At 37.7% G+C, this 144,179-nt stretch overlaps 1 protein-coding gene and 1 pseudogene across 1 annotated transcript; both read right to left on the bottom strand.

Annotated features, from left to right (window-relative positions):
- Positions 1–16,178: 16,178 nt before the first annotated feature.
- LOC130849613 (flavin-containing monooxygenase 5-like) lies at positions 16,179–32,782 on the bottom strand. The gene is made up of 8 exons (XM_057728607.1): positions 32,648–32,782; positions 28,042–28,230; positions 26,706–26,868; positions 23,939–24,081; positions 22,280–22,479; positions 18,725–19,077; positions 18,526–18,598; positions 16,179–16,554 (listed from the first exon to the last, which is right to left on the bottom strand). The coding sequence occupies exons 1-8, from the start codon at positions 32,780–32,782 to the stop codon at positions 16,179–16,181; spliced, it is 1,632 nt and encodes a 543-aa protein (XP_057584590.1).
- Positions 32,783–51,726: 18,944 nt separating this feature from the next.
- On the bottom strand, positions 51,727–124,853 carry LOC130848804 (flavin-containing monooxygenase 5-like; annotated as a pseudogene).
- Positions 124,854–144,179: the final 19,326 nt, after the last annotated feature.

The following is a 144,179-nucleotide window of genomic DNA, read 5'->3' as shown; positions in this document are numbered from 1 at the left end:
CAGCACTCTTTACAATAGCCAGGACATGGAAGCAACCTAAATGCCCATCAACAAATGAATGGGTACAGAAGATGTGGCATATATATACAATGGAATATTACTCAGCTATAAAAAGGGATGAGATGGAGCTATATGTAATGAGGTGGATAGAACTACAGTCTGTCATACAGAGTGAAGTAAGTCAGAAAGAGAAGGACAAATATTGTATGCTAACTCACATATACGGAATCTAAAGATGGTACTGATGAACTCAGTGACAAGAACAAGGATGCAGATACAGAGAATGGACTGGAGAACTCGGGGTATGGGAGGGGGCGGGGGGTGAAGGGGAAACTGAGACGAAGTGAGAGAGTAGCACAGACATATATATACTACCAACTGTAAAATAGTCAGTGGGAAGTTGTTGTATAACAAAGGGAGTCCAACTCGAGGATGGAAGATGCCTTAGAGGACTGGGGTGGGGAGGGTGGGGGGGACTCGAGGTGGGGGTAGTCAAGGAAGGGAGGGAATACGGGGATATGTGTATAAAAACAGATGATTGAACCTGGTGTACCCCCCCCCCCAAAAAAAATACACCGACTATATAAAACTAAAATTCAATGTAAAAAAAAAAACAAAAAACAGATGATTGAACCTGGTGTACCCCCCAAAAAATAATTAAAAATAAAATCTAGAAACAATAAAGGCTGCAAGAGGAGTGGAGAAAAGGGAACCCTCTTGCACTGTTGGTAGAAATGTAAGTTGGTACAGCCACTATAGAGAACAGTATGGAGGTTCCTTAAAATACTAAAAATAGAACTGACATATGACCTAACAATCCCTCTACTGGACATATACCCAGAGAAAACCATAATCCCAAAAGAAATATATACCACAATGTTTATTGCAGCATTATTTACAATAGCCAGGACATGGAAGCAACTTAAATGCCCATCAACAGATGAATGGAAAAAGAAGATGTGGCACATATATACAATGGAATATTACTCAGCCATAGAAAGGGATGAAATTGAGTTATTTGTAGAGACATGGATGGACCTAGAGTCTGTCATACAGAGTGAAGTAAGCCAGAAAGAGGAAAACAAATACCATATGCTAATGCATACATATGGAACCTAAAAAAATGGTACTGATGAACCCAGATGCAGGGCAAGAATAAAGATGCAGAGGTAGTGAATGGATTTGTGGACATGGATGGGGGTGGTGCAGGGAAGGGCAAGCTGGAATGAGGTGAGAGAGTAGCATTGACATATATACACTACCAAATATAAAATATAGCTAATGGGAAGATGTTACATGACACAGGGAGATCAACTTGATGATTGGTGAAGACCTAGAGGGGTGGGATTGGGAGGGTGGGAGGGAGACTCAAGACTCAAGAAGGAGGGGATATCGGGACGTATGTATAAATACAGCGGATTCACTGTTATACAGCAGAAACTGGCACAACAGTGTAAAGCTATAATACTCCAATAAAATAAAATTAAATTAAAATAAAAAAAGAAAGACTAGATGCCAAGTTGCTCACAATAGTTGTCTCTCTCACTTCATTCAAGTCTCTGCTGCAACGTTCTTCCTCAGAGAGTCCTTCGCGGACCATTCTATATAGCAAATTTTTATTTTTCTTCCTGGTCCTTTTCCCCTTCTTGGCATTATGCTTATCTATCTGTTTAGTATCTGTCTCCCTCTGGACTATGTAGCTCCACATTACAATGGGTCTTTGTTTTTCTTATTTTCTGCTGTATCCCTTGTGCCTAGGACAGTGCCTGGAATGTTCATTGTACTGATGACTGAATATGAATGAATGAATGAAATTGCATAAATGGAAAATTCTTCTAGCACAGTGTTAGAACAATGGTGCTTCCTTTGTGTTCAGAGTAGAATCATGCTTCAACTGGCTTTGTCTGCTAATTAAACAGGATGCTTAAGCCAGCTAAGGGAAGGATTTCCTGAGAATTTAAGGACCAGTCATGCTTTGAATTGTATCCAGATAGGGCACCAAGCTATGAGTCACCCACTGTGATACTCACTTGAATTCCAATAAGCCAGGGAAACTGGGACCTTTGATCCCTGTTGTGGATGTGTCATTGCAGGAGAGTGAAGTTGTCTTATGGTGTACAGTACAAGGCAGCTGGTGCCCCCACCTCCTGCAGCACTGAAGTTGCTTATTTACTAATTGGCTAGGATTTCCTTCAAGGCTTTGGAAACAGTGACAGTGCCACTGTATGATTTAAACCATAGGATCTACTTTGGGTGTTCCTGGTTCTTAACCTACTCATTACGGTGCCTTAGGCCAGCCAACTCTACATATCTGTTTCATCATTTCATACATGAAGGGCTACTAATGCTTCTTGGCATCTAAAGGACATTATATAAAGTAATTAGTTCATGTTTCAAATTGTTTTACATATACAAGTGTCATTATTTTGAAATAGACTCCTTCAAAGAGTCAAAGAAAACTACGTGTCAAAAATATTAAGCTTATAACATGTCTTCTTACTCATTTACTCCCCTAGAGAATGGGCCTGCACAGTGGGGGTCACCTAGTCAGAAGTGTTTGTTGAGCCGTCACTGGATGCAGTTTCTTGTTGGGTGTTATCTGATAAGAGAGAGAGGGTCGAGGCTCTTTCATGCCCTACAGAAGGATCCGTTTGTTTGAAGGAGTCTCTCTGAAGCAGACTGAATTAACCATCCTCAGCAATGCATACTTCTGATTATGTGTACTTGTTCATAGCTTCCTAATGGATCTGATAGTTCATTCATCCTGAAAGGAAAGATTCTGGAGTTCATATCTAGTCCCAGCTCTTCAAATACCTTGGGTAACTTCCTCAGCCTTTGGGGCTGAGATGTCTAGAGAACCAAGGACAAGCAGAATATTCCTTAGCTGGTCTTTGCATTCACATGCTACTGCCGCCCTGCTCAAATGCCTTGGGAACAGAAAAGGGGGTTGAAGATTTTGATCCACATCCTCATTTCCAATATAATTTTTGTGTCTAGGGTCAGTTTGACAAATTTTTATTTTTTAAATTTCATAAAACAACTTGTCATCAAAATTAACATTGTGGATAGGCACCTGCATTGTAGCAAAGAACTATAACTATTGGGAGGCACTTGGATTCAGAAAAATATGCTTGTAGTTATGCTAAGAAGTGGAAGTATGAACTGTTTAAAGAGGTTGAAAGTATTTTCTTTGAGGATTTCCCAGATATGGCTTGGATAAACTTTAAGGCACATTACATGAGTTCAGGGGTGCTTCTGTTGTCCATGCTGTCTCAATAGCCCTGTGTGTGCCATTTGCCAAAGATCAGCTTCTAACTTGTATTTCTGAACTGCTCAGGAGGATAGGAATGTAGCAGAAAATTATAGTGATCACAATAATACCTGACACAGTGCTAAGATGCACCACTCGTGCTTCATTCATTTTATCATCATGACTCATCTGTGAGGTAGAAACTATTATCCACATGTCACAGATGAGGACATGCGACTTGGTTGGGTGAGGCAACTTGCCCCATATTGTATAGTAACAGGAATTAGGGCTGGGGTTTGAACCGGAGTCAGTCTGACTTTGGAACCTGAGACTTTCAGTCATGATGTGCGTGTCTAGACCCCTCTCATTGTTTACGACTTTGGGAAATAAATGTGCAAGAAGAATTAAAAATGATGCTACTAAAACTTTGTTCAGTGAAGGTGCGAGATGGGGCAGTTGAAAACTATTTAGGATATATTATATTCTGTATGGCTTTTGGCTATATTTAAATATTAAAATATTACCTTTTTAGATTAATAAAGAAATCAAAAAGGCAGACACACACAATGGAATATTATTCAGCCACAAAGAGAAGGAAATCTTGCCATTTGCAACAGTATGAATGGACCTCAAGGACATTATTCTAAGTGAAAGTCATAGGTAGAAAGACAAATACTGTATGATCTCACTTGTATGTGGGATTTAAAAAGAGGTAAGGGGTAAAGGGGATAGGTGAAGGTGATCAAAAGGTACAAACCTCCAGTTATAAATTAAATAAATCCAAGGGAAGTAATGTACAGAAGTGAGTTTATTAAACACTGTATTGTATATTTGAAAGTCACTAACAAAGTGGATCTTAAAAGTTCTCATCACAAGAAAAAATATATAAAAAACTTGAAATTAAAAAATTAAAAATTTGATTCCAAATGGAACCAAAGGAGTTCCATTTGGTTACAGAAATCATAACCAAAACCTTTTATAAAATATTCCAAAAGAAAGGTGTTTTCCTTTCTATCATTGTCAGGTTAAACCTTGCACTTAATGTATTCTCTGCTCATGTGTTGATCATGAATGTGGGAGAGAATTTTTGGATTCTTCTATTATAACAGGTACAGAGTCTGGTATCAAGGGGATTCCCCTGACCCCAAACCCAGTTCCATATTCATGCACCTTGTCTTGTGCTGAGTGAAACCTATAAGAGAGGAGTTGTGCCAAATAATTTTACTTCTTATCATATTTATCTCAGAGCCTTAGATGTGTTTTTTATAAATCGTTAAGAGCAGGGGATTAACTTCTCACATCACGTTGCCTACAATGTCTGATCCTCTTCCTCCTCTCCCACTCCATACACATTTCTCAGGTCCTGTTACTTACAGTTTTGAAATTACCTACTGTTCCTTGTGACCTATTTCTACTTCAGTGTTTAATATAGCTGTGCTAGGTGTCTTCTCTTTGGTCTCAAAATCTGAAAAAAAAATAAAGGTTAACATAAATAAGTTATTAGGTTGGGAATTACAAGTTAGTTCTCTCCTAGTTCTGTCATCCTATAATTCAGACTGTTAGAGAACTATCCGTTTGTACACTGGACACAAAGTCTGGGATAACAACAAAAATACAATGTGGAATTTACATTAAGAAATTTTAAATACTTAACAAATGGAAAATTTAAGTACAAAGTCCATGAAAAATAGAGGATACAGTCTTAGAAAAGTTTTACAATTCTATCTGAGTTATTTAACAGATACAAAAAAGCTACAGCTTTGACACCATCCCTTGTTCTTACATGTCACCATTACATTACACAGAACACTGTGGCCTTCTGATTTTAATATATTACTGTTATTCCTATTGTCCAAAAAGTATTCTCTTTTCCGTATATACCCAATTATAGCTATTCATTAGGACTCAGTTCTGTTAATTGAGAAAAATGTAATTAAAACTCAGATTTTGTCTCCCCTTTCAAGTCTTTCCCAACTATTTTAATTGTCTTTGACTTTCTTTTCCAAAACCTACAGTTGGCAATACACAATTTAAAACATAGCCATGTAATTTTCTAGTTTTCTGTTACTGCACATTATTTCATCTGCTTCATATTCCTCCTCCAACTAGCTAATGAGGTTGTGAGGACAGTACATGACCATTCTCTTTGAGTCCTTATCATAGAACCTAAGGACAGTATAGGGACTCATGAAGGAAGAAATGGGCTCAATACTCTTAGGGTCAAGCAGTTTTATCTCAACCTTGTCTTGATGGAAGGATTCCCAATTTATCTCCCAGGAGAGATGCATTTATAGGGTGTTACTACTGATTTTCACTCCCTCTGCATCCTCATTCACATCTCTTGGTGGGCGTAGAAATGGCTTTTCTGATGAGTGAAACGGCAGACTGTCTGTTGGAGCCCTGCCTGTCTTACTTAGGCTATTTCTTCTGCTCTTCAAGGATGGGAAGCAGACTGTGGTCCTCCAAGCATCTGGCTAGAGATGAGCTCTCTGAAGAACCTACTGTCCCAGGTAAAGTCTACACTCGAGGGAGAAGAAATAGGATTCTGATTCTGATTGTGGGTTAAGCAAAATTTTCTAACCCAGCTTGAACAGGATAACATTGTACTTTGGGTGATAAAGGCAATGCTATATTTTAATCCACATTTTTTCTTCTATGTCTTTTTCTCACTTGCTGAGAACCAATAAAGGAGAAATACACATGTATATTGCTAGCACTTCCAAATTCATAACAGTTATATATTAATTTCCTTAAAGGAAATTTTCTTTTTTAATGTAAAACTTCTATACTTATTTCAAAATGGAGTTCATAAGTCATTATTCTTAGAATGAAACAAAACTCATACTGTCTTAAATTTCTTATTCATTTAATATTTAGAACATCCCCTGATCATATACAGCTATTATAGTCTATGAACTAACAGTGGGCCTAATAATACTTTTCATTCTTAAATCATAAAATACACAAGTGAAAGGAAGAAATAAAAATTGCTTATGACATCAACCCAGATGTCATTACCCACTGTACAAAGTTTTGGACTTCATCTTTCTAAATTCTATATGAATATACACACATACATATATGGATATATATATATAGATGTGTATGTATATATGTATATAGGTATATATATTTAAATATATATATATAAAATTTAAGTATACCATTTATAGTATGTAAACTGCTTTATTACCTAACAATTTTGTGAACGTATTTCTATATATATGGAGACTTTCAGGAAATATTTGCTAAATGAAGTAATGAATTTTAATGACTGTAGAGTTTTCTTTTATGTAATTTATTATTGTGTATTTTAGATTTTTCCAGATTTTTACCATTATAAAGAAAGAAACATTTTCTTACTTTTCAAAAGCTTGCCCTAACTGCAGAAGTTCTACTTCTTCATTCTCTTTTCAGTCAGCTGGATCTTCATCAGATATTCCCATTATTCTCAGGCAATGAGCACACAAGCATCTCTGCCGGTGCAGTGCCTGGTATTCAGGACCTTCTCAGTAAATAGTAACTAGTAAGTAGTTGGAAAATTTCACTGTGCACAAAAAAGTACAATGAAAATCTAACAGTTGGGAGGGAGAGATGAGAATACAGTATCTATTAAATTCTCTGTCCTTAATTTCATGTTTGAACTAAATTTTTTTAAATAAATTTTTATTTATTTATTGGCTGCATTGGGTCTTCGTTGCTGCGTGGGCTTTCTCTAGTTGTGGTGAGTGGGGCTACTCTTTGTTGTGGTGTGTGGGCTTCTCATTGTGGTGGCTTCTCTTGTTGCAGAGCATGGGCTCTAGGTGCATGGGCTTCAGTAGTTGTGGCACATGGGCTCAGTAGTTGTGGCATACAGGCTTAGTTGCTCCATGGCATGTGGGATCTTCCAGGACAAGGGGTCAAACACATGTTCCCTGCATTGGCAGGCAGATTCTTAACCACTGCGCCACCAGGGAAGTCCTGAACTAAATTTTAATTCAACAAAAATATACAAAAAACTCATAAGGTGAAGCATGCCAGACAGAGACAGTATATCATGAGTAATACAATTTAATTCTACTATCAAGGAATTAAGTGGGCACTAGAGAAACTAAGACAAGTACAAAAATAGCTATGATACATGGAAAAACATGGTAAGTGCTAATAATTGTTGTATTTCCTGAACTCAAAATTGGCATTTACTCAATTTATATTTTAAACTAGGACATACTATATAAAATCAAGAAAGAGGGCTTCCCTGGTGACACAGAGGTTAAGAATCTTCCTGCCAATGCAGGGAACATGGGTTTGAGCCCTGGTCAAGGAAGATCCCACATGCCGCGGACCAACTAAGCCCGTGCACCACAACTACTGACCCTGTGCTCTAGAGCCTGAGAGCCACAACTACTGAGCCCCCGTGCTACAACTACTGAAGCTCTAGCCCCCTAGAGCCTGTGCTCCAAAACAAGAGAAGCCACCACAATGAGAAGCGCTTGCACCACAATGAAGAGTAACCCCCACTCTCTGCAACTAGAGAAAGCCTGTGCATAGCAACAAAGACCCAATGCAGCCAAAAATAAAAAAATAAACAAAAAAACAGGCAAACAAATAAATAAATAAATTTATAAAAAAATAAAATCAAATCAAGAAACACTAGAAATTCCTGGATAGCTTATTGCCATTGACAGAGTGGTTCAAACCAATGCAATGAGAGGTTAGGAGGTGGGAGGTTGGAGAAGGCAAAAATAAAAAAAAAAATAACAGCCTTCTGATGTCTCAAAGGAGGGGTTTTCCAACTCACTCACAGTCTTTGAAGATAGGTGTCTTCCCCTCCCTGGATTCATGTGTCATGCAGCTGTGCTGTTGACATTCCTGTTCTGGATCCCTTAGGTTGGGTTGCTCTTGTACCAAGTGACTGTGTTGCAGGAGCCACTGTCTTCCTTCTTTGCTGGACTGTTCTTGGTGTTCTCCCCCAAGGTGTCTTCTCGACCTCCTAGGCAAGGAGCAGGGACTGATATTTTCAAGAAGTAGTCCTACTTATGAATGTACAGGAAGGGTTGAGAACTACTGCCCCAGAACTGGAGAAAGACTTAAAAGATATGCAACCACATGTCCTCGTTTACCCAGGGCACTCTTTGTTTTTCCTTTTTTCTTGGTGTTGTATATGACTAATAAAACTTTCACTCTTAAAAGTGATCCATCAATAATATGGACACTCTACTCAGAGGTCATCTACATATATCAAAATTTCCTGAGGAGTAAAGTTTATAGGGAAACTAGTGTAGTTTGAAAAAGTACCACAGGAGATTCTGGTAAACATTCAGTTGAGAAACCCCACTTTAATAGAAAATTACCATTTCAAAGATATTACAGGGTATACTTATAAGAACTGTAGCTTAGTAAAAATAATTTTATAATTAAATAATTAAAAAATGTACTTTCCTGTTTAAAATAAGAATTTCTTCCCTATGTAAATTTAATAACTTGAATTTTACTGGGAAAAACAGACCAGCCTTCAGTCCTCAAGGCATTATTAGATACCTTGAGATTTCAATCAGAGTTGTTCTTAGACACTGTGAAGAGCCAGAAGAGCAGACCCAGTTGTGGGGAAAGATAGGTAGTATCACCTAAGAGCTGACACAGGGTATTGTGCTTCTCCTTTGCGGTTCTTTCCTAATCTACTCTGACCCAATTTGGAAACTGTAAAGATTCTATAAAACTAAGTACCAGTAACCTGGAACAAATGGATAAATTCTTAGAAAAGTGCAATCTTCCAAGACTGAACCAGGAAAAAATAGAAAATATGAACAGACCAATCACAAGTATGGAAATTGAGACAGTGATTAAAAATCTCCCAACAAGCAAAAGTCCAGGGCCAGATGGCTTCACAGGCGAATTCTATCAAACATTTAGAGAAGAGCTAACACCCACCCTTCTCAAACTCTTCCACAACATATCAGAAGGAGGAACACTCCCAAACTCATTCTATGAGGCCACCATCACCCTGATACCAAAACCAGAAAAAAATGTCACAAAAAAAGAAAATTACAGGCCAATATCACTGATGAATTTAGATGAAAAAGTCCTCAACAAAATACTAGCTAACAGAATCCAACAGCACATTAAAAAATCATACACCATGATCAAGTGTGGTTCATCCATGAGATGCAAGGATTCTTCGATACACGCAAATCAATCAATGTGATACATCATATTAACAAACTGAAGGATAAAAACCATATGATAATCTCAATAGATGCAGAAAAACCTTTTGACAAAATTCAACATCAATTTATGATAAAAACTCTCCAGAAAGTGGGCATAGAAGGAAATTACCTCAACATAATAAAAGCCATATATGACAAACCAACAGCCAACACCATTCTCAATGGTGAAAAACTGAAAGCATTCCCTCTAAGAACAGGAACAAGACAAGGGTGCCCACTCTCACCACTATTATTCAACATAGTTTTGGAAGTTTTAGCCACAGCAATCAGGGAAGAGAATGAAATAAAAGGAGTCCAAATTGGAAAAGAAAAAGTAAAATTGTCACTCTTTGCAGATGGCATGATATTATACATAGAAAATCCTAAGATGCTACCAGAAAACTACTAGTGCTAATTAATGAATTTAGTAAAGTAGCAGGATACACAACTAACGCAAAGAAATCTCTTGCATTCCTATACACTAACAATGAAAGAGCAGAAAGAGAAATTAAGGAAACAATCCTATTTACCATTATAACGAAAAGATTAAAATACCTAGGAATAAACCTGCCTAAGGAGGCAAAAGACCTGTATGCAGAAAACTATGACACTGATGAAAGAAATCAAAGACAATACAAAGAGATGGAGGGACATACCATGTTTTTGGACTGGAAGAATCAATATTGTGAAAATGATATCCTACCCAAAGCAATTTCAGAATGGCCATCAACAAAAAATCTAGAAACAATAAATGCTGGAGAGGGTGTGGAGAAAAGGGAACCCTCTTGTACTGTAGGTGAGAATGTAAATTGGTACATCCACTATGGAAAACAGTTTGGAGGTTCCTTAAAAAACTAAAAATGGAACTACCATATGACCCAGCGATCCCACTACTGGACATATACCCAGAGAAAACCATAATCCAAAAAGAAACATGTACCACAATGTTTATTGCAGCACTATTTACAATAGCCAGGACATGGAAGCAACCTAAATGCCCATCAACAGATGAATAGATAAAGAAGATGTGGCACACATATACAATGGAATATTACTCAGCCATAGAAATGAATGAAATTGAGTTATTTGTAGAGACATGGATGGACCTAGAGTCTGTCATATAGAGCGAGGTAAGCCAGAAACAGAAAAACCAATACCGTATGCTAACTCATATATGTGGAATCTAAAAAAGTGGTACTGATGAACCCAGTGATAGGGCAAGAATAAAGATGCAGATGTAGAGAACTGACTTGAGGACTGTTGAGGGGTGAAGGGGAAGCTGGGACGAAGTGAGAGAGTAGCATTGACATATATACATTACCAAATGTAAAATAGATAGCTAGTGGGAAGCTGCTGCATAACACAGGGAGATCAACTCAATGATGGTGATGACTTAGAGGGCTGGGGTAGGGAGGGTGAGAGGGAGTTGTGAGATGGAGGGGATATGGGGATTTATGCATAAATGCAGCTGATTCACTTTGTTGTGCAGCAAAAACTGGCACAACAGTGTAAAGCAATTATATTCCAATAAAAAGCTTAAAAAATGGATATGTGAAAAATAAAAAGAGAAATCTAACGCCAAGTGGGGCATATCTTGAAATTTTCCAGTAGGAATATTTCACCAAGCGTATGAGAAGGCTTTCCTTTTGTGTTTCTGGTCCTGTAGCTGGAACTAGCTCTTATTTATCTTCTCCATACCTTTGGACCTTCTCTTCTAAAACAGTGGGATCATTAATAAGTTGTTCTGGTGTATAAAAACACTTCTGACAGATTCTCACTAATCACAGTGGGGTCTATAGCATAGCAGAAATGAGTACAAGCAGTAAATCCTTGTCAGTTTTCAATTCTATGCAGACTATAGGTACAGTATACGGCAAGATCACAGAAAACAGTGACAAATGTATAAGGTCTACTCTATAGAGGCATGCTCAGAAATCTTATTGAACCTTTGAAATCAGCAGAGAATCATTTATTGCACAATTTTCAACTAGAAAGATATCCATGTCTCAATCATAGCAACCTATAAATACACTAACTTATATGGCAAAAAGGACTTTGTAGGTGAGATTGAGTTAAGGATATTGACATGGGGACAGTAGCTTGGGTTATCCAAGTGGGCTCAATCTAATCATGTGGGTTCTTATAAGAAGGAGGCAAGAAAATTAGAGAGAGATGTGAGAATGGAAGCAAAGATCAGAGAGGAAAGAGATGCTTTGCTGCTGGCTGTGAAGATGGTAGAAGGGGTCATAAATCAAGGAATGTAAGAGGTCTCTAGAAGCTGGAAAAGGCAAGGAACAGATTGTCCTCTAGAGTCTCCAGAAGGAATGCAGCCCTGCTGACACCTTGATTTTATCCCAGTGAAACTGATTTTGAACTTCTGAACTCCCAGCCTGTAAGATAAGAAATTCATATTGTTTTAAGCTACTAAGTTTGTGGTAATTTAATACAGCAGTAATGGGACAGAGCCATTAACAAAATGAGAGAGATTTGGGGGGACTGTTGCTGCTAGTTCAAGTAACTCATTGTCTATTTTTTTCCAGTGGTAGGACAATGAGTTGCTGTTTTTAGCCTATGCTCATTATACACAAAACATAACAGTAAATAGCAAGGCTTTTTATTTTTTCTATTTTTGCTTTTTCATAATTTCATACTAAAGCCCTAATTCTGCTTGGGTTAGGGAAGTAAGGCTCAGGAAATAGTTCTTAAAGGGATGGAGTTTTAGCCATGTTTTGAGGGAGAAATAGAGCTTATCAGGCAGTGGAAAGGAAAAGAGTTTTCCATACAGCCTGTACAAAGATGTGGAGTCAAGATGAACATGATGTACTTGGGGAATTGTTTTAACCAAAATAAATTGAGTTCAGTTTTAGAAAGGGGAGTGTGATGTGCCTTTGGAGCTGTCCAAAAAGTGGGTGTAAACATGAAATTGTAGCTCAAGAGAGCAGACTATGCTGGAAGATAAAGATTTGGAAGTCACCAGGTTGTAGCTAAAGATCGAGCCTGAGTGACATCCCCTGTGGAGGGGGTGTAGCAAGATAAGAGAGAGGAGTCAACAAGGGATATGTGGAATATCAATCTTTAGGAGATAGGTGGGTGTGAGAAAAAGGCTCACTCATCCAAGAGAACTCATCCGGGTATACCCTGTTCTTGTAGGGCTTATACGAGTACTATTAAAAACTAATTCATCAATTAGGATTCATCTGAAAACAGCTTGTTCTTGAAACATGTACTATTACAAAATAAATTAGCATTCATGAATCAAGTCATCTGACTACATCTTGACCTTGAAACCATACTATTTATAAAAGTAGTCAATGTTCATAAGTTGCTCTTGTGTAACTTATCTTTAAACATGTGCACTGTTGGGTGAGAATTGCATAAACCCACATGTTTTGTACAGTAAAGGAAGCAACAATTAAAAAGTAGCTAAGCTACTATGAAAAAACTCTAAATTAAAAAAAAAGCATGCAGTAAATGGGGTGAAAATTTCAGAGCTGCTTAGAAGACTATGGGAGAACAGAGAAATGAAAATCTTGCAAAGAGTACCAAATCACACCAATGCAGTGTTATGGGGGTACGATGTGATGAAACATAGGTAGAGAGACAGGGTTCAGCAGGAAAGGTCCAAGATTACACCTTTAGCTATGCTTTCTAACCATCTCTAAGCCTGTCTTTTCCCTGCAAAGTTGTTCATTTGTTTACTCAAAAGGTAGATTAACGCTAAAAACTAACAAACAAATAAACAAAACCCTACTCTTTATCCTCCTACCATATGATCAAGCCAGATAAGAAATTAAAAATCCTTTGCAATTTGCTATACTAAATCCAGCTATTTTCTTTTAATTCTGGAGGAAAAATGTTACACATATTACTTTAACATGAGCTTTATTGACCAATGGGATGATTATGAAGTCCAGGGGAAAGAAAAGTAGCTAAGAAAGTATAAAGGAAAACTCACAAAACTAAAGAATAAGGATTTTTATTGTTCAAATTAAGGCACATTATTTAGTCACTAAAGTACAATAACTTTAAACATAACTTAAAAAAATCAACTGCCTTAATATATATTTTTATTTTTTATTGATGATAGTGTCTTTCTATACTTAGAAGGTATTAGTTTCCTATCACTGCTGTAACAAATGACCACAGATTTGGTTACCTAACTAATACAGATTTATTGGCTCTGGAGGTTAGAAGTCTCACCGGGCTAAAACCAAGATATGGACAGGTCTACATTCTTTCTGGAGTTTCTAGGGGAGAATCTTCTTCCTTGCTTTTTCCAGCTTCTAGAGGCTGCCTACATTCCTTGACCAGTGGCCCTCTTACCTCTTCAAAGCCATCCATTGCACCATTGACCTCTGCTGTCTCATCATAAGTCCTCTGATCCTCATACCTCCCTCTTTCCCTTATCAGGACATCTGATTACACTGGAGCCACCTGAGTGATCCAGAACACTCTCTCCATCACAAGAGCCTTATCTTAACCATGCCTGCACAGTCGCTTTTTTCATGGGAGGTAATACGAGGGTGAGACAAAAATTATTCACACTCTGGCTGTAGAATTTATTTTAATTAAAAAAAGACAAATACATCCATTTTCAACATAATCTCCTCGCTTTTCAATACACTTTATCTGTCAACAAGCTTTCATATTCCCTCATTAAAAAAATGTTTTAGGCTGAGCTGTGAGCCACAAATGCACTGCTGTCTTCATTTCTCCATCAGAAGTGAATATTACAGTTGGTAGTCTTACTACCAATTGTAAAATAGATAGCCAGTGGGAAGTTGCTGTATAACAAAGGGAGTTCAACTCGAGGATGGATGATGCCTTAGAGGACTGGGACGGGGAGGGTGGGGGGGAGTCGAGGGAGGGAGGGAATATGGGATATGTGTATAAAAACAGATGATTGAACTTGGTGTACCCCCCAAAAAAGTAATAAATAAATAAATAAAATTAAAAAAAAAAGTGAATCTTCATCCTCATAGGGCTGCTTTCAGGGGACCAAACAGGTGAAAGTCTGATGGAGCAAGATCAGGACATAGGGAGGATCCTTATGAAGTTTTTGCAGAGTGTCAACAGTGTGAGCAGAAGTGTGCAGACGTGCGTTGTCATGTAAGATCACAACACCCTTGGACAGCATTTAATCCAAAGTTTAGGCTTCAGCTCTTCAATAAGCGTCTCTATGCATTCATACACACTTCTTCACCACAAAACGCTTTCTCCATGCTGCATGTAGTCTTTAATGAATAACAGCACCAGTTACACTCTCATACCACAAGAAATGAATCACTGCACTTCTTTCTTGCTGCACTTGCTGCTCTTCTTCCGGGCAAATCACCAGTGGGGTATCCATTTTTGCTGGCACCACAGTTACACATGAACTGATGTAGCACATTCACACTTGCACAGCAGTAACTGGGGAGACAGTAGCCTTGAATTGAAAGCACCGATAAGACAGTGTGGCCAACAGAAGATTTAATATAACTGGAGTGCGGATAATTTTTGACTCACCCGCATACATTCACAGGCTCTGAGGAACAGTTTTTTTAAACAGTGGTCAGTAATTATGAGGTTACTACAGTCCTAGTAGTGGTATTCTGAGGTGGTTGTGTATGTATAGTGGGACAAAACAGCTTTCATGCTATTTAAGCTACTGTGAGAAATATGGGAAGAACTTAAATTTTGCTGTCATTAAAATTCAGTTTGTCTTTAAGAGACTTTAGTAAATATTTATACTGCTTTGTGATGCTTTTAGCAGATAGTACTCATGTTCCTTCTTACAACTATAGCTACACAGGCTGCTCAATCCCCACCCCTCACCCCACTCAACTTTCATACTCTTATTCCATGGTGGTTTGGATTTTAACAAGGAGACAGGTAGAGTACCCTTTAGCTAAATAACAGAGGCTGAGTCTTGGGAAGATTTCATATAGTCGCTCAGTCAGTCAGGAGGAAGAGAAAGCATTTGGGGGCAGAGAACACTTCTGGCACTCCCAGAATGACATCAATGAGGAAGTCACCTTCCCAACATAAGGAGAGGGCTGCTCTGAAGGCTGAGTCAAAGGACCAGGTCAGCCAGCTTGTAGTTGTGTTTGGTACATAGGTATCAGTATAGCCTTTCTCTTAATATAATATAGTTGCTTATTTCCAAATACTGAAAGTTTAGAGTAATTTATGAAAATGTCTGAAATACATTCCTTAGTTATTTCTTCAAAATAAAAAGGATGTTTGCAAATACACTCAAGAGCATTTTTAGTTTCTAATAAACTAAAGCCTTAAATATTTTTGCTTGTGACTTTTAGTTTCTATGCTGTAAACATAAGCATAAAAAAGAGCTTAATAAAAGTTTCATCTTTCATTCTCAATTAGAATGTGATAGAATTTATTTGGAAGGAAGAAGAGAATAACATTAAAAATAAAACAATACAGTGAAATCTTATTTATAAATTCCTAAAAGAGAATTGAGTTTTGTGAAACCAATTTAGGTACACTTTATGTTGCAAAACATTCTTAAGGCTTAAATAGGGTTCCTTTTAATGATAAGCTTTCCTTGGGCATTCATATTGCTTCTAGAAGTATGATGTATACCTATTTTTAAGAAATAAATCTATTTGTAAAGTATATCTAGATAATATTTTCTATAGCAGTTATGGTAATACTAAATACTATTGTACATGTGTTACTGACTTAAACATAATGATCCAAGAAGAGTAGAAACATGTTTTTTCTACTCAATTTTCATTCGTTTATTTCCGTTTACCATGATGAATATATCTAAAGTATGCTAAGCCAGCAGCCAGAAATGCAAGGCCAACAGGTGCTATCTTTATCCAAGAGAGTGGTGAGGATGAGTGGCTGTCCTCACTAGTAATCCGAGTCCTCAGGGGCTTGATGGTCTGCTCTCTCTGAGTCAGGATGGCTTTCCGGGCCCCAGCCCACTTCCCTGGCCCATGCAGGCGGTACTGGTACGGTGTGCATGGACCAAAGAAAACCTCCATGGCCAGCTTTAGATCTGAGAGAAAGAGGAATAACAGGTTTGGCTTCACGCCCACCAGGGCGGCAATCTCATCCATGTACTCAATGTGATCCACTTGGATGGTGTGGCGGGGTGTCTTCACATACCTGAAACAAGTGGGAGGACAGAGCTTTTCATCATCTCAAAGCTCGCAATTTACTTCTACTCACCTGAGAGATGGAAAAACTGAGAACTAGAAAACTAAGTGACAAACCCTGTTCCCCTCGGTCATTGAACAGCAGAGTGTTCACAGAACCCAAGTTTCCATGCTTTTGTCCCTTCATTTTTGACTGCACCAGGGTGACTAAGCTGCAAATTGGTTTTGGCAGTGATCCCTATCCTCTAAGATATTGATTTTGTAAATGAAGGATTGCAATCCTGTTAAGTACTTTCCTGTGTGTTGTGTAGGTAGGATGGAAAACTCAACTTATAGCCCCCCGTGTGTGTGCAATCAACCAGGGGATGGATAGTCAACCAGGCACTTGGTGGCTGCAGTGGGGTAGTGTTGCAGTGGGTGTAGCTGCTTCGTGGAGCACAGCAACTGCAACATTGCTGGGAAATGGCAGCTGTCTGTGTGGCTCTGCCTTGATCCAGAGGTTCAATATGATGCATATCCAAGGACTGTAAAACACTAGAATCCCCGTCATGTTGCAGGTTTGATTTTCATTATGACAGTTTGCCTCTCACATCTAGAAGTAAAGCGTCTTGAGGAAGGAGTGCCCTTCTTCATTCCAAATGTGTTTTATGGAATTACAGTGGCCCTGTGCACACCTGTACAATATGGGGCAAGGGTACAGTGTATTGCCTATGCAAGAACACACAAAGTGTCATTTTAGATATGTGTGAGAGTTGGTACCTCTCTTGCATGAACTGCACATTTGTTCCATGGTATGGGACCTTCACCATAACATAATGTTTGTAGCCTTCACATGTGAGAACAGAGGCTTGTTCTAGGTATTGTTATATAAGAAGAAACAAAAATGTCACCATTTTACACCACTCTCTATTGTCATGTTGGAAATGCTTAGCAATACTCCTGTTGTAATACGCACAAAATAGATATTTCAATGAATGAATTAGAGACATTTCACCTCTTCTTTCAAATATCGATGAGAATGGTACTTGAATACCTCAACTAATGGTTTTCTTTGTGTTGTAACTTTTGTAAAACTGAATATAAAGTGGAGTGGGTTAATGAAAATGAATTTTGTTTCTTTATATGGACACATATGCATACACATTACAGACTTTAAAATCCTAAAATGATGTGGCAAGGTAATTAAGATATTAATTTGTATTTTTTCTATCTGTATTACTCTTCTCCACCATTCTATCAAAGTAGTCAAGCCTTTTGTATTTCCTTGTCTTTCACATTTTTTTTGTTACATGGTCAAAGAAATAGCTTCCTTTTAAAATATTTCCATTCCTAGCTTTTGTTTGCTTAAATTCTAGGCTCAGGAAGAAAATGTAACATCTTTGAAGGCAACAAGAGAGGAGAGGGAGAGATTTCACATGGTGCCTGAAATAGATGAGTGGTGTGAAATTGTCTAGGAACCCATGGCAAGATTTCAGAGGGAATAACTGTGTTGGGTTCCTGGGGAGATTGGACTCTGAGCCCATCTCAGCTGGAGACTTCACCCTTAGCAAAGCTCCCTTCACCCTGATCATGACAGGAAAGTCAAAAGCCCCCAGACTTTGAGTACTTTAGACCTAGGCAATGAGACTGCCAGTAAGCAATGTGATGTGATGTGGTGAAAATCAGGGACTATGCCCATGTTTTGGGGAATCACATAAGTTTCTTGGATTCTGATGAGACCCTGGAAGAAATAATTGGTAATGACTGAGGTTAAAGACTGAAATTCAGATTTAATATGATTTAATTGAGAATAAAAATGATTATTTGTTGCATAACTGAGTTAGGGGACTAAGATTCATACTTGGTTTTGTATTGTATAATTACTATGGAGGAAAAAACCCCACATAATTGAGTGAGATGAAGCATGGATTTTGATCCCAGATTAGGAATTCCACCATCCCTATGATGGTTCCCAGCTAGCTGTTACTAGTTATTTATTTACCGTTTTTCCATAGCACTTTCCTTCTGGGCAATATCTGCCATCATATTCTTCACTGAAGGTAACTGGCTTAGGCCTAGAAGAGACGATACAGAGTCTGTCAGAGTTCTAAGTGTTGAAAGGAGAGAACTAGTGGCAAGAAGAAACTGGTGATTAACTTTTCCTGAAATATTAGGAATTTCTCCAGTATTTACTGACATACCTTTGAACACTCGTGTAGCCCAACGAGACTGGAGTTCTACAATAGGTAGGACGATGCCGAATGGCTGGATAAGGCCGATGACAGCCAGTGTTGGCTTCTCCAGGTCAGGAGGGAACATAAATTTATACAGGGACACTTTATCATTAGTGACATTGATCAAACCATCAAGGAAAGGAAAAGAAAAACTGTATCCTGTAGCAAAGATGACCACATCAATATTCTCCTCTATGCTGCCGTCATCAAAAATGGCATCTGTTTCCATGAACTCCTTCATGTTGGGTTTCACTTGGACTCTTCCAGAAATTATGTGGTTTGGCAGGCCATCACTGACAGTTGCATGCTGACTTAAAGGTCTATGTAAAAAAAAAACACAAAAGTAAACAAATATACAAAAAGAAAGTAATGCATATGAGAAGGGATTGAAGCCAACAATTTGCACTTTCCCCCCAAAACTGAGATTATCCAATTTTTTGCCTCTAATAGAAGAGGAGGGTAATTTTGTACCCTGAGGGCTTTAGTGCTTACCTCAGCTCTACCGTTTTTGTATACTTATATTTTATTTTGAAAATTTATGTAATTTGCATTCTATGCCATAACATTGTTTTTAGTATTAAAATATTTTGAACTACTTAGAATTGAGGGGAAAATGATATATTTCAATGGATCCCAGTTTCAAAAGCACAGTCATTCACCATCATTAGCCTTCCCTCCACCTCACTTCCTACCAAATTATTATCATTTGTAGGCAAAATCAATGTCCAAGTTAGATTTATAAACATTTATTATAAAGACATTTGTTATAAAAAAGGCACCTGACACAAGTACTCATTCAAATATTTGTTAATGACTAAACTGGTGTCTTCAATAATTCTACCTCCAGGTATTGAATCCATGCTCAAGACAGGAGAAGGGGAAGGGGGAAGGGCGAAGATTTATGTTGGTGGAGTGTGAGTCTTTTTCTAGGCAAACATTAGCCTTCCCAGAAAGTCCATTCAGGGGTCTTACCCTTACTATTCTTGGGGAAAACTGGGTCAAATGACCGCCCTGTCCAAACAGTCATCTATTGCAAGGAAGAAGGAGTAACTTAATAAATAACCAGGAGAATTGGTTACAGAGAGAGAGGATCTGAACTGAAAATGGGGTAGGGGGAAAGAAGTGAATGGAGATACAGATATAGAAAAGCCAAGTACATATAAAAAAAAAAATGCGTGAAGTTAAATTTGGCTTAAGCAACTTGAAGAGGAGGAGTGGAGAATAAAAATGCAGGATTTGAACTTAATCTGAGGGTAAAGGGAGAGTTTTATAAGCATACAAATAAAATTAGACTCTGATCTTACAGGTACCATGTTGAAAATAAATTCTAAATTGGTAAAAGACCTAAGAATAAAAAAACCTAAAAAGTAAGAATATTGCAAGTAAATCTTGGAAACTCCTTTTACAATCCTGGGGCAGAGGAGACCTTCTTAACCAGCTTTAAAACAGAAATTAGAACAGCAAAATGGACATATATGAGTATTGAAAATTTATGACACTTGTATTTTTAAAAACCATCAGAAGTTAAATCAATGGAAAAGTGATATGATTAGAAAAAATGTAACAGATAATGAAAAATAGATTTGTCTCTAAGATAAACATGGAAATTCATAACAATTAAGTGGAATCTTTGGCCTTTGGTTTTTATTATGACCAGATGGATTAATTTTCTGAAGTGCAGCTCCAGCCATGTTATTCATCTGCTTTCTTTTCTTTCCTCTTCCCTCCTTGATTTTGTTGAGACAGTTTGGCACATTTATTAGAATTTCACTTTGCTAGGGACCCTTTCTAAAAAAAACCTTTAATTTAGTAGTTATACTACACAGTCCCGACTGGTTCATCTTTATCTATTTGGGTTTAATTATAGATAGATTACTCACTATCTTTTCTCTCTTTTTTCATTTTCTTCCATGTTGAAGTTATCTGTTCTGATTTATCTGTTGAGGATATACGCTCAAGTAATTTTCTTTACTTATTACAGATGACTCAGATCTTGTCAGGATTTAGGATTCTTAAGGTAAAGACATTTTTCCTCGGAATCTGTAGATTATATTCCACTGTATTCTAGGTTCCAGTGTTTCAAATGTAAAGACTAATGGAAATCTAATTATTTTCCCTTTGTAGATAACTTGTTCTTTCTGGTTGGAAGCATATTCATGGAATTCACCTGATAGTGTGTATGTGTGTGTTTTCAATAATCCATCCTGGATTCAGTGATCTCTTTAAATCTGAAAAGTTCCTAAGATTTATTTAAATACCTTGTCTCCTCCATCTATTCTCACTTCTCTTAACCTATCCAGTACCATTCTTTGCTTTAATCTATCTGCTGTCATCTTTAGTTCAGAAATGATATTTTTAAGCTTAAAAGACTATTTTGTGCCATACTTCAATCTCCTTAAGATCTCTTCACATTTTTATGCAAATTGACTTTTCTTTCTTTTTTTTTTTCTTAGGCCTGTGTTCTGATTTTCTGACTCCTCTTTCTCTCTTTGGATGCTGACTTCATTATATGGGATAGTATTTTTCTTTGACAACTTATTGGGACTAAGTTCTGGTTATTAGAGTACCCCTTGTGGTAGCTATTCTGCAGGTGGTAAAAAAAGTAAGAGGACCACCTCTGTGGGCCAAAGATGAAGAAACAAACAAGCAGCCTTTCTCTCGGTTGAGGTACCTGGATAAAACCTTTTGTCCTCCACTCTGGGGACTTGCCTGTCTTCAGGAAGGACTCAGTCTACTAATTCATCTTTTTCTTACCCTCATCAGTGCTAGGGCAAGGCATTCTTCCTGAAGGGCTGATGTAGACTTTCACCAAAGAGTTCCACACCAAGTTTTGCCCAGGATCTGATGATCTCTGGTTCTTACCTTGGAGCATAGTAGATGCTCATTAAATATTTTTAATGAATGAATCAATATTCACCACATTCTTTTGTCTCATTTGCTAAAACATTTCAGGAATTTTTTCCAGGACCGCCTTTAGAGATAACTAAGTAGTCATATAAGAAAAACAACTCCATGGGATAGACCTGGAGTCATAGGGGTGCTCTGAGGAAGAGATCCTTAGATCTCCGTTCTGTGTGGTCTTTCCTGACATTTGCACCCCAATCTCAGAAAACCTATCTACTTCTTACTTTGAGCCTTACTGTACCCTACTCTGACATCTGTTGTAGCACCAATCATACTTCCTTGCTTTAACCTGTTTTCAGGTCTATCTCTCTCCTCTAGACTTAAAGCCTGGTTGAAAGGAAGAGCGATGTATTATTTATTTTTGTGTTTGGCACATAGCGATTGAATATGAACTGATTGCTGAATTAATGAGAGTGAATAAATGCCATTAGGAAACAAACTCAACATTTATGTGCAATAATATATATTATATGTGTTATAATATGTGCTTATATTAACAAGTGTATGAAATTAATTAACCACAATCAATGTTTATTGCCAAAAGTCGAATTATCTTTAAGGCAAAATCACATTTACACATACACACAATTATACTAATTAAGACATTTTGGTTATCACCTGTGCTGAGGCTGCAGGCCATAGTGTGCATGACTGAATCTGGAGTTCAGTATCTTCTCTAAGTGGTTATTTACTATTGCTGTAGTTGCAATTTTCTGGAGAAAATGATTGAACCTAGTGAATAATGAGCTGTCCATGGGATACACATTTTCCCAGACATGGTGTAAAATCCATGCTCCTCGTCGAGTACTGAGGAATACCTAAGGGAGACAGAAAGCAAGCCAGAGAAGAAGAGACCATTTTACATAAGGTGCTTTTTATTCATATTCTACCCATTACCCAGTCTTTGGATCTTGGTTACTGAGAATTAAGAGGTAAAGGACTATTCAATGGTCACCATTCAGTACTTTACCAGAGTTGTCTACTGAGTTCCAGAAAAAGGCTGCTCTATGATATTAAATTTCTGAGTGAAAAACAGAAAATTTCATTCATTAGTCTGTATGTTTCTGAATTACTATTAAAAAATCCTTAAATATTGATATAGCTGAGCTTCAAATATAAATAAGAGTTTGAATTTGGAAGCAAGTGAATTATAATCTGAACTACTACAAAATTCTATGATATAGTTTACATCAAAACAAAAGTGTACATTAAAAACTTTAATCAGATTATTCAGGACTAGTGTTCTGCTTAATGGAAAGTAACCAGAATTACTTTCAAATCTTTCTGTAATATATTTGTAAGCTTTTCTACATTCTGATGTAATTAGAAAATATATTGAATTATTTGTTTGATTTTGGTGCTTTTGCAACCTTGAGGTGATCATGTTGAATCTCAATTCCTGTTGATCAAATCTATGAATTAGAAGATAAATTAGATGGGCACTAGTGACCAAGCATTTACCTCTTGAAATGCTTATTTGATAACCTTTAACTATACCTTTAGCAAGTAGCTTAGTAATACTTTCTCCTAAAACTTAAGATAAATGAAAATAAAGATAAATATGTAAACATAATCAAGATATGTGAATATCCTAAGAGGTTGGGCTTTCTATTAATTAAGTTTTAATTATTAATTAAGGTTAATATCCTGAATTCAAAATTTATCTCATTTTCTTCTAAATTCAGAGTATTATTAATTTGTTGATGGGAGAAAGAACACCGATCAATCATAAATGAAGTTGTTGGATAACTTGCTTTCGTATGAAATGAAATATGCCTAAAATAGAATTTATTGTTTCCTCCTATCTTCCTCCATCACTGTAGCTTCAATACTCCTAGGTAAAGAGAATCATATATTTATCATCTTCACTGATTTTCCTTTTTACTGATCTTTAGTTCTACCACCAAAATCTACTGAACCCAGATGGACTCCCAGTTTCTTGTCTTTACCACTATTTGGAATCTGTTTCAGGACCCAGGTGCTGCTATGGTATTAAGAAAAGTTAGATTAATTAAACATTTTGTTTTATTTATGCTAATGTTTTACCTCTTTAGCTCAGTTAATGATCATTTGTTTACATGTGTTCTCCATTATGAATATGAGATATTTATTTTTCATTTATCGTCTGCTTCCCATGAATTTAAACATCTGGAGGCCAGAGACCATGGATTTCACTTTCTTATTTTTGTTCCTCATAAACCGAACCTACATTCTGGATGGCACCCATACATGCAGAGGCTTCTATTAGTGAAAGCTGTGGTTTGCTAACAAACAGACCTGTTTTGCTACATGACTGAGCTCCACTGCGATATCCACTCCAGAATTCCCAATGCCAACTACTATAATTCTCTTTCCTGAAAAATCCTCAGGACTTTTATACTCCCGACTCTGGAAATAACAGCCTTCAAACTTCTCAATGCCTGTGGTGGAAGAAGAGAATTTCTCATTATAATTCAACACAAAGAAGAAAGTTGTGTTCTGCATAATTTGAAAGAGCAAGATGCTGAGTTGGGGTCAGTAAATTGAACATCAACATTTGCCTTGAAATTTTAGGTTTATATCTCACAGAACTCAAGGAAAGAAGGAGTAAACTCAGAATCAGTACCTGTGATTAGACTAGATTAGATTCTCATAGTAGCTGTGATAAAGACTAGTGACCGTGTAATGTAATAAAAGGTAGATCTGTCTTAGACCTGCCCAAAATGAAAGTTTCACAACAATTTCACTGTGATATAATTTTATTCATTGTTACATTGTCCCATGTAGTCTTAAGCAAAATGATGAAGCAGGAAGCTGAGTGTTGTTGTTCTGTTATGTTTCATTACTCTTTAAGGAGATATAGGGCCTTTCTCCATCAATTTGACATCTCCTCTGACTTCCAGGTGTCTAATGCCCTCATACTCTCCCTTGCTCTGCTGAGCACTTCATAACAGTACTCACTCTGAGTCTGCCATTCTCAGAGATTGTCACACCCTAAACATGTTTAGTCTCTCCCTAATGAAATCTATCCAAATATACATATCCCACATACCTCTCTATAAGGAGTGTCTCTCAGGAAGGAAGCGAATCAAAAAGAAGATGAAAAATATGTAACAGTAATATAAACCATAGATTATATTGTATTCATGTCATATTTTCAGAATATATTGCATTGTAACATTCAGAAGAACAAATACTTTCATTTTACAAGTGACTGTGTTGGTATGTAGACACAGAAAGGTTAGTTATTTGCCATACGTAACTCAGCTATTCAATGGGACAATCAAAATCCAAGTTTAAGTTCTTTGATTTCCATCTAGGACTCTTCTATTTTCAGTTTTCCTCAACCCCTGAACAGTTTCTTATCATGGCTTTTTAGGCATCATAGAAAGGTACTGATAAATCAAATATTTCTCTTTTTTTCAATAAATTTATTTATTGGCTGTATTGGGTCTTTGTTGCTGCACATGGGCTTTCTCTCGTTGAGGCAAGCAGGGGCTACTCTTCGTTGTGGTGCACGGACTCTCATTGCAGTAGCTTCTCTTGTTGTAGAGCACAGGCTCTAGGTGGGTGGGCTTCAGTAGTTGTGGCACATGGGCTCAATGGTTGTGGCTCCTGGGCTCTAGAGCACAGGTTCAATAGTTGTGGCCCATGGGCTTAGTTGCGCCGAGGCATGTGGGATCTTCCTGGAACAGGGATCAAATCCGTTTCCTCTGCATTGGCAGGCAGATTCTTAACCACTGTGCCACCTAGGAAGTCCCCCCCTTTTTTAAAAGTGTTTATTTATTTGTTGGCTGTGTTGTGTCTTTGTTGCTGCTCTCGGGCTTTCTCTAGTTGCAGTGAGTGGAGGCTACTCTTCCTTGTGATGCGCAGGCTTCTCTTGTTGCACAGCATGGGCTCTAGGCATGCGGGCTTCAGTAACTGTGGCATGTGGGCTCAGTAGTTGTGGCACATGGGCTTAGTTGCTCTGTGCCATGTGGGATCTTCCCAGACTAGTGCTCGAACCAGTGTCCCCTGCACTGGCAGGCAGATTCTTAACCACTGAGCCACCAGGGAAGCTCTCAAATATTTCTTGATTAACTTTTTTTTTAAACTACTTAGTTCTTTCTTTCTTTCGACTGCATTGGGTCTTCATTGCTGCACATGGGCTTTCTCTAGTTGTGGCGAGTGGGGGCTACTCTTCACTGCAATGTGCAGACTTCTCATTGCAGTGGCTCCTCTTGCTGCAGAGCACGGGCTCTAGGTGTGTGGGCTTCAGTAGTTGTGGCTTGCAGGCTCAGTAGTTGTGGTACACGGGCTTAGTTGCTTCGCGGCACGTGGGATCCTCCTGGACCAGGGATCGAACCCATGTCCCCTGCATTGGCAGGTGGATTCTTAACCACTGTGCTACCAGGGAAGTCCCTTGACTGACTTTTGATAGCAATTGATGGAAAGGGAGCAAAAATGGAGGAGTAAAGGGAGAGGGTTTAGTTAGTAGTGGGAAGGATTTTTGTTTGCTTTGTTTTGTTTTTGTTTATTTTTGTTTAAGTAGTAGTATCCTTTAAAATGGGAACCATTTACCACAAAGAATTAGAAGGGAACAATAAGCTACTAGTTTGTTTTTATTAACCAGTGAAAATCCATAATAAATAAATGCTACTTTAAGATCTTATCCCATACAATCTTTTATATTGCAGGGAAGAAAATTTCTATGTTTATGGAGTTTGCTTGTTTTGCTTGTCTTTTGTCTCTTAATTTTATTAATTCCATTTTCCTCTGGAAAGAGATAAGATCAAATGAATGGACATGAAACTAAAACCATTTAAATATGGGCTAATTTTTGTTATTTATTGTAACCTATAAGAAACCATAGCAAATGAAAAATAGAAATTGTTGTCTTTACCTACTTTTGTATTGCAAATTACTACATTGTCCTGTTAACGTAAATGTTGGACAGTTAGTTGTTTATTATTGAATATTGCCAGAGACATTTCATTAATTATAGCAATAAAATTTATGCACAATCATTTTGCCTTGTAAATTATTTGGCAAGTACCGTTTTACCAAGTAGATTCTTATGACATACCTGGGAAGGACTGAAGTGGTAAGTACGGGTCTGTGTGATGTCCACTGCAGACCAAAATCCCATCAAAGACCAAAGTCTCCTGTTTTCCGTTAGCCTCCACAACAACATCCCATTGTTCATTGAAGGAAAAATCTGGACGTTTCCTCACACTTCGCACTTTAGTCTGAGACAAAGGGCATAAGCACAAAGCATACACAAGCACTTCCCTCAGGTTTAATTCCTCCTCTTCAGAACCCCATATGCCTGAACAACACAGCTCACCTGAGGCATTCATACTCATTTAGCCCCACTTCTGGGTGCTCCCATCATGACTCTGCTGTGGGTGTATGCTTTGGTCTGACTGTTGTGTCTCCCAAAATTCATATGTTGAAATCCTAACCCCTCAAATGTGATGGTGTTGGGGGGGTGAGGCCTTTGGGAAGTGATCAGGTCATGAGGGTGAAGTCCTCATGCATGGAATTAGTGCTTTTCTAAAAGAGATCCCACAGAGCTCCCTAGCCCCTTCCTCGTAAAGAGAAAGAAGGCATGGGCTGTGAACCAGGAAAAGAGCCCCCACCCAACCATACTGGAAACTTGACCTTTTTCCAGCCTCCAGAACTGTGAGAAATAAGTTTCTGTCATTTAAAAGTTACTCCATCTGTGTTATTTTGTTATAGTAGCTTCAATGGACTGATAATAGTGCATTTTCAAGATATTATGAGTATTTCATAAAAAACCTAGTTTTCCACAGAAATAGTTGAGACACCTGTGAGAAAACAAGGAAGTGACTGAAGCCACCAGAATAAGGGGTGGCTTCAGTCCCCTTTCCAGGAAGACTTCCAAATGAAAGAAAATGGTATTCCTTGTAGTTTTCATACTATTGCACAGGCCTGTCCAGTTTTCCTGGTCTCTACTTTTTCAGAGAGGAATTCGTGCTCCACCATGACAATAGGGATGGATTTTTATGTTAGTGTTGAGGGTGGTGGTTGTAGATAGATGGTGGGAACTACATGGATCTGAAAATGTCTTCCTTATGTTGTTTCCATGACCCTGGTTCTATATGATTTGGCTCAATTACTACTGCCAATATTATAAGTCCTTAAACATTTTGAATTTAAGGCTAAGAAACTGCACCACACCAAAGTAACATCAGAATGGGCAAAACTCTCTAACCTCACATCAAGTGTATTCTTCAAAACATTGCTTCATTATAAGTGATGGTTTTCTGGGGTGGAAGTTCACTAGTGATCTTTTCCTCTGATCATACTAGAGGATGCCAACTATGACTCCTTTTTGTGTACAAGTGAGCGTATCTGCACCCACCCACATACAATGAAATATTTCACTTATATCATACCTTAAAACGAATGTATTTTAGGAGGCCAAAGTGTTTGACATACATCCTGAAGTCGTTCATGAGTTTGGAGTTGTGCATATAATTAGGAAAATGATCAGGTACAGGGAAGTCACTGAAGCACATTATCTCTTTGGAAGTGTTGATGGTCACAGATTTGTAGATACTGGGCATTTTCTCTGAGGTATTTTTCTACAGCAAAAAACAAACAAACAAACAAACAAAAAACCTCTCCTAATAAAATAAACTTTGCAATAACATGAAAACCAAAATAGGATATTTTATAGAAGAAAAATAATCTCAGTTATAATGAAGTGGCACTTTGCCTTTTATTTTCTCAATGAATATTTTTTCCCTCACTTCCATATCTTCTAGGGAAAAAAAAGTTTTATTGAATGGACAATAAGGCTTATGACTGACTTCTCAATAGAAATAATGGAAGTCAAAAACAATGGAATAATATATTTAAAATGCTGAAATAAAAATATGTTTACCTCAACTTCTATACCCAGTGAAAATGTACTTCAAAAATAAGTGAAATAACACATATTCAGACAAACAAAAGCTGAGAGAATTTGTTGCCAGAAATCCAGCACTGCCAGAAATGTGAAGAAAGTTCTGAAGCTTGAATGGGAATGAACCAGATGGAAGCGTGCAAACACAGGGAGGAATGACAAACACTGGAAATAGTAAACATGTGGATAACAAAGCCTATTAACTGTTAAACAACAACAGAAATAATGTCTTGTGAGGTTCACAGCATTTTTCAGAAGTAAAATATATAATAATGCAAAAGATGGGAAGGGGAAAATGGAAAGTCTTTGCTTTATTCAGAAAGTAGTAAAAGTACAAAACATAAAATAGAAAATGTCAGGATGCATACTGAAATTTTTAGGATAACCGTTAATAATAATGCAAGAAAATATGTAGTAATTAATGTATGAGAAAAATAGAAAAATATTTGAGTAATATCAAAAGAAAGAGGAAATAGGAATATAGAAACAAAGATATAAAACAAATAGGAACATGCTAGATATTAAACTAAAACTCAAATATATTCATATTTCATTACATGTAAACACTTGAATTAAAGCAAAGAACCAAAATAATCACAAAAGCTTTTTTCATGCTGTTTACAAGAGTCTAAGTTAGACTGAAAGAATGGATATATCATGCAAACACTAATCAAAAGGCAACCAGAGTGGCTATATTAATATCAAACAAATTAGACATTATTTCAAGATAGAGATAAGGAGGGAGAGATCATAATGATATAAAGGTCAATTCTACAGGAGATTTTAAAAAATAAACATGAATTTGCCTAGTAACACAGTTTTAAAATATATAATACAAAGGTTAACAGAATTAAAAGGAGAAATATACAAACCCATACTCAATAGCTGGAGAATCCAAATCACCACACTAACTGATAGAACAATAGTACAAAAAATGGTAAAGGCATAGAAAATTGAAGAACACAATTGAGCTTAATTGCCATACATAGACGAATAAACTCAGCAACTTTAGACTATACAGTCTTTTGAAGTTCATATGACACACAAATATAGGCCCTGTGCGTGGCCATTAAAATAGTCTTTTAAACAAATTTCAAAAGATTAAAATCAGAGCATATTCTCCAACCACAGTGAAATTAAATTAGAAATCAATAAGAGAAAGATAACCAGAAATCAATACCCTTCAATTGTTTAGAAATTAAGCAGCACATCTAAATGACCCTTATGTCAGAGACATAAGGTCACATCACAGGGATATTGGAGAACAGTTTGAACTATCTAGTAACGGGAAAACTGTGAATCAAATCTGTGAATGATATAATGCAATGATGGTAGAAAAATTTATAGCTTTAAATGAATATATTAAATAAGAAAAAATTACAAATCAATCTTCTAAGCTTCAAATCAAGCACCTAGATAAACTGCAAAGTAAACCCAAAAGTGAAGAAAAAGAAAATAATAAAGAAATGAGCAGAAATCAATAAAATGCAACATAGATGTACAGTAGAGGAAAAAGACATGGCTATAAGTTTGTTCTTTTAGAATATTAATAAAGTTAATAAACCCCTAGGAAGATTGACCAAGAAAAAAAAAGAGAAACTATAAGCTATCAATATCAGGAACAAAAACGAAACACCATTATGGAATCTACATATAATGAAAATGATTATAAGAGGATACTATAAACAATACCCCCCCAAACTGACAACTTCCTTGACAAAAATACTTATCAATCTGACATGAAGAGAAAAAGAAAATTGGAAAGTCTTATATCTGTTAAAGTAATTGAACTTGTCATTAAAAACCTTCCTACGAGGAAGACTCAAGACCCAGATAGCTTCACTGTTGAATTCTTCCAAATACTTGAAGAAAAATATACCAGCTGCATATAAATTCTTTAAGAAAATAGAAAAGGAAAGAAAACGTCTCAATTTATTTCATAACTTTGAGGTTGAATAATCTTGATACCAAATCTGGATCAGCCATTATAAGAAGGAAAAATTATAATACAATATCTTTCATAAAAGTAGACAAAAATATTAGAAAACTTTTGTATTATGTTACCAAGCTAGAAATATCAGCAAAAATTATGAATCTCATCTACGAACATAGAAAACTAAAATTACCAAGCAGGTGTTTTTCCAGGAATGAAACTTTAATTTATCATTTGAACATGAAACAATGCAAAGCATTGCACTAACAGAATAAACAGAAAAAGCATATGATGATCTCAGGTAGTGCAGAAGAATTGTTTGATATGTCAATATATGCCCATAATTTTTAAGACTTCTTAACAAGTTATGTATAGGTGGAAATTTTCTTAATCTACAAAATTCTTCGCTAACATGATTACTGATAAAATATTGAACAATTTTTCTCTGAGGTTGGGACAAAGAGAAGGATGCTTTCAGTCAGTGTTTTTAGGCAACACTGTGTTAGAGGCTCTAGCTAACACAATAAGGCAACAACAACAAAAAACCCCCAAAGTCATAAATATTAGAAAGGAAGAAGTAAAGCTGTTTTTGTGCACAGAAGTTATAAATATGTACATAGAAAATCCAAAAGAATCTACATATAAAGCATTAGTTCATCAAGTTGTTGGACACAGATTAATTGTTCTTTACACCAGCAGCGATTTGGAAATTGAAACTTTTGTAACAGGTACCATTTACTAGAGTAAAAACATCAAATACCTAGGAATAATCTAACAAAAGATACGAAAGACTTCCACATTAAAAAGTCATAAATAAACGGAGACATAAACCATTTAATGAATGAGATGATTCAGTATCAAGATGTTAATCCTTCCCAAATTTATCTATAGATTCAATACAATCCTAAATGATATTCCAGTAGATTTTTTTTTGTGAAAATTGATAAGGTAATTTAAAAATTTATATGGAAATGTAAGTATTCTTGTAAAAATAAGATAATCCTTATGAGGAAGAACAAAAAAGCAAACTTTACTATACAGATATGGTAATTAAGATAGTGGTACAGGGATAGAAAACTGGACCAGTGAAACAGAGTTAAGAAATAAATTCACACGTAAACAGTCACCTAATTTACAAAAAGATACACTATTTCAATTTAGTGGGATAAAAGATAAGTAGTGCCCTAGCCACTGGATATCTGTATGAGAAAACAAAAAGAACTTTGACCCCTATATCTCACCATATACAAAGAGTAATTTAAAAATGGACCATAGATCTAAATATTAAAGGTAAAGCAAATCGGGGAGGGTGGGGGGGACTCGAGGAGGGGGGGAGTCAAGGAAGGGAGGGAATACGGGGATATGTGTATAAAAACAGATGATTGAACTTGGTGTACCCCCCCCCCAAAAAAAAGGTAAAGCAATTAAAGTTTCTGGAGAAAACATAGTAGAACACCATCAAGACCCTGGGATAAAAAAACGTTGCCTTGAGGTTTGGGGGGGCCAGGGGTGAAGGGGAAGCTAAGACGAAGTGAGAGAGTAGCATAGACATATATATACTACCAACTGTAAAATAGCCAGTGGGAAGTTGCTGTATAACAAAGGGAGTTCAACTCGAGGATGGATAATGCCTTAGAGGACTGGGACGGAGAGGGTGGGGGGGAGTCGAGGCAGGGAGGGAATAAGGGAATACGTCCATAAATACAGATGATTGAACCTGGTGTACCTCAAAAATAAATAAATTAAAAAAATTGCTTATGTATGATACAAAAGTACAAACCCGAAAGAAAATCTTCATCCTGGTTACCCTATACCCATGTTATTTCAGAAAAAAAAAATCTCTAACATACCCAGCCTTAGCACAATACCTACTGATCAGCTGAAGGAATTCTCAACTACCATTCCTTTCTAATATTTCTCATGGCCACATGGAATCTCAGTTATCAAGAATAGAATCTCATAAATTTCATGCCCAAGTTTGAAATTAACATACATATACAAATTTCTTCAGTCAATGAGTAATGCAACCAAGATTAGGGTCATCAATTTATTCTTAAGAAATGTGGTGTACTGTGTGTTCCATTTGAGGAAACCACCATCCAAATTGTTACGGATATTTTTTAAAGTTACCCGCTTAAAACCCGACAAAATCCAAACTTACTTGAAATTTCCAGAGACCTCCAATATCATCATTTCTTTCAAAGCAGGTGGGCTCCAAATTTTCATCTAAGCAGCACCTAATGGCACTCAGTCCACTAATTCCAGCCCCAATCACAGCAATCTGCTTCTTGGCCATGGTGCCTCCAATCTCAGTTGGGTGGTGGAAATGGAAAGCTCTGTCACTACCATCCATGCTATTTAAAAGAAAATGAATTTGTCACAGGACCTACAGTTTGCTGTCCTAAATTTTGGTTATTCTTACCAGCAATGAGAACACTAACATGTTCATCTGTCAGGGGCTGTGATAGGTGCACAAAAATATACAAAAATAAATCTATTCCCTCAAAAGGTTCTCCATATAGTTGGGATAGAAACACAAACACGTAATTACCAGACTATGTAATAAATACAAGAATACCGTCACACTATGTGTGCTATAGGCAGGCAGCACAGAGAAGGAATACTTGAACTGCTGGAGGAAGTGGCACATGCTAATACTTAAGGGTGAATGAATAGAAAGTCACTAGGTCAGAGACCAGCAAGGGTGGGGTGTATGTGTGTGTGTCAGAGAGAGAGAGAGAAAGACACACACACACACACATACACGTTCCAGACAGGGGAGACAGCTTGAGTGAAGGCAGAAGTGAGAAGATACAGAGAACCACATACAGCAGTTTCAATCTAGTAAAACTAAATTAAGATATGGACTGAAATAGGTCCATTAGGTTTGCCAAGGTAGTGGTCACGGGTGATCTTTGCCAGAGAAGTTTCAGTGGGGCAGTGGGGTGGAAGCCATCTGCCAATGGTTTGAGGAGAAAATGAGACCAGATAAAAGTAGATACAGTGGCTATTAATTACCGCCCCCCCCAAAAAAGCCTATGAAAACAAAATAAATTCAACATATTGATACTTTCCTCTTTGTGAATAACCTAATACAAGCTAACTGAAATAATTTGGGAACTTTTAAAAAAAGAAACTGTATTTTTGAAGTATATTACACAGGACTGTTGACTATAATCACGATGCTCTGCGTTAGGTCCCCAGAACTTATTCATCTTCTAACTACAAGTTTGTAGAGTTGGTAAGAGACCAGACCTTAAATGTTCTCACCATGAAAAAGAAATGACAATTATAGGATGTGATAGTGGTGTTAGCTGATGCCATAGTGGCAATCATACTGCAGTACATAAATGCATCAATCAACATGTACACTGCAAACTTACACAATGTTATATGCCACTTATACAGCAATAAAAATTTTAAAAAAATAAAAACACATGTAATTAAGGATGGTGTAAGAGTGAAAAAACTATATTTTTGAAATTACTATGAAAGTATCAATACTTAGTATCTATGAGCCTTAGATAACTTATCCACTTGTTTGTTTACCCATTTATTTCTTTGTTCAATAATTATTGGTCTCCAACTATGGACCAGGTACTGTGTCTCTTGCTGAGGCCACGAAGAATATGACATAGTCCTTGACCTCAAGGCTTCAAGCTAAAGGAGCAGAGCAGTGCAAATAAAGTAAAAGACACCACATTATAACTGCTAAGGTTAAGACACATGCAAATTGTGCCTCAACCTTGCTGAACCACTCATAGTGACTATTTAGACTCATGTCTTTTCTTGTTGAAAATGCCATTTGTCTCAGATGCTGTTTCCGCTGTAGAAATATCCTCCCTTTTCTACCAGTTACCTCCTACGTAACACTTTTCCACAAAATTCTCCTGCATAGTTAAGCCCATACTAAGAAGGTAACCACAAAGTGACTTGTATAGATCTCTTTTATTGCATTTAGTTCATCTTTTAATTTATTCTTCTGCCTTATTTTACTGAGTAATAAGCACTTAGCAAGATTTAAGACTCAGCTGATATCTAATAAATGCCTTCAGAATAAAATTTGAGTGAATAAATTAATCTCTAAACTTCCCTACTATTTTGTACTTACTAACGTAATTGGACAGTAAGAATACTATACCATACAACAATAATCAGATAAAATATATTGATGACTATCTCCACAAAGCAATATGTTATAAGGCAAAGGTTAAAGACCAACTTTTGGAGAGAAGAAAAATCAAGTTTAATTTCGGCTTCTCAGTGAAAGTAGATCTTTTGCTCCCTCTCTCTTCTTTAAGACAAAGTCATCCCACAGTAATTTAAAGACTTTTATATAGGTTTATTAAGCTATGTACTGAGTAATCCTTTCCCATGACTTCTCCAATTTGGATTTAAAAAATTGCCATGAGCTTTTTAGGGGAGGGACCATGTCTAATTTGATGAGATTTACAATTTACCCACTGGTATTGGTCTGTAATGCTATACATTTTAATGCTAATTGGCACATTGAAAATACCATCCAAATGAAATCATTTGCATTGGCTGGGGAAAATATAACAAATATTTTGGAAAATAAGCAATGTTGTTAATTACTCTTCACAAATTAAAACATTTTTATCATTTCAGATAATTTTATGTTAAGAAGTTTTGATAAAAATTTTTCAGTTGATGCTTATAACATAACTTTTAAAAGAAGACAGAACAAGCTGTAAATTTCAAAAAAAATTACCATATTGTTATCAATTATTGTATTTGGGTGATGGAACAATGGCTGATAATGTTTTGTTTTTATTTTTTTAATTTAATTTTTTTATTGGAGTATAGTAGCTTTACAATTTTATGTTAGTTTCTACTGTACAGCAAAGTGAATCAACTATACATATACATGTATCCCATCCTTTTTGGATTTCCTTCCAATTTAGGTCACCACAGAGCATTGAGTAGAGTTCTCTGTGCTATACAGTAGTTTCTCATTAGTTACCTGTTTTAGACATACATGTGGATGATAATGTTTTTAATCTTTCTACCTTTTTATTTAATGATATATAAGTAAAACAAATTAAAAAATGATTGTTACTAAACACCTAGGCATTGGGTTCTCAGTTATAATCCAGGGGGAATTATAGGGTCATACCTTGAGTTGGAAGGGAACTTAGAGGTTGCCTAGTCCAATCTTGTACCAAACGTAGAAATTCTGTTGACAGCAGCCTCACGTATGTTTATCAGGTCTTGACTACATACAATGATGAGCCTATTGTTGTTTCACAAGTAGTACATTCCATTTCCAGAAAGTACTAATCTTTAGAAAGTTCTTTCCTACCTTATATTAACATCTACTTCTCTAACACATGTAAAATAGTCCTCATTTAGTACTTCGACTTTTTCTTTGAGAATGATGACTCTTTGAGATAGCTGTCACATACACCATCTAAATTTCTCTTTAACTAAGAAAATTTCCACAGTTCATTCAACTGTTCTCTTAACACAACGTGAGACACATTGTGGGTGCCAAAAAGGCGTTTGTTGGATTGACCAATATGACTTAGTAACGAGATCTTTTTATCAACTTAGTTACCATCCTCTGGATGAGTCCAGAGGGTGAGTTAAAGCTTGCTATGCAAACTTGTAAGAACTTGATTTCAAAGACTATCTGCTCACTCCTTTCCTAGTTCTAATGTAAAGTACTTACGTTGTTTACATCCAATGTGATGGGGGACTAATAAAGAGGCAGGAGAGGAAGGAGGAGGATAGAGTGACGATGCAAGACATAATGAGTCCATTATTTTCTGGGGGTGTCTCAACAACTGACATCACTATCAAGTCCTTATTTGGCTCTTTACTTCCAGAATACTGGTGGTGGTATTTGGAAGTAGGGGTAGGAGTGGCTGGAATTGTTCTAGTTACTCTGGTTTTATTTATCTTATTTGGCTCTAAGACTTGGAGAATTCATGACTTAGAGGCAGCTGATTCAGGGACTCAGGTATACCTGAAGTCAGGGGGAAGGTGTCAGACTCATAACAAGTGTAATAAATTGAAGCCGACATCCTGATAGTGGGTCCATTTAACCCTCATTTACTTTTTTCCCTGACTCAGCTCCTCATATGCTGAGAGTTAGGTACAAAGGTGGCTGGAGAGCTCCTCTCCAGGAAAACAGACTGATCCAAGAGGGAAAAACTATCTAGATACTGACATTTGGGAGTCTCCCACTGAAAAATCACTTTCCCTGACTGACTACTATACAGTGAAACTCACCGATAGATGAACCCTACCTATGCATACAGAGAGCTTCCAATAAATCTTTCTCCTCATTCTTAAAATGAAAAACCATGAGGACTGGGTGAAAGGTGTTTAATTATAATAGTGGTGGAAAGAAAGGATTTTAATTCATATTTAGCAGATAGAATTGATAAACATATATTCTAGCTGATTAGGCATTTGTGTCTTGGAAGGAGTAACAGAAGTGGAGTGAAGACAATGAGGGAAATTCTTAATATCTTTACTATGTCCCATCCAATTCTCAAATTGTGTTGTTTTAAAGATATAGCTTATTGCAATTGAAAATATAAATTTACTTTTATTATGATGGGGTATATATTTTCCTGAATAAAATGTTTTTTTTTAAAAAATTCTCATATATTAAATCCAAAAGAATAATACAATAAATTCTTATGTACACATCAGTAGTTTCAACAATTACAATATATGGCCAATTTTGTTTCATCTATAGCACCACCTACTTTGTTCTCTACTTGGATTATTTTGAAGAAAATCCCAAACATGTTATTTCATTTGTAAATATTTTATTATTTATTCTTAAAGGCCAAGAAAGGACTCAAAATATAACAATGATATAATTAGCATACCTAAAAAATCACATTAATTCCTTAGATCATCATATGTTCAGTAATGATAAAATTTTGGGGACTGTCTTAGGAAGTTTTGTTGCTTTTTAAATCATTGTCTAAGTACAATCCACACCTGAATATCTGTAGTAATTTTCTATTACTAAACAACAAATAATAAACATAGGAAGTTAAAACGACTCATTTATCATCTCATACTTTCTGTAGGCCAGAGACTGGGCACAGCGTAGCTGTATTCTCTGCTCAAGGCATTACCAGGCAGAAATCAAGGTGTTGGCCAATACTGAGGTCTCATTTGAACCTCATGTCCTTGCTAGCAGAAGTTATTTCCTTGTAGCTGTAGATCTCACGGATCTGTGTCTTCGAAGTCAACAGCAACATGTCTCTCCAATGCTTCACTCTCTTTTAAAAGCCTCAGGCTCACCCTAGGTAATCTCCTTTGATTAACTCAAAATCATTGATTAAGGAATTTAATTACACCTGCAAAATCCCTTTTGCCATATATGAAGGAACATAATCATGGAAATGATACCTCATCATGTTCACAGGTTCTACCCATGTTCCACGAACAGGCATTATACAAGGGCATAGGTCACCAGGATCATTTTAGAATTCTGCCTATCACAATATCCTTATCTTCCTTCCACCTGATCTTGATTGATTGTGTATAAAGCATTTTATAACAATATCATACAATAAGATGTCTCTTTATCAATCAACAACCTGTGACATCCAGCAGTGGGGTAAAAATCTTTTAATGTGAAAAAATCTCAGCACACAACTAATTGATAAAATTAGATATGAAAAAGAAAATATGAAAAATCCAAATGCACAAAAGTTCTTTGAACATTTTAGATTCTACTTCATCAAATAATAATGTAAAACTCAGCATTCCACTGTTGCAAGCATCTGAGTGCTTTTATTTAGTATACTTCTCTGTGATTCAGAAGTTGTAGGAGGTGGAGGACATCATAGATTTATTAAATTTATTGAAAATTTCTAATGGATATTTTTGTTCCTCTGAAACTTTATTTTCTCAGTTTTGTTTCCCTCCTTCCAAAAAGATCTCCATTTCTTTGATGGACCACATCCGAGTTTAATTTCTAAGTCATATAGAAGTACAAGATTTCTGTTCCTACAGGCTTCCCTCTCTCCCATATCCTATTTAAGACACACATTGTCTTTTATACCTGCTTTTCTTATCCTGATGATCAACTGTATTCTTATGGATATAGACATGGAAAAAAAGAGATAACCATGCATTTATAATCAATAAACATGTTTTCCTAAAGCATTCACAAAAGCCCTTGTCTGAATATATAAAATGCAGTAACACTAACCTTCAGTAAAAGAGGATTCAAATTTGACTCCATGTGCTTGATATGGCAGAGAAATGCACTCCTATCTGTCTGACATGAAGAGTGAATGCTCTACTTTTCTCTCTCTTGGCTTAAGTATATCTTTTTGTGATGGTCCACATACAAAGAGGACTCCTGTTTATCTTTCTTCTCTGTTTGGATTTAATAAGTTTGATATAGTTGTAGAAATTAACATGCTGTCAACAATCTATCCATTGTTGAGATTGGGATATTGGAGTCCCCTACTATACTAATAGTATAATAATAGCATTACAGTCTATTTCTCCCTTCAGTTCTGTTAATATCACTTTATGTATTTAGGTTCTTTGATGTTGGGTACATATGTAGTTGTAATTGTTATATCTTCCAGATGAACTGACACTTTTATCATTATACAATGACCCTCTTTTTTCTCCTGTGACAGTTTTGACTTAGAAGTTTATTTTATCTCTATCAGTAGAGCTATCATGACCATTTGCATCTTTTTCCATTCCTTCACTTTCATCCTATGTGTGTCCTTAAAGCTGAAGTGAGTCTCTTGTAGACTGGTTGGATCTTTCTTTCTTTTTTTTTTTTAATTTACTCAGCTACTCTATGTCTTTTGATTGGGAAATTTTAATCCATTTACATTTAATATAATTATTAATATGTAAGGACTTACTAATGCCATTTGTTAATTTTTTCTGTCTGTTTGTAGTTATTTTGTTCCTTTCCTCCTCTCTTGTTGCTTTCCCTTTTGATTTAATGATTTTCTGTAGTGGTATGCTTTGATTCCTTTGTCTTTTGTATATCTACTGAAAGTTTTTTCTTTGTGATTATCATGGGGCTTATATAAGTTATCTTATATTTATAACAGTCTGTTAAGCTCATAATAACTTTACTTGAAGCATCTGTACTTTTGTCTCCCCCATGTTATTGATATCACAATTTATATACATTTTAAATTTTGTGTATCCTTTCACTATTTATTGTAGTTATAGTTATTCTTAATATTTTTTATCTTTTAGCTTTTACGCTAGAGTTAAAAGTGATTTTGTACCCTTATTATATCAGAGTATTTTGTATTTGTCTAAATATTTACCATAACCAGTGTGTTTTGTGCTTTCATTTTGTTATTTAGTTTCCTTTCATTTCTACTGGAAGAACTCTTTTCAGTACTTTTTGTAAGGCAGGTCTATTGGTGATGTACTCCCTCAGCTTTTGTTTATCTAGGAAAGATTATCTTTCTTTCACTTCTTAAGGACAGCTTTGCCAGCTGTAGTATTCTTTGTTGGCAGTTCTTTTCTTTCATTGCTTTGAATATATCATGCACTCCCTCCTGGTCTGCAAAATTTCTGCTGAAAAATCTGCTAATACTCTTATGGAGCTTCTCTTGTATTTTAGTTATTTTCCTCTTGATACTTTTAAAATTCTCTCCTTGTCTTTAACTTTTTTTTTAAATTTTTTTTATTTTTTGAGCTGTACACTTTATCTTTTTTTAAGCTCTTTATTGGAATATAATTGCTTTACACCCTTGTACCAGTTTTTGAGGTACATCAAAGTGAATCAGCTGTATTTATACATATATCTTCATATCCTCTCCCTCCCACGACTCCCTCCCACCCTCCCTGTCCTGGCCCTCTAAGGCATCACCCATCATCGAGTCTTTAACTTTTGATTAAAATTACAATATTTAATTATAATGTATCTCTGTGTGGATCTCCTTGGGAAATTTTGAACTTCCTGGATCTGGATGTCTATTTCTTTCCCTGGGTTAAGGGCATTTTTGGCCATTATTTTTTTTTAATGAACTTTTTGTCCCTTTCTCTCTCTCCTTCTTTTGGGACCCCTATAATGTGTAATTGATTTGCTTTATGGTGTCAAGTCCATTAAGTTATTTTTTTTCATTCATTTTTCTTTTTGCTCTGCTGATTGAATGAATTCCATTACCCTGCCTTCAAGTTCACTGATCCTTTCTTTCACTTGATATTGGGTGCTGTTGAACTCCTTTATTGAATTTTTTTAGTGCAGTTATTCTTTAACTCTGTGATTTCTATTTGGTACTTATATTTTCTGTCTCTTTATTGAAGTTCTCACTTTTTCATGCATTGATCTCCTGACCTTGATGAGTGTCTTTATGACTATTATTTTGAACACTTTATCATGTAAATCTCTTATTTCCATTTTATTAAGATCTGTTTCTGGAATTTTAGCTTATTCTTTTGTTTGGGACATATTCCTTTGTTTCTTCATTTTCCTTGACTTTCTGTGTTAGTTTCTTCACATTACTTAAAACAGCCAGCTCTCCTAGTCTTGATAGAGTGGTCTTGTGTAGGAGATGAACCTTATTGTTCAGCCCATGCCAAGCTCTTGCTTGTGTCTCAAACTCTTGTGATTGTCCAAACTGACTTTTTTGTTGTTAGTAGCTCTCTGTAGTTGAAGATGTGCCAAGACCTGTCAGTGTCTCAAAAAGGAGGATAGAAAACTAGATGTAGGTTGATAGGAAACCAGTTCCTTGGGAAACAGCTGGGAAAGTAGGTCATCAGATACCTTCCAGGGAGAAACTGGGAGATGGTCTCTTTTTGACTGTTCCCTCTCTGCCCCACGAAAGGTGGGACAGATGTGTATACAAACTCTTCTGATGGAGATACTGGCAATTTGGAGTGGGCTTGAGGGAGAGGTTAGAGGTGGTATCTGCTGGCTCTGGGGAGTCTCTGGGAAAGATTGCAGTCAGCTTCTAGAGTTGTGCTAAATTAGAGGACTTACCATCAGGCAGAAAATTTTAAGTATGCAAATATGCCTTTTTCAGGGGTATACTGGGAAATGGGTGTTTTTTTCCCCTTGTTGTTCTGCACTGAGCCCTGGGGGTGATAGCTCTGGAGAGTCCTTGTGAACCCACAAGGAACTGTTTCTTTGGTTGCTATAATCTTGTGGGTCTCATGGAAGCAAGCTTTGCTGGCCTTTGGTGCTAGGTGTTTTGGGATTCTCTCCCTCAGGTGGGAGTCTTAGAATTTGGGCTCCTGGTGGGAGTACAAACCTTTTGCTCCTCAGGGAGAAGCTGGGAATTGGGAATTCCCCTTGGTTGTTTGGTGCTATACCAGGGTGGGGTGTGTGACTTAGCCTTTCCTACTCATTTCTGTGTGGGTGATATATGCATTTTCTCATTTGCCTGATGTGTAGGAGTTTCTCAGCTAGTTTCTAGATTTCTTTCAGAAGAAATTGTTCCATGTTTAGCTATAGATTTGACATATCCATGTGAGGAAGTGAGCTTAGAAGGCCCCTATGTCACCATCTTGGACTGGAACTATACTAATTTCTTTAGTAATGTTTTGCACACTGTTTCATCTTGCATCTCATTGTTTCCTTCTTGTTAAATTTCCTTTACTTTGAAGAATGTGCTTCAGAGTTCTTTGAGTAAGTGTTAAAGAATGAAAATTTCTCAATCTTTAGGAAAAAAAATAAACTTATCTTTATTTTGCCTGCCTGAATTATAGTCTTGCTGGGTTTGGAATGTTTAACTTTAGAGTTGTTTTTCCCTCAGCATTTTGAATTATTTTTCTCTCTCTTTTCTTGCTGATAAAAAACTTGTTAATGTAATTATTGTTCCATTGATGATAATGATGATAATGTCTGGATAGTTTTCTTCCTCTGCATGGATGTATTTCAGATGTTTCCTTTGTTTTTAGCATTATGTAGCTTCATTACAATATCTTTGAATTGGAATTTATTTTAAAGCTTAGTCTGCTCAAAACTATTCAATATGAGGTTAATGTTAATAATGAATTCTGAAAAATCTCAGTCATTACCTATTTGAACCTTGTCTCTCTTCCAGTCTTAATATGGAATTTTTGCATCTCATATAAGTTCTACAATCTGTGCATATAATCTAAGAGGTGTCAAACTTTCCCTGTAAAGTAACAGATAATAGATATTTTGGGCTTTGATTGAAGATAATATTAATAATGTTATTAATGTGAGAATAATTGTTAATAATCAGTTGACCAGAAAGTATGAGCTGACACTTTTTCTATTCCAAGTGTGAGCTCTTTATCTGCCCCATTGGAGGTAAAAAATAATAATGATACCATCAGGTTTGTCACCTTCCTTTGTTTGGTCAGTGTAGAAAGGCATTTGAGTGCCATATACCAGAATTCCCTACCTTTAATAGACTTCTAAAATCTGTCAGTGACTCTCCTTTTTCATTTACATTATGATTGGATTTGTGAAAGGTGATTTATAACAGTGATTGTCAAACTGTGGCCCATGGGCCAAATCCAGCCCACAGAATGGTCTCTACATTTTAAATACTGGGAGAAAAACAATATTTTATGAGATGTGATAATTATATGAAATTCAAATATCAATATCTGTAGATAAAGTTGTATTGGAACACAACCATGCTTATTATTGTTGTTGTTATTATTATCATTTTACATATTATCTATGGGTGCTTTTGCACTACAACAGCAGAGTTGAATAAGTTGCAACAGAAACCATATGGTTTACAAAGACTAAAATATTTATTACCTGGTACTTTGCAGAAAAAGTTTGACATCTCTTGGAATATATACACAGATAGTAGAACTCATATGGTATGTTAAATAAAAAATCAATATAAAATTTAAAAAACTTGTATTGCATGATTATTACATAAAACTGATTTCATGACTAAGTGGCAGGCATTGTTCTAGTTGCCTGGAATACATCAGTGAAGAAAATGAAGGTGACTGTCCTTGCGAAAGTTACATTCTGGTGGCGGTTGACTGCCCAAAATCAATCAACATGATAAATAAGTAAAATATAGAGCATGCTGGAAGATGGTAAGTGCTATGGAAAAAGAAAAGGTAGAGAGGATTGAAAATACAGCTGGTGGAATAGGGGGTAGGAATGCCTTATTCTTTAATTTGTTTTCCTAACCTTAGTAATTTATTATCATTTTTCCCTCCAAACTTCTTTTGTAAATACAGGACCAATCATCTACTTTAAGTATTTTCTGAATCAAGATATGGGATAGAACACAAAATTAATTATTGGACTATAAGGCTTATATGTTCCTCTGAGTTGCTGGAAAAAAGAAGAAATACAGACAAAATGTCCTAATCTTTGGAACACTTACCTCCAGAAATGGAAACTCAATTAATTGTAAAAATACTTGAGGAAACTCCTTGGCAAATAATACACATAATCCTCTAAGTTGGACCCTGGGCACAGATCAGTAGTTTTCCAGTAAGATTAAATGGAAATAAGTAATGGTTTTTCACAACATCCTGTTGTAGCATCACATCAATAATAGTAGCTGACCTATCAGCTAAGCTACTCTTCTGGTTCTCACTGACTAGTTGCTTGATTTTAATTATACATATGATATGTTTAAGACCATTCTTTAGGAGTCATTCAGATCTCACTAGTAAACAAGGAAATAGGTGAAGATGACATCGCCACAATTCATCTGTATCCAGTCATATGTTCAGTGAAGCTGGAAAGGTTTTTTCCACTCAGCTTTGTCTTATTCTCATAGTACCTCTCTCTCTTTATTTCTGAAGCCCCCTCATTCAAAACTTATAGAATGCCTTCTAAGTATGACAATCTGCTAAGTATCAATAAGGACAAAATAACAAATGAAGAAAATAAAAGAACAAGAAAGAAAATAAAAGCAGAAGATATAACCCCAAAGTTTGAAGAATTTGCACTGTGGAAGAAATACTCACAAAATTAGGTGCTTCCAGCATTTCTGTTTTAGCAATCTTTCTTTAAATTTTTGTTCCCTTCATTAAGAAGAATAAATAAATGCTATATATCTTGCCAAGGAAATAAATGCACTGGCTAAGTTGAATGACACTCCCACAAAGGTGTGCATTTTGATCTGTTTTCTTATAGAGTCCTTCAAAAAATGGAAGTGAAAAGAAGGTGAGGACATAGTTGGGAGAGACAAAAGAAGCACCGCAGCCATGCTGCTGAGCCTTTCCCCCATATGCATGTACAGTGTGTGGGAGAGCCAACTCTCTAAAAGAGCAGTGCATACAGTAAAGATGGCCCTAGAAGAATGTTTCAGGGCCCTACAGTGATGAACTTCCTGGAGAAGGAGTAATAGATGAATCTCAGGACAACATACCTATTCCACGTCAATGACAATAAGGCCAAGTTTGCCTTATTACACTTGCCAAGTCTTTCTGCTCTTTCCATGTGAAACATCGGGATATGTGTTTTTTTTTTTTCTCTCCATATGTTTTGTGCTAATTGTTTAGCTCTATGATCCCGTGTTTTTGTGCTAATTATATTCTCAGCGCCTGGTGCACGAGGGTGTGATGGTTAATTTTATGCATCAGTTTGGTTAGGCTATGGTGTCCATGGTCAAACACCAGTCTAGATGTTGCTCTGAAGGTATTTTTTAGATGTGAGTAGCATTTAAATCAGTAGGTTTTGAATGAAGCAGGTTACTCTTCATTGTGTGGATGGGCCTCATCCAATAAGTTGAAAGCCTTGTGAGAAAAGACTAAGATTCCCTGAGAAGGAAGGAGTTCTGCCTCCAGGCTCAAGACTGCAACATTAACTCTTGCCTGGTTCTCCAGCCTGCTGGCTTGTCCTGCAGTTTTCAGACTTGTTAGCCTCCATAATCACAGAGCCAATTCCTTACAATAAATTTCTCTCTCTTTCTTTCCCTTTCCCCCTTCTCTCCATTTCTGTCTCTATATGTCACTCTTTCTATGTATAGATATCTATCTCTATTCATTTATCTCTCTATATATGTATATATATATCCTATTGATTCTACTTCTCTGGAGAACCCTGGCTAACACACATAGTGGACATTCAATAAATCTTTGTAAGATGAATGAATAGGAGGAGAGTGGGGATGTGGCACAGCCCTACTTGTTCCAAATAAACATATTGTCCAGGAGTGTTGGGCAGGATATTCCACATTAACACACTATTTCATGATATTAATTACCTGAAGAACTCAGAGATGTATACATTGTCTTTCATAGGTGTTCAAAAACTAATCAGTGGATTAAAATATATATGATGGATATGTGGGCCCCAACTACTGAGCCCACATGCTGCAACTACTGAAAACCGGGCACCTAGAACTTGTGCTCTGCAATAAGAGAAGCCACCACACTGACAAGCCCTTGCACCTCAATGAAGAGTAGCTCCTGCTCACCACAACTAGAGAAAGCCCATGTGCACCAACAGAGACCCAACACAGCCAAAAAAACAAAGAAAATTAAAAAAAAAATACAGGGGTGGGGAAGAGAGAGAAGGAGAGAAACAGAGGAGGTGGGAGTAGGTGTGGGTGTGGTGGGTGCAGGGGAAGAAGCATAGCTGGGAGAAAGAAAAGAAACACAGCAGTATAGAAAGTACACATAGAGAAGGCTGTGGTCTTGGCTACTGGTGCTTGGAGCTGACTGGAACTGAATAGATAGGAAGCTAAGTTTTTGAAAGAGTCATACTGTCAGAAGAACTATCTGCCTAGACTAGACTGTAACTGTTTGAGACTGAAAATGATTCTTGGGCTCCCAAACATCAATGGATATAGACAATAGACAGGAAAAGCTGCTTAGTCAGAAAAGAGGGCAGAGTTCCTAAAGCTCATTTCAGGTGTGACCATGGAGGTTAACTGAACAAGCAGAACTGCCAGGGGATGGAGCTAAGGGCAGAGAGAACACCAAACTTCCAGAAAATGGAATCAGGATCAAATCAGAAACATTACCCACTCTGAGTGGTATCTCAGAATTACCATGTGTGGTCGCAAGTAAATGGCATATTTTCAGTACCCCTTATAAAGTCTGGGAGTTTATCACAAGTTTCATCTCCCTTAACCTCCATCCCAATTTGTCTTGACATATTTGGAGATTTTTAGATCCAGGTTTCCATTGTTATTTTTAAAAACCAGGGTCATTATGTAACTTTATTTTTTTTCCAGAAAATAACATTGACATTTGTGTTCAGGGTTGTATTCAGAATTGAAATAATTTTAGACATTTCTATGTTTAGTTGGCTTCAGAGAAAAATTCCAGTCTTAGGAGTTCTCTATTTTTGAGCTCGATTTTCTTTAATTATTTTAGTAATTTCTTCAAGAAAAGTGAAGTCATTGTGACTAGGCAGCTGTATTGTTGCAGGCACACCATATAGCTCTTAAGATTTCCTGGGTATTTAATCTCCACACCCAGTAGTGACTCAGTATGCACCTTTAGGCCAGGCAGCTTAATATTTCTGTTTATTTCTAGAGGATGAAAGGAAATTAAAGCTTTCTGACCTCTGAAGGATTTTGCACAAAGTATTACCTGAGGTCAAAAATTATAATATACATGCAATTATTGTTTCTTTGAAATAGACACCATCAAAGATCTAGGACAAATATATAGCAAGAAACAAATTTCAAAACTACTTTCCACTTGCACTGAATCCTGCCAGCATATTTGGGTTCAATGGAACTTAACCATTCAGGTATAAATATTTATTGTGAGCTTTCACTGATGTGAGCTCTCTGGTATGTGTTTTGTTTGTAGAAGCTGATAGAGTTGGGTGATCAGTTGCCACTCATGGGCCCAAGCAGTACAAAGGGAAGTTTCAAATGATAAATGCCTACATGAAGGGGAAAACAATCTCAAATAAACAACCTAACTTCATACCTCAAGGAATAGAAAGAGAACAAACAAAGCCCAAAGTTAGCAGAAAGAAGGAATTAACAAAGATCAGAGCAAAAATAAATGAAATAGAAACAATATACACAATAGAAAAGGTAAACAAAACTTTTTTAAAAAGATAAACAAAAATGACAAACCTTTCTAGACTGAGAAAAAAGGGACAATACTCAAAAAATAAAAGAGATATGAAAGAGGAGACATTACAACTGATATCAAAGAAATGCAAAGGATCACAAGAGGCTACTAACAATTACATGCCAACAAATTAGATAACCTAGAAGAAATGTATACATTCCTAAAGACATATAACCTACCAAGGCTGAATCATGAAAAAATAAGAAATATGAACATACTAATAACAGGTAAAGAGACAGAATCAGTAGTAAAAGTCTCCCAACAAAGAAAATCCAGACCAGATGACTTCACTGGTGAATTCTACCAAACATTTAAAACATAAAATACGAATCTTTCTTAAACTCTTTCAAAAACTGAAGAGGAAGGAACACTATCAAACTCATTTTACAAGACTGGTATTAACCTGTTACCAAAGCCAGACAAGAACACTATAAGAAAAGAAAATTACAGGTCTATAACTCTGATGAACACAGATGTAAAATTCTTTAACAAAAGCCTAGCAAACTGAATTAAATAGCACATTAAAAGAATCATATACTATGATAAAGTTATATTTGTCCCTTGGGTGTAAGAAAGTTTCAATATACATAAATGAATCAAAGTGATACACCATATTAAAGAATGGCAAATAAAAATCATATGATCATCTCAATACACACAGAAAAAGCATTTGATAAAATTCAATAGACTTTCATGATAAAAATTCTCAAAAAACTGGGTTTAGAGGGAGTATATCTCAACATAATTAACTTGATATATGTTCAGGAACAGTACCAGGATACCCACTCTTACCATTTCATTCAACATAGTACTAAAAGCTAGAGCAATTAAGCAAGAAAAAGAAATAAAAGGCATCCAAATCAGAAAGGAAGAAGTAAAATTCTCTGTTTGCAGATGATATGATCTTACATACAGAAAACCCTAAAGACTCCACTAAAAACTGTTAGAGCTAATAAATAAATTCAGTAAAGTTGTAGATTCAAAATTAACACACAAAATCAGTTTCATTACTATATACTAGCAACAAACCATCTGAAAAGAAATTAAGAAAACAAATCTCATTTACAATAACATCAAAAGAATAAAAGACTGAAGAACAAATTAAGCCAAGGAAGTAAAATATCTGTACTTAAAACCCACAAAACTTTGATGAAAGAAATTGAAGAAGACACACATAATTGGAAAGATATCCTGTGTTCATGTATTGGAATAATTAGTATTGTCAAAATATCCATGATAGCTAAAGCAATCCACATATTCAGTGCAAATTCTTAGCAAAATTCCAATGGCTTTTTTTTTTAGAGAGATAGAAAAACAACCATAAAATTTGTATGGAATCACAAAAGACTTTGAGTAGCTAAAGCAATCTTAAGCTAGACCAAAACTGGAGACATCGTACTTCCTGATTTTAAAATATATTACAAAGCTATCCCAATCAAAATAGTATGATACTGGCATAAAAACAAATTATGTGGCAGCCTGGATGGGAGGGTAGTTTGGGAGAGAATGCATACATCTGTATGTATAGATGAGTCACTTTGTTGTGTACCTGAAACTATCACAACATTGTTAATTAGCCATACTTCAATGCAAAATAACAAGTTTAAAAAACCCCCCACATATACCAATGGAACAGAATATATAGCCCAGAAATAAACTCAGGCATATACAGTCAACTAATCTTTGACCAAAATGCCAAGAATACACAATGGGGAAAGGATAACCTTTTCAATCAATGTACTGGTAAAACTGGATATCCTCATGCAAAAGGATGAAATTGGACTGTTATCTGATGCCATATGCAAAAATCAACTCAAGTGTGTTAAAGACTTAAATGTGAGACCTGAAACCATAAAACTCCTAGAAGGAAACATAGGGGAAAAGCTCTTTGATGTCGGTATTGACAATTATTTTTGGCTTATGACACAAAAAACATAGGCAATAAAAGCAAAAATAAACAAGTGGGACTATATCAAACTAAAAATTTTCTATGCAGCATTAACACAAGCAACAAAATTAAGAGGCAACCTAGGGAATGGGAGAAAATATTTGCAAACAATATATTCAATTAGTGATTAATGTCCAAGATATATTAGCAAGTCACAGACCTCAATAGAAAAAAAAACAGTTTAAAAGTGGGCAAAGGGCTTGATGAGACATTTTTCCAAAGAAGATATAAATGGCCAACAGGTACATGAAAAGATGTTCAACAACACTAATCATTAGGGAAATGCAAATATAAAATAAGGTATCACCTCACACATGTGAAGATGCCTATTATTAAAAAGTCAAAATATAAGTATTGTGGAAGAAAATGGAGTCCTTTACACTGATGGTGGAAACGTAAACTGATACAGCCACTTAGGGAAATTGTATGGTAGTTCCTCAAAACATTAAAAATAGAGCTGCCATATAGTCCAGCAATCCCACTTCTGGGTATACATTCAAAAGAAATGAGAACAGAATCTGGAAGAGATATCTGTACTCCCATGTTCAATGCAATGTTAATCACAAGATATGGAAGCAACCTATGTGTCCATCAGAGGATAAAGGGATAAAGAAAAATGTGACAGATATACACAATGGAATTTTATTCAGTCTTAGAAGGATATCCTGCCATTTGAGCATAATAGATGAAACAGGAGGACATTATGCTAAATGAAATAAGCCAAACATGAAAAGGCAAATACTGCATTGTTTCAGTTACATGTGGAATTTTGCAAAATTTAACTCTTAGAAACAGAGAACAGAAGAGTGTTTATTGGGGTCTGGTGGGGAAATGGAGAGATGTTGGTCAAAGGGAACAGACATTCAATTATAAGATGAACAACTTCTGGAGACCTAATGCACAGTATGGTGACTATAGTTAAAAATATTGTATTGTATACTTGATATTTGCTAAGAGGACAGATCTTGTGTTCTCACCACACACACAACACGCAAAGGTAACAATGATGTAGTTAATACATTAATCAGCTTGATTGTGGTAATCATTTCACTATGCATATTTATATCAAAACATCACATTGCACACTTTAAAAATATACAATTTATAAATTTTCAATCATACCTCAAGAAATCTGGGGGAGAAACCCCTTTTAGAGAACAGTAAGACTAAGCTCAAACATAGCCTGTAATGTGAGTGACTGACCCAGAGACTAAAATATTTCATCTCTCTGATTAATTGTAAGTCTCTGTAAATGTTGTAAATATTTGATCTTTCCCCGTTTCTTCTTTTCATTCTCCTCAGTGTTTTTATAGAATTTTGTATGTTTACTATAGAATTTATTCTTGTATTTTGATAGTATGAATAGAAGACAAAATTTTGTATATTTCCTGACTTCCATTATTTCCCCCTTTTTCTCCTTGGCACCATCCATACCCTGAAAATACCCTCAATAATACTTGAAATAACCTGTTACCTCTATATCCATGATTCTATGGAATGTGACCCTAGTGGAAAGGGTTTCTGGTGAAGACATTTGTTCATTGTTAACTTTTCTAAGTCACTGAAGAGATACGTTTTCCTAGCCTGGGTTTTACATGCAAAACAAAGAGTTTGCAATTCATATGAAAGGAGACTAGGAGAACTTGGTAACTTAGAACATTTGTCATACTATAGAAATTAAATATACTTTTCCAGAGTAATGTGTAAACCATTTCATTTGAAATCTCCAATTTTGGGGTCGGCTTTAGCTTAAGTTTTTACTTTGTCCCTTTGGACTTCTGAAACCTCCAATTTTGTGAAATACTAGTATGTGAGTAATTTTGGAATTATTAGACAATTTACTGCACTGATATAGTCTGAAATGAGGGATAAACACTTCCACATGCCTAGTCTCTTAATTAGTGTGTGTCACTGTTAACCTATAATATCATAATGATCATAGGAGGATTATTCTTTTTTTTAACCTCTTTATTTTTATTTTTTAAGCTCCTTATTGGAATATAATTGCTTTACACTGTTGTGCCAGTTTTTGCTGTACACTAAAGTGAGTCAGCTGTATTTATACATATATCCCCATATCCCCTCCCTCCCACGACTCCTTCCCACCCTCCCTATCCCATCCCTCTAAGTCATCACCCATCATCAAGTTGATCTCCCTGTGTTATGCAGCAGCTTCCCACTAGCTATCTATTTTACATTTGATAGTGTATATATGTCAATGCTACTCTCTCACTTCGTCCCAGCTTCCCCTTCTCCGCTGGATTATCCTTTAATAATGACTAAAGTGAGAATAAAGAGGAGAAGGACTACACAGACACTTTTAACCAAAATGGCACAGAGTATGGAGTTTGGTCACAGGTGAGGATGCGAGTCCTCAGGGGCTTGATGATCCGCTCTCTCTGAGTCAAGATGGCTCCCTGGGCCCCAGCCTACTTCCCTGGCCCTTGTAGGTGGTACTGGTAAGGTGTGCATGACCCAAAGAAAATTTCCAGAACCAGCTTTGGATCCCACAGGAGAAGGGAGAACAGGTTGGGTTTCACTCCTATTTCAGAGGCAATTTCATCCATGTAATCCACATATTGCACTCTGAGTGTATCACGGGAATTATTCAGGAATCTGACACCAGAAGAGGAAAATATCAGTACCTCCCATCTCTCCAAGCACAACTTCCTCTAAACATTGGTTGATGATTACTCTAAAAAGTGAGAGAGAAAGTGAATTTTCTGTTTTCATTGACCACAGTCTCAATGGTTTCTAACAAAATACTCACGTACTGTATTTTTCCCCATCAAATCCTTCCAAGGATCTTGGGTAGCAATAGATGGGTTTCAGGAGATTTTTGTCTTTTCCTAAGTCCTGTACTTTGGATATGAATTTAATTCTCAATTAGATGTAGTCTCATTTTGGTAAATCGGTGGTGAGGAATATGCTATATGAATTGTACAGGCCAGTTATTTAGATAAGTGTGACATTAATTTGATTTTAAATATTACTGAAATGCAACTCTTGGCCCACCTTCTTAAACCAAAGTTACTGGATAACTGACTGTCCTTAGAATAAACCCTTTTGCTCATAGAGAACATGCTGTGACCTTCACATTGCAGATTCTCAATAGATATTTGCTGAATAGAAATAAATTACATTCCTAGCCCCAATGGTTGAGAATAATTTTCCATTAAGAAGATTCGGTGCAATTCACAAGCTTCTGACCTTGCATCAGAATTTTAATTGGATTCTGCAATGATTTGCTATCTCATTTCTCATATTGGTTTATCTTTTCAAACCTTAAAAGGTTTGAAACACATTCACATGCTTTACATCTCTAAGGTTATGGTAAGATGTAAATTTTTAATTGTATGTTGTATTTAGTGTTCCATGAAATTTAGACAAAATTCTGAAGTTTCCAGTTTGGACCATTCTTTATCCATTCCATTCCATAAGTATTCCATATGTGATATTTATGCTTGGTTAAGAGGAAATTAAAAAGTTGACAATTTGCGATATCATCCAGGCAAATAGGCTGAGATTTCTATCACGAGAAAAATATAAAAAATACTTGAAAGACAAACAACTCCACCTAAACATTTTCAATTGACTTTTATTAAGAAGCAAGTTTCTTGCTCTTTTTCCATTTTTTTTTTCTCTTCTTTCTTATGTCAGCCATCATGCCACTCACTGAAGGTAATTTGTTCAATCCTAGGAAAGAAATTTCAAATGTGAACATGGTTTTCTTATTGAAAAGATGTGGTTTCAAGAAGAAATGGGTACTATGAGAGGCAGTTTGGTAGAAAACATCATGAGTGAGGTAGCACAGGAGTGGGGGAGATGGATTCAGGTTGCTCTGGAATGCCCTTCATTCATTGTTGTTTTTTTTTTTTTTTTTTTTTCCTTTCAGAAAACCTTAATTTTTTTTAAATTTTTTTTTATCTTTTTGGGGGTACACCAGGTTCAATCATCTGTTTTTATACACATATCCCCATATTCCCTCCCTTCCTTGACGCCCCCCCCCCTCGAGTCCCCGCCACCCTCCCTGCCCCAGTCCTCTAAGGCATCTTCCATCCTCGAGTTGGACTCCCTTTGTTATACAACAACTTCCCACTGACTATTTTACAGTTGGTAATATATATATGTCTGTGCTACTCTCTCACTTCGTCTCAGTTTCCCCTTCACCCCCCGCCCCCTCCCAAACCTCGAGTTCTCCAGTCCATTCTCTGTATCTGCATCCTTATTCTTGTCACTGAGTTCATCAGTACCATTTTTAGATTCCATATATGTGAGATAGCATACAATATTTGTCCTTCTCTTTCAGACTTACTTCACTATGTATGACAGATTGTAGTTCTATCCACTTCATTACATATAGCTCCATCTCATCCCTTTTTATAGCTGAGTAATATTCCATTGTATATATATGCCACATCTTCTTTATCCATTCATTTGTTGATGGGCATTTAGGTTGCTTCCATGTCCTGGCTATTGTAAAGAGTGCTGCAATAAACATTATGGTACAAGTTTCTTTTGGGATTATGGTTTTCTTTGGGTATATGCCCAGTAGTGGGATGACTGGATCATATGGTAGTTCTATTTGTAGCTTTTTAAGGAACCTCCAAATTGTTTCCCATAGTGGCTGTACCAACTTACAGTCCCACCAACAGTGCAGGAGAGTTCCCTTTTCTCCACAGCCTCTCCAACATTTGTGGTTTCCAGACTTTGTGATGATGGCCATTCTGATTGGTGTGAGGTGATACCTCATTGTGGCTTTGACTTGCATTTCTCTGATGATTAGTGATGTTGAGCATCTTTTCATGTGTTGGTTGGCCATCTGTATGTCTTCTTTGGAGAAATGTCTATTTAGGTCTTCTGCCCATTTGCGGATTGGGTTATTTGCTTTTTTGGTATGAAGCTGCATGAGCTGCTTGTATATTTTGGAGGTTAATCCTTTGTCCGTTGTTTCATAGGCAATTATTTTTTCCCATTCTGAGGGTTGCCTTCTTGTCTTGTTTATGGTTTCTTTTGCTGTGCAAAAGCTTTTAAGTTTCATGAGGTCCCATTCGTTTATTCTTGATTTGATTTCCATGATTCTAGGAGGTGTGTCAAAAAGGATCTTGCTTTGATGTATGTCATAGAGTGTTCTGCCTATGTTTTCCTCTAGGAGTTTTATAGTGTCTGGCCTTACATGTAGGTCTTTAATCCATTTGGAGTTTATTCTTGTGTATGGTGTTAGGAAGTGTTCTAAGTTCATTCTTTTACATGTTGCTGTCCAATTTTCCCAGCACCACTTATTGAAGAGGCTGTCTTTTTTCCATTGTATACTCGTGCCTCCTTTGTCAAAGATAAGGTGCCCATATGTGTTTGGGTTTACTTCTGAGTTCTCTATTCTATTCCATTGATCATCCTTTCTATTTTTGTGCCAGTACCATACTGTCTTGATCACTATGGCCTTGTAGTATAGTTTGAAGTCAGGAAGCCTGATTCCACCAACTCCATTTTTCCTTCTCAAGATTGCTTTGGGTATTCAGGGTCTTTTGCGTTTCCATACAAATCGTAAGATTTCTTGTTCTACTTCTGTGAAAAATGACATTGGTAATTTGATCGGGATTGCATTGAATCTGTAAATTGCTTTGGGTAGTACAGACATTTTCACTATGTTGATTTTTCCAATCCAGGAACATGGTATATCCCTCCATCTGTTTGTGTCGTCTTTGATTTCTTTCATCAATGTCTTAAAGTTTTCTGCATACAGATCTGTTGCCTTCTTAGGCAGGTTTATTCCTAGGTATTTTATTCTTTTGGTTGCAATGGTGAATGGGAGAGTTTCCTTAATTTCTCTTTCTGCTCTTCCGTTGTTAGTGTATAGGAATGCAAGAGATTTCTGTGCATTAATTTTGTATCCTGCTACTTTACTAAACTCATCAATTAGTGCTAGCAGTTTTCTGGTGGAGTCTTTAGGATTTTCTATATATAATATCATGTCATCTGCAAAGAGTGACAGTTTTACTTCTTCTTTTCCAATTTGGATTCCTTTTATTTCTTTTTCTTCTCTGATTGCTGTAGCTAAAACTTCCAAAACTATGTTGAATAATAGTGGTTGGAGTGGACACCCTTGTCTTGTTCCTGTTCTTAGAGGGAATTCTTCCAGTTTTTCCCCATTGAGAACGATGTTGGCTTTTGGTTTTGCATATATGGCTTTTATTATGTTGAGGTAATTTCCTTCTATGCCCATTTTCTGGAAAGCTTTTATCATAAATGGATGTTGAACTTTGTCAAAAGCTTTTTCGGCATCTATTGAAATGATCATATGGTTTTTATCCTTCAATTTGTTGATATGATGTATCACATTGATTGATTTGCGTATATTGAAGAATCCTTGCATCCCAGGGATAAACCCCACTTGATCATGGTGTATGATTTTTTTAATGTGCTGTTGCAGTCTGTTAGCTAGTATTTTGTTGAGGATTTTTGCATCTATATTCATCAGTGATATTGGTCTGTAGTTTTCTTTTTTTGTGACATCTTTGCCTGGTTTTGGTATCAGGGTGATGGTAGCCTCATAGAATGAGTTTGGGAGTGCTCCGCCTTCTGCAATATTTTGGAAGAGTTTGAGAAGGATAGGTGTTAACACTTCTCAAAATGTTTGATAGAATTCGCCCGTGAACCCATCTGGTCCTGGGCTTTTGTGTGTTGGGAGATTTTTAATCACTGCCTCAATTTCCGTACTTGTGATTGGTCTGTTCATGGTTTCTATTTCTTCCTGGTTCAGTCTTGGAAGATTGTATTTTTCTAAGAATGTATCCATTTCTTCCAGGTTATCCAATTGATTGGCATAGAGTTGCTTGTAGTAGTCTCTCATGATGTTTTGTATTTCTGAGGTGTCCATTGTGACTTCTCCTTTTTCATTTCTAATTCTGTTGATTTGCATCTTCTCCCTTTTTTTCTTGATGAGTCTGGCTAATGGTTTATCAATTTTGTTAATCTTCTCAAAGAACCAGCTTTTAGTTTTATTTATTTTTCTTATGGTTTCTTTGCTTTCTTTTTCATTTATTTCTGCTCTGATCTTTATGATTTCTTTCCTTCTGCTCCCTTTGGGGTTTCTTTGTTCTTCTTTCTCTAGTTGTTTGAGGTGTAAGCTTAGGTTGTTTATTCGATCATTTTCTTGTTTCTTAAGGTAGGACTGTATTGCTATAAACTTCCCTCTTAGAACTGCTTTTGCTGCATCCCATAGGTTTTGGGTTGTTGTGTTTTCGTTGTCATTTGTTTCTAGATATTTTTTGATTTCCTCTTTGATTTCTTTAGTGATTCCTCGGTTGTTTAGGATTGAATTGTTTAGCCTCCATGTGTTTGTATTTTTTGCAGTTTTTTTCCTGTAATTGATATCTAGTCTCATGGCGTTGTGGTCTGAGAAGGTGCTTGATATGATTTCAATTTTCTTGAATTTGCTGAGGTTTGATTTGTGACCCAAGATGTGATCTATCCTGGAAAATGTTCCATGTGCACTTGAGAAGAACGTGTAGTCTGTCGTTTTTGGATGGAATGTCCTATAAATATCAATAAAGTCGAGATGGTCTAATGTGTCTTTTAAAGCTTGTGTGTCTTTATTTATTTTCTGTTTGGATGATCTGTCCATTGATGTAAGTGGGGTGTTCAAGTCTCCCACTATTATTGTGTTACTGTCGATGTCCCCTTTTATAGCTGTTAGCATTTGCCTTATGTATTGAGATGCTCCTATATTGGGGGCATAGATATTTACCATTGTGATATGTTCTTCTTGAATGGATCCCTTGATCATTATGTAGTGTCCTTCCTTGTCTCTTTTAATAGTCTTTACTTTCAAGTCTAATTTGTCTGATATGAGTATTGCTACTCCAGCTTTCTTTTGACTTCCATTTGCATGGAATATCTTTTTCCATCCCTTTACTTTCAGTCTATATGTGTCCCTTGGTCTGAAGTGGGTTTCTTGTAGGCAGCATATAGAAGGGTCTTGTTTTTGTATCCATTCAGCCAGTCTGTGTCTTTTGGTTGGAGCATTTAATCCATTTACATTTAAAGTGATTATTGACATGTGTGTTCCAATTACCATTTTCTGAATTGTTTTAAGTTTGTATTTGTAGGTGTTTTCCTTCTCTTGTGTTTCCTGCTTAAAGAGGTTCCTTTAGCACTTGTTATAAGGCTGGTTTGGTGGTGTTGAATTCTCTTAACTTTTGCTTGTCTGGAAAGCTTTTGATTTCTCCCTCAAATCTGAATGAGATTCTTGCTGGGTAGAGTATTCTTGGCTGTAGGTTTCTCTCTTTCAGGACTTTCAGTATATCCTGCCATTCCCTTCTGGCCTGCAGAGTTTCTGTAGAAAGGTCAGCTGTTATCCTTATGGGCTTTCCCTTGTATGTTATTTGTTGCTTTTCTCTTGCTGCTTTTAATATTTTTTCTTTGTGTTGAATTGTCGTTAGTTTGATTAATATGTGTCTTGGTGTATTTCTCCTTGGGTTTATTCTGTATGGGACTCTCTGCGCTTCTTGGACTTGGTTAATTATTTCCTTTCCCATGTTGGGGAAGTTTTCCACTAGAACCTCTTCAAATATTTTCTCAGACCCTTTCTTGTTTTCTTCTTCTTCTGGGATGCCTATAATTCGAATGTTGGTACGCTTCATGTTATCACTGAGGTCTCTGAGACTGTCTTCTAATCTTTTTATTCTTTTTTTTTTTCCTGCTCTGTGGCAGTTATTTCCCCCATTCTATCTTCCAACTCACTTATTCGTTCTTCTGCCTCAGTCATTCTGCTGGTTATAGCATCTAGAGTATTTTTAATTTCAGTTATTTTGTTATCCATTGCTGTTTGTTTTTCTGAGTTCTTATGAACTGTTTCTTGTACTTTATTTTGTTATCGAGATTTTGTATCATTTTTACTATCATTACTCTAAATTCTTTTTCAGGCATTTTTCCTATTTCCTCTTCATTTATTTGGTCTTGTGGGTTTTTTTCCTGCTCCTTTGCCTGCATGGTGTTTCTTTGTTTCCTCATGGTTGTCCAAACTTTTGGGGTTGCTTGTCCTGGTGATAGAGGTGTTTATAGAAGACTGTCCAAGCCTCAGACTAATGTCCAAGTATTGGAGTAAACGAATATTAAGTCTAGGAAACACATACATGTATAAGACACACAATTACTGAATCCGTTAGGACATAAGGCTCTAGAAAGACCTGACAGAACCCCAGTGTGCTATCAGATATTCAAAGAGAAACCCAGCAGAAATTGACAAATGAAACAGAACAAATCAGAGACAAAAGCAAAAGCAAACAAACAACAAATAACACCCTACACATACAAACATCAATCCAGGGAGCTTTTGTAAGCTAGCATCAAATATAGAAAAGAGTTGGAGTACCACCAGAGAGAATGGAGATTCTCAGAATGTAATTAGACAACTCTACTAAGAACTAAGATAAAGACAAAAGCCTAATATTAAATACCAAGGCAGTGCGTCATCTGGAGAATAGAGCAAGGAGTCTGAGCAGACCCATAGTGTTGCTTATAAGTATGTTAAAATAAAATAAACTTAAAAAGGCTGGAAGAAAGGGGAACAGAAGAGTGCAATGTGGTTGGAAATATGCAAATAAAAAGAAAGGAATAGAAATGTATAAAAGATAGGGATGAAAGGAAAGTATGAGAGATATTTTGTCCATACTACCAAAAACTTAGCTAGATATAGAAGTATATAAAAAGGGAGAAAAAAAAAAGAATAAAAAATATCATTAAAAAATTATGTTATAAAACTTGTAAATCCCTTAGGGCTAAGATCGTATTTAATAAATCAAAAAAAAAAAAAAAAAAAAAAAAGAGAGAGAGAGAAAGAAAAAAAAAAAAATCCAGAACTGATCCCAGAATGGACCAGTTCAATAGGTATTGATACTACTATTTCTGTTTCCTTAGCGTCTCAGCTGTAAGTGTCCTTCTCCTTGCCTTGGGTTTTTTTTTGCGTTATTCTGTGACCAGCAGAGGTTCCTTTATTGTTCGTCTGTAAGCGTCGGTGTGTGGGGAGGGAGAGGGTACAATAGTGGCTCCTTCTCCTGGGAGTGAGTGAGCAGTGGCGCACTGTTGTTTCAGTCGGGCTTGGAGGTGCCTGTTGCAGAGGGTGCTGGTGGCTCAGGCGTACACAGAAAGTCTTAGAGTTGGGCCTCTCTCAGGTTTTTTTTTTTGTTGTTGCTGTTGTTGTTGTTTTTTTTCTCTCGGCAGCCTCCCTGCTGCTGGCGTTGCAAGGAGTTTTAATCTAGCCCCGCCTGAGTGCCTGAGGGTGCTTGTTATCCCTGAGCGCCTTAGTTGGCCCTCCGGTGTCTTTCCACTGCCTGTTGCAGAGGTGCCAAAAGAGAGAGAGAGGCTACTCGTGCGCGGCTCCTCCTCCCCGCCCGTGAGCCTGCAGCCTCAAGCTGCCATCATGGCCGGGCAGCTCTCAGGGACAAGCACTGCTCCCCGCGGACCTCTTCCCTCCTGTCCTCTAGGTCTGTCACCCCACCGGCAACAATGTTTCTCACCCTGAACCAGCTCTCCGGTTCCCACGCTCCCGCTCCTGGACCCTCCGTTCAGCCGCGGATCGATGTCTCGTTCCGGGAACGCTGAGCTGCGCTGTGGACCCTCCGTATGTTTCTCACTCCCTCTCGTCTGCCACAGCTCTGCCGCTTCACCCTCTTTGAGCCCTTGTAGATGCCTCCCTACCGGCTATGTCGGGCTCCCCGCAGCCCTTTCTGGTGTCCGAGGCCGTCTGCTGGTGTTCAGCTGGTTCTCTGTGGGAATTACTGCGTCCTTCCGTGCATTCCCAATGCATCTGTGGAGAGGGATGCACTCCACGTCTCTCTACTTCGCCACCATCTTTTCTCTCCTCCATTCATTGTTTTATCAGGTGCACATGGCTTACAGATGCAAAGACATGTGTTTAATGAGTTCACATCTTGACTAGCAGACCTTAAAGCTCACAAAGCAGGATAGACTGAAGGGAGTTGCATCCAATGACAAGACACAAGGTAGTATGTGTGTAGTCCCATTACCAGAGTATTCACTCTGGCTCTCCTTTAAATAGTGAATTACACTGTTCATTTATGTTATCATTTAGTTTTCTAATGCATATTGTATTATAGCTACTAATAGTGACTCAGTGTCTCCTGATTGTTTTCATTGAATAGAGATTTCTTCTTAATTTTCCATCTTAACTCAGGGAAGACACTTTTCTATAATTCTTCATTTCTTTGATGGATGCCACCCTACATTTTGAAAACCAGAATGTTCTAGGAAAATATGGGAAACTTTTTAAAGAAAAAGCAAACAAATGAGCAGAATTACTACAATGTGATTGACATCATTTCATAAAGGAGGGTTTGAATCTGTCTTCATCAATTTATTCTCAGCCTTAGAATTAATGATATAGTAAAGAATAATAATAAAGAATTACAAGCACAATGGCTAATCTTTATTTATTCAATCAATATTCATTGACTGTCTACAAAAGTCAGATGCTTAATTGTTAATTCTTACCACTCTGCAAAGTACATGTAAGTGTTCCCATTTTTATAAGTGAGGGAATTGTGGAGGTCAAGTAACATGTCAAGACCAGGCAGTCAGTACGTGGAGGAACTGGATTTTAATCCCAAGTTCATTTGATTACAGAGCTCTTACTCTTTTAATTGTGCTGTGGTGCTATTCCATTACCCTATGACTGCCATAATTTTCGTAAGTCACATAACTCACAGTTCAAAATTCTGTGACTTTGATTGTCCTGTCTATATTTTGAACTTGACAGGCAAAAATGCTCCCTTTAATTTAGGCTCATTCCAGAAAGATCCTAGCAACACTGGAAAGTAAGATAACTGTTATTTCCCATGTATACTTTAGGTTGAGATCTTTCTTCTACTGCCCTCACTTCCTATACTATGTACATCTCTGACGTTCTCTAAAGAATTATTTGCCAATAAGCTGTCATTTGATGATATCATGAGGTATCATCATAATTTTTTAATCTTTATTTTCATACATGAATCATAAAGTTTAAATCAAACACTGAAGTAAAAAAAAATCTCAAGTCAGAATTTCAGATACTGTAAAGGTTAACTTCAGATGTATTTTGCAGCAGAAGACTTCTGCAATGCCTCTGAAATCACATTATCTGGATGGCTATCTTGTCTAAATATGCAGAATGTCAGGACATACCCTTGAATACACGTACAGCCCATTGGCTCTGGAGTTCTGATGTGGGAATGGTGGCTCCCATTGGCTGGAGGATGCCAATGAAAGCTAGCGTTGATTCCTCTAGCTTAGGGGGGAAGACATTTAAACATGGAGTGCTGGCTGTCCAGAACTGTTGAATTATCTTCCAAAAAGGGGAAAGAAACAGTATATCCTGTGGCAAAGATAACCACATCAGCGTCCTCTTCTGTGCCATCCTCTAAGACAGCCTTTGTCTCTGTGAACTTTCCAACATTTGGTTTTATCAGAATCCTTCCAGAAATTATGTGGTAGGGTAGCTCATCACAGAAAAAAACTCGATGGCTCAGAAATCTGAAGAATAAAAATTTGAATCCAGCAAAATTAATGTAAGTCTTTTTGGAAAGGAGTTAAGCTAAGAAAATACTTAATTCTTAGTTGAGCTAAAAAAATGAAAGACCTATGTTTTTGTTTTACAAAAGATTTTTTCCTCAATACTCCTTCTGAATTACTTACTGAATAAACATTCTGTATTTATCAGAATGCCAATAATATTTACTCAATGCTTATCATGTGCAGAGAGGAACTTTTGAAAGGTGGCATATAAGTTTATACCAGTGGTATGTTGATATTTAACTTCCTTAAAACAATTTTTTTTGGGGGGAGAGAGATTTTTTTAAAGTAATTGGCAAAGTGTTTATTATGGAACAGAAAACTCAGATCATATTCTGATTTCTATTGTATTTTGAGAACCTACATGCCATTTTTATAAGATTTACTAACATTATTTAATTTTAGCACCGTTAGTAGTCTCACTGTTTCTATCGTTGATTCCCTACAAATTTTTCTCCACTCAGCAGCCTGAATGATCCTTTTAAAATGTAAAATTATTCCCTAATGTGTTGCAATTTCACTAAAAATATAATCCAAAGTTATTACCATGGCCTAGTCCTAAAATTCTCTATGTAATCTGGTGCCTGCCTGCCTCTCTGAACTTATTGCCTACCACTTTCCCCCTCCACCAGTACTCTAGCTCCACTGGGTTCTTTGCTCTTCCTGGAATAAATCACACTCATTCCTGCCTTTGGACTTGATATTTCTTCTGTCTGGAATGTTATTCTCTCAGATATTCTCTTAGGACTTGCACCCTCGCTTCCTTCAGATCCTGATTCAAATGCTCTCTCATCATATAAGTACTCCATAACCGCCCATCTAAAAATGACTTCTCTCCCAAATCCAGCTTATTGTTTCTTCATAGCACATACTACTCCATGTCATTGATGGTATTTTGATTTTTTGGTTTCTCTCTTACTTTCTAGGAGGCCAGCAAGAGCTAGGACTCTGTCTAGTGGTGTCATCATTCTACCCCCAGTATCCAGGACCCCACTTGACTCTAGTAGGAACTCAAAAATATTCATTAAATTTATCTAGGCTGTACAGTTAGTCAGTTTTATATGTTTCTCCATTTATATTTCACAACAGATAGGCAAATAGGAATTGCATTTTACCAACACAAAAAGTAAAGAGAAAGAGAAAATACATAACTACTCCAAGGTCACATGACAGGTAAGCACTAGAGATTTATTAAGATTTGTTTTAGCTATAGCTAGCTAGCTAGCTAGATATATATATATATAGATATAGATAGATATTGATATATATATACATATACTAAAATAAAACTATCTTTTTCACTAATGAAGGCAAAATTGATTTGTTATCCATGATTTTAATAACACATTTTAAATGAAATATATTTATATTCTTAATACTTGATGAATATATATTTACTACATATTTTCTTTTGCCTTTCCTAAAATTTTCAAGCAAAGTTTTATTCTATTAATATCACATTTGTATTAACCATACAGTGTATATGCTTATAGTGGTCCCAAATTTTACTCTCTTCAGCTTCATGGATATTTCTTCCCAGTTTGTATTCAGTGAAATCCACATTCACCCTTTCCTTATACCCATTATATCTGTAGACTTCTACTGTCTTTATGTGGCAGAGCTTCAGTTCACCTTCATCATTTTCACTGTCCTCCTCAGAAGATTTTTCTGGTTCTGTTATATGTTTATCAAGGTTCAATGTCCAGAATATACCACTCTATATTTCAGATGCAGACCAATCATGTTTCATGCAAAAGTTGGGTCATCTTTCCTTACTTATTTCCAGCACACTTTCTCATGAGTCTTAGCTTTTTTGAGTTTCAGGGCATGGGAGTTGATAGGCCCATTCTTTTAACTCACATACTTGCTACTTATGTAATAATGAACACACAGAAGGGGCTCAGAAAATATTTGTTGACTCACAACTCTTGACATTGTTGGCCATTCCCTTCTTGAAACTTTCCCCTTCTTGTTTCCCTGTCCTTACTGCTGATTCTTGTACTTCTCCACTTGTACTGTCTTTCTCAGTGTTTTAATGGCCGCTCTTCTTCAAATTCCTCTTTAACATTTGGGATCCCTTAGCTTCTGATCTAGACCCTCTTCCCCCTACCCCTCACCCCAGATTATTGTTTCTTAAGGCAGCATGAGGAGTGTGTGTGTGCGTGTGCACAAAGGAGAATAAGAGAAGTGCCTGTTCAAACTTCACCAAGGTCCCTCTTCCTAATCCTGAACTATCACTCACTCCAAGACTGAGACTCTGATGTATATCTTCAGGGTTGATGACTTGAAGCCTAATCTCTACTTTGATTTTCAGAATCATCGATCCTAATGTTTGCCATGTATCTCTGTTGGGATACCTCATAAGTAACCCAAACACAGTTTTCTAAAGCTTAAGTCATCAACCAGCCTCCTCAGATCTTCCAAAGTTGCTTTCCTTGTGAATTCCTTACCTCTGTAGGATGGTACACTCTCTACTCAATCATTCAAGAGAGAAACTGGATGTCAGTGTATAATCATGGTTTTATTTTCTGTATTTTATGATGTTTTGACATCTTAAAAAGCTTACTGGCCAGGGAGAGGGCTACTCTGTTTTAGAGATAGCTAAAGGCTATGCCAGGAACATGTCGTTCATATGTGAACTAGCCAATCCCAAATCTATAGCCCCAACCAATTCTTCCAAGTCTGTAACCCCAACCAACTGTTTATCTAAATCTCATATCCCGAGCCAATATTTCCCCTGTCCTAAATCATCCCAGGGCTTGGAACCAGGCAAACCTCTATAGCCTAGAGCCCACCAGAATCATTCAAACTAGCCAAACCTAAATTGTTTACCCTACCCTGTATTGTTCATCCCACATAAACCCCAATAAAGGCTCTGGCCTCAGCTTTTCCCTTGTTCCTGCTTCTGTCTGAACAAACCTGGTGTTCCCATGTGGCCCTGCATGGCCGGCATATCTCCTTCTCTTAGGAAATGTAAGTAACTTATTCTTTCAATGGCATTGACCTCTCTGTGTTGTCACTCAATCACCTCCATAAACTGAAATCCCAAGAGTATAATTTTAATGTAGTTAGAAAATTAATAACATAATAAAACAGAAAATTGTTGAGCATTTACTATGTGCTGGGGACTAGTATAAACTATACATGTATTTTCCTCTCTAATGTGCAAAACAACTCTGAGTTGATGCTAATGTTATCACCATTTTATATATAAGGAAGGTGAGGCACAAATAGTTAAGTAAATCTGATCAATATCACACAGCTAGAAAGTGGTAAAGTCAGTATGCAAACCACAGCTGTCTGGATTCAGAGTTCTATTCAAGTGAAAGAAAGAAAGTGTTGAATTTCAAAAGACTCTCCCCCACATCCCCCATCTTATTGCTGGAAACTTACCAGATTGCTGGTTCTTTCTTTTGGCCTGGAAAAATGGAGTTTGTTTTTATGACATAATATACTATTTGCTTGTCCACCATCTAAGGTCTCAGAGCCTAAAAAAGAAGTGCATAATACCCTAAAAACATGAAGGGTGGGGACAGATGAAGCTGCTACCATATCCTGAAATTAAATTTGTTTTTTCTAAGGTTGGTGAATAGAACAGTCCAAAGAAACAGAGAAAAGAAATGATGATTAACATTCTTCCAAGATAGTTGAAGTCTATTTTCAAGGTAGTAAAACATGAACTCTAAATCCTCCTCATGTTCAAAGTCTGACCTGCTGACTCCAAAAGGCAGGAGCAAAATTATTTTTTAAAATCCTAGAACATACCTGTGTTTAGGTAGCAAACCATAAGTGCCATGGTAAAAGCAAGCATTTAATTTATTCTCTGCCCATTTGTGGATTAAGAATGTAGGGTAAACTTTGCTGAGAACACAGTTAAAATGAGTGAAGAGAACAGTGTCTGTGGGCATCCCATAATCCCAGACGTGGTTCAAAATCCATGCACCATGCCTTGTGCTGAGAAATACCTAGGAGAGAATGCAAAAAAATTCACAATAGATACTTCACAATATAACACTTTACTTTCATAGGATCACTTTCACAGTTTTTCAGATATCTCTTAATTGGCTCATGAGAAGAAATGGATAAGAACTCTCTTGTCTTTTTAGCTTGAAGAATTTTTCTGTTCTCAAGGACAGGAAGACCAACAGATAGTCACACATACTCCCGCATACAGACACATCTGACTTGTTGCTTATAGCCCCAGAGATCTCCTTGAGATTTCCTCTGGATCTCACCCACTTTCCCTTTTGAACCTTCTCCAAGGCAGTGTTTGATTCCTGCTATCTCTTAAATTCCATATTCTGGAAAAACACAATGATACAAAAAGACTAGAGATCAACAAACTGATATAAAAGATCCCATCCACCTACTAATTGCTGTATTGTAGTATCTAGAACACTTAGTCTCTATACTTATTGAAGGAATTGGAGTGAAGATAGTGTCAAGTGTCACGTCAATGAAGAATGAAAGGATTTAAGAAATGGTTTTCTGGTAAGTTCAGTTTTGTAACTCTTGGTTGAGATGGTAAAGCTTCCACACTGGTAAAAGTGAACAATATGGAAGTCACAAAAGTTTGAAATATTTCTTTCTATTCCATTCTCAATTTTTTTGGACTGGATTACCAAGATGTCTACAGAGGAAACAAGCATGAGGAGGCAATTAACAATCAGCACTTCTCTCCTTACCAAGTGAGGACAGCAAGAAGGCGGCTGTTTGCAAGTCAGGAAGAAAGCTTGTACCTTGAACTGAATTGGCCAGCACCCTAGTCTTATACTTTCCAGCTTCCAGAATCAGGAAAGAGGCTTGGTTTTCCTTTTCAAAGAGAAATCAAGAGAGAGAAAAGATGGCGGCGAAGTAGAGGGAGGTGGAATGCATCCCTCTACACAGATGCATTAGGAATGCACCAAAGGTGCAATAATTCCCACAGAGAACCAACTGAACACCAGCAGATGACCTCGGACACCAGAAAGGACTGCAAGGATCCCAACATAACTGGTAGGGAGGCATCTACAATGGCTCAAAGAGGGTGAAGCAGCAGAGCTGTGGCAGACAGGAGGACTGAGAAACACACGGAGGGTCCTCACCAGAGCTCAGCATTCCCGGACTAAGACGTCGATTCACAGCTGAACAGAGGGTCTGGGAGTGGGAGCATGGGAACCAGAGAGCTGGTTCAGGGTGAGAAAAATTGTTGCCAGTAAGGTGACGGACCGAGAGGACAGGAGGGAAGAGGTCCGTGGTGAGCAGTGCCTGCCCCTGAGAGCTGCCCAGCCATGATGGCAGCTGGACGCTGCAGGCTCACGGGTGGTGGGGAGGAGCCGCAGGCATAGCCTCTCTCTCTCTTTCGGCGCCTGCAGCAGGCAGTGGAGGGACCCTCTGTGGGCCACCTAAGGCACTCAGGGATAACTGGGACCCTCAGGCCCTCGGGTGGGGCTAGCTTAAAACCCCTTGGAATGCCGGCAACAGGGAGGCTGCTGAGAGAAAGAAAAAAAAAAAAAACCCTGAGAGAGGCCCAACTCTGAGACTTTCTGTTTACACCTGAGCCACCAGGGTCCCTCTGCAACAGGCACCTCCAAGCCTGACTGAAACAACAGTGCGCCACTACTCACTCACTCCTAGGGGAAGGAGCCACTATTGTACCGTCTCCCTCCCCACACACCAACACTTACAGACGAACAATAAAGGAAGCTCTGCTGGTCACAGAATAATACAAAAAACCCAAGGCAAGTAGAAGGACACTTACAGCTGAGACTCTAAAGAAACAGAAATATTAGTATCAATTCTATTGAACTGGTCCATTCTGGGATCAGTTCTGTTTTTTTTTTCTTTCTTTTTTTTCCCTTTATTAATTACGATCTTAGTCCTAAGATATCTACAAGTTTTATAACATATTTTTTTAATTCTATTTTTTATTCTATTTTTTTTGCCTTTTTATATACTTCTATTTCTAGATAAGTTTTTGGTAGTACAAACTATATATCTCTCCTACCTTCCTTTCATCTCTTCTATACATTTCTATTCCTTTCTTTTTATTTGCATATTTCCAGTTATACTATGCTCTATTGTTCCCCAGTCTTCCATCCATTTTTAGTTTATTTTATCTTAACATACTTATAAGCAACACTATTGATCTGCTCAGACTCCTTGCTCTATTCTCCAGAAGACACACCACCTTGGTATTTAATATTAGGTTTTTGTCTTTATCTTAGTTCTTAGTACAATTGTCTAATTTCATTCTGCGAATCTCCATTCTGTCTGGTGGCACTCTAGGTCTTTTTTATATTTGACCCTAGCTTACAAAATCTCCCTGGATTAGTGTCTGTATGTGTAAGGTGTTATTTGTTTGTTTGTTTGTTTCTGCTTTTGTTTCTGTCTTGTTCTGTTTTGGTTCTCAATTTCTGTTGGTTTTCCCTTTGAATATCTGATAGCATACTGGGGCTCTTCTGTCAGGTCTTTCCAGTGCCTTATGTCCTAACGGATACAGTAATTGTGTGTCTTATACATGTATGTGTTTCCTAGACTTAGTATTTGTTTAACCCAACACACGGACATTAGTCTGGGGTTTGGACAGTCTTCTAGAAACCCCTCTATCACCAGGACAAGCAACCCCAGAAGTTTGGACTACCATGAGGAAACAAAGAAACACCATGCAGGCAAAGGAGCAGGAAAAAACCCCACAAGACCAAATAAATGAGGAGGAAATAGGAAAAATGCCTGAAAAAGAATTTAGAGTAATGATAGTAAAAATGATACAAAATTCTATAACAAAAAAGAGAAAGTACAAGAAACAGTTCATAAGAACTCAGAAAAACAAACAGCAATGTATAACAAAATAACTGAAATTAAAAATACTCTAGATGGTATAAACAGCAGAATGACTGAGGCAGAAGAATGAATAAGTGAGTTGGAAGATAGAATGGGGGAAATAAACACTACAGAGCAGGAAAAAGAAAAAAGAATGAAAAGAATAGAAGACAGTCTCAGACACCTCAGCAATAACATTAAGTGTACCAACATTCGAATTACAGGTATCCCAGAAGAAGAAGAAAAAAAAGAAAGGGTCTGAGAAAATATTTGAAGAGGTTATAGTGGAAAACTTACTCAACATGGGAAAGGAAATAATTAATCAAGTGCAAGAAGCGCAGAGAGTCCCATACAGAATAAACCCAAGGAGAAATACACCAAGACACATATTAATCAAACTAATGACAATTAAACACAAAGAAAAAATATTAAAAGCAGCAAGAGAAAAGCAACAAATAACATACAAGGGAAAGCCCATAAGGATAACAGCTGACCTTTCTACAGAAACTCTGCAGGCCAGAAGGGAATGGCAGGATATACTGAAAGTCCTGAAAGAGAGAAACCTACAGCCAAGAATACTCTACCCAGCAAGAATCTCATTCAGATTTGAGGGAGAAATCAAAAGCTTTCCAGACAAGCAAAAGTTAAGAGCATTCAGCACCACCAAACCAGCCTTACAACAATTGCTAAAGGAACTTCTCAAGGCAGGAAACACAAGAGAAGGAAAGCACCTACAAATACAAACCCAAAACAATTAAGAAAATGGTAATAGGAACACACATGTCAATAATCACCTTAAATGTAAATGGATTAAATGCTCCAACCAAAAGACACAGACTGGCTGAATGGATACAAAAACAAGACCCTTCTATATGCTGCCTACAAGAAACCCACTTCAGACCAAGGGATACATATAGACTGGAAGTAAAGGGATGGAAAAAGATATTCCATGCACATGGAAGTCAAAAGAAAGCTGGAGTAGCAATACTCACATCAGGCATATTAGACTTGAAAGTAAAGACTATTACAAGAGACAAGGAAGGACACTACATAATGATCAAGGGATGCATCCAAGAAGAACATATCACAATGGTAAATATCAATGCCCCCAATATAGGAGCACCACAATACATAAGGCAAATGCTAACAGCCATAAAAGGGGAAATCAACAGTAACACAATAATAGTGGGAGACTTGAACACCCCACTTACATCAATGGACAGATCATCCAAACAGAAAATAAATAAAGACACACAAGCTTTAAATGACACATTAGACCATCTCAACTTAATTGATATTTATAGGACATTCCATCCCAAAATGACAGCATATGCTTTCTTCTCAAGTGCACATGGAACATTTTCCAGGATAGATCACATCTTGGGTCACAAATCAAACCTCGGCAAATTCATGAAAATTGAAATCATATGAAGCATCTCAGACCAAAACGCCATGAGACTAGATATCAATTACAGGAAAAAAACTGTAAAAAAATACAAACAGATGGAGGCTAAACAATTCACTATTAAACAACCAAGAAATCACTAAAGAAATCAAAGAGGAAATCAAAAAATATCCAGAAACAAATGACAATGAAAACACAACAACCCAAAACCTATGGGATGCAGCAAAAGCAGTTCTAAGAGGGAAGTTTATAGCAATACAGTCCTATCTTAAGAAACAAGAATTATATTGAATAAACAACCTAACCTTACACCTAAAACAATTAGAAAAAGAAGAACAAAGAAACCCCAAAGTGAGCAGAAGGAAAGAAATCATAAAGATCAGAGCAGAAATAAATGAAAAAGAAAGGAAGGAAACAATAGCAAAGATCAAAAAAACTAAAAGCTGGTTCTTTGAGAAGATTAACAAAATTGATAAACCATTAGCCAGACTCATCAAGAAAAGAAGGGAGAAGACACAAATCAACACAATTAGAAATGAAAAAGGAGAAGTAACAAGTGACACCACAGAAATACAAAAGATCATGAGAGACTACTACAAGCAACTCTATGCCAATCAATTGGATAACCTGGAAGAAATGGATAAATTCTTAGAAAAATACAATCTTCCAAGACTGAACCAGGAAGAAATAGAAACCATGAACAGACCAATCACAAGTACGGAAATTGAGGCAGTGATTAAAAATCTCCCAACACACAAAAGCCCAGGGCCAGATGGATTCATGGGCGAATTCTATCAAACATTTAGAGAAGAGCTAACACCTATCCTTCACAAACTCTTCCAAAATATTGCAGAAGGAGGAATACTCCCAAACTCATTCTACGAGGCCATCATCACCCTGATCCCAAAACCAGGCAAAGATGTCACAAAAAAAGAAAATTACAGGCCAATATCACTGATGAATATAGATGAAAGAATCCTCAACAAAATACTAGCTAACAGACTGCAACAGCACATTAAAAAAATCATACACCATGATCAAGTGGGGTTTATCCCTGGGATGCAAGGATTCTTCAAAATATGCAAATCAATCAATGTGATACATCATATCAACAAATTGAAGGATAAAAACCATATGATCATCTCAATAGATGCAGAAAAAGCTTTTGGCAAAATTCAACATCCATTTATGATAAAAGCTCTCCAGAAAATGGGCATAGAAGGAAATTACCTCAACATAATAAAAGCCATATATGAAAAACCAAAAGTCAACATCGTTCTAAATGGGAAATAACTGAAAGAATTCCCCCTAAGAACAGGAACAAGACAAGGGTGCCCATTCTCACCATTATTATTCAACACAGTTTTGGAAGTTTTAGCCACAGCAATCAGAGAAGAAAAAGAAATAAAAGGAATACAAATTGGAAAAGAAGAAGTAAAATTGTCACTCTTTGCAGATGACATGATATTATACATAGAAAACCCTAAAGACTCTACCAGAAAAATGCTAGCACTAATTGATGAGTTTAGTAAAGTAGCAGGATACAAAATTAATGCACAGAAATCTCTTGCATTCCTATACACTAACAACGGAAGAGCAGAAAGAGAAATTAAGGAAACTCTCCCATTTGCCATTGCAACAAAAAGAATAAAATACCTAGGAATAAAGCTGCCTAAGGAGGCAAAAGATCTGTATGCAGAAAACTTTAAGACACTAATTAAAGAAATCAAAGACGACACAAACAGATGGAGGGACATACCATGTTCCTGGATTGGAAAAATCAACATAGTGAAAATGACTGTACTACCCAAAGCAATTTACAGATTCAATGCAATCCCAATCAAATTACCAATGGCATTTTTCACAGAACTAGAACAAGAAATCTTATGATTTGTATGGAAATGCAAAAGACCCCGAATAGCCAAAGCAATCTTGAGAAGGAAAAATGGAGTTGGTGGAATCAGTCTACCTGACTTCAAACTATACTACAAGGCCATAGTGATCAAGACAGTATGGTACTGGCACAAAAATAGAAAGGAAGATCAATGGAACAGAATAGAGAACTCAGAAGTTAGCCCAAACACATATGGGCACCTTATCTTTGACAAAGGAGGCAAGAATATACAATGGAAAAAAGACAGCCTCTTCAATAAGTGGTGCTGGGAAAATTGGACAGCAACATGTAAAAGAATGAACTTAGAACACTTCCTAACACCATACACAAGAATAAACTCCAAATGGATTAAAGACCTACATGTAAGGCCAGACACTATAAAACTAGAGGAAAACATAGGAAGAATACTCTATGACATCCATCAAAGCAAGATCCTTTTTGACACACCTCCTAGAATCATGGAAATCAAATCAAGAATAAACACATGGGACCTCATGAAACTTAAAAGCTTTTGCACACCAAAAGAAACCATAAACAAGACAAGAAGGCAACCCTCAGAATGGGAAAAAATAGTTGCCTATGAAACAACAGACAAAGGACTAACCTCCAAATTATACAAGCAGCTCATGCAGCTTAATACCAAAAAAGCAAATAACCCAATCCGCAAATGGACGGAAGACCTAAATAGACATTTCTCCAAAGAAGACATACAGATGGCCAACAAACACATGAAAAAATGTTCAACATCACTAATCATCAGAGAAATGCAAGTCAAAGCCACAATGAGGTATCACCTCACACCAATCAGAATGGCCATCATCACAAAATCTGCAAACAACAAATGTTGGAGCGGGTGTGGAGGAAAGGGAGCTCTCCTGCACTGTTGGTGGGAATGTAAGTTGGTACAGCCACTATGGAAAACAATTTGGAGGTTCCTGAAAAAACTACAAATAGAACTACCATATGATCCAGTAATCCCACTCCTGGGCATATACCCAGGAAAACCATCATCCCAAAAGAAACATGTACCATAATGTTTATTGCAGCACTATTTACAATAGCCAGGACATGGAAGCATCCTAAATGCCCATCAACAAATGAATGGATAAAGAAGATGTGGCACATATATACAATGGAATATTACTCAGCTATAAAAAGGAATGAGATGGAGCTATATGTAATGAGGTGGATAGACCTAGAGTCTGTCATACAGAGTGAAGTAAGTCAGAAAGAGAAAGACAAATACTGTATGCTAACTCATATATACGGAATCTAAAAATGGTACTGATGAACTCAGTGACAAGTCAAGAGCAAGGACACATATGCAGAGAATAGACTGGAGAACTCGAGGTTTGCGGGGGGCAGGGGGTGAAGGGGAAGCGGGGGTGAAGGGGAAGCTGAGACGAAGCGAAAGAGTAGCATAGACATATATATATTACCAACTGTAAAATAGATAGCCAGTGGGGAGTTGTTGTATAACAAAGGGAGTTCAACTCGAGGATGGATGATGCCTTAGAGGACTGGGACAGGGAGGGTGAGGGGGGAGTCAAGAGAGGGAGGGAATACGGGGATATGTGTATAAATACAGATGATTGAACTTGGTGTACCTCAAAAAATAAATAAACGGATAAAAAAACAATCAGCATTGAAGCAATGCATGAGTACGCACTACACATTTTTAATTCAATGCTGACATCACAGAAGGCAGTGTGTAGGTTACATCTCAGGAAATAGAATTTAGGCACCAAACCTGTGCAGCTACACGACTGAGCTCAATCGCCAAATCAGCTCCAGAATTTCCAATGCAGATCACAACTATTTTCTTGCTCTGAAATTTCTCTGGACTCTTGTATTCCCAACTGTGGCTATATTGACCTTTGAAACTCGTGATTCCTGTGGGCAAGGACAGAATTACTCAAGCGTTGACTATTATTTTATTTTTTAACATTGGCGTATTCTACAGCTTATTGCTGAACTCAAAGGCTGTCCTATTTAAAGCTCTCATTTTCTGGTCTACTGTTCCTGGTCTCTGAGCTGTGCTTGCCTAACATGATCAAACAGAATTAATTCTCTTACAGTTTTGTTCTGGACCAAAAATTTTAGGCTCCAGCAAATTCTCAGATTTATTAGAACTTAGATATTTTATGTCTGCCTCCTTTTTACTTATCTATACCCTGCCCGCCCTTCAAAAAAGAGCTTGGCTCCTATTTAAGTAATATATCTTCTTTGTCCATTACCTTTGCTATTTACAGCTACTGCTCTGACCCAATTCCTTGTCTTGCTTTCCCAACCCAAGCTTCCTAGGCCAAGTACATCCTGCTAACACTAGCAGTATTCACTCTGCTCTCCTACTAGGGACAAGTGCTCACAGACTCTGTAGTTGAGAAGACATAAGAACTTATTATTTTTGTTTAAAAATATGCTCTGACTTAAACAAAAACATCATATGGCAAAGCCATAATAGCTGGTTGATTTTGTAGCATTTCATCTTTTAAACAATATTGGGGCATGCACATATGGGCTTCACTGCGCCTCCTGTGACATTGGACAGCCCTACTCCAACCTAATTGTGGTTCATGCCCTCCCCTGTTCCTTTTTCCCTAAAGAATATGCTCCAAAACTTCAGCTTTCCCCTGGAAGCAGTTCTTTGATCATTACCTATTGAACTCCTGGCACAGATCTAAATGTTCCTGAACTCAATCATTGCCAAGTTCAATTTCCCATTCAATTTCTGACAGCAGCTATTTCAATTATTTCCCCTCCTCTTGGCCCTACTGAAATACCTCTCATTCCCTGAAGGTAAACTTTTCTTCCCCTTTTTTAGGAAACAATAAAAATTTGAGGTGAGTTCCTCTACACCTAAAAGTTACTATGTTTTCTTCTATCATTCCTTTGCCTCCTTTCCCCAATATAAAATGTTTCTCTTCTATTCCAAAATAAACCCTTCGCCCTGTGGCTCAGTATGGGAGGAGACCTTGAAATCAAACAGACCTAGGCATAAATCTCAGCTCTTTCACTACCGGTGGCATTTATAATGCGTAAAATGGAAATTGTTTCACCTAGCTCATAGGAATGGTATTAAGGATCCCTTTAAATGCTCCTATAACACAGTACTTGAAAAGTAAGTTTAATGCTCTTCTTCGAATGTCTTTGTCCCATTGTGTCCTGCTCAATCTTTCTGCCTTTACAGGCAGAATCAGCTCTTCCCACAACCTCTTCTATCTCAGGACATGGCAATTCCATTGCTTAGGACAATAACATTAGAGTTATCCTTGATGCCTTTTTTTTTTTTTTAAATCACATTGCATATCTGGTCCATCAGCAAATTCTTTTTTTTTATACATCTTTATTGGAGTATAATTGTTTTACAGTGTTGTATTAGTTTCTGCTGTACAATGAAGTGAATTAGCCATATGCATACATATATCCCCATACGCCCTCCCTTTGAGCTTCCCTCCCACCCTCCTTATCCCACCCCTCTAGGTCATCACAAAGCACTGAGCTGATCTCCCTGTGCTATGCAGCAGCTTCTCACTAGCTATCTAGTTTACAGTTGGTAGCATCAGCAAATTCTTTATCTTTATCTTCAAACTATATTCAGGATCTAAGCACTACTTTATATCTCTGCTGCCATCATCTTGGTCCAAACTACCATCATTTCTCACCTGAATTAGCAAGAGTCTCCTCCCTGGTCTTTCTGCTTCTGCTTTCCTAGCTCCTTCCCCAGATATTCTCAGCATGGCATCCAAAATGATTGGAGCGTGTCACTCCTCTGCTCAAAACCTCCCAACAGCTCCCATCTCAGTTAAAGCCACAGCCCAAGCCATGACCTTTAAGGACCTTCTTGATCTGGCACACGTTCACTCTCTGACATCATCTCCTTTCTCCTACTCCTGCTACACTAGACCTGTCAGGTACACTCTTACCTCAAGGCCTTTGCATTTTTTTCTTCCTTCTGTGCGATCTGCTTTCCTCAGATATCTGCATCACTTCCACAACTCCTTGGGGGCATTTGTTCAAATGCCCCTTCCTCAGTGAAGCCTTACCTGGCCATCTTATCTAATCTTGTGTCACAAGCCCCTTTCCCCAACCACCCACACCTTTGCTCTTCCCCCGTAATTGTTTCTCTTCGCAGTTATCGACTTCTACATGTTTATCTTTTTGTGTGTCTCTCTGCATCTACTGCTATGTACACTCCTTGGGGACAGAAATCTTGTCTGTTTAATTCTCTGCTGAGCCTCTAGCAGACCGTTGGTGCTCAGTAGATACTTCTTGAGTGAGTGCTGACTGAGTGAATACAGGAATATATAAACTTCTAATACACTAATAACTAACTAATAGACCTCTTTTGACCAATTTTAACTCTATCTTCTTATGCACTGGGACACAGATACTCATAGCAATGGAAAGTGGGAGGAGTCTAGCATCTCCTGAGAAACCCAAAGGAGTCTCAGGTTCAGCCCTCTTTGAGAAGACTGAGTATACATCCTGCTTCTAGAGATAAGGAAGGAGATCTTATGCAGGTAAATCATTCCTGCACCATTCCTTATATTCAGGGGACTTAAGCTTCCAAATAGTAAACAATAACACTGCAGTCTCTTCTAAGATATGTAGTGACACTAGCACTATATATTTTTATTCATAAATAGCTATTCATATTCATCATGCTATGCATATATATATATATATATACAAATATATTCAGGAATAAAGGTAAATATCAATTATTTCTGTATCTTTGATCTTACTATTTACTCCAAACTATCACCAACATAAAACAATTCCCACCTTTTGCCTTCCAATTATAGTAAAATGTAGCAGTTTCCTCTTAAAATAGTCCAGAACTGGTGGTAATAGGATATTAGTACTTTTTATTTTCAATTTTATAACATGTATTATTTGAATGGAACTTGAAAGAACATGCATTACTTTATAATCAGAAAATATCATATTTATTTTGAAACTAAGATGACTTTCAGAATTATAAACTTTCTCCAAAAATAACAATAGCCACAATGATAAAACCCCACAACACCAGAGCCTTAGCATTCAGTAGGACATACCTGGAAAGCTCTGGAGTGGCATGAAGGGATCGGTATAAAGGCCACTACACACCATAATCCCATCAAAGACATAGGATTCCTGCTTCCCTTCAGCCTGGACCACAGCATCCCACTGTTCCATGCAGAAGTCAGAGCACTTCCTCACACTGCGCACCTTTGACTGGGAATGAGACAAACTCAGATTCATGACCACTCTTCCCAGCTGCCCTCCTGTGCAAGAACTCTTGGCCTCAATGAATAAGGTTGGTTGCAGCTACTCTCCTCTGGGCTTTCATTAAAGAGTTCATTTATAACTGGTCTCCCTACCAAGGCTTTTTAAAGTAGAGATGTAGCTCAGTTTGTTCCAACTGCAGTCCTGAATGTAGCTAGGGGTGAGCCAACACCGGGTGCACAGTCTGGCATATCAGCCAGTCCTCCATACTTTCTTCCTGAAGGAAGTGAGGAGAGAAGCTCTTGCTGACTTCCCTGGAAATGTATGTAAAGCTCACCTCCAAGACTGAATGGATGCCTCACGGCATTTTGCTCTGGGCTTGGCCCTTGGCTCTAACAAGAGGGTTCCACGTATGCTGAGAGTTCTCTGCCCCACTTACCAGAAACTGGATATGCGTCAAAAGGTGAAAGTGTTTAATGTACATCTGGAGATACTCCATGATTTTGGAATTGTGCATGTAGTTGGGAAAGTGATCCGGGAAAGGGTAATCACTGTAGGCCATCATCTCCTTTGAAGTGTTGCTGGTGACAGACTTATAGATACATGGCCTGCCACCTTCAATCTTCTGCTACCAAGAAAATAAAGGACACCTGCTACCATATATCAACGTTAAGAATAGATCAAAGTATGGGTTTTTTTCAAGATGAAGAACATTGTTATATTAATGAATCCCATGATATTAGAACATTCATGTACAAAAATATCCCTTTTGATAAGGGCAATCTCTGTAAATATGACCAGTCTTTCTTATAAGTGAAAGCTTTAGGGCATCATGTAGTGAAATCAGATGATGTAACGTGGTATTTGGGGGCTTTTTGTCATGGTCCTTGAGGTGTATTGTTGCATGGCTTGGTCCAGGAAACTGACATCAAATCATGTCTCTGAATCTATTTCTTCACCTGTAAATAAGTACTTGTCTACCTCACAGAGTTGTTGTGGAGGTCAAATAATACACATAAAATGCTTTAAAAACCTTACATGGTAAAATAATAATTGCATGCAGTGTTATAGGACTAATAGCAATTGCAGGCACAGGGTGCAGTGGACATCAGGCTGGGAGATTGGAGAACTTTTTCTGGAGATGTGTCTGTATCACTCACGGTCCAACCAGGAATGTGGGAGCTACTCTCTCAGTACTTGAAACAGGGAATGTAATGCAGAGAACTTGTAGCACAGGTAATGAGAAACCTGAAAGGCCAATGAGGTATCAGTGACATATTCCAGAGATTAGCAAAAGCAGGCAGCCAGCAGTACCTCTAGGCTAGACCTAGGCAGCTAAGAGTTGGTATGTTTCCACCTTCCTTGTTTTCCCCTCCATGGCAACCTTGGAGGCCATGTGGTCCAGGGGTATGACTATAAGTTGGAGAAGGGCCATTTAATCCGATTAGGGTGCAGGCCAAAAACTATCATTGTGCTAAGCTCTTGAGATTCCCAAGTTGATGTTTAGTTACCCTGACAGATGCATATATACTATTGGGCTGAAGATAAAAATCTAAAGTTTATGTATTAGCATATATGTGATAACTGAATCCAAGGAAGGATAAGGAATTATCCTAAGGAACTTGCAAAGAATTAGAAGACCAGAAGACTGAGAATAGAGCTATAATCAGCTATATTTAGAGGCCAAATGGAAAAAATATTGAGAGGGAAAATCAGAAAGAAAACAGTGTGAAATCACAGAAGCTAGACACAAGTGTTTTTTTTTTTTTTTTTTAAATGAGCTTGTTTTTAACATCATTGGATCCCCTTGAGAAAGCAATAAAATTCTGGATAGAAAGTCCATTCAATTTGTCAACTTTTCTTGGTAACATCGGTGAGAGCAATTTTGGGGAAGTGTGGAATGACCATCACATAGTGATGGTGGGGATGAAGGAAGAGCAAGCACGTACTTCTCCTTCCAGGAACTAGACTCTGAAGGGAGGAAAGTGATTGAACATCACCCTCGGCGGGAAGGAAGAAATGGGATTCAAAGTACAGGAGTAGGTACTAATAAAAATAACAACTATCATGCTGGTAGTTGAAGGGTAAATTAGTCTTGTAATCCTAGCATTCCTATATCCCAAATATGGAAAAAAATGTCATTACACATATAGAAGCATAAGGCTATCAAACTTACCTCATATTGCCACAGCCCTCCAATGTCATTGCTTCCTTCAAAACAGATGGGCTCCAGTCCCTCCTCCAGACAGACCTTAATGGCGCCTAATCCACTGACCCCAGCACCAATCACTGCAATTCTTTTTCTTGGCATTGTGTCTTGTATCAGGAAACATATTAGTATAAAATCAGGTTTTTATTGACATGTAATTTTTTCTATAATGCAAGATTAGTTTTTTTTCTAAAATTGCTATTTAATGCATTTAAGGAATATCCTACTCATAGCTGTTATGTCTTTCAAAGGCACGTCGAGTGACAGAAAATCCTAGCTCTCACATGGGCTTTCTTATTTTCAAGTACAAAGGAGGTTGTTTTTTAAAAAGGTTTGACTCCTAAAATTTTCCTGGTCATATGACTTCACATTTTTACATTTCTTTTGTAATAGCTTCCTTCTACCTAATACATTTATACACACACACACACACACACACACACACACACACACACACACACCCTGAAAAACCTCTTCATACACAGATTTTGCCCAGAATGACTTTTTTGTCTTTCCATTATGATTTATTACATGACAGTGAATACAGTTCCCTGTGCTGTACAATAGAACCTTGTTGTTTATCCATCCTGTCTGTAATAGTTTGCACCTGCTAGTCCCAAACTCCCAATCCCACCCTCCCCTGCGCGCCCCCCTCTCCCCACTTTGGCAACCACAACTCTGTTTTCTATGTCTGTGAGTCTGTTTCTGTCTTACAGATAAGTTCATTTGTGTCATATTTTAGATTCCATATATAAGTTATATCATATGGTAGTTTTCTTTCTTTTTCTGATTTCTCCTGTTAGTATGATAATCTCTATGTCTATCCATGTTGCTACAAATGGCATTATTTCATTCTATTTTATGGTGGAGTGATATTTCATTGTATAAATATACCACATCTTCTTTATCCATTTATCTGTTGATGGACATTTAGTTTGTTCTGATGTCTTAGCCATTGTAAATAGCACTGCTATGAACATAGGGGTGCATATATCTTTTCAAATTATAGTCCAAACTGACTTTCAATTCCTTCCACTACTACTTTTGCACAGTTTACTTTATTTAAGCCAGAGAACCCCTACTTTTGCCTCATGATAGGGTTTGAAATGGAGGGAAAAAAGAAAACCTCTACAGAGATTTTATCATATAACTATCATTCATTATGCTCTTCTTGTGGCGAAGAGTGTACGTGGTCTTTAGAAAAGTAGTCCAACTGTCTTCACACCAGAGATTAATATTCTGCCATTCGTTCATTCAATAAATATTTATTGGGTAGCTACTATGAACCATACACTACTTTAGTGGGGCAGATACTGCAGTGAACAGATCAGACACAGTTCTTTGAAAACATTCTAATGAGGTAGGGGCCAGAGAAAAGCAAATAAGTAGTAGGCCAGATGATGGTACATTCTATGGAGAAAAATGAAGCAGGGTAGTGTCTACAGGACATAGAGGAGCCAGGGTACTTTTTATACAGTATGGTCAGAGGCGGATTCACGGATGACGTTTAAGCAGGAAGTGAGGCAGGCACTTGTTGGACTTTTTTTGAAGAAAAGTAAGGGAAGTTTTATGACTGGTACCAAAAGAAAATAAGGAGTATAATGAGGTTGGACAGGAAGTATTAGGCACCAGTATCAGAGGCAGTATCAGTATCAGAGGTCAGACTAGGCAGGGTACTTTTTCAAAGGATAGAGCAAAGAAAATATTTGGTATTCAGAAATGCCACTCACCTGTAAGTGCCTCTGAGGACACTAATTGTCTTCTCACCCTCTCTATTCTACGACATTACATTTGATCCTTTACCACTTAAATGAACCACAAAGAAATAGAATTTTCTTAAGGGATGTCTCAACTTATTATGGGGTGATTTTCTCCCTGGATCTTTGCTCTTTACTCTGAATTGAAGGAGAAACTGAATGGTATTCTGTACTGCATTTCAATAAGTTTTTATTATAGTGGATTAAAGCAGCTCTTAAAATATGACTGTTGAGAGAAAAAGATGGCGGCGAAGTAGAGAGACGTGGAGTGCATCCCTCTCCACAGATGCATTGGGAATGCACGGAAGGACACAGTCATTCCCACAGAGAACCAGCTGAACACCAGCAGACGGCCTCGGACACCGGAAAGGGCTGCGGAGAACCTGACATAGCCGGTAGGGAGGCATCTACGAGGGCTCAAAGAGGGTGAAGCGGCGGAGCTGTGGCAGACGGGAGGGAGTGAGAAACATACGGAGGGTCCGCAGCGCAGCTCAGCGTTCCCGGACCGAGACATCGATCCGCGGCTGAACGGAGGGTCCAGGAGCGGGAGCGTGGGAACCGGAGAGCTGGTTCAGGGGGAGAAACATTGTTGCCGGTAGGGTGACGGACCGAGAGGACAGGAGGGAGGAGGTCCGCGGAGAGGAGTGCCGATCCCTGAGAGCTGCCCGGCCATGATGGCGGCTGGAGGCTGCAGGCTCCCGGGCGGGGGGGAGGAGCCACGCGCATAGCCTCTCTCTCTCTTTCTGCGCCTCTGCAACAGGCAGCGGAGAGACGCCCTGCGGGGCCACATAAGGCGCTCAGGGATAACAAGCACCCTCAGGCGCTCGGGCGGGGCTAGATTAAAACTCCTTGCAAAGCCAGCAGCAGGGAAGCTGCCGAGAGAAAAAAAAAAAAAAACCAGCATCAAAAAGAAAAAACCCCGAGAGAGGCCCAACTCTAAGACTTTCTGTGTACGCCTGAGCCACCAGCGCCCTCTGCAACAGGCACCTCCAAGCCTGACTGAAGCAACAGTGCGCCACTGCTCACTCCCTCCCAGGAGAAGGAGCCACTATTGCACCCTCTCCCTCCCCACACACCGAGGCTTACAGACGAACAATAAAGGAACCTCTGCTGGTCACAGAATAACGCAAAAAAAAAAACCCAAGGCAAGGAAAAGGACACTTACAGCTGAGACGCTAAGGAAACAGAAATAGTAGTATCAATACCTATTGAACTGGTCCATTCTGGGATCAGTTCTGGATTTTTTTTTTTTTTTTTCTTTCTCTTTTTTTTTTTTTTTTTTTGATTTATTAAATACGATCTTAGCCCTAAGGGATCTACAAGTTTTACAACATAATTTTATAAGGATATTTTTTACTTTTTTTTTTTTTTTTTTTTGCCTTTTTATATACTTCTATATCTAGCTAAGTTTTTGGTAGTACGGACAAAATATCTTTCATACTTTCCTTTCATCCCTTTCTTTTATACACTTCTATTCCTTTCTTTTTCTTTGCATATTTCCAACCACATTACGCTCTTCTGTTCCCCTTTCTTCCAGCCATTTTAAGTGTATTTTATCTTAACATACTTATAAGCAACACTACTGGTCTGCTCAGACTCCTTGCTCTATTCTCCAGATGATGCACTGCCTTGGTATTAATATTAGGCTTTTGTCTTTATCTTAGTTCTTAGTACAGTTGTCTAATTACATTCTGAGAATCTCCATTCTCTCTGGTGGTACTCCAGCTCATTTCTATATTTGATCCTAGCTTACAAAATCTCCCTGGATTGATGTTTGTATGTGTAGGGTGTTATTTGTTGTTTGCTTGCTTTTGCTTTTGTCTCTGATTTGTTCTGTTTCAGTTGTCAATTTCTGCTGGGTTTCTCTCTGAATATCTGATAGCACACTGGGGTTCTGTCAGGTCTTTCTAGAGCCTTATGTCCTAACGGATTCAATAATTGTGTGTCTTATACATGTATGTGTTTCCTAGACTGAATATTCGTCTAATCCAATACTTGGACATTAGTCTGAGGCTTGGACAGTCTTCTATAAACACCTCTATCACCAGGACAAGCAACCCCAAAAGCTTGGACAACCATGAGGAAACAAAGAAACACCATGCAGGCAAAGGAGCAGGAAAAAAACCCACAAGACCAAATAAATGAGGAGGAAATAGGAAAAATGCCTGAAAAAGAATTTAGAGTAATGATAGTAAAAATGATACAAAATCTCGATAACAAATTAGAGAAAGTACAAGAAACAGTTCATAAGAACTCAGAAAAACAAACAGCAATGGATAACAAAATAACTGAAATTAAAAATACTCTAGATGCTCTAACCAGCAGAATGACTGAGGCAGAAGAACGAATAAGTGAGTTGGAAGATAGAATGGAAGAAATAAACGCCACAGAGCAGGAAAAAGATAAAAAAATAAAAAGACTAGAAGACAGCCTCAGAGACCTCAGTGATAACCTTAAACGTACCAACATTCGAATTATAGGCATCCCAGAAGAAGAAGAAAACAAGAAAGGGTCTGTGAAAATATTTGAAGAGGTTCTAGTGGAAAACTTCCCCAACATGGGAAAGGAAATAATGAACCAAGTCCAAGAAGCACAGAGAGTCCCATACAGAATAAACCCAAGGAGAAATACACCAAGACACATATTAATCAAACTAACGACAATTCAACACAAAGAAAAAATATTAAAAGCAGCAAGAGAAAAGCAACAAATAACATATAAGGGAAAACCCATCAGGATAACAGCTGACCTTTCTACAGAAACTCTGCAGGCCAGAAGGGAATGGCAGGATATACTGAAAGTCCTGAAAGAGAGAAACCTACAGCCAAGAATACTCTACCCAGCAAGAATCTCATTCAGATTTGAGGGAGAAATCAAAAGCTTTCCAGACAAGCAAAAGTTAAGAGAATTCAGCACCACCAAACCAGCCTTACAACAAGTGCTAAAGGAACTTCTCTAAGTAGGACACACAAGAAAAGGAAAACACCTACAAATACAAACCCAAAACAATTAAGAAAATGGTAATTGGAACACACATGTCAATAATCACTTTAAATGTAAATGGATTAAATGCTCCAACCAAAAGACACAGACTGGCTGAATGGATACAAAAACAAGACCCTTCTATATGCTGCCTACAAGAAACCCACTTCAGACCAAGGGATACATATAGACTGAAAGTGAAGGGATGGAAAAAGATATTCCATGCAAATGGAAGTCAAAAGAAAGCTGGAGTAGCAATACTCATATCAGACAAATTAGACTTGAAAGTAAAGACTATTAAAAGAGACAAGGAAGGGCACTACATAATGATCAAGGGATCCATCCAAGAAGAACATATCACAATGGTAAATATCTATGCCCCAAATATAGGAGCACCTCAATACATAAGGCAAATGCTAACAGCTATAAAAGGGGACATCGACAGGAACACAATTATAGTGGGAGACTTGAACACCCCACTTACATCAATGGACAGATCATCCAAACAGAAAATAAATAAAGACACACAAGCTTTAAATGACACATTAGACCATCTCGACTTAATTGATATTTATAGGACATTCCATCCAAAAACGACAGACTACACGTTCTTCTCAAGTGCACACGGAACATTTTCCAGGATAGATCACATCTTGGGTCACAAATCAAACCTCAGCAAATTCAAGAAAATTGAAATCATATCAAGCATCTTCTCAGACCACAACGCCATGAGACTAGATATCAATTACAGGAAAAAAACTGCAAAAAATACAAACACATGGAGGCTAAACAATTCACTATTAAACAACCAAGGAATCACTACAGAAATCAAAGAGGAAATCAAAAAGTATCTAGAAACAAATGACAACGAAAACACAACAACCCAAAACCTATGGGATGCAGCAAAAGCAGTTCTAAGAGGGAAGTTTATAGCAATACAGTCCTACCTTAAGAAACAAGAAAATGATCGAATAAACAACCTAACCTTACACCTAAAACAACTAGAGAAAGAAGAACAAAGAAACCCCAAAGTGAGCAGAAGGAAAGAAATCGTAAAGATCAGAGCAGAAATAAATGAAAAAGAAAGGAAAGAAACCATAAGAAAAATAAATAAAACTAAAAGCTGGTTCTTTGAGAAGATTAACAAAATTGATAAACCATTAGCCAGACTCATCAAGAAAAAAAGGGAGAAGATGCAAATCAACAGAATTAGAAATGAAAAAGGAGAAATCACAACGGACACCTCAGAAATACAAAACATCATGAGAGACTACTACAAGCAACTATATGCCAATCAATTGGATAACCTGGAAGAAATGGATACATTCTTAGAAAAATACAATCTTCCAAGACTGAACCAGGAAGAAATAGAAACCATGAACAGACCAATCACAAGTACAGAAATTGAGGCAGTGATTAAAAATCTCCCAACACACAAAAGCCCAGGACCAGATGGATTCACAGGCGAATTCTATCAAACATTTCGAGAAGAGTTAACACCTATCCTTCTCAAACTCTTCCAAAATATTGCAGAAGGCGGAGCACTCCCAAACTCATTCTATGAGGCTACCATCACCCTGATACCAAAACCAGGCAAAGATGTCACAAAAAAAGAAAACTACAGACCAATATCACTGATGAATATAGATGCAAAAATCCTCAACAAAATACTAGCTAACAGACTGCAACAGCACATTAAAAAAATCATACACCACGATCAAGTGGGGTTTATCCCTGGGATGCAAGGATTCTTCAATATACGCAAATCAATCAACGTGATACATCATATCAACAAATTGAAGGATAAAAACCATATGATCATTTCAATAGATGCAGAAAAAGCTTTTGACAAAGTTCAACATCCATTTATGATAAAAGCTCTCCAGAAAATGAGCATAGAAGGAAATTACCTCAACATAATAAAAGCCATATATGACAAACCAAAAGCCAACATTGTTCTCAATGGAGAAAAACTGGAAGAATTCCCTCTAAGAACAGGAACAAGACAAGGGTGTCCACTCTCACCACTGTTATTCAACATAGTTTTGGAAGTGTTAGCCACAGCAATCAGAGAAGAAAAAGAAATTAAAGGAATCCAAATTGGAAAAGAAGTAAAATTATCACTCTTTGCAGATGACATGATACTATATATAGAAAACCCTAAAGACTCTACCAGAAAACTGCTAGCACTCATTGATGAGTTTAGTCAAGTAGCAGGATACAAAATTAATGCACAGAAATCTCTTGCATTCCTATACACTAACAACGGAAGAGCAGAAAGAGAAATTAAGGAAACTCTCCCATTCACCATTGCAACCAAAAGAATAAAATACCTAGGAATAAACCTGCCTAAGGAGGCAAAAGATCTGTATGCAGAAAACTTTAAGACATTGATGAAAGAAATCAAAGATGACATAAACAGATGGAGGGATATACCATGTTCCTGGATTGGAAGAATCAACATCGTGAAAATGACTGTACTACCCAAAGCAATTTACAGATTTAATGCAATCCCGATCAGATTACCAATGGCATTTTTCACAGAACTAGAGCAAGAAATCTTACGATTTGTATGGAAACGCAAAAGACCCCGAATAGCCAAAGCAATCTTGAGAAGGAAAAATGGAGTTGGTGGAATCAGGCTTCCTGACTTCAAACTATACTACAAGGCCATAGTGATCAAGACAGTATGGTACTGGCACAAAAATAGAAAGGAAGATCAATGGAACAGAATAGAGAACTCAGAAGTAAGCCCAAACACATATGGGCACCTTATCTTTGACAAAGGAGGCACGAGTATACAATGGAAAAAAGACAGCCTCTTCAATAAGTGGTGCTGGGAAAATTGGACAGCAACATGTAAAAGAATGAACTTAGAACACTTCCTAACACCATACACAAGAATAAACTCCAAATGGATTAAAGACCTACATGTAAGGCCAGACACTATCAAACTCCTAGAGGAAAACATAGGCAGAACACTCTTTGACATACATCAAAGCAACATCCTTTTTGACCCACCTCCTAGAATCATGGAAATAAAATCAAGAATAAACGAATGGGACCTCATGAAACTTAAAAGCTTTTGCACAGCAAAAGAAACCATAAACAAGACTAAAAGGCAACCCTCAGAATGGGAAAAAATAATTGCCTATGAAACAACGGACAAAGGATTAACCTCCAAAATATACAAGCAGCTCAGGCAGCTTCATACCAAAAAAGCAAATGACCCAATCCACAAATGGGCAGAAGACCTAAATAGACATTTCTCCAAAGAAGACATACAGATGGCCAACAAACACATGAAAAGATGCTCAACATCACTCATCATCAGAGAAATGCAAGTCAAAGCCACAATGAGGTATCACCTCACACCAATCAGAATGGCCATCATCACAAAGTCTGGAAACAACAAATGTTGGAGAGGGTGTGGAGAAAAGGGAACTCTCCTGCACTGTTGGTGGGACTGTAAGTTGGTACAGCCACTATGGAAAACAATTTGGAGGTTCCTTAAAAAACTACAAATAGAACTACCATATGATCCAGTCATCCCACTCCTGGGCATATACCCAAAGAAAACCATAATCCCAAAAGAAACTTGTACCATAATGTTTATTGCAGCACTCTTTACAATAGCCAGGACATGGAAGCAACCTAAATGCCCATCAACAAATGAATGGATACAGAAGATGTGGCATATATATACAATGGAATATTACTCAGCTATAAAAAGGGATGAGATGGAGCTATATGTAATGAGGTGGATAGAACTACAATCTGTCATACAGAGTGAAGTAAGTCAGAAAGAGAAGGACAAATATTGTATGCTAACTCACATATACGTAATCTAAAAATGGTACTGATGAACTCAGTGACAAGAACAGGGAAGCAGATACAGGGAATGGACTGGAGAACTCGAGGTATGGGAGGGGGCGGGGGGTGAAGGGGAAACTGAGAAGAAGCGGGAGAGTAGTACAGACATATATATACTACCAACTGTAAAATAGTCAGTGGGAAGTTATTGTATAACAAAGGGAGTCCAACTCGAGGATGGAAGATGCCTTAGAGGACTGGGGCAGGGAGGGTGGCGGGGACTCGAGGGGGGGGGCGTCAAGGAAGGGAGGGAATATGGGGATATGTGTATAAAAACAGTTGATTGAACCTGGTGTACCCCCCAAAAAAATAAAATAAAATAATAATAATAAAAAAAAAATATGACTGTTTTTTACTCTAGAGTTCCTTGGCAAATTCTTTTCATTTAAGGCTTATTGACATTACCCTCTACCAATGATGTTCTGCCACTACTTGAAAATGTATCCAGAGGCTATAAGCAATGACAACAGCAAGCACCTAAATAATTCCCCCGAGTACACAAGTTAATGCATAGTATAGGTATTCCAGATACTTAGCAGAATTATAGTGTCAGACGACACCCTGGACCTCACAAGAGCAGAATGAGCCTGTATTAACAAGGAAACTGAATCGCAGAAATACATGGATAAAGAACATTGGATTTATTAATTTGAAAAGTAGACACAAATACTCACTGTTCATTTTTAAATGCCAAGGTTATTACACTTCCATTAAGATATATGAATTTGTTTGGAAAACCAACTTTAAAATGTCAAAAATATCTAGTCAAATACTTTTCTTGAGGCTATTTAGATTCCTTGGCTGTTGAAAAAAAAGCTATTAGCACATACAATTTGTGTTTAGTATGTAATAGGTGTGTCCTTGATCATTTATATCCCCGCAATCTTCCAGCAGCTGCCTTTAAACTCTGGTTTCCATTCATGTCTGTTCATTTATCCTCTCACCTGAAACAAACCCAAATGAAATCTCAGCAGGCCAAAACCCTCTCCATGTATGCAGTGGACACTATCCCCAACCCATCTTCTACCCCACTGGAAATTGTAACATGTTGCTTTTTCAATGAATTCTTGGTCTATTTTTTCCTTCCCTTGTGAATATTCCATACTAATTAGCCTTTTTCTTTCTGTTGCATATATAGAGCACAAGGATATTTTTCTAATCATGCAATTATAGGGTATAAAATAAAAAATTTGAAATACCCATTAACCTCCAGGGTCTTCGAGGAAATAAAGGTCATAAAACTAACCTGTAGCAAGAAGAAAAAGAAAAGCAGATTCGCTCCTGAAGTCTGCAGGTGCCGAGATAAGAAATGGACTCCAGAATGCTTGTCTCCTAAGGAGACCACTGGCTTCTTCTTTGCTCTTTTCTATGCTGAGGTAGCCCACCAATATGTTTTATAAGATGGCTAATTTGCAAAACTCCTCCCCATGTCTCTCTCCTTTTCACCTGGCTTTTAAAATTGGGATTCAGGTAAAGAAATTGGCATGTCATCAAATTTTTCTAAACAGTAATTGTGTTGGTCTCACAAAGTTTAATCAAATATAATCTAATTAAGGTGTGATGAAGCCTGGAAGAAACTTCATTAAGACAGTACACATCTCTGGAATTGATCTATAGTGAAACTTGGAAAATATGGGGTAACATTTCATCTCCTGGGGTGATAAAAACAAATGTAAAGGCAGTGCAGTGGATAGAGCATTATCACCAAAGCTGGAATAGGGAATGGGAGCGATTGACCAAAAACATCCTCGTATACAACATTTTCTCTATTTCTATTTGTTTATGGTAAATTCCTACAACTGCAATGGCTGAATCAAAAAGCATTTGAGGAACAATTTTTCAGATCTTCAGTACATTATCTCATAAAGATTAAAGCAGTTTCATTATGATTAAAAATGTTTGAAGGTACCTTTTCCTTGTCCTTGCCAATTACAAAATATTCCATTTTCTTAATGGAATCTGCGATTCTTTGAATATCAATAAGTCTAAATTCTGTACATATATCTTTGCTCCATTTGTATTTCTTCTTTGGTGAATTCGATGACTATCATTTCCACATTTTTCTATTCTTTTTGTTTGAAGGAATCTTTAATGTTGTAAATAGACACCATTTTTCCTATCATACATTTTCAAATATTTTCTCTCATTTTGTCATTAGTTTTTAAAAATTACTTAGATTTTTCTTCCATTTTGATCAGTGATATATATCTTTTCCTTTATATTTAGTTGGTGGCTATTACATCATACTCATATTTTTCTCTATCTCAAGATTGTGAAATAATTCATCTACATTAGATTCTTTCTTGTGGTTTTATGTTTTTATTTACCTTTGGTATTTCTAGAATTCAATTTTGACATACAGTGTCAATACTTCAACTTGATCCTTTTTTTCAATCGTTCACTGGGTGGCTTTGACCATTTTATTGAGCAAATCATCCTAACCCTACCATACTGGAAATGACACTTTAATAATATATTCAATATTTATACATTTGGTTTTATTGTAGATTTTTATTTCCTGCTCCATGAATGCTTTTCTACATTCAGATATCAAAACCATACTGTTTAGTTATTGTTGCTTTAAAGGATTTGTAATATTTCCCTGTGCAGCAGAATTGTTACTCTTCTTTTTTAATATTTTCTTGACTTTCCTATCATTTGTTTTTCTCAATGAAACTTGGGTTAATTTTTCATAGTTTCAGCAGAAAATTTTTTTAAATTTATCAGCTAATTATGGGATAATTGGCATCTTTATAACATGGAACTTCTTTGTTTAGTCACATTTTTTGTAACCTATTGTAAAATTTTCTTTACGTGGGCTCACAAATTTTATTGTTGATTTCTAGTTGCATATCTGATTATTATTGGCAATGTTAATTTTTTCATTGTATTTTTAAACACTGCTGGCATATTAGTTAATAGTTATGTACATATTTACTTATATATTAGATAGAAACTATATATATGGTATCTTTTAATAGTTCATACATATACATATAATTGCAGTCATTTCAAACTCATTCAAAGTATTTCATAGATTCTCATGTCAGCCCACATAAAAAAGTCAAAGAATCAAAATAATATAATTTAGTTTCTCCCTTTCTGATAAGTATTCCTATATTTTCCCTCTCATTTACTGAGTTGTCTAGAATTTTCAGAACAATTTCCAACAGATGTGGTTGCTGAGCATGTTCTCTTGTGTGTTTCACCCTTAAGTATGATGCTAGCTCCTGGTCTGAGGGACATACACTATATCACATTAAGGAAATATTTCTTCTCTTTCTAGATAGCTCTGTATGTGGGTGCCCGTGTGTATCTGTGTGTTTAATCAGGGAACAGTACTGATTTTATTGAATGTGTGCCTGAATCTATTAAGATAATCTTATAGCTTTTAAATTTTCATCTGTTACTGTAAATGATTATATTAATAGATTTCTCCATTTGAACCACGTTTGCATCCTACATTAACTCTTACTTGGTCTTGACATACTAATATTGAAAAGTGTTGTATTCTATTTCTTAGAACTTTTTGAACAGTTTTTGCAGTTAAAATTATACCTAAAATTGACCTATTGTTACTTTTTCTCTGTGCTGTTTTGTCAAGGCTATGCTATCTTTGTTATCAGGGTTATGAAAAAGCTTTCACTTTATACTTTGGCCAGTTTACATGGTGTGGTAATCATCTATATACGGAAGGTTAACACCCATTTTCCTGGGTAACTGTCTGAGCCCAGTTATTTTCTTTTACTTCTTTAAACTCTTCATTTTATAAGTTTTATATTTTTTCATCTGTCAGTTCAGTTACTTATTCTTTTCACTGAAGATTGTTCATTTATAGGTCTCAAAAGTTCCATCTGCTATTATATATAATCTTAAGACTTTTAGCTCTCTGCTGATTTGTAACTGCCCTATGTTGCTTTTCAATTTTGTGTATTGTGCATTCCCCTAATTTTACTTTGGACTAATAGCAGAGCTTGTCCAATCAGTTCATAATGAGATGAGGAGCTTATACCAGGATGTAAATCAATGCATGGCTTCAAGGAAAGCTTAAAACAACACCAAAAATTAGTGAACATCAGCAGTCTTTAGTGATTTAGGCAATTTACATTTTTGCACAAACTTCTTGTCTCATAGTATATAAACTACATCAATTTGAGAATACAACCACGCTGAGCGAGAGCTAGAGCCTCGTTTTTTTAATTTCACTTTGCACTCCCTGAAGAATCAGCTTTTCAGTTTACCCATCAAGTCTATAATTTTTGCTTTATTAATTCACGAATATCTGCTTTTATTTTTGTTTCTTTTCTTATGCTTTCCTTGGGTTTGATTTCTTGTTTTCTAACTTCTTAAGTTTTTATTTACCTTATTTATTTACATATTTTTATTATCTTTTATTCTTATTTATGGTTATAGATGTTAATTTAATTACTATTTTGACCATGTCCCCTCTTAAGTTAAGAAATAGTATTCTTATGCTCATTATTTTCTAAAATGCCATATAATTATGGTCATATTTCTCTCCTTTAATGTGAGCTATTTGCCAGATGTTTTTTGAAATTCTGTTTTGTTTTATTTTGTTGTACTTATGGTCTTTTTTGTTTTTAAGCTCTTTATTGGAATAAAATTGCTTTACACTGTTGTGCCAGTTTTTGCTGCACAACAAAGTGAATCAGCTGTATTTATACATATATCTCCATATCTCCCTCCTCCCACGACTCCTTCCCACCTTCCCTGAGGTGGATGGACCTAGAATCTGTCATACAGAGCAAAGTAAGCCAGAAAGAGAAAAACAAATACCATATGCTAATGCATATATATGGAATCTAAAAAAAACGGTACAGATGAACCCAGTGACAGGACAAGAATAAAGACGCAGATGTAGAGAACAGACTTGAGGACACAGGGTGAGGGGTGGGAAGGCAAAGGGGAAGCTGGGATGAAGTGCAATTTTGCTCTTAATTTCTACTTGTACTTGTACGGTTGCCAAAAATAATGCCTTAAATGATTTCAATTGACTGATACTTATTGATACTTTCTTTGATATATAACATATACATTTTATGTACATATATTTTAAGCTCTGGAAGAGAAAGTTTTTTCTAGGGCATTGAATTTATTATCTTTAGTGTCCTTATTTAATTGATCCCTATTATCTGCTAAGAAATAAAATCTTTATTGGAGTGTTATTAGCATGTTTTTTTTAAGCTCTTTATTGGAATATAATTGCTTTACACTCTTGTACCAGTTTTTGAGGTACACCAAAGTGAATCAGCTGTATTTATACATATATCCCCATATCCCCTCCATCCTGTGACTCCCTCCACCCCTCCCTGTCCTGGCCCTCTAATGCATCACCCATCATCAAGTTGATCTCCCTTTGTTATACAGCAACTTCCCACTAGCTATCTATTTTACAGTTGGTAGCGTAAATATGTCTATGCTACTCCCTCACTTCATCCCAGCTTCCCCTTCGCCCCCACCCCAGCCCTGTCTCTACAAGTCCATTCTTTACATCTGTATCTCCACTCTTGCCCTGTCACTGGGTTCATCAGTACCATTTCTTCAGATTCCATATATATGAGTTAGCATACGGTATTTGTTTTTCTCTTTCTGGCTTACTTCACTCTGTATGACAGTCTCTAGGTCTATCCACCTCATTATATATAGGTCAATTTCATTCCTTTTTATGGCTGAGTAATATTCCATTGTATATATGTGCCACATTTTCTTTTTCTTTTTTTTATTTTATCTATTTATTTATTATTTTTTGGGGGGTACACCAAGTTCAATCATCTGTTTTTATACACATATCCCCATATTCCCTCCCTCCATTGACTCCCCCCCACCCTCCCTGTCCCAGTCCTCTAAGGCATCATCCATCCTCAAGTTGAACTCCCTTTGTTATACAACAACTTCCCATTGGCTATCTATTTTACAGTTGGTAGTATATATATGTCTATGCTACTCTCTCGCTTCGGCTCAGCTTCCCCTTCACCCCCACCCCCCCAAACCTCGAGCTTTCCAGTCCATTCTCTGCATCTGCATCCTTGTTCTTGTCACTGAGTTCATCAGTACCATTTTTAGATTCCGTATATGTGAGTTAGCATACAGTATTTGTCTTTCTCTTTCTGACTTACTTCACTCTGTATGACAGACTCTAGGTCTATCCACCTCATTACATATAGTTCCATCTCATCCCTTTTTATAGCTGAGTAATATTCCATTGTATATATATGCCACATCTTCTTTATCCATTCATTTGTTGATGGGCATTTAGGATGCTTCCATGTCCTGGTTATTGTAAATAGTGCTGCAATAAACATTATGGTACATGTTTCTTTTGGGATTATGGTTTTCTTTGGGTATATGCCCAGGAGTGGGATTACTGGGTCACATGGTAGTTCCATTTCTAGTTTTTTAAGGAAACTCCATACTGTTTTACATAGCAGCTGTACCAACTTACATTCCCACCAACAGTGCAGGAGAGTTCCCTTTTCTCCACATCCTCTCCAGCATTTATTGTTTCTAGATTTTTTGATGATGGCCATTCTGATTGGTGTGAGTTTATTTTTGCATATGGTGTTAGGAAGTGTTCTACTTTCATCCTTTTACATGTTGCTGTCCAATTTTCCCAGCACCACTTATTGAAGAGGCTGTCTTTTTTCCATTGTATACTCGTGCCTCCTTTGTCAAAGATAAGGTGCCCATATGTGCTTGGGTTTGCCTCTGAGTTCTCTATTCTATTCCATTGATCTTCCTTTCTATTTTTGTGCCAGTACCATACTGTCTTGATCACTGTGGCCTTGTAGTATAGTTTGAAGTCAGGGGGCCTAATTCCACCAACTCCATCTTTCCTCCTCAAGATTGCTTTGGCTATTTGGGGTCTTTTGCGTTTCCATACAAATCATAAGATTTCTTGTTCTAGTTCTGTGAAAAATGCTGTTAGTAATTTGATTGGGATTGCCTTGAATCTGTAAATTGCTTTGGGTAGTACAGTCATTTTCACTATGTTGATTCTTCCAATCCAAGAACGTGGTATGTCCCTCCATCTGTTTGTGTCGTCTTTGATTTCTTTCATCAATGTCTTAAAGTTTTCTGCATACAGGTCTTTTGCCTCCTTAGACAGGTTTATTCCTAGGTGTTTTATTCTTCTTGTTACAATGGTAAATGGGAGAGTTTCCTTAGTTTCTCTTTCTGCTCTTTATTTGTTAGTGTATAGGAATGCAAGAGATTTCTGTGCATTAATTTTGTATCCTGCTACTTTACTAAACTCATCAATTAGTGCTAGCAGTTTTTTGGTCGCTTCTTTAGGGTTTTCTATATATAATATCATGTCATCTGCAAAGAGTGACAATTTTACTTCTTCTTTTCCAATTTGGATTCCTTTTATTTCATTTTCTTCTCTGATTGCTGTGGCTAAAACTTCCAAAACTGTGTTGAATAATAATGGTGAGAATGGGTACCCTTGTCTTGTTCCTGTTATTAGAGGCAATGTTTTCAGTTTTTCACCATTTAGAATGGTGTTGGCTGTTGGGTTCTCATACATGGCTTTTATTATGTTGAGGTAATTTCCTTCTATGCCTATTTTATGGAGAATTTTTTGATCATAAATGGGTATTGAATTTTGTCAAAACCTTTTTGTCAGTCTATTGAGATTATTATATGGTTTTTAACCTTCAATTTGTTGATATGATGTATCACATTGATTGATTTGCATATACTGAAGAATCCTTGTATTCCAGGGATGAATCTCACTTTTTCATGGTGTATGATTTTTTTTAATGTGCTGTTGGATTCTGTTAGCTAGTATTTTGTTGAGGATTCTTTCATCTATATTCATCAGTGATATTGGCCTGTAATTTTCTTCTTTTGTGTGTGATGTCTTTGCCTGGTTTTGGTATCAAGGTGATGGTACCCTCATAGAATGAGTTTGGGAGTGTTCCTCCTTCTGCTTTATTTTGGAAGAGTTTGAGAAGGATAGGTGTTAGCTCTTCTCTAAATGTTTGATAGAATTCACCTGTGAAGCCATCTGGCCCTGGACTTTTGTTTGTTGGGAGATTTTTAATCACAGTCTCAATTTCCGTGCCTGTGATTGGTCTGTTCATATTTTCTATTTCTTCCTGGTTCAGTCTTGGAAGATTGCACTTTTCTGAGAATTTATCCAGTTCTTCCAAGTTTTCCAATTTATTGGCATATAGTTGCTTTTAGTAGTCTTTCATGATCATTTGTATTTCTGCGGTGTCACTTGTTACTTCTCATTTTTCGTTTCCAATTGTGTTTATTTGTGTCTTCTCCCTATTTTTCCTGATGAGTCTGGCTAATGGTTTATCAATTTTGTTTATCTTCTCAAAGAACCAGCTTTTAGTGTCATTAATTTTTGCTATTGTTTCCTTCCTTTCTTTTTCATTTTTTTTGATCTGATCTTTATGATTTCTTTCCTTCTGCTCACTTTGCGGTTTCTTTGTTCTTCTTTCTCTAATTGTTTTAGGTGTAAAGTTAGGTTGTTTATTCGATATTTTTCTTGTTTCTTGAGGTAGGACTGTATTGCCATAAACTTCTCTCTTAGAACTGTTTTTGCTGCGTCCCATAGGTTTTGGGTCATCGTGTTTTCATTGTCATTTGTTTCTAGGTATTTTTTGATTTCCTCTTTGATTTCTTCAGTGATTTCTTTGTTGTTTAATAACATTGTTTAGCCTCCATCTGTTTGTATTTTTTACAGTTTTTTCCCCTGTAATTGATATGTAGTCTCATTGCAGTGTGGTTGGAGAAGATGCTTGATATGATTTCAATTTTTTTGAATTTACCAAGGCTTGATTTGTAACCCAAGATGTGATCTATCTTAGAGAATGTTCCGTGTGCAATTGAGAAGAAAGTGTATTCTGTAGTTTTTGGATGGAATGTCCTATCAATATCAATTAAGTCGAGTTGGTCTAATGTGTCATTTAAAGCTTGTGTGTCCTTATTTATTTTATGTTTGGGTCATACGTCCATTGGTGTAAGTGGGGTGTTAAAGTCTCCTACTATTATTTTGTTACTGTCGATTTCCCTTTTTATGACTGTTAGCATTTGCCTTATGTATTGAGGTGTCCTATGTTGGGTGCATAGATATTTACAATTGTTATATCTTCTTCTTGGATGGATACCTTGATCATTATGTAGTGTCCTTCCTTGTCTCTTCTAGCGGTCTTTACTTTAAAGTCTAATTTGTCTGATATGAGTATTGCTATTCCAGCTTTCTTTGGACTTCCATTTGCATGGAATATCTTTTTCCATCCCCTCACTTTCAGTCTATATGTGTCCCTAGGTCTGAAGTGGGTTTCTTGTAGACAGCACATATATGGGTCTTGTTTCTGTATCCATTCAGCCAGTCTGTGTCTTTTGGTTGGAACATTTAATCCATTTACATTTAAGGTGATTATTGACATGTATGTTCCTATTACCATTTTCTTAATTGTTTTGGGGTTGTTTTTGTAGGTCTTTTCCTTCTCTTGTGTTTCCTGCCTTGAGAAGTTCCTTTAGCAATTGTTGTAAGGCTGGTTTGGTGGTGCTGAATGCTCTTAACTTTTGCTTGTTTGTAAAGCTTCTGATTTCTCCATTGACTCTGAATGAGATTCTTGTTGGGTAGAGTATTCTTGGCTGTAGGTTTTTCTCTTTCAAGACTTTAAGTATATCCTGCCACTCCCTTATGGCCTACAGAGTTTTTGCAGAGAGATCAGCTGTTATCCTTATGGGTTTTCCCTTATAAGTTTTTTGTTTCTTTTCTCTTGCTGCTTTTGATATTTTTTCTTTGTGTTTAATTTTCATTAGTTCGATTAATATGTGCCTCTGTGTATTTCTCCTTGGGTTTATTCTATATAGGACTCTCTGTGCTTCTTGGACTTGATTAATTATTTCCTTTCCCATGTTTGGGAATTTTCCACCATAACCTCTTCAAATATTTTCTCAGACTCTTTCTTGTTTTCTTCTTCTTCTGTGATGCCTATGATTCGAATGTTGGTGCACTTAATGCTGTCATCAAGGTCTCTGAGACTGTCTTCCATTCTTTTTATTCTTTTTTCTTTTTCCTGCTCTGTGGCAGTTATTTCCACCATTCTATCTTCCAGCTCACTGACTTCTTCTGCCTCCATCATTCTGCTGTTTATACCATCTAGAGTATTTTTTTAATAAATTTATTTATTTATTTTATTGGTTGTGTTGGGTCTTCTTTGTTGTGCACAGGCTTTCTTTTTAGTTGCAGGTGAGTGGGGGCTACTCTTTGTTGTGGTGCCCGGGCTCCTTATTGCCGTGGCTTCTCTTGTTGTGGACCATGGGCTCTAGGTACATGGGCTTCAGTAGTTGTAGCACATGGGCTCAATAGTTGTGGCTCATGGGCTCTAAAGCACAGGCTCAATAGATGTGGCACATGGGCTTAGTTGCTCCGTGGCATGTGGGATCTTCCTGGAGCAGGGATCGAACCTGTGTCCCCTGCATTGGCAGGTGGATTCTCAACCACTGCGCCACCTAGGAAACCCCTATACCATCTAGGGTATTTTTAATTTCAGTTATTATGTTGTTCATTACTGTTTGTTTGCTCTTTAGTACTTCTAGGTCCTTGTTAAATATTTCTTGTATTTTCTCTATTTTGTTTTCGAGATATTGGATCATCTTTACCATCATTACTCTGAATTCTTTTTCAGGCAATTTGCCTATTTCCTCTTCATTTATTTGGTCTTGTGGGTTTTTATCTTGCTCCTTTGCCTGCAAGGTGTTTCTTTGTTTTCTCATTTTGTCTAATTTATAGGATTTGCTGTCTCCTTTTCCTTTCCTGCCTAGTAGTAATTCTTCTTGTTTCTGTTCTCTGCCTGTGGTGGTTCTCAACCCCTGTGGTGGGGTTGTTTCAGTGTCTTGAGTAGACTTCCTGGTGGGAGGGTCTGGTGTCTGCTTTCTGGTATGTGGATCTGAGTCTTTTCTCTCTGATGAGCAGGGCCATGTCAGGTGGTGTGTTTTAGGGTATCTGTGAGGCTAATATGGCTTTAGGTAGTTTGTGTGCTGATGGGTGTGTTTGTGTTCCTGTCTTGTTTGTAGTTTGGTATGAAGTATCCAGCTCTGGCAGTTGCAGACAGTTGGGCGAAGCTGGGTCTTAAACTCTGATTGTGCTGTGAGAATTTTCTCCAGTTAATCTTCCCTGTGGCTGAGGACTCTCTAGTGGTCTAGCATCCTGAATTCAGTGCTCCCTCCCCAGAGCCTCCAACTTGACTTCCAGTTGAGTAATCCAGACTTCAGAGGTCGCTTGTCCTTGGCACGAAGTTGATGTGAAATCATACTACTGCAAAACTGGCAGACAGTTCTTTCCTGCTCTTTGCTGAAAGACTCTCCACTGCGGATCCTGGGTATCTTCTCTTTTATATTTCACTGGATTCATCTCATATGAAATCCTTGTACTTCTTCCTAATTCTCAGTTTTTCCTCCAATGGTGCTGACTGCAAAATCTGGCAGAAGCACCTTTGCACCGCCCTCTCCTGAGGGTTGTTGCCTGCCTTGGCCAGAGCCCAGCAGTCCCTTGGCACCCAGAAAGCAGATCAGGAAGCACCAGGGGCGGCCCAGATCTGCTCCAGCAGCTTGCAGTCACCTCAGAGAAATTCACCTGGAACACCTGGTTGCACCTGGGCGCACTTGGCCACTTCTCGCCAGGACTGCAGGTTGCCTCTGAACTTTCTACTGCAGGATGGGTGGTAGAGTTACATGACATAAATGGCAGAAAGGATGGATTTTTAAGATGGTGGAAAAAACTTGAGACTACAATCATCTCCTATTCATTTAACACCATTAGCACATATTTCTAATTTCTTGTAGTAATTACCATCAACCCCCTTACCAACTGGTTTTAACACTTCCTGAATCTTAAGTTGTGCCCTCTGGCTTCTACTACACAAGGCTATGTGTGACACCCTCTCATATTTCATCTCTGAAGAATGCAAGTTTACAGTAATTCCCAAGGATGGTCGTCTCATAGGGTTTATGTCCAACTCAGAATTCCTCAGCAAAGTACTGCTTAATAGAAGTTTCTGCAATGACAAAAATGTTCTCCACCTGTGCTTCCAACATGGTAGCCAAATCATTCCCAGAATCAACAGCTTAAATATAAAATTGTCCCTCATCTTCTTGTTGCAATTCTTCCTTCTCTGTTCCTTTCCCTATTTCCTTTGGTCCAAAACTCTTCTTTGGGATTCAGAAAACAATATACAGAAATGTCTGTGTCCATGGTTCTAAATCTGTTACTCATGGCTATCCACAGTGTCATGGATGGGTGTCAGAAGCCCATGAACTTCCTGAGGATGTTTGCAAAGGTCATGCATACGTGAATGTTCATTTTTCTGGAGAAATTATCCAAAGTGTTTGCCTTTCTTAAAGGAATATGAAATCCAAAAAGTTAAAAGGTTCTTTTCTATAGCAAACATATAAAAATCTTAGAATCCTAGATGATCAAATTAAATTATCAAAAAAAGAAGATGAAAGAATATCAAGGCATTAGAGAGCAATTTTTCCCTGCTACCAGTGCCTAGGATAGTGCTACTACATAGGAGATGGTAATGAATATTTACTATTTATTCAGTTAATATTGCTAATTGATGGATGACATAAAATTGATAAAAGACAAAGAGTACTCAGGGAAGGGCAGTGTACCTTGATGAGTTTCAATGTTCTTGAGGGAACAGGAGGCCATTAGGACTTCCCAATGAACTTTGGAGCTGTGGATCAAGGATCTTCACCATGAGTTTATCTTCACCATAAACTTTCTTAATCCCTTGTACTGTGCTGTGGTCATTGCTTCAGAATGACACTGACCATTTCCCAAAATGAAAGATCTCAAAACAAACGAAAATGACCTAACATTTATTTAATGACTCCATATCCTACTCCACAGTCAAGGAATGCCCAGAAAATAAAAAGAGTATTAATAAGTCTAAAACAGAAAGCAAAGGAAGCAAATTCTTGGGTGGAAAGAAATAAGTCGGCAGAGTGCTGACCTAGGGCTGTTTTGACATTCAATCTAGTGAGGATCCACTTGGCATCAGATGTATGGTGAAAGCATATCAAAAGAGTTTAGAAATCAAGTGAGGACAAAAAAGGAATAAAAATGTCATAAAGGTGTTGCAAGTTTATGGAAAATCCTCCAGCTGTCTTGTTTCCAACATCGCATCTTGGCTTGTTTTCTTAGTCAAAAGCACAAACTTTTGAAATGACTAATGGTACATCTAATTAAGGGAGAGGTTCTAAGAATTAAATCCACCCCAAATTCTACATTTTTGTTCTCAGGTACTGACTCAAGTTTTGCTTTATAGGTGATGAAAAATAGATTGAAGCTTATATAACAAAGTTTTTCTTTCTATTTCATGATAACAAATGGTAACATTATGACACATCTTAATAACTTTTATTAAATACTATTAGCCCTTTAAAATCATTGCCAATATTTCTTCAGCTAATTAAAAACAGTGAGTCTATTTAATGAACACTGTAATTATTATAGTTAATTAAGAATAGACAAGGTAAAAAGACTCTGAACTAGAGGACATTTTTAGTGATTTCATGGAATATGGAGAAGGTGAAGTCTCTAAAATCAACATCTTCAATTACTTTGAGACCTCCTGAAGTGAGTGCAAAAAGGTAAAAACTGAAAGTTAATTTTCTTATTACATCCTAAGCAAGTAATTTACATACACTATGTATATAGACACATTTTTTACTATAATATTGACTATTATTTATAGATAATTGATAGTCATATGGTGTTTCTTTCCTTTAAGACAGCTAAATCCATCTGTTTCAACAGAAAGTAAGTACTCAAAATGAAGCAATTAGAAACACTGTGCATAGAAAAAGCATTGAACTGTAGGTCGGAAGAATTTCTCCTCTTTATTTTTTGCTATTACCTGTGTAAATTAGAGCAATACCTCTTTTTTAAAAAAATCTGTCAAGTAGAAATGATAATATATGAATACCAACCTCACAGAATTGTGATATGGTTTAGATACAAGATATACTTAAAGATACTTTCAAAAATGGAACATAGCCTACACACTGGTTTTAATTACTTTAGAAGTTTATTTTGGTGGTTTTCAAACCTAATGGAGCATTAGAATCACTAAGGAACTTAAAATTAGTAAATGGTTGATGTCTCTCTGGGCTTCACCTTATATTTACTAAATCAGGATGCCCTAGGGAGGAATCCCAAATAAATATTTTTATTAAGCTACCAAGGTACTACAGATCTATGTCACTAATAAAAGAATAGCTGTTTTTTGTTAGATACTATGTTATAAATACTTTGAAAGGTAGGCACTTTCCCCATACTTGGTATGTCATTTAAACCTCACAAGAGTTCTGGAAATAGGTATTATTAAGCCCTTTTTACATATGATGAAAGATTAAATAACACATCCATGATCCCCAAGGTCACACAACTCTCAAATGGTGGAAACCTCATTAGAAACTTAAGACTGTCAGGTTGACATTAGGTTTCAGCTTTTGGATTTTTGTAGCACACTTTAGGATCAGAATTTCTAGCAGTGTACATGGAAAGATTACAAGACTCAGTAAGAGAACAAGCCATGGCCAGAGTATAACTATGCACTTCTAAACAGGTCGCTGTCATTTGGCTGCTCATCTACAGTGTGATGCTGTTGGAGCAGAAAGTTACTGCCTGACCGAACCCTCATGCTCTCAGGAAGTAGAGTCATTTCATGTTCCATTAGACCCATGATCATCTTTCTTTGGTGTAGGCTTCCTATTGCATTGTGCCTTTCATTTCTTATGCACGTTAATATTCTCAATTCCTATTTAACATCCACTGTCCTAACAGCATAGGCACTTCGTTTGACAAAACTTAATTTTGCACATTGCCCCAAATTTGAGAACACAATAAAGTGTTCACAGCCTATTCTTCTTCCTCTGGGCCCTTTAACTCATTTGAGCTTAGATTTTTTTCCCCCATGGATACCACATTTAATACTTTAAAAAGCATTTCTGTCAAAAGTTGGAATGTTCTGCCAATGTGGGATGAGACCCTGGTCTGCTCTTTAAACAGGGTGACACTTCACATAGTGATGTCTGAAAGTCTGGCACAAGAGATTCTGGAGACCCTTTCTCCTAACATCCCTGAGATGTACACTAGGCCAGAGAGGGAGCTCTTTTCTTGCTGTTCCTTTGCCCAGGAATCTGGGTGGGAAGTATTGCATTAATAGTGGTGTTAACATCTGCAGTCTTCTTTACTCCTGTCTTCAATATATAAAGCATATTTTCTGCCTCTTAGTAATTTTTGCTGATTTTTGGCAAGATATTTCCAAAGGTTCTTATTTTTTCTTAAAATTTGACTTCAGAATTATACTCTGTATAATATTCTGTAGCATAGGTTATTTAGGTAGTTAAGTATTGATATTTTGATTTAATTTAGGTAGGACAGTGATATTATTCATTTTTTAAGAACTTTTATTGAGATATAATTGACATACAATAAACTGCATATAAAGTGTACAGTTTGATATTTTTTTCTTATTGGTAATATATATATGGCAATCCCAATTGAGAGCTATTATTTACTGAGCATTAACTATGTGCCACATTAATAAGCATTTTGTAAGTATAATCTCATTTAATTCCCACAATGACCCAATTACAAAAATTATTGTTTCCTTTCATAGACAAAGAAACAGTCTCAAAGGAGATTAATTGTCCAGTAAATGGTAGAAATGGAATGCAAGCCCTTGATTTTCTAACTTCAGGTTCTTTCTTCATTACTCTGATTTATCAGCTCCTTTAATTATTGTTGTGGTGGTTTTAAATAAGTGGCTTCAAATTCTTTGCTATTTCTCCTATTGAGAGGTGGAACTTATGCCTCCCCCCCCTTGAATCTGGGTGGGTTTGTGACTCAACCAATAGAATGCAGTGAACATGAACACATGATTTCTGAAGCTAGATCATAAAAAGTGATGCAACTTGTCTTATTCACTCAGACACCCATTTTACAGGCTTGGGCTTCCATGTGAGAAGTCCAGCTATCCTGAAATATACTACGAAGAAGCTCAGGACACTTGGCAAGATCCCAAGTGACAATTGCGTCTACCACCAGACTTGAGACTGAAGATGCCTCCAGATTGCTAGCCCCAAGTTGCCAAGTCTTCCCATCTGAGGTCCCAGACATAACGAAGCAGAGACTGTCATTTTTCACTATGCCCTTTTTTGAGTTCTGGACGCACAGAATCTGTGAACTTTATTAACAGTGATTATTCAAAGCTTCTAAGTTTGGAGGTAACTTGCTACATGGTGATAATAACTGGAACCATTGACCAACCTGTATAACTGCTTAGATATATCTTTCTCTATTCCCTCCATGCTGTTACCTTAGCAATGGGGTTAAATTAGCCTTAGGCTAAAGCCAGTTTCAGGTCAATGATAATCAAACTTAAAAGCAAACCTCAAAATAATTAAATTGTTTCAAAGTAATTTAACTGCATATCAGAACAAATTTTAAGTTTAAAGAAAAGCATTAAAATCCAGTATCCTAAAGCATAAACTCTAAAATGTCCAGTATACACACACACACAAATTATCAGAAAAACTAAGAAGCAGAAACATAAGACCCACAACCAGGAGAAAAATAATTTCTTTTTTTGCCAAAAATGAAATAGACGATATAAAGAAAAATTAAAATGGCTATCATAGCAAAGCTACATGTGCTCAAAAAATGTAGAGGAGAACATAAGCATGAGAAAAGAAATAGAAGACCTAAGAAAGACCCAAATGGTATTTCTAGAGGTGAAAAATACAATACGTGAAATGAAAAATACACGTTTGAGGTTAATAACAGAATAAACACTACAGAAAAAGAGATCAGTGAATTTCTTGAAGACATAGCAATAGACACTATCCAAATGAGTCAAGAAGTGGGGAAAATGCAGGGAAAATAAGCACAGCATTAGTGGTTTGGTGAGAAAACGTCAAGCAATCTAATATATGTAATTGGAGTCCAAGAATGAGAAGAGAGAGAGTGGGACTGAAAATGTTGGTGAAGAAATAATGGTCAGAAACTTTTCAAATTTAATAACAACTTTAAGCCTGTAGATCCAAGTAGCTCAATAAACCCCAAGTTGGAAGAAACAAAGCAAATCACACCTAGGTTCATCATAATCAAGCTGCTGAACACCTGGAATAAATTAAAAATCTTAAAAGTAGCCAGAGAAAAATGACACATTGTGTTCAAGGTAAAAAGATAGGATTGACAGCAGATTCCTGGGCAGAGGACCATGAAGCCCATCATCAAAATACTTAAAGAAAAAGATCAACATAGAATTTTATGTCCAGTGAAAATAACTTCCAAAAACAAAGGTCAAATAAAGACATTATCAGCGAAACAAACACTGAAAGAAGTCCTCACTAGCAGATCTTTGCTATGAAAAAATGTTAAAGAAAGTTCTCTGGAAAAAAGGAAAGTTATACCAGGGGGAAAATTAGATGTATTGATACAAAAGAAATGAAGAGTGCCAGAAATGATAGACATGGAGATAAATATAAAAGGTAGCTTTGTAATTAAACAATACCTTTAAAGGACAATAGATGTCTTAGGGTAAAATTAATAGCAACGTATGGTAAAGTCTGTTGCCCTCATTAGGTTTACTTACCCAATTGGATCATGATCATATCGTAGTCTCTCAAAGTGCTCAAGCGATTGGCAGTGGTTTACATGAAGTGGCCATGGGTGTCTGGAGCACCCAGCAACTGTATCAAAGTTGTACATATTTCCAAAAATTTTTAAAAAGGAAAAGGCTCTCATGTTCTCCTCACTCTGTGCACTTTGCTGTTTGTGTGACAAGGCATTTAGAGATGTTTCTGGCTTTTTTTTTTTCTTTTAATTTGTAAGGTGGTGTGTTAACCCTATGGTCATTGGCTAGGAATCCCAAGTTCTCAGCTGTACATAATCTATAGTTTGTAAAAAGAACAAAGCAACCGAGACACACTCTTGATGCTCCTTGCTTGGTGTGGAGGCTGTGGGAGTGATGCCTTCCAGAGGGGCCATAGCTCAAGGCATGCACTGTGGGGCTGGACCTGTGGCCACTGTAGTGGGCATCCCTTTAGCTTCAGGTTGTCTTGTTTTGTATGTAGAGACATTGCATGCCGCTGCCATTCTTAGCTGTGGAAAAGGGGGGTGGGGGTCAGCTGGCATGAGAAGTGTTTTGGATCATTTTTAGTTGAAATGTGGTAGTTTTAAACTGTTTGTTTTTAAACAAACCGTAGAACTCTTCATTGTCAGCAAAGCCAAAAGCCACTGCATCGATGAAAGTTCAAGAACCTTCAGTTACTAAATACGATCCGCAACATTCTGTTATTTTTTTTTTGTATGCTTAGAATTCTGAAATGTTTTTGAAGTTAAATAAACAGCATTACATTTTAAAATATATATGCAGAAGTAGAATGTATCATAAGAATAGCACAAAGGACAGAGGGAGAAAATAAGGTATACTGGGTTGTACCATAAACATTATTTGAGAATGCAATAAGTTAAAAATATATCCTATACCCTATAGGCTCCAATAAAACAAAACAAAACCAACTAAAGTACCAGTAAGTATTTTTAACATGTTCCAAGCAATAATTCTATATTTGCAACAAAAGGTTCAATTAGATTTAATAATAGTGCTTATTTTTAAAAAGTTCCAGAGAATAGAAAAGATCATATCCAAGAGTAAAAGTTCTACTTTCAGATCTGGCTTCCAGTTAGGAAGCAAAGTCAGTGACAAAGGGGCAAGGGATTTTGGAGACCCCACCCATTTCTCAATCTCTACCCTCAGGTTGGGCTTCCCAAGCAAGTATAACATTTGTAAATATAGTATGTAATTCCTGTGTGTGTAAACTTCTGTTGAAAGCAAGGTCTTTCTTTGTTCACTGCTATATCATTGGTGCCTGACATAGGAGCCGTACAATAGTATTTGATGGTTTACTGAAAGTATCAGAACCCTCTGGAGAAGCAAACAGATTGAGCACCAGGAGTCCATCTTTGCATCTGGGTGAATAAGAATAGATGCTATCATTTGTGTTCAGGTATTTAAAACTCCCAGCCCCTTTCTGATAAAGGTCCCACTCTCAACTCACCTGTGACCCTAAGCTAGAATGCTTACTCGACAGCTTCCAGCTCTGACTTTGAGTGTGCTTGATCTTGGATTAACAAAACTAACTCTGACATCTTTCCTTGTATCCCAACTGACCACAACTTGACAATTGAAACCCTGTATCCTTATTCTTCCTTTAATTAGTAGTTTAATTTTGACTCTAAATCTGAGCCTGAATCCAGATTATTCTTATCATAACTATTTAGCACCAGGAGCCTGTATTTTACGTGTACAGTACTATGTCATAGGCACCATGCCAAGCCGGGGGAATAAGATGTGGAGCTCTTGCCAGCAAGGAACTCGAGGTCTGAGGAAGAGGCAAACACATAAGCAGCTAATTATTACATATTGGGCTAAAAGTAATAAAGCAGATATGATGGTGGCAAAAGTACTGAAATATACAAGCCTATTATAAAAACTTGGCAAACACAAAAATACTTATAAAAGCTTGGCATCTGCCACTCTACATTTTTTGGACATAACAACCCAATCTTTGCACCCAGGGAGATGGTCCTGAGGACAAATCGCCCATGTCTGCTGGTGATTTCCTCTAACATTGAAAATGGAAGCTACAAGTCCCGGACTTTCATCATTTACTTCTTGTTTGCCAGCAGAGGAAGAAGCAATTATGTGATTGGACTAACCACTAACCTAGGAACCAATAGTCATGTTATATGAAAGACTTCCAGTTCTATATAGACTATAAAAATAATCCAAATGGATTAAGTTAATAATGGAGTCCAAAAACATCATAACTTATTATATCACCATTGGAGCAGCAGCCCCTGAGTTCACTCTAGGCTGTGTATTGGAGATGCTAGATAGCAGATGACTGTGAAAGAGTTGCAAGGAGAGGAAGGCACAAGGTGAGACGATCACACATGGTGGAGCCAATACCAATAGACTCATCTTGTTGACCCAGTATGAGTTTCTCAACCTTGGCACTACTGGCATGTTGTGCTGGATGATTCTTTATTGATGGAGTGGGGAGGGAGATGTCCTGTGCATTACAGGATGTTTAGCAGCCTTCCTGTCCTCTACCCACTTGATGCCAGTAGCACCACCCATCACTAGTCATGAAAACCAGAAAGAGACATCATTAAGATGTTCCCTGGAGAGGAACCACCTACCTAACAGCCTGATAGTATTCCTGTTATAACAGATGTATTTTAGTTTCATTTCACCAAAATAAGTGAGGATGCTCACCATGGCCCTCATCCGTATAATTAACAAGTTGAACTAAATAATTTCCATAAACGTTCTTACTTTAACATTCTCTAATTCTCTAAATCTCTGTCCCTGCACTGTCTCCAGGTTTTACTCCTCATGTCTCTCCTTCTTAAATTTTCTTCATTCATTCATTAATTCTACAAGCAATGATTAAGCATATTCTGTGAGTCAAACCCTGGGAATATTCCCTGAACACTGGGAATATGTGGTTACATAAGGTAAGTTCCTTGCCCTCAGAACATGCACATGGGAGAGAAAAGTAAGTGAAGAAAAGCAGCTCGTACACTTCAACGGGGTGACTGCTATAGAAGCCAGAGCCTTTGAGTGTGTGTTGAGTGCAGGTTGGGGATGGGAGGGAGGGTGGCAGAGGATAGAGATGGGGCTTCATTCATCACTTGAGTGGCTGCATAATTCTCAGGAAATCTAGATGCTGACCCTCTGAGAGGCTACTGAGTTCAGCAGTTTTCTAATACCTGAGCACTGGTTTAGCAGATGCACAATTGGTGTCATGGCAAAGGCTTGTCCTATCTCTGCCACAGAAAGTACAGAAAAGATAAGGCTACAGTCTCAAAAAGGCTTAGCTCATTCCAGGTGGAGTCAGCCTGTCTTCCTGGCTTGATGCCCATACAAGTGAACAAATAAAAAATAATTGCAGGCTAAAGCATTCTCTACCTTGTTCACCCAAGTGTTATCTTCTGATTGCCCATAGGGTGCAAGGCATTTGGGGCATTTGCCAGGAGCCTACGTGAGCCTGTGTATGCCCTTTTCAGGCTGAGGCAAGGTGAGGACATGAGAATTGCAGGACAACAAATTAAGACTTTGCTTATTGCTTCTGACACATACAAAGCCATTGCACCACTCCCAATCTGCAGAAAGATTATTCCTCTAATTATATATTTAAGGACTTGAATCAGTCAATCTTTTGCCTCCACACAACTATCTCACTGCATAAACAGAATTCCATTTTCCCAACCTTGGCCCTAAATGGCAAACAGTGTAATACTGAGGGAAGGTGGTTCATATTGCTCTGCAGGTGTGTCTAAAGAGTGCAGTGTTCATCTGGACCCGATCTGCCTCTTGAGGCAAAACCACACCTCTGTCCCAGAGATGAGTTGAGACCCGAAGTACAGAAGGGCTCAAATATGTGAGAGAGGTTGTCATCTCTCATTCACATCCTGGAGCTGTTTTCTGATAGCCTCTCTGTGATGCCAGTGATGTAGCCCAAACTAACTGCATTTTGTGACTTTAGATTTTGGACTCTTGTCCGGATGTCCTAACATACTCCAGTCCTTGCCTTTTCAACTTTTCCAAGTGATGCCTCTCTGTCATCCAGTTGGAGCAAACTTATTATCCAGCAAACTTAAACATCCAGCCAGCAAACTTTTATCAGGGGCCGATGATGTGTTGCTAACCAGGCATCACTGGCTCATCAGAGATTAACATGGAACAATCCACACCCTAGACAACCCCCTGCTCTAGCTGGGAAACAAACAATAAGCAATAGCTACAATAAGTGTGTTTCAGGCAGTAACAGAAATACATTTATAGAATAGAAATGGCACAAGAAGAAATGTAAGACTCGAAGGGAGGTGGGGACAGAAAACTTTTTTCAAAAGGGGCACGATCTGAGCTGAGTTTCTAGGAATCAATAGAAATTGATCACCTGGATAAGAGGCAGAATAAATCTGTGTGTACACAGAAGCAAAAGGGAGCAGCGGTCCAGGCAGGCAGGGAACTACAAGTGCAGGAGGTTTTCCTGGAGACCAGAGTGAAGGGGAGGGGGCTGAAAGAAGATGGGGCAGGTTCCACGGCCTGATGGGGAAGGAGCCTGCTCCTCACAAAACTTTTCCTACAGACTGTGAGGCATCACTGAAGGCTATCAAACAAGACAGTGCCATGGTCAGACTTGGGTTTTGGAAAGATTATTCTGTAAATAGTGGAGAAAATATCAAGGAAGGAAAACTGATCAGCAGCACTGAAGGAGGTGAGCCAGCATGAAACAAGGACTCACACAGACAGAGGTTACAGATAAGATCGACATTTAGGAGGTCAAGATACAGAACTCAGTGACAGGTGGAGTGATTGGTGAGGGAGAGGGAGGCATCAAGCTGACCAGTGGGCCTCTAGTTTGGCAGCTGGCTCTGTGATGATGCTCCCATCTCCTGGTTTCTGTTTGGACACATGGGACAACAGTGTCCACTCTGTTGAAGTGTATGAGCTGCCTTTCTTCACTCACATTCCTCTCTCCAGTGTGTGTTTCTTCTCTTATTCAACCAGTGCTTGCCCAGTATTTGGTCCATAGAATATGCTTAATTATTGCTTATAGAATTGATAAATGAATAAAGAAAATAGGGAGAGAGAGAATAAAACGTGGAGACAGTACAGGGACAGAGGTTTAGATAATTAAACAACCTTAAGGTAAGGATGTTTGTGGAGGTTATTTCCTTCAACCCATTAATTATACAGATGAGGAAACCAAGGCCCAGAGAGGTAGAGACAGGAAGACTGGGTGATGCGCAAGTTTGGGAAGGAGGGACAATGCATTCAGTTTGGAGTGTATAACATTTGCGATGCCCATGGTAAATCCAGATTCTGATATCCAATGTGCGGTGGGAATGTGGAGCTCAGGAGAGGGGTTGGGTCTGGATATGTAGGTTTGGGATGCAGATCTTATGAAGACCAGGGCAGGCAATGTTATAATTACCTCATGAGAAGAGATGAAGTCAGGGACCAGGAGGACCAATGGGAGAGCTCTGATAACCTCAGAGCTAGCATAGCGTAGTAGGAAGCAGCACAGCAAGTTACTTTTCTTAAAATTTTATTTCTTTATTTATTATTTTTTGGGGGGTACACCAAGTTCAATCATCTGTTTGTATACACATATCCCCGTATTCCCTCCCTCCCCTGACTCCCCCCCACCCTCCCCTGACTCCCCCCCCACCCTCCCTCGAGTCCCCACACCCACCCCGTCCCAGTCCTCCAAGGCATCTTCCATCCTCGAGTTGAACTCCCTTTGTTATACAACAACTTCCCACTGGCTATCTACTTTACAGTTGGTAGCACAGCAAGTTACTTACCTTCCTACACCTCACTCCCCCCAGCTGTATATGCACCTACATTATAGAGTTGTCATGACATTTAAATGAATGAATATTTGTCAAGCCCTTAGGGCAGTGCGTGGCAAGAGGTAAAGTCTATGAAAGTGTGAAAATTTATATATAAACACTATTTGATAGGGGACAGAGGAAAATAGCTCTAAAAATAAGTAAAGTAGATATGATAAGAAAGTAGGAGGAAACCAGGCAGCTGTGGGAACAGCAAAATCTATGGAAGAGAGAGTTTAAAGAAGGAGGGAGCAATTATGTGACAAACGCCAAAGAGAGACTGAAAACAGGAAGGATTTAAAAGTGTCTATCGGCTGTGGCAATTGGAAGGTCATTTGTGATTTTAGAACTTTCTTGAAGGTTCAGGGAGAAGAAGGGTGGGCTCAAGAGTGAGTGAGTTGGTGGGCAGGAAGTAAGAAGGATAATGCGGCCAGTTGGATCAGAGCAAGGCTGGGCAGAGAAGTGGAGAAACCTGATCGTGGAGCTGTTGAACTAGGTCCTAGTCAGGCTACACAATAGCACAGGGCAAGCACCTACTCCATCCCAGAGTCCTCACTTGTAAAATGAAAGAGGACTTGATTTCTACATTTCTACCAGCTATGATGACCTCATCTTTTCCTTTTTTTATTACTAACGTTAGATGATGATGAAATTCTTTTTTATTTAGAAATCATACCTGAATTTGCTAATGATATCCTTTTTAAAATGTTGTTTTGAGGGACTTCTCTGGTGGTGCAGTGGTTAAGAATCTGCCTGTCAATGCAGGGGACATGGGTTCGATCCCTGGTGTGGGAAGATCCCACATGCCACGGAGCAACTAAGCCCTCGAGCCACAACTACTGAGCCCATGTGCCACAACAACTGAAGCCCACGCACCTAGAACCCGTGCCCCACAACAAGAGAAGCCACCACAATGAGAAGCCAAAGCACCACAACAGAGTAGCCTCTGCTCTCCACAACTAGAGAAAACCTGCGTGCAGCAACAAAGACCCAACACAGCTCATAAGTAAATTTATTTATTTTTAAAATGTTGTTTTGAGTTTATGGAGATGGATGCTGTTAGGGGTTGGTTTATTTTTAATTTATAAAAATGTTTTCAATGTACAATTTCACCTTTGATCCTTGGGAATGTGTTTTCAGTATTTTCATGTTATCAATAAAACTGACTCCAAAGGATGGGGTAATTTTTCTCAAAGTCACATAAAGAATAACCCAAGATTTTAATTCAGGTTTGCTGGCAGCTGATAAGAATAACTGGGGTAAGTGGCAGAAAAGTAGTTTAGAACTGGGCTTCTAAAGAACATGGTTTTTATAAATGAAAAATGCCTGTCAGTGTAAAATGTTATTTCCCCAAAATAATGTTTTTTTGTTTTGTTTTGTTTTTTTGCCACATTCTCTTTTCCCATGATAGGATATAACATATCATAAGATTTTTCCTTTGGAGAAAGCAGCTTTTTTTTTTTAAAATTCTTTTGATTTCTCCCTTAGTGGTAGAATGTTTAAAAATACCATCAATTATATTTTATTAGGTAAATGTGGTTATGTATGTACCTAGACAATTTCAAAGCACTCTTGCATGCTTTATTCATCTGATTGTCCCAGTCACTCTTTTAGAATGGCAAAATAAGAGTGACTAGTTCCATTTGAGAAGTAAGAATCTAATGCTAGGGCCTTCCTAGGTGGCGCAGTGGATAAGAATCCATCTGCCAATGCAGGGGAGCCAGGTTTGATCCCTGCTCCAGGAATATCCCACATGCAACTAAGCCCGACTGCCACAGCTATTGAGCCTGTGCTCTAGAGTCCATGAGCCACACCTATTGAGACATGAGCCACAACTATTGAGCCCATGTGTCACAACTACAGAGGCTCACATGCCTAGAGCCCATGCTCCACAGCAAGAGAAGCCACCATAGTGAAGAGCCCGTGCACCACAATGAAGAGTAGCCCACACTGGCTGCAACTAGAGAAAGGTCATGTGCAGCAACGAAGACCTAATGTGGCCAATAAATAAAAAAATAAATTTATTGAAAAAAAAAAAGAATCTAATGCTAAAACGATCCTGTGACCAACCAAGTTCTCAGAATTGCCCAGGAGCACCTCTTAGACAGTCAGTCTGGAGATAGTGCCAACATGGTGAGTCACTATACAAATGCTGATCAGGTAACATCAGTAGGTGCCTGACTTGTAACCGGCACTCATAAATCAGTGAGCACTAGGAAAATAAGGGCACCCCACCTCTTTCTGTGCAGCCCTCATTCCCACTGTCAGGGTGTGAGATGCAGTGATTTTGATCTCTTAGTCACTGAAACTTAAAACTAAAAATAATGCATGAAGTGAGAAGGAAGTAAGAGAAGAAGGAAAGAAGAGAAAACTTTAGCAATAGTTAAAAATTTCACAAATGGTGGCTCTGGGTTGTGCAAATATTTCTGTAAGGTGCTGACTTCATCATTTTACAAAGCATTTATGGGATAATATCTAAGAAGCATTTTGAGTGCCTTAGAAAATAGGGTTAGATAAATATAAAATAGTGGGGGTATAAAGTGGAAGACAATCTCAGATATATACTCTCTGAGTTAGAAGAAATAAAATTGCTTTATTTATCACAATGATCACTATAAAGTGAAGAAAGCAGAGGGTTTTATTTTGTTTGTTTCTGGGCAGGGCAACCAGCCTGGTTTTCCTAAGGATTAATGTAGTGTAAAGATGTTTACCATCAATAAAAAAGTCTATAGAAATATTGCTTCTCTGGTTCAGCAGGAGGATGAAAGATTGCTAATTTAATCTCAGTAGAAACAATTTAGCTGTCTAAATTTAGGGCACATAGTCATATAACTTTAAGTCATTTATAGTAAGCAAAAAAATTCTATGATCAAGTAGTTTATTTTATCAGAATGTCAGGTTTAGAGTGTGCCCTGATCTTATCTCAGAAGAATATCTTTTCAGACAGCTTTTTAATATTCTGGACATTATGTTTTGAACCAATTAGTACCATAATTTCAAAAGATGACAAAATAAAGAATAATCCTTTCTCAATTTAATTATTACTAAAATTCTTATGCCAATTTTAAGATAAGGATATTGTAAGCTTAGTCAAAATACTATGCCATAAACTTGAAAGAAAAACAATTATTCCTTTCCTTTATCTCAAGAAAATAACTTTGAAAGAGAAAAAAGGCACATGTCCAAAGATAATTTTAGCTGCATTATTCATGCTAGAAAAAAAACAGAAACAACTTAAACAATAGAGAAATGATTAACAAACAATTGCATGTTGCTATAGTAGGCTATTATACAACTATTAAAATGATAAATATGTTCATGAAAAATCTGAGAAAAATGTTTACAATAAAATATTTTGAAAAGTGAAGAACAAAGGAAAATGTATGTATACTGTTGTTATTTCCACATAAAAACTGTATATTTATGTAGATAAAGTGTGAGGGGAACATGAAGAAATAGAAATGCTTGATGTAACAATGTATCAGTCGGAATAAGACAGACTATGCTCCAGTAACAAACATTCCCTATCGATCCATCAATCACAACAAAAGCTCATGCTACATAATCAGGCTTTGCTCACTGTAACCACCCAGGGACCCAGACTGAGGAAGATTCCATCTGTATACCTGCTTCCTCAATTATTTCAACCTCAGCAGAGGAAAGACATGGTTGGCACTATATCTTAAAGATTCATCATGTCTACTTAAATTTATTTGGCCAAAGCAAGTCACATCATCATATCAACTTCAAAGGGGGCAAGAAAGCTAACTCCTACTACGTGATCACAGAGAGAGAACCAGAAATATTTGATGAACAACACTAATGAATTTCACAACAAGATTGGTGGATTTATAGATGTTTTTTCAAATATTTTGTAATGTTAAAATAAATGTTAAAATACATTTTACACTATTATTAGCTCAGATTTTACTTGTGAGCTAGAATTTGTGAGTTGATGATATATACCATACTAACCATTCAAAGAAAGGTTTTTTAACTGGAGATTCCTTAAAATGTACATTCTTTTATTCAAACATTTAAAATGGAATGAGATAAACATTTTCATGTTGGGAAATATAGTTTGATTAAAAAATATTTCTGGCTTCACATCATGGTAATAATGGTAATATGCCATTTGTAAATTATATGGAAGAAAGAAACTTCAACAAGACATTCTGTTATAAATATTTATGTGTTGTTAGAAAAATACATCTTTTGCATCTGTACAATGTAACAATTTACTTACTTCAGCAAGCAGTCAGCAATAAAGAAAATACATATCACACTAGTAGCAGTTTTAAATATTCTAATATGTAAACTGAAAAATAGCAGTTTAAAATGAATGAAGGGAGTGTGATATACAGTAAAGAACACTGTCTTTGGTATCAACTAGGTTCAAACACTGAACCACAATTTATTATATAATCTTGGACAATCTTAGCTAACACCTTTCATAAAAGGAATTTAAAATTCTTTCCTTGTGTATATTGTTATGAAGTTTATGAAATAACACATGTAAAGCCCTTAGAAATGTGGCTAGCACATGATAGAAAAATAAGTGTTCATTATTTGTATGCTAGTTGAAACTTCAGCAATTGAAATTACACAAGAATCCTGCCATACACTAAGGGGAGTGGATATCTTTTAAATTCCACTCTGTCATGAATAAATATAGAGATCATATGGTCAAGGCATGATGATCTAAGTGTTCTTAATGAAGATACTGTTCAAATAGAATTCCATGACAGGCATGTTAACTGATGCTCAACCAGTGTGGAATCTTACCATTGCTGGGTACAGTGCCATGTGCATAAGTGAGCACTTAATAAACAATGATAGAGGAAAACAATGAACACCAGTCAAACTTCCTCACTCAGTGACTTATGAGGAGTAAATGTCTTTCTGGGAGCAAGCCAGGCAAGGGGAATTAAACCTTCCAAAGGCTGCAGGGATTGCCTTAGGAAGTGGATGAACACTTGGACCCTTGTAGCCTTTGCTTTTTCTGTCATGTTGATAGGTGATCATGTACATGAGATGGCCAGGCTGGCACAGATAAACTGGAACCAAGTCAGCTTATAAGATTGGCAGATGTCTTCATGTACCACTGAGGGTCCTCATGGATTTGAGAATCCACTCTCTCTGTATTGGGACAGTTCTCTGCACTCCTTTCCATTTCTCCAGTCCCTAATGGTGGTACTGGTATGAGGTACATAGTCCGAAGACAATATCTACTGCTGGTTTGGGATCAGCAGATAAGAGAGATAGTAAACTGTATTTCATTACTGCCTGAGAAGCAACTCTGTCCATGGAGTTGTTACAATCCTCCTGAAGCCTGTGCCAAAGTATACCTAAAAACAAACCACGTGACTCTCATTGACTGTACAGAGAGAAAAGAAACCATTACTGATTTTATAGTGTCTGGGGTCACACTTCATCCTGGGAGGCTCAGACTCTCTCCTTCCCTTTTGCATAGACAAGTGTTATTTTCAGGGTAAGTCTCAAGTCCTCCCCTTCTGACCACTTGAATTCTGCCCAACCAGCCACCCTTGCCCTAACTGTTTGCTCTTACCATTGCTCGTCTGTACTTTGTATACCGTCTGGATAAGGTCTGTGCACATGGAGTCTTGTGCTGTGAGCTGTCTGTGGGCAAGCACCAGATCTTATAGTCTTTTTTTACAGTCTACATAGGTCTCAGAAAATATTTGGGTATGGAGCAGACATTCACTTAACCATTCACTGCACTATCTAAGGATTTATTTGGTGAATCTGGTTGCAAAATGTTGAATTTGGCTTTAATCGTCTTCTGTTCTAAGTTTAAGGTCATTAACCTTTACTAAACCTCAAAAGGGACCTATATGGAAGTCTCCTGAAACATGGCCAAAAGGAGTCTAGAAACTATCCTAGTTGCCTCAGGTCTTTTCCTGATCAGAGCATTAAAATTATTCCTCCCACCTTTAGAATGTCTCTTAGGACACCCTTGTGGTCTTAGCTTATGTGAAGATTTATTCTCTCACTTGGGAAACATTTACTCACCATCAGGTGGGAGCTCTTTGTTGTTGGAAATGGTATTGATACCTTGATCACAACTGACTAGCAAAGTTTCTGGCAGATAATAAGCACTCTAACATTTTTCATCAGTGAATTTCTGCTTTGTTTCTATCATTTATACATTTTGAAATATTTTCTCTTATCCTATAGAATAACCAAATTATACCTGAATATTAAAACTAAGGACAGGGTAGGTGTTTGCAATGAAGATCTTTTGATCTTTTCTTGGAATAGTCCTGGAAGTTGCCTCCCTGCAGTTAGAAGTTATGTCTAAAATCTGACTCACAGATTTTGCCTTTTTTTGACCCCACTCCCTTAAGCCCATAAATCCCACTTTCAGTAATTGCTTGCTGGTGGAGGGCCCACATTTTCCCCCAAAGCCTCTCTTCTCCAGACAATATCAACCATCATGTCCTTGAAGAAGGGCAACATGTTCAGTCCTGTGAAAGGAAATATAGTATATGGAAGGGTCTATGGAAAGATGGAATATGGTTCCAGGAAAGTAAAATAGTGGGATTCTGGTGCTGAGCTTCTCCAAAGCTAATTAAAAGGACCTGAGAGAGGAGCCCTAGAATGAAAACACATACCTGGCTTTTCCCTGTTAACAACAGAGATGGGATTTTTTATTCCTATATTGTTAACCAGAATTGCTTTAAAAAAATGGGGAAGTCTTCCACATCTGTAAAATTGTTATAAATAGATTTCTCCCACTTTTCTTTCTCAGGCCTTTCTAAATTCTCCAGAAAGCAAGCAAGCAAGCAAGCAAGCATGCAAGCAAGCAAGCAAGCAAGACTTATTATACCCTTTAAGCTAAATAAAATCTGGCTGGAAGATGGAATTATTTTAAAAGAAAGGAGTGAATAGTAATATTGGTTGTAATTGTCCAGTCCTTTAATTTAAACTAGCTTGATTTTAATACTCCTCTGGTTCAGTGTACCTAGCAGTAGCAGAGAAACCATGGAAATTCACTCAGCAACATTCTCTTACCTTTAAACACACATCTGGCACAATGACTGTGGGACTCTATAGTTGGTGTTACCACTGGCTGGATTAAACCAATGAAAGCCAAAGTTAATTTTTCTAAATGAAGTGGAAATACACAATGATATAGAGATCAATGATATTGGTCATCAGTGATATTCACATAATCACTGAAGAAAAGAAATGAGAAGGGGTATCCTGTGGCAAAAATGATCACATCAATATTCTCCACAGGGCATGGTGACTATTTCCATGAAACCTTTCATATTGGATTTGACCATTACTCTTCCAGAAATTATGTGATTGGAAAGTTTGCCATGAATACTAACTTGAGAGTTTAGAAATCTGTAAAACCAGGGAAGATGATTCATATTAACCTTTGTCTTACTTCATTTATTCATTCACTTATCCACTTATTCATTCCGGAAAACTTCATTGGTACTCTTTGCCTCTCCTATGTTTCTATAAATGAGATGAAATATTCTTTAGTAAAGGTTAAGACTCCAGGGTTATCCTTTTCCTTTTCTTTTATTCTTCCTTTATGAGGCAATTCTCATACTAAGAAGCCAGTAAAAAGCCAGGAAAACAAAATTCTGATCCTCCAGTGCAAAAGGCTTTGTCTGGATTTCCACCCTTAAAGATAGCTATCTACACTAGTGCAAGACAGAGGCGTAGATAAACACTGGAATGTGAGGACTCCTTTTTTATCTTTGATTCTGATTATCAACTCTGATCAAGCATTTATCACAATGGTCTACTCCCCATTCTCTCTGTGCTGTGGTGTCTCAGCTCTAGCACACAGCTCTTGCCAGGAATTTCACATGGTGGGTGGTGATTGTGTATATATAGCAAAGTTTCATTTACTAGGCACTTTCATATAATCAGAATTTTGAGGCACTGACATTTGTACAGGTGAGGAAATCCTTCTTTTACTTTTTACTTTGTGTTTTGAGGAAAATATTTCTGAAAATTACTATGCTCTTTTATTATTTCTTAAACAATGCATAATGAGCATAACCTTCTCTTATTGTGCATTCTCATCATAAGGAACTTAATTACTGCTCAAATGTTATAATGCACTTTTAATGTCTCCTTCCTATATTATTCACTATTATGGCTCTTGTCAGTGCATCTGTAGCCAGCAGTATTTTCCTTCTCTTTTGTTGCCATGACCTGACAAACCAGACAACCCACGGTTAGAATCATCTGTAAAATAAGAATCAATATATTCTGAGGGATTACCTCTAATTCTGTCTCACTAGTGACAAGTACAGGTCATGGTGACTAGAAGTCTGTTTGGCCTTTCTAGTTCTTAAAATCACATCAACTGAGACAAAATAATTGCACCCTAATGGGTAACATGAATACCTTTCCTAAGCATTTAAACTGTAGTTTGTGTGGTTGAATCTTGAATTTAATTTATCCTTTGCCTGGGAAACACGATGGTGAGGTAGAAGGATGTGAGCTTATCTCTTCTTACAGAAACACCAAAATCATAACTAACTGCTGAACAACCATTGACAAACATAGTGCTGGAAACTACCAAGAAAGATATGCTACATTCAAAGACAAAGAAGCCATGAGATAGTAGGCAGGGAGCAATCATGGTAAAATCAAATTGTATACTTGCTGGATGGGCAACCCACAAACTGGAAAATAATTATACTACAGAAGTTCTCCCACAGGAACAAAACTCCTGAGCACCATGTCAGGCTCCCAAGCCTGGGGGGTCTGACAATGGGAGGAGGAGCCCCAGAGAATCTGGCTTTGAAGGCCAGCAGGGTTAGATCACAGGAATTCTACAGGACTGGAGGAAAGAGAAACTCTAGTCCTGGAGGACACACACATGGTATCATGTGCACAAAGACCCAGGGGGAAAAGCAATCATCTCATATGAGTCTGGGCCAGACTTACCTGCTAGTATTGGAGAGTCTCCTGCAGAGGCAGGGGACAGCTGTGGGGACAAGTAGTTCTGGGGAGTACTCGTTGGCATGTGTCCTCTTAGAGGCCACCATTTTGTCACCAAGACATGGCCCCACCCAACAGCCTGTAGGCTCCAGTGCTGAGACATCTCAGGCCAAACAGCCTATAGGGTGGGAACACAGCCCCACCCATCAGCAGACAGGCTGCTTAAAGTCTTCCTAAGCATGGCCCTGCTCACCAGAGGGACAAGACCGAGCTCCACAACAGTGTGCTGGAACAAGTTCCTCCCACCAGGAAGCCTGCACAAGCCTCTTAGACAGCCTCATCCAACAGAAGGCAGATAGTAGAAGCAAGAAGAACTGCAACTCTGCAACCTGTGTAGTAGAAACTGCAATCACAGAAAGTTAGACATAATGAAATGGCAGAGGAATATGTCCCAGGTGAAGGAACAAGATAAAACCCCAGAAAAACAACTAAGTGAAGTGGAGATAGGCAATCTACCCAAAAAAGAATTCAGAGTCATGATACTACAGTAAGTCTCCTACATATGAACCTTCAAGTTGTGAACTTTCAAAGATGAGAACATGTGTTCACATGTAAAATCACATAAGTTAGTTCATGTGACTGGCATACATTGTCACGTGTGTGCATCCTCTACAAGTGGTTGTGCTTTTGTATACTTTGTGTAGCTTACTAATGAAGATGGAATTAGAGGCCCAGAGAAATGATGAAGAGAAACAAGAGGAAGAAGTAGCTGAAGAACCGAAGAGATCCATGGCATAGCAAATGGCAAGGGCATTTTCTTTACTTGGGGAGGCATTGTTAGTTTCTGAAGCACAGGACCCACAATAACTGCACCCTAATGGGTAACATGAATACCTTTCCTAAGCATTTAAACTGTAGTTTGCAGCAGTTGTTCAGAATATAATCCAGTGCTACTGTGTCATCTATGATGAGAAAAAAAGAGCTACTACCCAGACATCACTGGATCATTTTTTCAATTGATTAATTAATTAATTGACTGTATTGGGCTTTCTCTAGTTGCAGTGAGCAGGGGCTACTCTTCATTGTGGTGTGCAGGATTCTTGTGGTGGCTTCTCTTGTTGTGGAGCACAGGCTCTAGGCATGTGGGCTTCAGTAGTTGTGGCATGTGGGCTCAACAGTTGTGACTCACAGGCTCTAAAGTGCAGGCTCAGTAGTTGTGGCACATGGGCTTTGTTGCTCTGCAGCATGTGGGATCTTCCCAGACCAGGGATTGAACCCATGTCCCCTGCATTGTCAGGCAGATTCTTAACCACTGCACCACCAGGGAAGTCCCCCACTGGATTGTTTTTACAAGAGGGTACAAAGAATTGAATCCAGCAAGGAACCAGAACCTGTGCCATCAGTGTCAGGTGTGAGTGAAATTGCATCTTGCCCACGATCTCCTATTGTTGATGAAGCTTCAGTTCTACCACCTCCTTTCCCTCCTCCAGTCAGGAAATTTTCTTGCCAGTTCAGTCAATGCCAGTCCCTGTATGCCAGCTGTTGTACTGTACTACTGCATTTTCAAGGTACTGTACTATAAGATTAAAAATGTTTTCTTTATTTTTTTGTGTTTTTTTTTACATATTATTGGTGTGAAAAGTATTATAAACCTATCACAGTACAGTACTATATAGCCAATTGTGTTAGTTGGACTTGCAAACATTGCTAACATTTTTGGACTTATGAACAAATTGGACTTACAAGCACAGACTTGGAATGGAACATGTTCATATATAGGGGACGTACTGTAAAGATAATCCAAGACCTTGGAAAAAGAATGGAGGCACAGATGAGAAGATACAAGAAACTTTTAACTAAGATCTAGAACTAAAGAACAAAGAAGCAGAGATGAACAATACAATAACTGAAATGAAAAATACACTAAAAGGAATCAATAGTAGAATAACTGAGGCAGAATAATGGATAAGTGAGCTGGAAGACAGAATGGTGAAAATCAATACCACAGAACAGAATAAAGGAAAAAGAATGAAAAAAAAATGAGGACAGCCTGAGACCTCTGGGACAACATTAAATGCACAGATATTCACATTATAGGTATCCCAGAAGGAGAAGAGAAAGAAAAAGGACCTGAGAAAATATCTGAAAAGATTGTAGCTAAAAACTTCCCTAACATGGGAAAGGAAACAGTTCACCCAAGTCCAGGAAGCACAGAGAGTTCCAGGAGGATAAATCCAAAGAGGAACATGCCAGGATGCAGAATAATCAAATTCACAAAAATTAAAGACAAAGAAAAAATATTAAAAGCGACAAGGGAAAAGTGACAAATAACATAAAAGGGAACTGTCATAAGGCCATCAGCTGATTTCTTAGCAGAAACTCTGCAAGCCAGGAGGGAGTGGCCTGATATATTTAAAATGATGAAATGGAAGAACCTACAACCAGGAATACTCTACCCAGCAAGGGTCTTATTCAGATTTGACAGCAAAATCAAAAGCTTTACAGACAAGCAACAGCTAAAAGAATTCAGCACCACCAGACTAACCTTGCAACAAATGCTAAAGGAACTTCTCTAGGTGGAAAAGAAAAGGCCACAACTAGAAACAAGAAAATTACTAATGGAAAAGCTCACTGGTAAAGGCAAAGAAACAGTAAAAGTAGGAAATAATCTGCACACAAATATGATATCAAAATCAGCAATTGTGAGAGAAGGAGAGCACAAATGCAGGATATTGGAAATGCATTTGAAATCAAAAGATGAGCAACTTAAAACAATCTTGTTTATATATTTACTACTCTATCAAAACCTCATGGTAACCACAAACCAAAAATCTACAATAGATACACAAAAAAAAGAAAAAGGAATCTAAACACGATGCTAAAGTTAATCATCAAATCACAATAGAAGAAAACAAGAGAGGAAGGGAAGAAAAAACACCTACAAAAACAAATCCACAACAATTAACAAAATGGCAAGAAGAACATACATACTGATAATTATCTTAAACATAAACAGATTAAATGCTCCAATCAAAAGACATAGACTGGCTGAATGGATACAAAAACAAGACCTGTGTGTATGCTATCTACAAGAGACCCACTTCAGATCTAGGAACATATAGAGACTGAAAGTGAAGGGATGGGAAAAAGTATTCCATGGAAGTGGGAATCAAAAGCAAGCTGGAGTAGTAATACTCATATCAGACAAAATAGACTTTAAAATAAAGACTGCTGCAAAAGACAAAGAAGGAAATTACATAATGATCAAGGATCAATCCAAGAAGAAGCTAAAAAAATTGTAAATATATATACACCCAACACAAGAGCGTCAAAATATATAAGGCAAATATTAACAGCCATAAAAGGAGAAATTGACAGTAACACAATAATAGTAGGGGAATTTAACATCCTGCTTTCATCAACAGACAGATCATCTAGAGAGAAAATCAATAAGGAAACACAGGCCTTAAATGACACCTTAGACCACATGGACTTAATTGATGTTTATAGGCCATCTCATCTAAAAGCAGCGGAATACATTCAAGTGCACATGGAACATTCTCCAAGATTGGTCACATGCTGGGCCAAAAAGTGAGCATTGGTAAATTTAAGAAACTTGAAATCATATCAAGCATCTTTTCTGACTACAATGCTATGAGATTAGAAATCAACTACAACAAAGAAAAAAAAGCTGAGATGGTTCAAGATGGCAGAGTAGAACAATGTGCACTCACTCCCTCTTGCAAGAGCACTGGAATTACAATTAACTGCTGAACAATCAACTACAGGAAGTCACTGGAATTCACCAAAAAAGACACCCCACATCCAGAGACAAAGGAAAAGCCACAATGAAATGGTAAGAGGGGCACAATTGTGATAAACTCAAATCCCATAGCAACTGGGTGGGTGACTCACAAACTGGAGAACAGTTATACCACAGAAGTACACTCACTGGAGTGAGAGTTCTGAGCCCCATGTCAGGCTTTCCAACCTGGGGGTCCTGCATTGGGAGGAGAAATCCCCAGAGAATCAGACTTCGAAGGTCAGTGGGATTTGACTGCAGGATCTCCACAGGATGGGGGGAAAGAGAGACTCCACTCTAGGAGGGCACACAAAAAGTAGTGTATGCACAAGGATCCAGGGGGATGGAGCAGTGACCCCATAGAAGACTGAACAAGACCTACCTGCTGGTTCAAGGGTTGACAGCAGAGATGGGGGGCAGCGGTGGCCCACTGAAGGGACAGGGACACTGGCTGCAAGGGTTTTGGGAAGTGCTCATTGGTGTGAGCCTTTCCAGAGTCTGCCATTAGCCCTGCCAAAGAGTCTGTAAGCTCCAGTGCTGGGTCATCTTAGGCTAAACAACCAACAGGGTGGGAATGTAGCTCCACCCATTGGCAGACAAGTGGATTAAAGTTTTACAGAGCTCTGCCCACCAAAGCAACACCCAGCCCTACCCACCACAAGTCCCTCCCATCAGGAAGTGTGCACAAGCCTCTTAGAGAGCTTCCTCCACAAGAGGGCAGACAGCAGTACCAACCAGTATCACTGGTATTTCATTCTGTGGAACTGAAAACCACAGCCACAGAAAGAAAGAGAAAATGAAAAAACAGAAGATATTGTACCAAATGAAGGTACAAAACAAAACCCCAGAAAAACAACTAAATGAAGAGGAGATAGGCACCCTTCCAGAAAAAACAATTCAGAATAATGATGGCGAAGATGATCCAGGACTTGGAAAAAGACTGGATGCAAGGATCGAAAATATGCAAGAAAAGTTTAACAAAGACCTAGAAGAATTAAGGAGAAAACAAACAGAGATAAGCAACATAATAACTGAAATGAAAAATACACTAGAAGGAACCAATAGCAGATTAACTGAGACAGAAGAACAAATAAGTGACCTGTAAGACAAAATGGTGAAAATCACTGATGCAGAAAAGAATAAAGAAAAAAGAATGAAAACAACTGAAGACAGCCTAAGAGACCTCTGACACGATGTTAAATGTGCCAACATTTGCATCATAGAGGTCCCAGTAGGAGAAGAGAGAGAGAAAGGACCCGAGAAAATATTGGAAGAGATTATGGTCGAAAACTTCCCTGACATGGGAAAGGAAATAGCCATCCAAGGCCAGGAAGCACAGAGTGTCCCAGGCAGAATAAACCCAAGGAGAAACATGCCAAGACATGCAGTAGTCAAACTGACAAAAATTAAAGACAAAGAAAGATTGCTAAAAGCAACAAGGGAAAAGTGACAAATAACATACAAGGGAACTCCCATCAGGTTAACAGCTGATTGCTCAGCAGAAATTCTACAAGCCAGAAGGGAGTAACACAATATATCTAAAGGGATGAAAGGGAAGAACCTACAACCAAGAATATTCTACCCAGCAAGGATCTCATTCAGATTCAACCAAGAAATCAAAAGCTTTACAGACAAGTAACAGCTAAAAGAATTCAGCACCACCAAACCAGCCCTACAACAAATGCTAAAGGAACTTCTCTAAGTGGAAAACATAAGAGAAGAAAAGGACCTACAAAAGCAAAACAAAACAATTTAAAAAATGGTAATAGGAACATACATATCGATAATCACCTTGAGTGTAAGTGGACTAAATGCTCCAACCAAAAGACGCAGACTGGCTGAATGGATACAAAAACAAGACCCATATATATGCTGTCTACAAGAGACCCACTTCAGACCCAGGGACACATTCAGACTGAAAGTGAGGGGATGGAAAAAGCTATTCCATGCAAATGAAATCAAAAGAAAGCTGGAGTAGTGATACTCATATCAGATAAAATAGACTTTAAAATAAAAAATGTTGCAAGAGACAAGAAAGAATACTACGTAATGATCAAGGGATCAATTCAAGAAGAGGAGATAACAATTATAAATATCTATGCACAGAATATAGGAGCCCCCGAAACGTAAGGCAAATGCTAACAACTATAAAAGAGGAAATTGACAGTAACACAATAATAGTGGGGGACTTTAACACCCCACTTACACCAATGGACAGATCATACACACAGATAATTAATAAGGAAATACAAGCTTTAAATGACACAATAAACCAGATATTTATAGGACATTATATCCCAAAACAGCAGATTACACTGCCTTCTCAAGTGCACTCAGAACATTCTCCAGGATAGATCACATTCTGGGTCACAACTCAAGCCTTGGTAAATTTAAGAAAATTGAAATCGTATCAAGCATCTTCTCTGACCACAATGCTATGAGATTAGAAATCAATTACAGGAAAAAAAAAACTGTAAAAAACACAACAACCCAAAACCTATGGGATGCAGCAAAAGCAGTTCTAAGAGGGAAGTTTATAGCAATACAAGCCTACCTCAAGAAACAAGAAAATCCCAAATAAACAATCTAACCTTACACCTAAAGAAACTAGAGAAAGATGAGCAAACAAAACTCAAAGTTAGTAGAAGGAGAGAAACCATCAAGATCAGAGCAGAAATATATGAAATAGAAACAAAGAAAACAATAGCAAAAATCAACAAAACTAAAAGCTGTGTTCTTTGAGAAGATAAAATTGATAAGCCTCCAGCAAGACTCATCAAGAGGGAGAGGACTCAAATCAATAAAATCAGAATTGAAACAGGAGAAGTTACAACAGGCACCACAGAAATAAAAAGCACCATAAGAGACTACTACAGCAACTATATACCAATAAAATAGACAACCTGGGTGAAATGGACAGATTCTTAGAAAGGCATAACCTTCCAAGACTGAATCAGGAAGAAATAGAGACTATGAACAGACCAAACACAAGGCATGAAATTGAAACTGTGATTAAAAATCTTCCAACAAAAAAAAGCCCAGGACCAGATGGCTTCACAGGGGAATTTTATCAAACATTTAGAGAAGAGCTAACACCCATCCTTCTCAAACTCTTCCAAAACATTGCAGAGGAAGGAACACTCCCAAGCTCATTCTATGAGGCCACCATCACCCTGATACCAAAACCAGACAAAAGATACTACAAAAAAAGAAACTTACTGACCAACATCATTGATGAATTTAGATGCAGAAATCCTCAGCAAAATACTAGCCAACAGAATCCAACAACACATTAGAAAGATCATACACCATGCTCAAGTGGGGTTTATCCCTGGAATGCAAGGATTCTTCCATATATGCAAATCAATCAATGGGATACACCATATTAATAAAGTGAAGGATAAAAACCATATGATCATCTCAATAGATGCAGAAAAAGCTTTTGACAAAATTCAACACCTATTTATGATAAAAACTCTCCAGAAGGTGGGCATAGAGGGAACCTGACTCAACATGATAAAGGTCATATGTGACAAACCCACAGCAAACATCATCTCAATGGTGAACACCTGAAAGCTTTCCCTCTAAGATCAGGAACAAGACAAGGATGTCCACTCTTGCCAGCATTTTCAACATAGTTTTGGAAGTCCTTGCCATGGCAATCAGAGAAGAAAATGAAATAAAAGGAATCCAAATTGGAAAAGAAGTGAAACTTTCATTGTTCACAGATGACGTGATACCTTACATGGAAAATCCTAAAGATGCCACTGGAAAACTATTTGAACTAATCAATGAATTTGGTAAAGTTTCAGGATACAAAATTAACACACAGAAATCTCTTGCATTTTATACACTAACAATAAAAGGTCACAAAGAGAAATTAAGGAAACAATCCCATTCACCATTACAACAAAAAGAATAAAATGCTTAGGAATAAACCTAACTAAGGAGGTAAAAGACCTGTACTCAGAAAAGTATAAGACACTCATGAAAGAAATCAAAGACGACACAAACAGATGGAGGGACATACCATGTTCTTGGATTGGAAGAATCAACATTGTGAAAATGACTATACTACCCAAAGCAATCTACAGATTCAATGCAATCCCTATCAAATTACCAGTGACTTTTTTTTACAGAAGTAGAACCAAAAATCCTAAAATTTGTGTGAAGACACAAAAGGCCCTGAATAGCCAAAGCAATCTTAAGGAAAAAAAAAAAAAAAAAAAAAAACACAGAGCTGGAGGAATCAGGCTCCCTGACTTCAGACTATACTACAAAGCTACAGTAATCAAGACAATATGGTACTGGCACAAAAACAGAAATATAGATCACCGGAACAGGATAGAAAGCCCAGAGATAAACTATGGTCAACTAATCTATGACAAGGATTAGCCAAGGATATGCAATGGAGAAAAAAGAGCCTCTTCAATAAGTGGTGCTGGGAAAACTGGACAGCTACTTGTAAAAGAATGAAATGAGAACACTTGCTAACACCATACACAAAAATAAAGTCAAAATGGATTAAAGACCTAAATGTAAGGCCAGACACTATAAAACTCCTAGAGGAACACATAGGAAGAACACTCTTCGACATAAATCACAGCAAGATCTTTTTTGACCCACCTCCTAGAGTAATGGAAATAAAAACAAAAATAAATAAGTGGGACCTAATGAAACTTATAAGCTTTTGCACAGCAAAGGAAACTATAAGCAAAATGAAAAAACTCTTAGAATGGGAGAAAATATTTGGAAATGAATCAACAAAGGATTAATCTCCAAAATATATAAACAGTTCACGCAGCTCAATATCAAAAAACAAACAACCCAATCAAAAAATGGGCAGAAGATCTAAATAGGCATTTCTCCAAAGAAGACATACAGATGGCCAAGAGGCACATGAAAAGCTGCTCAACATCACTCATTATGAGAGAAATGCAAATCAAAACTACAATGAGATATCACCTCACACTGGTTAGAATGGGCATCATCAGAAAATCGACAAACAGTAAATGCTGGAGAGGGTGTGGAGAAAAGAGAACCCTCTTGCAATGTTGGTAGGAATGTAAATTGGTACAGCCACTGTGGAGAACAGTATGGAGGTTCCTTGCAAAACTAAAACTAGAGTTACCATATGACCCAGCAATCCCACTGCAGGGCATATACCCAGAGAACACCATAATTCAAAAAGACACATGCATCCCAATGTTCACTGCAGCACTATTTACAATAGCCAGGACAAGGAAGCAACCTCAATGTCCATCAACAGATGAATGGATAAAGAAGATGTGGTACATATATACAATGGAATACTACTCAGCTGTAAAAAGGAATGAAATTGTGACATTTGTAGAGTCACGGATGGACCTAGAGACTGTCATACAGAGTGAAGTGAGTCAGAGAAAAACAAATACTGTATATTAACACATATATGCGGAATATAGAAAAATGGTACAAATCAACTGGTTTGCAAGGCAGAAATAGAGACACAATTGTAGAGAACAAACATATGGACACCAAGTGAGGAAAGTAGGGGGGATTGGGTTGGGATGAATTGGGAGATTGGGGTTGCCATACATATAGTACCAATGAGAAAAAATATACCAAATTGTATGCTTTAAATATATGCAGTTTATTGTATGTCAGTTGTATCTCAGTAAAGGTTCTTAAGGAAAAAAAACAGTAAAGCAAGGCCAAGGACATGGGCTGGTACTTCTGGACAGGTGCTTTTCCCCAGCACTTCCTGGGAATTGCCCACCAGAGTCTGCAGTGCCCATCCACCCACACTTCCCTCTGGGGAATTCCTTCCTGGACCACCTATTGTCCTAAACTGTTGTGCTCTGGACAGTGTGTTTTTTCCCAGTCCTGATATCAGCCTACTAGATGGGGAATTAGCTCCTAACCCTTCAAGGGTTGGCACTGAGAGAGAGAGGTCAAAGGGATGTAATATATGGAGAGTGACAATGCTGCAGAGGAGGCTAGGGTAGCTTTTCTGGGCCATGGGTAAGGTAAAGTGAGGACATCACTCAGCAGGGAGAGAGCAGAAGACGAGAGAAGCAGAAGAGTAATGGCCTAGCTCTTAAAGAAGGAAATAAAATATCCTTGGTTTCCCCAAACACCCGTGCTTCTCTGTATCTTGAAATAACCCCATTATCTTTAGCTAGCTAGACTCTGTGCCATGACTTATGGCTAATCTGAGTCCCAATGAGGTCAGAGCACTGAGCCTTTCCTACAAAGGGCTGACTAGACAACTCAGATGCAGCTTTACCGAAACAGAAGCAGAGGATACATGCAGCAAATAAAACTGGCCTGAAATAGTGGGTCCTTTCCTCATCATGCACCTCTTGGGATATTTCTTTAAATTATTACTTAGCTCCCTAATTTGTTTAGTGAGAAGTTTGTGAAAAGTTCCAATCAATTGTTCATCCCTATGGCTCACTTTTTTTCTGTAATAAAATACTAACATATTAAATTATGATTTATATACGTATCTGTCTCCCCACTAGACTGTGGCTTCCAGGACAGAGGAGACTAGTTTACTTGTCTTTAAACATACTTTGCCTCCTGCCTCACCTTGGCTGCCATAGGAAGCCAGTAAGTATATGGAGAATGAATGAATGAATGAATGAATGAGCACATTGTCAAAGACAGATGTGCCCCAGTAAATAATGCCAATGTGCTCTTAAAGCAAGAACAAATAATGTGAAAAACTTATTACTGACCTAAAGTCCAATTCCATCCCCCCACCTCCATTAAAAGACTAGGTTAAGTAAACAGTATATAGCGTGAATTCCAAGACAGAATTGTTGAACCCTATTGCACAGTTTCCATGTTTTTTCATAGAACACCACTGCTGGCTGGGTTATAGTCATGCCACCTGAAGCCTTCCCAGCACTGGGCCCAGATGGTCTGCCCTCTGAATGTTGAGCATAGCCTGCTACCACAACTGATTTTCCTTTCTGATTGCTTTCTGTAAATGTAACCAGCTTTCCAGAAAAATGGCTGCTGGGATTTCTCTCTTAAGGGTCAGAAGTGTTGTGGAGGTGATCATTTACTAGGAAAAGGTAATTTTTTCGATCGGAAAAATATGCACCAGCCTGTTGGAATCAGCTTGTCAGACCCAACTGTTAAGTTTTAAGGAATTTTGTAAACACACTTATTAGTAAAATTTATGTAAACTTACAACTAAATGAATATTGTTAAAAACAAAGACAATAAAAATTCAACCCCCATCACTTGCTAATTATTTTGCTACATGTTACTATTATCCATACTAGCGAGGGTTTTTTTTTATATCTATTGTATTTGTACCATACTGCATAATGATGTACTACTATGTATCTCTTTCCCAACTCCACATTCAATGATATCATTTGGTAGCTTGAAAATGGCCTTGGTGGGAGTATTCACACCTTAGAAATCAGCAAATGCTGCAAATCAGGGCTATCCCTTGCCCCCCTAGAACCTGTTGTTAACCATTTGCCAGCACACCACTGATGTGCACTGGAATAAACTCATTGATTTATTCGGCTCACAATGAGAATTAAACATTCAGATGAAGACAGTGCTTTAGAATGCACATGGAGGATGCCGTAAACATCTGCTCAACAATCTCTAATGCCTGAGAAGGCAAAAGTCTCATAAAATTGTTGGAACGGAAGCTCCACAGCTTTATTTGTTGAAAGCCACTATGTATAGACCCTCATTCTCCCTGGGAAGCACTTCTTGGGAACCAAACACTAGAAAGAGACTATGTCTCAACTGCATTTTAGCATTCTGGCTGCAAACCTTTAATGAAAAAGGCAGGAAAAGTACATTAAAAGCCTCATATTGATCCATCAGGCTTTTTATGATCATAGGCACAGAAATGGAGTGGTAAAGCAGAGGCTATTATCTTGCTGTGATAACAGCAGGACAAATAAACAGGAAAACATTTTTTTAAAAAGTGTAGGTATGTGCTTAAGTAAGCAGATTGCAAAGCAGTCATCACTGTTGGGACTTTATATTCATCAAGGCAATAAAAGAGTCAGTGATTTCAACCAGTGGTAGACAAAGGTGCGGTCTTTCAAATCAGATATCGCACATCCCAAAACAGTTGCTAAAATCCAGTTCTCCTGAAACAGTTTACATGTTTTGAATTCAAAGCAAATCAAGAAATTATAGCTAGAAATTTATGAGGTAATAAGATGATTCATTTTTCACCCAATGTTAGGTTGTGGTTCAATGAATGTATCAAGCCACAGATTTTTTTTTTCCTGCCTAGGAGACTATATTGTGAGGATGGGTGTAATAGAAGATAGTAAATGTTTGCTTTAAAACAAAACAAAAGTTACAACAATGAAAATAAATGTTCATTCAGGTGCTATATTAAATATAATCATATTCATTAGGTCAAACAGGTACATATCTTGGCAGTAATTCTTTCCTCTGTTCACAGCTTTCTCAGCTTTGGTGACTCTATGGATTTTGGAACTCAGAAAACTCACTTCTACTCTGTGATGCTCAAAAAAGAGCAAATGGTTTTATATATTTCTTTGCATATAGCAAGTATTGTTTTCTTGAATCAGTTTGCTTGATTTTTGCTAAAGCAATTTTTCCTATGAGTTGTTGAAGTTGCTCACAAAACAGTTACGAACAAATAGCCTCACTAATTTGGGTTAAAAATTAATTTTGTTAAAAGAACAACTATGGTGAAAGGGACAAATTTTCTTAAGTTCAAAAGAAAGTGTGCTTATCACTTTGTTCCTCTCTGTTTTTAACTCCTTTTAGGGACAGCCTGGGGGAAAATTTTTTGCATGGGTTGGGAGATTGCTTCTGGGTTAATCTGCTTGTTCAATGAAACCAAGAAAGATATTTTCCTTTCTTCTTTTTTTTCTCTTATGAATTTATTTATTTTTGGTATACAATAAACTGCATATATTTAAAGTGTACAATTTGATATTTTTTCTTATTAGTAATGTATATATGGCAATCCCAATCTCCCAATTCATTCCACCCCAACCCCCCTTGCCCCTGCTTTCCCACCTTGGTATCCATATGTTTGTTCTCTATATCTGTGTCTCTGTTTCTCCCTTGCAAACTGGTTGATCTGTACCATTTTTCTATATTCCGCATATATGCGTTAATATACGATATTGTTAAGAAAGATATTTCCTGTTTGCCCCTGTTGATATCATTTCTGTTCTCATTTCTGAAAGAGTGACTTCTTTCCTTATCTCTACTTTGGAAAAATATTTGCACACAAATTTGTCTTATTCAGTGAGCCCATCTTAGTGTGAAGCTTCTGTACTACATAGATTTCCACTATTGAAGCCTTTCTAGGAAAATTAAAATATTTCCCTTAGTAAACACATCTAATCACAGTCCCTTTGCAAAGTGTTAAATCAGCCTTTGATTCATGTAAATTTATAGTTATAATATTTGTGAAGGAATGAAAATACAAGGTACAACACACATTCACACATTACGTACACCTTAGTGAGAAAGTTTAATAGCGTTGTAACAGGTCACCTGCTTTCTATCGCCCTATATAGAGACCAGAATTATCTTCAGAAGATTATAGTCCTCCCTAGGTATTTGGGGGGAAGGAGAGGTGGTAGGTTGGTTCCAGGATCCCCCACAGATACCAAAATCCATGGATGCTCAATCCTCCTATATAAAATGATGTAATATTTGCATGTAATTTAGGCATATCCTCTCATATACTTTAAATCATCTCTAGATTACCTATAATACCTAACACAATGTAAATGCTATGTAAAAAGTTGTAAATGACTGTAAATGCTATGTAAACAGTTGTAGCAAATTCAAATTTTGCTTTTTGGAACTTTATGGAATTTTGTCCCTCAAATATTTTCCATCACCCATGATTGATTGAATCCACAGATGTGGAACCTGCAAATACAAAAGGCCAACTGTACTCATGTTGGTCCCTGGCTCATAAAGCTTTGATGGATTCCTGTGGGCTACAGACAAAGTTGAAAATGTTTAACACGGCACTCAAGGCCCTCCAAGATTTGGTTCCAACTTCCTGGCTTTCTTTCCCCTACAAATATCCCCAGGTGAATTATAGCACTTCCTATGATTTAACACTGTGTTAAGCCCTTCAAATTCATTACATCATTTATATCTCATGAGAACCCTATGAAGCAGATGCTGTTATTATCATTGTTTTATAGAAAAGCAAACTGAGGCTCAAAAAGGTTAAATAACTTGTAGGGGTTCATCCCAGAGGTCGGTGATAGAGCCTGGCAGAGGTCTTCTTGCTGCAGTGCTCAGGCTCTAACCATGATTGCCCATTGCACCTGTGTTCCAAGGACTCGCTGACGCCAGTCTGGCCTTGCTCAAGCAAGCTCTTTGGTTTGGAGGTGTCTTTTCTCCCACAACCTCCGCCCTTCCTTCAGGATCCAGTTCAAATGCTACTGCCTCTGAGAAGTCTTCCCTACTCCCTACTTCCTTCACCTCCCTTCGGGATTTCCCTTCCTGTTCTCCTTTGTGCCTCTTAGGCATTTCACTCCTTTGCTCAAGAAACATCTGTCACTTCTACAGGGCTTTGAGGGCAGGGCCTGTCTCCTCTTCGTGTATATTTCCTACAAAGCCTTCCACAAACCCTTGTGATTAGTTTGTGTCCAACAGATTTTGTTGAGCTTAATTGAACATGGCCACTTCCAGAATAACCCCTCCTCCCTACAAATAGTTACATTGAACCAGCAGCAGGGGGCAGCAAATGCAGCAAAACAAACAAACAAACAAAAAACTGAGCTGCAAGATGAAGACCTAGGGGAGAAACCTGCTGATGTTGGGAGGCAGTGTGGTTTAATGAAGACCTTTCTGTTGGGCAACATGGGTCCTGATCCCAGCTCCTCCTCTTCTTAGCTGAGTAGTCTGGCAACTTTCTTTAATCTCTTAGCCTCAGCAAGGTCATTAATAAATTGTGAATGCTAAATAATGCCCTGTGGGGGCATTCTAAGAAATATGGATTATCCTGCACATGATCGCATCTTGGATAAATGACAGCCATTATCATTAAGCACTCACTGAGTGTCTTGTGACATGTTTTTACTACCGTAGGTCTCTTATTTTCTCCACCAGCTTGCTCCCCAGGGGCACCACCTTCTCTGCCTCATCAAATAACACCATCATTGCCCCTACCACCAACCACGTGCTTCACCCAAAACTAGAAGCCTTCCTTCCATGATTCCTTTCATTCTTTCATTCCCGCATAAGCAATACAACAGCAGATTATACTGACGTTGCCCCTCAAAAGCATCTGACATCTGTCCATATCTCTTTATCACTGCTGCCATCACCCTAGTCCAAAGCACAAGTTCTCTTGTCTGGGTTTCTAAAATGACCTCCAAACAGGTCTTCCTGTTTCCACATTGGCCCCTTCAATCCATTCTCCACACAGCATCTAGTGACCTTTTTAAAATATGTCTAATCATACCACTCCTGGCTTGAAACCACCAGTGGCTCCCCACCATCCTCAGAATAAAATCCAGCCCCTACACGATCCAGTCCCTGCTCCCCTTCTGACCCATGATACCGCTCTTCTCACCTTCCTTTCCAGCCCACTTTCTTTCTCACTGTCCCTCAAACACTTTGGGTTCGTGCCCAATTCTAAGAGCCCTAGCTTTCCTGCTTCCCTTAAGCACATTTTTACATGAGCTGTTTCTAGTGCCTAGAATGCTTTGCTTTCTCCGTTTCACATAGGCATCTTTATACAACTTTTTTATTTGCTTTCTAATTAAAATGTAAGTTTCATGAGAGCAGAAACCTTATTTTTCTTGTTGAAAACTGTATCCTAATACAGTTAAACTGTAACTTGAGACATGGCAGATAAATATCTATTGAATAATTGAATATTAATAAATTTAAATAATAAATAAATAATGAATCTGAATAATAGGAATCTACATTAGCATAGAACAACTACAAAATAGTCATACTCATACATTAAACCAACATTAATTAAGTGCCTGCCATGTAATCATGGAATCAAAAGTGAGGCACAGTGTCATCTTTCTAGGAGCTTAGATGCCCGATATTATATTTTTATTATAGTAATTAGGACTTTTTTATAATAAGAAAAAATGCATTCTGTATGTTATTTTCTTAAATCTTCATCTTTCCAGTCCTTATTGCCCACATGACCTAGTGGGAAGGTGGGTAGTTTAACAGATAAAGCAACCTTTAGACTTTGACAGGCCTAGGTTCAAATCCCAATCTTCCCCCAACCAGCTGTATGCGTATAAGCAGCAGGTTATGTATAACCTATTTGGGTGTCCCTTCTTCATCTTTAAGAAAAGGAAGATAACAGTACCTCTCTGGCAGGGTTCCTTTGATATTTAAATGAGTTAACAGCTGTGAAGCCCTTTCCTAACTTTTTATTTAGCCGATCCTCAAGATGCCAGGCATCTGATCCCATGATTTTCTCCAGATATAAACCATGGTTGAAATACATCTGTATCCTCTCAAAAAATCCTGTTTTTGAGTGGCGTAATAGCATAATGGTGAAGTGTGTAGGGCCCCAGGGCTGGACCACCTCTGTTGGATTACCAGATGGGCAAATATGGACAAGCTATTCAATTTCTCTTGCCGCAATTTCCCTTCAGTAAAGGACGAGAATAGAAGTACCTACCTTATAGGACTGCTCTGAGTGTTAAATGAGCTATTACACGTGAAGCATTTAGAGTTATGCTAAGCACACAGCAAGCATTCAGTAAAGCTTAGCTACTATTCTGGCTATTCACTGCCTTGTTAACAAACCACCCACACCTAATGACATAAGGCCACAACTTTTCTTACGCTTCCGGATTCTGTGGATCAGGGACTTGGAAAATGCACTGTGTGGACAGCTTATCGCTGCTCCACAATGTCTGAAGCCTCAGCTGTGAAGTGAGGGGGTGACTCTACAGCCAGAGGCTGGAATATCTGAAGGCTTCTTCACTCAAGGTTCTGGCAGTTGATGCTGGCTACTGGCTGGGAACTCAGCAGAGGCTGTTGGTTCAAACACCCACACAGGGCTTCTCTGTGTGGATACTTGGCTTCTCCCAGCAGGGTGGCTGGCTTTCACGACCCAGTATTCCACAAGACAGAAATTGGAAGTTAAGGATTTTTGAAGATCTTGGACCAGAAATTGGCGCAACATCACTTCCTCTGTCTTCTTCTGGTCAAAGCAGTCGCAAGTTCCTCCCAAATTCAAGCGAAGGGACACAGACATAACCACCTAATAGGAGAATGTCAATGCCATGGTGTAATAAGAGCACGTGGGGTGGGGTGTATGGTGGGGGCCATCTTTGGAAAATATAATCTACCGCAGCTATTATTATTAATGCTATGCCCTAATATTCATAAAAAGCATATTAGCCTTGAGAGATGCCCTCTCCCAGGCCCAAAAATTGGGATAAGAAAAATGAGGAGAAAGGAAGGGAGGGTAAACACTAGCCATCCACGGACCATCACAACTTAGAAATTTTAGTCCAGTGCCCTTACTGAGCAGATGACAAAACATGGGTCACAGAGGTGAAGTGACTTGCCCCTAATCATATGGTTGGCAGAAGCACCAGAATGCTTCTATTTCTAATAAACCACATGCTTGGAAAAGTAACAAAAAGGTAGTTGAAGGGGAAGAAATAGGAAGATGGTGAAGAGCGGAAGAAAGAACTAGAGAAGGTCATAGAGAGGAAATGGGTAGGAAAAACAAGGAGAGAGTTGCCAACAACATTCTCTGAGACCACAGTCATTCTTTGGATGCATTTCACACTTTTTTTTGAACCGCGAGGTTTCTGGGAAATCTTAAGCTCTTTGGGTCTTTGGAATGACTTCCGTTCCTTCCTAACCTTGAGGACAGACTCCAGGATGGAGAAGTAAATGGCAAGTGGACATTTACCAAGTCATGACTGCAGCAGATGCCTTTTTCTTCCTGTTGAATTCCCCTGTTCTCTTCTTTTCCTGGTTGCCAGGACCAAACTTCCAAGTCTGTGTCATCAAACTCCTCTAAATCCAGCCCCTACCTTACCCCTCCAAGTGGATTTCTCCCCACACCTCCAGTGTCATTCTGCTTACCTAGTGTGCATTTGATTTGGAGTGCTGTTCAGTCAGGTGTCTGGTCTCAGATTAGGGCTCTAAGCCCTCGGGGACAGAGAGTTCATTCTGAAGTTTGGTGCTTTGCAGAGCCCCCGTGTGTGAAGGCAGTATCCATGGTGGAATCTCCAGGCTGGTCCTTAAGTGGCCTGGCTCCCTGGCCTTCATGCTGCTCTGCTCCACCGTAGAGAACAACCCTGCTCTAAAAGCAACCCAGAGAAGTTCACCCGCCTTTTAAACTCACTTCAACATGAAAGCACCAGCGTTTCTACTGGAAGGCCTCCTTTATAGCCAGCTCAAATGTCAAATTAAATTAGTAGGAGTAATCCTGTTTCTCCTTTTTGTATACTCAATGGTGTTAGAAACCAATAGCCATAGAGCTAATGTCATAGACATTCTTATAACTGAGCAGATCTGCCCTCTTTCTCCTCCAAAGTAATTGTCCACATTTCTTATTTTTGTTCGTTCATCAAGCATTCACCAAGTATTTATGACATGCCAGGTTCATTGGGAATACAAATGTGATTAAAGTACAATCTCTGCTCAACTAGAGTTAGTTGAAGGAATTATAAGCTTAGAGTCCATGGACTGGGCTCAGGGAGTCTGTGAACCCCTAAAACTACATGCAAAGCTTTAGGGAGTATGTGCATTTTTCAGAGTGCAGGGTAAATACCTTTTACCTGATTCTAATCAGGGACCATTGCAAAAAAGAGGAAAACCCACTGAGATATAGTCCCAAGCACGTGTCACATTCATGATCACAGACAAAGGAAGGGAGGGTAGGGTTTACTGTGAGTACTGTAGATAGAGAAGAGGTCAATGTCTAGTCCAGGAGGGACTATGCAGGGGAAATGATGGTTCATCAACAGCTGGTTGGTGCCTGAAGTTGGAAAGACCTACCTGACCACTGGGCCGGAGAAGGAGAATGGTGGCCGATGGAGGTACAACTTTGAAAACCCTGCCTCACTGGGGGCACTCTCATTGCTATTTAATCCACTTTGGTAACCTCTTCTTCCTATTTTCAGCAGTTTTGTCATTTTCATTATTATTCTCAGAACACATTTCAACTTCTCCATGTGCCTCTTCATTCATTAGACTAGGACCAAACTGGTGAGTTATATAACACAAGCATGTTCCACAGTACAGAAGGACACTTTCTTCTTGGTCTCAGTATAGCACAATTTGGCCAAAAAGAACCATAAATTAATTTTACAAATGATTTACATAGCACTTTCACATTCTTTTGAGATCATTGTGCACTAAATATGTTATTACTATCTTTCAAACTTTGTCATTCTTTCTTTGGAGTTTTTCCACTGCTGGCATATCTAAAATATACCAGATATATAATAAATACGTACAAGTGATATATACATATATTATCATTCATACAAACCTTCTTTTATTAGAAGTGGAAAATAGAAAGAAAGAAGAAAATTTGACAAAAAGCAAAGGGAGAGCATTGAGAGCCCCCAGTAATCAACTTTGTGCCATGAATTGTATCTTATTGACAGTTTAAAGAACCCTATCATCGTGAGAGAAAAATTCATAGTTTTTATAAGCCAATGAGATCATAACAAAGCACTATAATGGACCCAGGTTAGATCAAATTGTTCTGCTTTTATCTGAAGGCTGTTGAAATACTCATCAAGTGAACAGGAAAAGTGTGACATCTAGAATAAGAAGCAGATTACAGTGAGTTCCTTTGCATAAAGATTTTGGGTGTTTCAGAAGGAATAACATTAAAGAAAGCATCTGATCAAACATACCATTCTGTCAGTATGACAGCAGAATCTAAAAATAATTTTAGCTCTTACTTCTTAAACATCCAGTTTTAATGGTTGCATAACCTTTGTCACACACACAGAAACTAACTTTATGAGAATGCATTTAAGCAATCAAGCATTTACTGAGCGACTACTGTTAGCAAGGTGCTGTGCTAAGCTTTGCAGAGGATACAACTATGAATAAGAAATAGGCTTTCCCTTAGGGAAGTTATAGAGTGGTGAGACAGATTCATATACTTACAAGCAACTACAAGTCAAGGCTGAAACTATCAAATACGTAATAGTAAGAAACTCAAATGCAAGGGAAGCTGAAATGAAGGAGAGAGTAGGTGGGCTTGAAAAGCAAGAGAAGGGTCTTTCAAAGGAGGTAGAATCTGAACTGGGCTAGGAAGGTGTAAGCTGTCATCAAGCAAAGAGGGGGATAAGGTCACTTTAGGTCCAGTGTGTAGCAAGAGGCAGAGAGAAGGAAATTGTAAAACATGCTGGGAACAGCAAAGGAACGGTTTGGTTAGAACAAGTATCCTGAGGGGGAGTAGAAAGCAATACGTCTAGAAAATTTTCTTAGAGCAAGAAATTTGAGAGTTTTAAATACACAGCGAGGAACTTAAACTTTTCCATAGGTATAGCCTATGATTTGGGGTTTGGGGAGGGGAGTTTTTGAACAAAAGTAATAGCATGAAAGTTTAGAGAGACTACTTAGGAGGTTATTAGAATAGGCCAGGCAAGTGGAAATTAGGCAAGTGGACAAACATAAAGGCATGAGATTGGACGGGGGATACTGATGAAAGAAAGAGACATTGGCAAGATAATAGTCTCCAAAGAAAGCTAATTAGAATTACCGTCAAAGACCTTCTGGCATGAATCCCAATAAACAGAGTAGAAAAAACTAGGCAATATAGATGATCCTCTAGATCAGGAGCTCAGCAAATATAGATTCTCTGAACCAGAGCAGTCCAGTGGCATTGCATTTAATCATAGAAGTCAGTTTGATGGGCAAGGAGAGTTCCACAAAAGCTTATCTGAAATTGGGGAGAATAAGATTAATCAGGTAGATTATCCACTGATTATATTTGATTCATCTACTCTTCATGGAAATTAATTGCATCTAAAAATGTTATCTGCTTGCAGAGCATTTTAAGTAAACCCACTTGCAAAATCTGGTTCTTGCTTGAACATTTGTGAATGCAAGAGATTGCTATAATGGAGGTCAAAAACCCAGGTTCAGACCTTCCCTGTCACCAACTAAGTTTGTAATCCTGAACAGCTGCTTAAACTCAATAATTGTTACTTTTTTCATCTGTAATAGGTTGACAATAATACCTACCTCATTTGATTATTATGACAATTAGAGGAGACATTGCATGTAGAAATACCTGGAACAAAGAAGTGCAGTAATATTGGTTTCCTGCCTTTTTGTTTGTTTTCCTTTTAATACACTTGCATTGACGTGGCATAGGCCAACCCATCCGAGTCTACACTTGGGTATTGTGTAGGTTTGTTGGATTCTGAGATAGTGGCCACATGATAAGCCTTCCAAGTAAGGGATTCTCACTACTGCGCCATTTAAAGTTGGTAAGTAAGCAAATTAGAATCTTGTTCAGAATCTGTTTGGCCCAACATTTTGTCCACATCTCACTTGTTTACTCCCAGTGCCAGGACTTTTTAATGCCAGTGTGTCCAGCTATGCCTCCTGAGAGCTTCAGGATGGGGAGGCCAGAGCAGCCTGGTGAGTGGGCTCCTTTGAGTAGGGGTGTGGGGAGGATACGGCAGCTATGAAGCATCAGAGGAAAGTATCTCAAGTGGAATGAGAGTCATCCAGGCCAAGGAGGGGCAGGATACTTCTCACTTGGAAAAGCAGACCTGCTTCTTTTTTTTAAATTTATATATATATATAGTTTATCCATTGTATTTTTATTTATTTATTTTTTAGAACTTTTATTGAGATACAGTTAAAAGACAATAAACTGCATATATTTAGAGAGTTTTTGGTATCCCAGTCTCCCAATTTATTCAAGGCAGACCTGCTTCTAATAAAGGAAGAGACAGATTAGAAGAGAAGAAATAAATGTTGGAGAGGGTGTGGAGAAAAGGGAACTCTCCTGCAAGGTTGGTGGAAATCTAAGTTAGTACAGCCACTATGGAAAACAGTTTGAAGGTTCCTTAAAAAACTAAAAATAGAACTACCATATGATCCAGTAATGCCATTACTGGGCATATACCTAGAGACAATCATAATCCAAAAAGAAACATGTACCATAATGTTCATTGCAGCACTATTTACAATAGCCAGCACATGGAAGCAACCTAAATGCCCATCAACAGATGAATGGATAAAGAAGTTGTGACATATATATACAATGGAATATTACTCAGCCATAAAAAGGAATGCAGTGGAGCTATATGTAATGAGGTGGATAGACCTAGAGTCTGTCATACAGAGTGAAGTAAGCCAGAAAGAGAAAAACAAATACTGTATGCTAACTGGTATATGCGGAATCTGAAAAAAAAAAAAAAAAAAAAGGTACTGATGAACCCAGTGACAGGGCAAGAATTAGGATTCAGAAGCAGGGAATGGACTGGAGGACATGGGGTTGGGGCGGGGGGTGAAGGGGAAGCTGGGACGAAGTGAGAAAGTAACACAGACATATATACAATACCAACTGTAAAATAGATAGCTAGTGGGAAGTTGCTGTATAACAAAGGGAGATCAACTCGATGATGGGTGATGCCTTAGAAGGCCAGGACAGGGAGGGTGGGAGGCAATCACGGGAGGGAGGGGATATGAGGATATATGTATAAATACAGCTGATTCACTTTGGTGTACCTCAAAAGCTGATACAAGAGTGTAAAGTAATTTTATATTCCAATAAAGAGCTTAAAAAAAAAAAGAGAAAGAGATGACTAGAAAGTCTTCACTGGGGAAGGAAAACAGACAGCAGGGCTGGACATCTAAGTCTACCTTTTTTTTTTATCCTCCTGAAAACAAATTCAGAACTGGAGAATTAAGATGCCTGTTCATGTGTCTTCCTGTCAGTGACTGCCCAGATAGGCTGCTGTTGGAGTTATGCTAAATCCAGTCAACCACGCTGCCAGATCAGCTAACCAACAGAAAATTATCACACCCGAAAGTAGGTTTACTTGGATAAACCCCATAAATGTTATAATAAAACTCTAATTGCAGCTTGCATCACTCAGAAGACCATTATAAAGAAAGCAGCAAAATTCATAAATAAATTCATAAATTCTGATTGTAGGGAGAGGTATAAATATGAGATATAGCCAGACTCTCCATCATCTCTAAAAGAGGCAGCATAGCGTGGAGGTTAAAAGTAAATGTTCTACAATGAGCCTACCTGGGTTCAAATCCCAGCTCCATCACTTACTAGCTATGTGACCTCTGGTGTTGTTTCATCTCTCTGTGCCTTGCTTTCGTCATCTGCAGAAACAGAGGTTGAAAATAATACTGCATATATGTAATAGCATTTGTTAGGACAAATAAAAAATTAATGTACATAAAGCACTCTGTGAATGGGATCTACTGTTGAGGCAGGATAAAGAAGCATGTGTGATGATGACTCTCAAACTTTATTTTGGTACGGTCCCTTGCTAGTACGCAAAATTTTAGCTAGAGCTTCAAGAAAGCAGCTGACTCCTCTGTCTTTGGAGACAGCTGTTGAGTACAAAGAGGGAAAAGCAAGACTTGGAGAGGGGAGATAAGATAATAATTGGCTTCTGGAAAATCCGAGATGGCCTTGCCACCCTCCCTGGAGTTCTGTGGATGGCACCTACTGTCATATATGATAAGAAGGGCAAGAGCATGATTAAAGAATAGCCCCCAAGCCCCTTGCTTCATACTTTCTGCAGGGGCAACACCGTGGATATTGACCCAAGAGTAACCCGAGCAGCAGCCTTAGAGGAGTGAGCACCAATCCCAACTCATTCACTGTCTGTAAGCACTCAATTCAAA

Source organism: Hippopotamus amphibius, chromosome 3 (assembly GCF_030028045.1).
Source record: "Hippopotamus amphibius kiboko isolate mHipAmp2 chromosome 3, mHipAmp2.hap2, whole genome shotgun sequence".
Taxonomy (NCBI): domain Eukaryota; kingdom Metazoa; phylum Chordata; class Mammalia; order Artiodactyla; family Hippopotamidae; genus Hippopotamus; species Hippopotamus amphibius.
This window is presented reverse-complemented; position numbering and strand designations above follow the sequence as displayed.

What these genes read in the sequence shown, in the direction of transcription:
- LOC130849613 (XM_057728607.1), bottom strand. Translation starts at nt 32,782, where the DNA reads ATGGCCAAGAAGCAGATTGCTGTGATTGGGGCTGGAATTAGTGGACTG. An exon ending in TAAAATACATTCGTTTTAAG is followed by an intron (nt 26,869 to 28,041) that starts GTATGATATAAG and finishes CCTTTGTCTCAG; the next exon opens with ACTAAAGTGCGAAGTGTGAG. An exon ending in GAAAGTGCTATGGAAAAACG is followed by an intron (nt 16,555 to 18,525) that starts GTAAATAAATAA and finishes CACTTGTTTCAG; the next exon opens with GTATGTGAAGACACCCCGCC.